Consider the following 141597-nt stretch of genomic DNA (forward strand, 5'->3'; position numbering starts at 1 on the left):
ATTTAGCCTGGGGGTGGCGGGGGGGAATCTCCCATCGGAAAACCAGCATCTCTTCCCAGGTCTTGTTCACAGCAGCAAAGAAGTTACATTGCTACAATTAAAGTGTTTGGAATGAGACTTCTCAAAATCCTTTTGCTTGCCTGGTTCTGAAGGCCTGGAAGTAAGCTGCAAAAACATCTGCAAAGTATTGGAAGACCTGGGATTTTGATGTAGGAACTGGCAGAAGCATATTTGGATGTGCGTATGGAGACCAGAGGACTATCCAAGTTATTATTGTTGCCATTTTCCTGCTATTGCTGCTGATTCTTTGGAAATGTGGTTCTTTCCCCATTCTGCCCCAGATTGTTTCTGATCTTCACACACGGGTTGTGTGCTCTGTAAATGGGGATGTGGAAGTCTTATCTGCAACGTGTGAAGGTCCTGCGTGTGTTGTCCTTGATTTTTGATTGCTGCAGAGTATCTGTGTATAAAAGATAATAGGTTTTCTTTCATCATAGTTGCATGTTTTCTGCAAATAGGAACTTGGGCCAGCTGATTCCAGGAAAAGTCCTTGGCGAAGCAATTAACAAACTAACAAGGAAATGTTTCGAACCTCAGTCTGTGCCAAGACTCTTTTCCTTCCATTTTGGCCAAAGCTTTTATCAACATAAACTAATACTGGTTACCATGGGTGAAAGGCCTAAGCTCTGGAAACAAGTGATGTCTTGTGGCTTTCCAAGTGCTGATATTTTTATAATAAGAGGTTGCTCATAGTAGAAATGCGTCTGAGAAGCTGTGAATTGATGCACCTGAGCAGAGGGCGCTGGCATTGCCGATAAATTAGTGGGGAATTATCAGTCATGTAAAAGAAATCAAATATTGTCTTAACCTGAAAATGTTAAATGAAATATAAAACTACAGATTTTTCTCACTGGATATTTGAAAACAATAACAAGTCATCTGAAAACTTGTTTTTTAAAATTATTTCTAGAGGGTATGAGTTTTCAAGGCTAATGCAGTGAAGTCTATTTTTATAGTCCTTGAAAACAAAACCTGACAGACCATATTTGCCAGCCCTTATGTTGGTCTGGTGACAGTGCTGCTTTTTAAAGCATGCCAGAGGAAATGCTCTGTGCCGAAGCATATGTCAGTGATTAGTGGGACCAGTGCTGCAGGATGAAGTGGGAGAAATATGGTTGTGTGTAGAAAAAGCTGAATGGACTGAACATGAGAAATGTAGCGGTTTATGGATTGGTTTTACAGTAGGAATGGAAAATAGTTATTTTTAGGGTTATCTGTCTGTAACTGACATGCTCTCCTCAAAACCGGTTGAGGTTTAACTGGGAGGACAACTGGTGCCTTTGTATGTTTCCCTTACTTTCTTCTTCGTTTAGAAGACTGTTTGCCCTTTGAATCTATCAGTGTTTATATGATGCAGGTATTTGCATGCTGTGTTTATGCCAGAGTGAACTGAAAGCCCTAGGAAGTGAGAGACGTTGGTACCCAGCTCTTTTTGTGGATTTAGGCCTAAATGGATTTAAGGGCTCAGGCAGAGAGCGATCCTCAGAAACCAGCCGATCCTCTCCAGACCTGACATCCTGGGTCCAGAGTTCTTGCCAGTCAGGCCCCTGGGGTGCACGCTCACGTTTTGCTTCTGTGTAGCTCTTGCCGCCTCCTTCTCCTCCCTGAAGCCCAGGAGCCATCCTTAGCATTGACCACCTCTTGTCAAGGGTGCTGAGTTCACAGCACAGCTCTTGGACCCAAGTTCTGCATGAGCCGTGTGGGACTCCAGGTACTTGCATTCAAAGCCCTGGGGTAGATGGGAGAGGAGGATGGTGCCCTGCTACACTTCCACAAGGATCGTTGATGGCTTTTACTCAAGAGTCGCAGTGCAGTAGCTACAGCACTCAGTCGACTCAGTCATGCTTTGATCGTGCAAAATAACCCCTGTTCTCTGAGAGGAACAGCCCAGGCATCAAAGCATGCAAACAGGTATGAGTGTTTGATTCTTATGTGATACAGAGGCCACCTTGTACGTAAGGGCCATGTACCTAAGACTGGGAGAAATCAGAGGTCACCAGTTGTTTTGAATTTGTTCGTGAAGGTGCCTACAGACCTTACTCAAGGACATAGACCCCACTGTGGGAATCACAAAGCTGGAAGCTGGGTAGCAAGATGCACAGCGTTGCAATATCAAAGTTTCTTGTGGGTTTAGCCCTTGACATCATAGATGTAGTCATCACTCAAGTGCTGTAAAAGATGTTCTCCTGCCTTACCCTGTTCTTCATATCTTGTCAGTTATGTTGGAGTATGCCAAAATTTTTCTATTCAATATAAATGCGAGCAAAATGAAAATGCCCTGCTCCCTTTACAACAATTGATGTCTGTATTTGAAGTTTGCCAGTATTTGTTTATGAAAACTGCATGTTTTCCCCTCTGAAATCTTTTTGACAGAGCAGCCTAATACAACTTGGATTAAGGGAAATCACAAGAGGCTAGAGAATCCCTGAAAACTAGAAAAAAGAATGTATGAGACTGCTATGTAGCATTCCCCTGCTAGCTAGTATCAAAATTAGACTGCTGCTTTTTGTAGAGTAGACTTTTGGCTATTAATATTTAAAGAAATAATGCAAGAAGCCAAGTTATTTCCAATTAAATCCAAGTTATGAAATAATTGTCTTGAGCTCCCTACAGCTATAACTTACCTGTCTTAGGCTTTTTTTTTTGTGTAGAATTTTTCCTCAGATTTAAGAGTTTTTAAAGCTATTTTAGGTCTGTTTTTTGCTAGCCTGTAAAGTTCTCAGTTTTGAGTAACTCTTGAGATAATTAGAAAAACAGAATTAAATTCATTGGGCCCTTTAGGGAAAAGTGATGGCTTCATGAGGATTGATTTGTATTTCTGTAGCATGCAGGAGGCCCAGTCAGAAATCTGCAAGGAGAAAGTAAAACACCCAAAGGAAGACTGCTTCCCACAGAGTAACATCAACTGAAAGTATATTTCTTTTCCTTCCCTGAAGTTGCCTTAAAAATTAGATTGTTTGCTGGCACTTGTACCAAAAAAAAGCAGCTTCTCAGCAGTGCAATAATTTGATTTTATAGCCTGTCACAAGTACTGCACTGCTTTCTGAAAGGGACAGCTGGATTTTCACTGGTGACTGAATCCAGTGTTTAAAGCTCTTGGACGTTTTCAGTCATCTGGTGTGTGGTGTCTTCTAGGTTTTGTAATTGCTTCATACTTGAATCTGCTGGCTCAGGCATGAGATTTCTGGATCCAGTTTCTTTTTCCTTCGCTTGTCAGCGCTGTGAAAGGATCTGACTTTGAAACCTTGATTATTTTTAATCTCTTCTTATTTCCTTACAACTGTTAAATGTCTAAACATTTAAGAGGAGCACCGGCTTACCTCATTTGTGAGTCACACCTTCACAGTAACAGGATGTCTTTGGCACAATGTTTTCAGGCTCATTGAAGTTGGATCCCTTAGAAGTGGGTTCATGTGGGTTTTGGGCTGTATCTGCAGGTACAGTCTGGTTTTGTAGCAGAAATATGTGTACCAGTGGCTCTTTGAAAGGCTGCTATTTCTGGGTAGCACAGAAAAGGCAGTGGCTCTGACTGGAAGATGGGCAGTGAGGCACAATGTTCATCCCTCCTCTTCTGGTGAAAGCTTATTGAAAACTATCTGTGTCTCTTGCTCATTAAGTGTCGTGATGCACTGTTAAGGTAGACTTGTTCATCAACTCCAGCAATCTCCTTCATTCAGGAGGTGGAAAAGAATAACCAAAGAAGACTTTTTTCCATCCTATTTATAAACTTTGTCAGCTTAACATGAATGAGTTTGGACATGTGTTCAGTGCTGCTGGATTATGCAGTTAGGATTCTGTTCTGGCTTCCTAAATGAAAACAATGTGTAACACATCACCATTCAGTGTGTGTGTAATCTGGTCTTGGTTCTGTGCTGTGTACAGTCAGCAAGAAGGGCTAGGAATTAAATAAAGAGGAGATAGTTTGCGCAGCTGGTTCTTGTTTGAAATCACAGGGTGCAAAGCTTCTAAAGCCTCTAAAAACTCCCAGTGGCTCCTCAAAAGAGGAAGCTGGTTGGCAGAGAAGACCCTGAAAGCTCCTTGGTTATATAGAGTACTCTTAAAATTTAATGAAATATAATCGAACGTTTTAATTGCATGTCTGGGCTTATGAATTTAATGTTGACTTCAGCAATTCTGCTTACTACCTAATGGGGTTAGACTCTGTGCAACAATGAATCTCCTCCAAAAGATCTTAATCTTAAGAAATACTAATACTTGAAAAAGAAGGGAGGGAGAGGCAGCAGTTGCAAAGATATCCCCAGGTTTCTTGAAGCTCCTCAGGTTTTAAGTTTCTTCTGTGGTTCAAAGCAATCTTGGCTTTAGCTTATGTTATGAAAATTTTCTCCTTACTAGTCTGCAGAATGGCTTGGACAACATACAGCGAGCATGCAAGAGATTGCTGTGATCTGCAGCCAAAATGGTGGAAGCATTAAACAATGCTCTTTAACAAAAGAACTGCGGAACAGCTTTCCAAAGGGATTTGTTGTAGTTTAACCAGTAGCCACAAATGCTGGCTTGTGTCCCTGGAACACTGAATATTTGGGAAATGGCACAGTTTGCAGCAGGAGTTAGTCAAGATTTAGTTTAGGTACATCCCTGCCACGTAATGCTGTACCATCACATCAGTCAGTCCTGCAATATTGCAGGGTTTTGCTTCTTTGCCATTGGCTTCTGCTTACCAACTCTGCCTTTGCTGAGAGGTGACAATAAGAGAACATAAGGAATGCTGCTGAGCCATTTATCCTCTGACTGCTGCACACAAAATCTTCGTAATTCATCTGTTTGGGGTTGAAAGGGTAGGCAGGGAAGGTCATGTTATTCCTTGAATAGTCAAACTGTTACAGTTTTTCTCTTACACCCCTGGTGTATATCTGTGTGTCCGCTCTGAAGTGGGATGCAACTTTAGTGATTCTTGCTCTTCATGGTAGTTTACATTCAAGCCCAACATAGGCCAGTAAGAGAGCTGGTGTAGTTCTTGCCAGTCGCATATTCCCTGACAACAGGACAGTCACTAAATGCACCGCTTTCCAACAGCGTAGGCTGATGTGGGAATGAGACTGAACACGCTTCTCTGGAGCAGTGGACTTCAAGGAGAAGAGGAAGTAAACATCTATTTCTTCATCTTGTCTTCAGACAACATCCTATCCCAAGCCCAGCTGGCAGAATGGGCTGCACTGGGCAAAACACTTGGCACTAACTCTAGCAAGGCTGGCAGTTTTGTAGTACTAGACAGCTGGCATCGCACGGAGCTGACACAGTGCATGACATAACTATTGATCTATGTTAATGGGATTGCCTGAGTGGCCTTAATTTTTCATTGTGGAGTCAGCAGGGTGGATGCTTCGAGTCATGGGACTGAATATGCGATCCCAAGGCGCCCACCCAGCTCAAAGGTGGGAACCGCGTTCTGGTGCAGCAGGTTGATACGCAGCTGATGCAGGAAGCGCTTACACTAAAGCAGCAGTCTTGGAGGTGATGGATTGCGTGTCCTCTCTTGCTTTCATGTGTCAGAATAGCTCTGGTTTCTCTAGTGCTCTAAGGCTTGAGATTGAAAGAAAATGTCTATGATGTAAACGCTTTTGTGTCTATATAACAGAAACTGTAAACGTTCAGGTGTTTTAGTATCTTGCAGTGTAATGTAGCATCTAGAAACAGAGTGGCATTGGTTGGATGGGCAGCTTTCAGAAAGAAAGATCTCTCTTCTGTGGCTTTTGCTGCTCCATCTTTGAGTTTCCATTGCTAGAAGGAGACCTGCTGTACTTTGGAAAGGTTATAGTTGAAAGAAGCTACAAAACAGCACCTCAGCAGGGTATAATCTCCTCAGAGTAATCTCTTGGGAGCTGCACGTGCTTGATAGACATTTCAAGGCATAATCCTTCTCTAAAGAGTAAAGGAAAGTTCATTGATATCCAGACAAAGACCCTTTGGCCATCTGGACGTGACTTAGATGTTGTTTGCTGCTTGCTTGTGGGTGAGGAAGTGCTGTCTGAGCTGTGGATGTAAGGTGCTATGCAACATATTTTAGTAGCACTTAAGCTCCCCTGACCTAGTTCGCTTGATTTTTACTGGAGCATGGATTAGCAGTGGCTTGCTAGTGTAACAGTAAGCAGCAGTTAATTCTTGTAAGTCAAGTCCTGTATGACTGTGATTTGGGAAATGCAATCTTTTTGGAAAATACGGGGCAAACTCCTCAAATGAATGTGATAAAGGATAGACAGGGGTGATCCTGGTGCCAAATACTGACATGACAGGCAAATTGCGTGTGAAGACTTGAATGGTGCTGGCTACTTCTGACTGCTGCTTTCCTTCTGTAAGTCGCGACTGATCTCAGCTCTTAGCCAGAGCAGGCTTCCTTGGAGGCCTTAACACATTCCACAGGATTCCAGATTGTTCTGAAAATACTTTCTAAATGCTGTCTTAATTAAAGATTTCTTTAAGTCAGAATTAAGTTATTAAAATGTTCCAGGCATTTTCTAGAAGTCTTTGAAAGCTGACTGTACATTCCTTTCAGAGTTAATCTACTGCCTGTTATGGGTTACAAAGTAATATTGTGCTGCTTGTGGGTTACAGATAAGTTCAAATAAACGTATGATTTTTTTTTTTCTTGCAGCAGTTTGCCTTTTTGTGAACTGACGCTGCCATTGAGTCATTCTTTAGGATTTTGCAATTGTGTAGTTGTGGCCGTTTAGCAGTAATGGAAAAAAAAAAATGTTCCTGGGAGAGCATTTCCAAAATCCCTGGGTATGTCAGACTAGATAATGCTGCATAAGACAATAGACTAACAGCTATCTAAAATGCTTTTGTTTTGTTTTGCAGAACCTGTGGCTGCTTCTAAAATACTGGGTGATCATACAGGATAGGTTTTGTACTCTACAGAAAAACTGCATTTCGTGGAGTCGTTGGCAGATCACACAGCTGTGGTGCTGCAAGTATTTGATATGCTGTTTAGGTGATCTGAAGATAACAAGTGCTTAAGAGAAGTGCTTTTAAAGGCAAGTTTCACTCTCCTGGTCTGTCCCTACCAAGATCTGTGAGAAGAAGTAGCCCTCAGGAATCCCATACCCTGGAGGTAAGAAAGCCTGGAGAAAGGAAGGCTTTCCCTTGGCTGAGGAGGATCTGGTTAGACATCATTTAGGCAAACTGAACACCCACAAATCCATGGGCCCCGATGGGATGCAGCCATGAGTGCGGAGGGAGCTGGCAGATGTTATTGCCAAGCCACTCTCCATCATCTTTGAAAGGTCATGGAGAATAGGAGAGGTGCCTGAGGACTGGAGGAAAGCCAATGTCACTCCAGTCCTCAAAAAGGGCAAGAAGGAGGACCTGGAGGGTGACAGAGCACTGGAACAGGCTGCCCAGGGAGGTTGTGGAGTCTCCTTTTCTGGAGTTATTCAAAACCCGTGACCCTGTGCAACATACTCTTTGGCAGGGGTTTGGACTAGATGATCTCCAGAGGTCCCTTAGAACCCCAGCCGTTCTGTGATTCTCTGCCATTAAATAGTGATTACCTCAAACCTAAACCATATCACAACTGTTTTACATATGCGTACCAACAGGGATTGAGTGCTTCTATTGGACTGTGTTGCTATTTTGGGTTTATAATTAGGGTTTTAGGATTTTAGAGGCACGTTCCAACTACCTGTATTCTGTATATCTAGCAGAAAAAGCTGTGTTTTGGAAGGAAGTGAATTTCTGTAACAGTAAAGCACAATTCTTAGCTTGAAAGATGTGTTTGTAAGAGAGCTCTGGGTCTGCTGTCTTTCCAAATCCATGTTCTGCATAGATGATTTTCTTCCTTGCATTTTGCAGGTAGTTTGGAGGAGCTAGCGACTTTGTTAGAGTTGTCGCCTTTTCCCGGTGAGTGCAGTTGCCGTCTGCAGGAGATGATATTCAGTCTCCTCTAACTCAACCAGCATTAGGAAAACTTGGCTGCTGGTTCGCAGATGAAGTCAGTGCAGACGTGTCTTTCTGAGCTTGCAGTTCGCCTTTGACATTTTGCTATTCCGTTCTATAAAGTTGTGAAAGGTTTAAAAAAATAAAATGGGAACCATGTCAGTTTATGTTGCTTCTGCTGGGACTCACGAGCAGCTGTGAAACTGCTTATCAAGTTGATGTTCAGATTCTGACTGGAAATTGCAAGAGCATGTCAGACTAGAACTCAGCCCGAAAACAAATGTGTGGTTATAGAGAGCATTACTGTCATGGACATCATCCCCAAATTTTTTACAATAAGTGAAACATTAATCCTTTTCTCTTTGCTTTGCAATCTTCTGATCTATCAAAAGCCATGTAATTATCTATCCTTATTAAAGGTTCTGCAGTGGGAATGGATGACTCTGTCTCCGTATTTGCTGTGCAATTACTGTTAAGTAACAGGAAAGCCTGCTAAGTGGTCAGTCAGCAAAAGCATTACTGGGAAACTACGCAGCTATTGAGCACTTAAAAGCTGAAGACAAATTTTGAAGTGTCTTTTGTGTTCTGAAAGAAGGATGGGAGGCAGTTCATATGAACTTTGCACTGAGATCAGAGACTAAGCAGTTGAAGGCAATCAGTGAGTGCATTAATCTATGGGGCTGAGAAAAACATTTCTTTCCTAAGAGAACAAAGTATGACAGGACTGTTTATCTCCTTTAAGTTTCCCAGGAGATAGGAACCCAAAATATGTTGTGCTCAGCCTCTACTATCACTGTACTAGATAATTTCTTTGTAAAATATCTTACCCAGAGAGGTCAGTTTTCTAGCACAAGCCTTGCTCCTCTGTTCCTGCTCTGTTCTTGAAAGCATTTTGCAGATTTGCCTTGTTTGTGAGAGGTGCTTCCTCCAGATCAGCATGGGTAAAAAGAGGTTTAGAGCTGCTTGCATTTAAAAAAGACACAGCAATAACATAGTTGTGTGACAGTTGCTTCTCTCTGACCCACAAAACAATGTATATTGGGAAGGTGGGGTTGGGGAAGGTTTACATAGTCATTGGACCGCTTCACTGCAATCTGAAGCAGAAGTTATGTGTTTATTCAGGGAATTTCCCCTTGCAGTATATCCAGATACTCTGGATCTGGACGGTGGGCCGTCCTCAGGGGTGTGGGGCTCTGTGCTCACAGACCATGAGGTTGTACTGGACATTTGCTATTTTTTTTGCGTTGGACACGCTTGCCTGCCTGTTGGGCAAGTTGTTTCAGTTGGCTTCAACCTTTCCATACAGGAATGCCTGTTTGGGCGGTAAGAACAGCTGAAATAGCTGTTTTTCCAGAATGTTTTGCTTGAGTTGTATCTAAAGCCAAAGCCATGGGAGGCTTTATAATACAGTAATCTGGCATGAGTGAATGCAAAGTTAGGCAAAGCACATTGAGCTGGTGGCAGCTGAAGGCTTGTATAGAAGCACTCCACGAAGGAAGGGAGAGGCTTTCCAGCATTCCCTCTCAGCGGCTGGTTGCATGCACAGTGGTGAAACTTTGCCCCTGATATATTGCTGGGAGTGAGTCCACAGCCCTGTAAGTCTCAGCTCTACCTGCGATGCAAGTTGCTGCGCTTATCCAGCGTCACTGTTTTTGTACCTTTTATCTGTGCTGATTAATATAGCCCAAGAACCTTTGGAGCAGGAAAACACTATCACCTTGTTTGAATGGCTTTCATTCAGAGGGAACGGAAGACCTAGGTCAAAACTGAGTTTCTGACTGGATTAAAATCCCTGCTCTCATTCACTTCATTTGAAGCAGTAAGCCACTCTTTAACTGAGATGGAGTTTAAATTTAAAAACCGCAGTGTAAAGTACTTGGGAAGGGGTGTCATTTTGTGCACCCCTAGTGGTGATAACCTGGGTAGAACAATCCCAGGAAGCTTGTTTCTGGGGGAGAAGTGAAGGGAAGTATTGTGGGCATGGCGCTTTTAACGCCTCTTACCAGAAAGATTTTGGATGTTTGACTGGTACAATCAAAACCAGCTGGATTATGGGAATTTGAAGGTCTTTTTAAAAGCATTTTTTGAAAAGCCCAAGAAGTCCAATTAGTAGAATTCAATTAATAGGAGTTTAAAAATTAATGGTAAGTTACCTTATGAAATATAGATCACTTGAGACTAAACTAAGAGCAGGCATATGGTTTTGATTTTTTTTTTTCCCTTCAAACACTGGCACGGTACTGAAGCCAGACAACTTTATTTTCCTGATGCATTATAACCAAATGCAGATGTTTTAGACATTATCGCTTCTAAATGGGCTTTGACAAATGTCTTCTGGAAGCCAGCAGCTATAAATATTACGTGCAGTGTATTCTGAGGAAATGTTGAAAATAAAAGTTTTAGGAATTAAACATTCAGTGTCTGAATCAAGAAAATTTACTTTCTGCCCTTGTCAGGGGATTTGCTAGCTGCAAACGTTCTTCTGTGAGACATGCACAGATGTTAGTCGGGACACATATAGAGACTGGCACAAATATTGCCATGGATGATCTTGCACGGTATGTTGTTTATTGGCCCTCTATTGCTAGTACTGGAAGGTGGACACTTGGTTGAAAGGGTACTTCAACATATATGTAAATGCTGAACTGAAATTTACAACAGGTATGTAACTTTTCAGCATTAAGGCAAACAAAATTGAAGTATGTATTTGAACATATGGAAACGTTTTGTGCGTCAGTGGCAACAGCATGGCCCTCTACTACAGAAATTTTTGTGATATTTCAATTACTCTGTTCAGGATTAAAGGACTTTAAATGAAGATTTTTTTTGTGCTTTTTTTGTCTTTGCTGCATAGCTTTGAATTGAACACTTGCCCAGAAGGGCATCTTCGTACATGTATGTATTACAAAATGTTGCTTACATGTTTGAAGGTATAGCCTTTGGGTTGGAGAGGGACTATATGATTATTGACCTGGGAATTGCATCAGGTGTCCTTGAATTCCAAAATTCAGACAGCTTGATTCATTGCTACATAAACCATTCACTCATTTTTCCATACCCTGAGAGAGGTTGGGAAAATATCTGTGCTTTGCTGTAGACACCTCATTAAAACGTGATTCAGTATGCAGCACCCTGAGTTCTCAGTCTGGTTAAGGCAGGAGGAGAGAAAGGAGGCATCCGAGAGGACAGGCTGAGTGCCTGAAGGCTGAATGCTCACAGCTAGGTAGTGGAAGTACCCCACTAGGCAGGGATGCGCCAAATATGAAATACATCTGATAAAGATTGTTTCTGTGTTAGCAGGTCATCAAGTGATGGTGGTCCTAACTGTTTGAAATTGTTGTGAGTTTTGCCAAAAATCTTTATAGAGAGTTTTGAAGGGAAATGGGGATTGCTTAAGTGTTATCAGTAGCTTTTTGTGCAAGGACTTCTTTGGTTAAAAGGTATTTCAGAACAAGGTATATATATACCTTTGTATATATAAAAGGTAACAATGCGTCTGATTTGTACCACACAGGGTAACCAAAGGGAATCTCCTTGTCTGTGTTACCCCTAAAGAGCCTTCCTCCAGCTTTGGACCAGTTTAAATATAAGCCAGCTTGTGCTCATTGAAATCCCTAGAGTCTGCCTGGCACTGGGGAGCGATTCCAAGAGAAGATTAGAGATGGCAAGCATCAATGGGGAACTGCTTTGCTTGGAGGGACATGGCACACTGCCCTGCAGCGGGGAGCCGAATCAAGCAAATGCAAGTCTAATGATTTGGATTTTGCTACTTCACATTAGTGTTTAAAACTGCTTAGATATAATCCTCCTAGCAAATCTCTCCATGCTTTGAGATGGCGAACATTCACTGCTGCACACTGATTTTTAAGCATGAACTGTTTATACTGAATTCTTGTGCAGCTGAACAAAGGCTCTCACTGATGCCTGGCAAAGAGGAGAAGTTTTCATGTTTGATTCTGTTTGTACAGGAGCATAAAATGGTTCTTTGTATCAATGTGCTATAACAAGTGAAACATTCAGCCAAAGGTTTGGTTTTGATACTTGCCAGTTGTGTAGTGACTCTGGAAAATGTATATATCAAATACTTGGGGGCGGGGGGGAGTTCTGTTAAGTTGCTGTAGAACTGGTTGCATGTGTTTAGTTGAACATGTTTTCTTGTCTTACAAATTATTAGTAAGAAAGTTTACATTGACGGTTACTGTTCATAATATGAATCTTTTCTTAGCGGTTGCTCACTTGAGCCACAAAGGAGTTTTTTTCCCCAGTCACTCAGGAAGTTTTCACTATCTCTACAGCTTGCTTTGGTTTCTTGCCATGACTTCATCAGAAAAAAATCTCAAAGATAGTGTGTGCCCCTCAGCTGCAGCTATGAACGTACTAACGCTCAGAGGTCCCTTCTCTGTACTGTGTATGGAGCCCGAAGTCCTCACATTTCTGATTAAAAGACAAACCACAGTTCATTTTCTGAAACATCAGTCAAAAGCATGCAGTAGTTTTATGCAGCACTTGGAAGACTGATCTGAATACTTTGAAATCTGTAGTAGCTATGAACTTTGGCTTGCATCTACTTGTAAGGGAAAGAAAATGATCCTACCTTTAATGGAAACTAGCAGAAAGTTGGCTTCTATTTAACTTGAAGGAATTTGGAGTGGTTTATCATCCCTGTGGTCTATGTGGAATATCTTGGCTTGTCCGAAACAACTGCTGCTTTTTGAAAATGCATTTAAAGGAATTTTGGAGGTTAAAGTATTTGATTTTCCCACATTACCACCATGTACTATAGTTTCTTCATACTTTGCCTTCTTGGATGAAATGTTTAGCTTCCTGTAGTGAGAGCTGCTACGTAAATTGTTCCAGACAGGATAGTTCTTACTGAGGATGGAGGATTAAGTGATGAAGGCTTTTAACTACATGAGCTTTGGGGTGTTTTTGCACGCAGTGATCTTTCTGAAGCTTGCAAAGAAGATTACTTAAATAGAATGGTGTTGCTGTGGAGTCATTGTTTAATTGGGATCTTCTTTGGCTGTCACTGAGATTAAAATGTTAGCATGGGCTTGATGCAGTCCTGAAAACTAAAGCAAGTGCCTGGTTAAAGTTTTATATAGGGAAGGTGGTTTAAATTGCCGCAACCAATTAGATTCAACTGTTTGGAGATGTTAAAAATAGGTGTACTAAGCAGCCAAAAATGTGTTGAATTTCCCATCTACTAGTAAGCATTTATTGATTCCTTAAAGGCCGGCACTGACGTTTCCATTCTGTTTTTATAGAAGCAAGTTTCTGCTTTAGAAGGTTTTTAACCTCTTTGGTTCAGTAAACCTGAAAGTTGGGGGAAAGTGGAGATTGATATATATTCTTGTATGAGGGAGTATGAAAGTGTGAATTTGAGTTTGAGAGTGGTGGAAATAGCAGGAAGAAGAGTAAATTAGTTGCCTGAATATGCTCTGCTGCCTGACGAATAATGATCCAGTGACCAAACAGGGTGTGTTAAGGAGGGCTTTGACACACGTTGTCTCAGTAATAGAGGCGGTTTGTTGATCTTGCCCCCATTTTGCAGTTTACTTCCCCCTCCATTGTGCTGGTGTGACTCTGGATGGGGACCTACTGTAAACTAGATTGATGAGACGAGCTGGATTTGAAACAAGAAAAAAGCCTTTTAACTGAGCTTTGCTCCCAAAGATGATGAGTATAGAATAGCGGTGTAGTTCAGCAAACTGGTTTTGCTGAACTGTGTAGAGGAAAAAGACTGTTGGTCTCGCCTGTTCAAAGAATTTGCAAGGATCTACTTCAGGCTGTGGACAAAAGTGTCAGAATTTATCAATCTAAGATTAGTTTTACTTGAAAGTACATAGCAGCCTTGATTTTGTTTGTTTTGTTATGCAAATTGGAAAGTAATTAATCTAAATTGCATGTATTAAGAATGTTACTTTTTACTTTTGGCAAGATTGACATAATATCATTACAGTAAGTGTTATGGTCCTTCCTCCTCCTGATGTACTTTTGAAAATCCAGTCCTACATAGGCTGCTTCTGAGCAGCTGTCCTAAGTGGGATTACTGAAACATTGACATTTATCTGAAATTTTTACTTTTATAATTCATAATAGCCAACTGCTCTGGCTTAAGCTTTTTGGGATGGTGAACTTGTCTTTGCACAGTGGTAAATTTATGGATATGCATAAATATTTCCTAATCTGGGAGCATGATATGGACACTTAAATCTTGAAAACTCTTTGCTTGTTACTTCAAGTTTCAAGAGATGTTCTTAGAAGTAAAAAAGACTAGTTCACTTAGTGTGGCCCCTAGAGTATTTTCTAACATGAGGCATGGGAAAATAGCTCTAGTTGAAGGCATGTGTGAAGCGATACTGAGAGAGAAGTAAAAGTTTGAGGAGGGGTGAAAGTATTTCATTGCTCCATATGCACGTTGAAGTGAATTTAGATGCATCTGAAAGACCACTCTGGTTGGCAACTTGCTATGCAATACCGAGCCTGACTTTCAGTACGTGTTAGATATGAATTATGAAGCGATCTGAGCACATATTCAGTGTGCATCTCTTAATAGCATAAAATTATTCAAAGTTGAGTTGTTTCCTAGCATAAATGCCTGGCATATTTATGATTCTCTTGCCTTTCTAGCAAAGGTGGTAACTTTCACATGTAGCATTTTATTTGCATTTTCAGAAGACAGTTGCTTTTTTATATTGCCTTGAAATATGTAGCTAGTCTCCCAGCGGTTTTGCATGTGCAGACATCCAAAACTAGAACTGTATGGATTTAATGGATTTAGTTTGGGATTCAGGCTAACATTCTTGGGGGGGAAAAAAAAAAAGCTTGCCATGTAGCATCATGTTCCATGATCTCCTGGGGAGAGATTGCTCACAGGTTTGGGTGTGGCTGACTTTGTTTTGGGCTAAATAATCTGCCTACTTTTTACTGATAGTTTTGGTAAACAGCATGGTGTTTTTTTTCCTGAAGCTTGGCAACCAGCCTTCCTCTTGTGGTTCCACTTTCACTTAAAAGGTCATGTTTCTTACCACAGCCTTTACCTTCCATGCATCTTTTCCCTAAGAGTAGCACTGCAGAGATGATGTTTTCCACAACAGGTTAATTGATTAAATGTTATGACAAATTACAGCTACTTGAAAGCAGTTGCTGTCATCTTTAATTTTACAGTGTCAAGTTACTCTGTTTTAAGTGCCAAAACTCTCCATCTCCCTTTTATAGAGATCACTGTATGTGGCTCACCTGTAAACATGTCATCCCCACATGTCCTCTCATTAATGGAGAGGAGAACAGATGTTGCTACTTATGGAAAGATCCTTCAGGCACTTGCTGCAGGAGATGGTCACCAGGCTGTCAAAAGCAATCTTTATGGGCAGGCTGGTCTTTCACAAGGAGATGTGTTTACAGAGCATGAAATTAACATTTCTGCACAGAGGCAAATAATTGCTTACAACAGAGACTTTAGTAGCAGATTTGAAGCTCGAATGATTGTTAGTAAGGTCAGATGGAGCACATAGTGATGTCCACCTCCTGAGCAAAGTCATTCAGACCTTTTAAACTGTTCATTTATACTGAAAGGGTTTAAGACGTAATGTTCACGCCTTGAGCTTGTCACTTTTGAGAAGAACTTGTAATAAGCTGTGTTGCTATATCTGTATATGTGGTATGGTTCCTTCAAAACTGTTCGTGAATGGAAGACTATTTTTTGACTTGCAGAAAGAGGGAGGGGGCCCTCATTCTCATTACCTTAACCTTGAATTATTATCTAGTAGTGCTCTAGTGATGGCAGGGGTTTTAAGAGACTTTGCAGGAAGTGTCTGTGAAACAGGTGGTTGTCAGGAACAAAAGGGTTCTCTGTGAAAGCTTTCTGTGGTCAGGAGATGGGTCTAAAGGGCCAGTAGGTCTTGGGTAGCATTGACTGTTCTAAGCCGCCCTGGTTAATGCTCTCACTCATCAGGTCAGGTCTTTTTCTTGAGCAGTGATGAAAAACTGTTTCTGAAGAATGGATATTGGCAAAATTAATCAGATTGATTCTTCGCTTATGACACAGATCAAGTCTTGAAATTCAGTCTTCTGTGGTAATAAGACCAGTTCATCATCACTAATTGCATCTCTTCCTTCCCGGTTTCCTCAGCCTGCTTATTGCTTCAAGGTGACTTCCCCACTCAACAGATGTGCATGTCTGACAGAATGTTTAAAAACCACAGAGCTTGAAGTAGATGAACTTTTTGTAAGAGAAATGCTGTTCCATTGCAGTTAACCGTGTCACAGAATTTAGTGAGTCTGACTAATGTTAAATGTAAGTGTCCGGTCAAGCTTCAGAGTGGAGGTACCTTTTCCTCTCTGTGCACCCCAGTTGTAAATAATGCTTAAGGCTTGGAGCACTCCGTTTTCAAAAAAATAAAAACTTAACCAACATCACAAAGGCTGTTCCAAAAACCTTTTTAAAATTCTGTATGTTATACCATGATCTTCCCATTGCTTTTCTGTAGGACATCATTCTTCAGAGGCAGTGGGACTTCTTGCTTTGGTCACATTGTGCTGAACAGCCCTAACCATAACCCCTTTCAGCAGAGTTATTCTCATCTGCACTGAAAGCCAGTGAATGTGGCTTTTAGAAGGGACATCCAAGCATCGCCTGAATACTCCCCAGAACAACTGTCCTCGTGTTCTGGGAACACCCAAAATCTAGGATACAGGGTATGTATCACTCCCTGCTCCCGTTAAAATAATACTTTAAAATAGTTTAAGCTACTTCTGTACAAGACTGAACAGAAATTAATCTTCAAAATTCCTCCAGACAGGTGAAATGGAGCTCTGTGTTTCTGCACACTTTGTGTAAGCTGTGCAGCAGCGCTGTTTTGCCAGCACTGTTTTTGCCACGAGGTGTTACACCATAAATTTTCAGAGGACACCAGAGAGATCATGCGTACAATGAATTACTCGGATGCTCTGTAACAAGAGCTGCTAATAGCCTGCCCTCTGAAATAGTCCTAGCAATGTGAACTCTTTTTTTTGCCTGTTTAATAAGACTTGGTAGAACAAACACCTAACCAAATGTGAGGAGTTTGTATCAGTCGTTCTCTGCTGTATCTTACCTACAACCATGCATGTCTTTATTGATTTTTCTTTTTTTGTCGATGCTTAACCAGTATTCTTTCAGTATGAAGCGAGACTCGTAAAAATGCTGGATATAACGTGTTGGAGTCAAATTGGGTACTACTTTATTCTGGTACGACAAGCTACAAAATCTCTATTTCAGAGAATGTCCTGCTATACAGTAATTTTTCTCAGTCCCATGGCGCTTCATTATAGCAAGGTCAGAGTATGCACCATAGAGACGAGAATTTATATTTTATCATAGGGCTAACTGCTCTGCTCTTGTAATGACCCTGAAGGCCAGTGAACGCTCCAAATAATTCAGTTTCTTTGGAATATAGTTATACTGTGCTATAGGAGCTAGAGTAGATCTAGGAAAATAGAAAATACTGGGGTATATTTTAATGTGATTCCTACTGGATGCTAGTGAGACTGTTCGGCTGCCATAGCCCTCGCTTATTTTAAGCTTCCAGAAAGCGGACAGTGAAGATTTTTGGAATTCGATGTTTTCAGTGTACTCTCACAAGGGAGGGACCTCCCTTAAGACCCTTGTGGTAAAATGAGAGTCCTCAAAGTCTAATTGCCTCTTGGCCCAAGATGGAACATATTAATTTCTCATGTAGCTAAAAAGTCTCTTCCATAATTTTCATGTTGTGCATATGTTTTCCATTTTTTTCTTTGCAGCAGTGTAAAAAATGTGAGGACTATTTGTAATACTTGCCCTTCCTTTCTGCCCAGTCCTCTCTGCCCTAGTCAGCACCCATTATTTTGCATTTTTCTGTGTATGATGTTTCTGTTAAATATCTCAGGGTGAAACTTGCTTTTTTTTTTTTCGAACAGTAAGATACAGATTCATACAGTCTGTGATCTGTCATCACCCAGAAATGATAAAACAGCTGCATAAGAAGTCACTGGAGTCTTGTGTTTGTATAGTTAATACCTTCTTTACTCAGCCTTTGAATTGTATCCCATTTTGTTGATGCGTTGTTCTGTTGTCAGGACCACTTTTGAATTTTAATCCTGTTCTCCACTTAGCTGGCAACATCAGCAGATTTAACAAGTGCGCTTTTCATTCCGGTATTGAAATCGATAGATAATTTTACAGGGTCTAGAAAGATTCTGGCAAAGGTCGTTTTGACACAACCTGAATGTTTGCTTCGAAGTGTGTAAGTTTTGATTAGATTTGAGTGCATTCCAATTTGGATATTAACAATAACAAGACTCAGTATACTCGGATTTGCATCACTGAGTGATGCATCTCTTCTCTCTCCTGCCTGCCCAGTTGTTACCTGTCCTAGAAAGAAGCTGCTTATTTCGTAGTTTTTAATCCTGACACTGCTGTAGTTAGTGGCAGTTTGTCACTCTTAAGGTGACACCTAAAAGTGATTTGTCGCCCTTTAGGCATGTACAATGTTTTGGTATCTCCATCCCCAGCCCTGCTTTTCCTCAATTCCTCAGAAGTGTTTGTAGTCTTTCAGTTATTGGAAATCTTATCCATCTTCCACAGGCACTTGGAGATAATGGCCTTGAAACTGCCAACCAGCTTCTTCCCTGACCCAACCAATTTATCTTACCAGTTTCTCTTTTTTCCCTGTTGTACCCTAACCAGGCTTAGTGTGTCCTCTTGCTACACTGGCACTACGAGCAACCAGGTAGTTTCTTGCCATATTACAACTTGCAACTGCCTATGTCAAGTGGTGATCACTGCTAGAGAGCATCTCTAGGAGGGACCAATGTACCTACTCAGGGTCTAGCCTCTAGATTCAGCATTTCAGTGTACGTTACTTGATCCTTTCCTGGCCTTGGGTCAGCCTCGTCTCAGCCCAGGGTGGAGGTTAAAAGCCTTGGGATGCCATAAAGATGGGTTGATGTTCACAATTTCATGCTGTATTTGAAAGGAGTAGAGGCAGACCTCTTGAGCAGCTTGCTTAGGAGAGAAGTATTAAACCTGGGAAGTGTGATCAGATGGCACATACGGTACACAGGGAGTTCTGCCAATGCTTTCCTTGTGGAGGGAGGAGTGACAAAAGGGTGGTAGATGCTCTCTTGCTGGGTACGCGTACTTGGCACTTCAGCTTTTAACTGGTGAGAAGTCTCTATCTGTTATTGTAAATGCAATTTATTTTTATGGTGCCCAGAACTTTCCATGAGATAACTTTCCCTATATGGTTTGTGGTGGGATTTTAGTTGTTAATCGTGATGTGCATGTTCTGCAAGTCATCTTTGCAGCCCATCACTGGTGGCTTCATTTTCTAGCAGAGGTTGAAGACTGAAGTTGGGATTTTTGCGCTCAGCTTTTTCTTCCCAGTGGAATAATGCAGCTTGTGCCTGGTCTCAAGGAGTGGCTCTTGCTTCCTGATGAGAAGAACTGCTTACAGGAACACCCTAACAGTACAAGAGTCTCCTACAGCTATTGCCCAGCTGCTCTGTACTGCTGTGTGCGGCAGGACTCCTCCTCACCACCATGGGCAGTAATTCTGTGTGCTGCCTTCCGTACAAGGAGAATCTGGAGATGCAAACAAAGCACAAGTACATCAAATGAACTGACAGCATAAACAAGGGGAAATTGGAGGTAGAATGGCTCAAATGTTTCTGAGTAACTGGGGTAATAGGAGTAAGTCTGATTCTGAGAGGAGTGGGATTAATCCTGGCATAGATCTATGTGCTTGCTAGTGCTGAGTGCAACGTACTAGTTGTCTGAGCAGCAGTTAAATAACTTCTTGGGAAGAAGAGGCGTGTTAAATGTTGCTTTTTAGTGCTGATGTTTTCAGTTTAACATAACACTGTCAAGAAGCATCAAGTCTGCCAGGAAGTTGGTAGGGAATTTACTTTAAAATCTGTAAAATAGCTAAAATGAAAATAGCGTTGTTCTGTTGCTGAAAACTAGAAAAATGTGGTTTTGCTGCATTGCTGCTAACAAAGAGCTGTGCTGAGACTGATGCTAACTGTTGGTTGCCCAGTGACTGGAACAGTGTCAGCACTGAAGGTACAGAGTGAAGAGTATGGAAAATAAAATAGAAAAATGCTTGTGATTCTCATTGCTTTATTGGAGTTAGCAGAAACTATTTTGTTGAAGTGATGTTGAAGTATTACTTGAGCAATGTGTTGTTCCTGGTAGCAGGAGATAACTGGGGGAAAAGTACTCTCTGAAAATACCTATGAGCCTCTGGATGTCTTAAGTTCTGCCTAGGATCTTTTTGACGTGGGTCTTTGTTCAGCAGGGGAGATGCAGGAGGGTCCTGTGTCACCCAGCCACATCTCCAGGGACAGTTTATTGTTAAGCTGCAACTGTGATCTGCTGAGCAAGACGAGCTGGCATAGCGTGCCTGGGGATTAGTTCCTGTACTAGCAGTTGAATGCTGCTCGGGGATGATTTGACATCCTCTGGTTTTGGGTCTGACAATCAGTTCTTTCATCATTCAAATAGCTACAAATGCTGTAATTTATTTTTTTTTTACAAACTGAACAAAGTCAAATTTGCAGTCACATGTTTGCCAGGTGCACCTCCATGCAGCACCAAGCTTAGTTGTAATCTTGTATTGGTTGTCTGAGTGCTGTGAATTTCACTTCTGTAGTATTTCTGCATTGAGGATATATGGGATGTTCATTGTGGTGTATCTTTAATGAGATTTCTGAATTTCTGCTAGTGTGATACATGGTGCAATTCTCTGCTAATATTCAAGACATTTGGAAGTTGTGTTCAGATGAGCAATCCGTGATTGGCTTAACGTTCCTATAATCTGATCAAGAGTTTATAGCTCGAGTACAGAGAATTCATGGAAATTATGGAATTAATAGCTTTTGTATCCTACATTTTTATTAAATCTTAATGCAGATTATTCAAGTGTTTCTGCATATGCAACATAATCTGTAAGTCTAACTGGTAAGTCAGATTTCAGAAACAGTGCTCCGAAGTATGTCCTTATAGGAAACTGCTACAGCTTGCGTGCTGTTTGCTCCTGTTAAATGGAGTGTGGAGATATGCAGACATCTGGAGGGTTCTGCTTCAAGTGTCCGTTTCTCAAATTGATCTCCAAACCAGCTTGTTCACTCTTCTTTCTGTGAACGTAAGGCTTGTTGTATTTAAGATAGCTTCAGGTAGCACTAAATGCTGTGAAAAACAAAGTACATGTCTATGGATTTCATACTCGTAGCTTCTGCCAGGAGTTGCAGTCAAAAAACAGCTCTTGGACGCACGATAAGATACTACGTGTATGTTGGTTCCTTGGGAGGGCTCCCCCAGTTTTAAGTTTCCGGGAAGCATGTAAAGCAGAAAGGGGAGGTGGGGGGGGTGGGAAGTCTTTCATCTCATTTGGAATGGCAGCTCAGAGATGACTTTTGTCTACATCTTCATACTTCATGTATTTGCTGTCAAAGCCCCTCCCGGCTGTTGTGCCTCAGGCAGGGTGAGTAAGGGTTGTGTTTCCCATCCCATCTCAACCGGAGGGTGGCCCAGGGAGTGACATCTTGTTTGGGAATTTTATAACGTGTTGCTGTATGTTAAAGCAAGGTTAGAGAAATGTGCTTATCGCTTGAGGGGGAATACGAGGAGGTTTCTGATGCGACTAAATGCCCGCAGGAGCTTATTCCACAGTTTTGAGCAGATCCCTGAGACACGCTACTATGTGGGAAATGGAGCATTTCTGTAGATGGGAAGGGCTGTACGTGTTTTAGTGAACAGAAAAGATGAGAAAGCTGTTGTGGGCAAATTAAAGCAACGAGTCCTGTTCTGAAGTCTAAAACTAGGCCAGCTGGGTTTTTAACAGCTGAAAGAAGAGTCTGAGACAAACTGCTGTGCTATCACGAGGTGTGCTAAAACCCGGGGAAGAACTTGACGCTCGGGTGCTCTGCGCTGGCTTTGGAAAGGCACTGTGCGGTTGGAGGCCTGGACTGAATGAGTCAAACAGTAAGTTTAGAACAGCAAACACTGCAAGACGGTAATATTATTTCTAAGTGAAGAAAAAAGTGAAGAACAAAGTGTGAGGTGTCTGGTAGACATCGATGACTAAGCTAGATGTCCTATCACTGTCCTTGGCTGATGCCTTTAGACTTTAATTGGTTGATGAACCAGGACTTTTTGCTGGATAAAATTTTGTTTGTGCCAAGGGATTTTCAGCAGTTGAGGCTGAATAGAACTTGTTAGCTGAAGGAATTTAAAGAGGAGGAAAAAAGTTTCAGTTCAAGCGAGTACTGTTGTAACACTTAATACAAAATGCTTTTTGCATTAAAAAGTACAGTGTCAGCTAAAATTGGGTAATGCTTAAGCAATAGGCTGTCCTGTCCACCAAGGAGCTGCATGCCTGGCGTTCTGCAAGGAATATACTTCTTTAATGTCTCTACAAGCAGCTGCCGAGTGTCCCTGGGTGTTGTGCAGAAAAGGCTTTGCTTTGTGTCTGTACACACTGACCCATTAAGGTGGTTCTGGTCCAGCTGGGGTTTAATTAGCTGCCACGGGGTAAGGACCGATCCGAGAGTGCCCACAGTGTTTGTGGCTCTGCTTTCTGCAGGAAGCAGGCAGGTTATTTCCATACCCTGAAGAGTGGCTTTCTCACAGCAAAGCACAAATCTGAATATGTGGATCTCAATGTTACTGGTGCTTCACGTGGGAGAGAAGAGGATGATGAGCAAATGGTAGCATCGTGGCATTGTGCAGGAAACTTTCAGGTCTAGTTCAAACCCCTTCTTGTATCTGAGCCACAACACAGCTGTGAAGACATACTTGGCTTTTTTTTGTCTTTGAAAGCACTTAATCATTCAACATGATGTGCTTCCATTTAGTCCTGTGTTGCCTTTTAATAGTTCTTGAAATGCTGAAGGTATGGATTATGTTAATGTAGCTTTTAAATTTTTGATGGACTGAAATAACTTCAAAATTAGCCTTTTGAAAACACTTGGGTAGATCGCAAGACAAAGCTTTAGCATACTACTAGAAAAAGAAAGCTGCTGTCTCCTGTTCCACTAAATGAAGACTGACCCGAGGTTACGCTTGGCTTCCTGACCTAGGACAAATGCCTGCAGCTGATGTTGGAGGTATTTTTATTTTTCATTAGATCATCTGAAAGTCTCAGCTGTTTTCATGCCAGTACAAAGCATGTTTGTGCTGCACAGGTCTTACACCAATTTGTTGTTCAACACATGCTAATAGATCTCTGACAAACCAAAAAAGACTTTTATTTCTTCATGGTGCAGTGAGACTTGATATCCATTTATTTCTGAAAGGGTTACCTCCATTTAGGATGGATAGTCCCACGATCATTACAACCTGGGCTTCTTGCTGCAGTGAGAGGGAGGATTCCTCCTGGTTTCTGCCAGACCTGGCTTCTCACGTTTCCTGCCTTCTGAAACCCCTCGTGTACTCTAGGTTTCGGAAGACTGAAGACAAGCTGGCTATAGATGATTCTTAATTCTGCTGTGCTGTGACACAGATCATGACAACTAGGTTGTACCCAGAGTGCACTCTCTTGGCTCTTCCACTGAGTCCATGTAATAAATAGAGGAATGGTTTCTATTTGCTCTGTCTTTTCCTGTTGTTTTTCTGGATTGTTTTGTCATCTTCGGCATCTTGTTGTAGGACATAAATGCAAGTTATACTTGCTGAGGTGCTGGGATAAATGAAGAGACTTAGGATGGAGCAGGTACCCCCTTTTAACACTGTCTTCAGAGGTCATAGCTGCTTGAGTCTGATCATAGCTTCTTGATTTAAAAAAAAAAAAAACAACAAACAAATCAACAAAAAAAAAAAATGTTTGAACAGGGTTTGAGATCTGTACAGCATTGATTAGCATATGCACTTCAGCAAATCTTTTTTTCCTCCTGTACAGAAAACTCTTGGCTTCCGTCTCCATCCACCTTTCTTTTATTCTGACTGGAGCCAGGCACACTAAATAGTGATTAAACAAAAGATTAAAATTCCATTTCTGTGCATTTGGCGTTTGAACGCTGATCAATTGCTCTGGTGGCGTGTTAAGTAACAGCATGGTAGACAACAGAAGGGGCTTATTTACAGCAATCTGTCTAAATCCATTTTCAATGCATTGCTTAATATGCCTTTCTACTTTAATTCATTTTGAGTTTTTAAAAAATGAAGGATGGAAATAGGCAGGAGATTAGTTTAAGATATTGCTGGAGAAGTAATCACTCCTTAGTGGTAAACAGCTTCCAGCTCTTATGGAAAAGAAAATGTTCTTGAGCTGAAATAGAACTTATGGGCTTGCTGTAGGAGTTAACGGATAAAATCCAATGGCTTGTGCACTTACACAGCTTGACTAGATGATCATAATGTAAACCCTTCATGCTTTGAAATCTCCTTTTTGCACTGCTGTTTACAACTGACCATTTCAAAAACAAAGAGGTTTTTGCAAAATGAGAAGCTAAGGTAGAGCAAAACACAAAATTGCAAAGGCTGTAGCGTTGCTGACCTGTGTTACAGGGACAGGAATCCAGATCCAGTTTACCCTCACCATGCAGCACTGATCACGGCAGTGTTCAACAATGGTCACCATTCCACAGTTAAAATGCAGGTAAGGGAGGATGTGCTGGTGGGGTTTTGACAAAAATGTTACGCCTACTGCTATGCGGTTAGAATTAATGAGAAATTAGGATAAAAGTGAAAATTGATGTGAAATATAGCGTTTCAGGTAAGACACAGTTCCCTGCAAATGATATGCTTGTTTAACAGTTGAAGTAAAAGTCAGTCCTAGGAAACTTGCTGTGTTTTGCAGATTGCTTAGATATCACAGTCTAGAGCATCTGTTGAAGGGGTATCATCAAGTTATGTAATTTGCATAATTGAGTCGAATCCCATTGCAGCATCCCTGAAGGGAAATCACTAAAAAAAGCAACATTCTGGTCCCTGTGTGCTGTATCTGGATTTCTAGAACTCAGACATCTTTTACAAAGAGAAGGGGAAAAAAAGAAAGGAAAAAAAAAAGGAAAAAAAAAAAGCAAGAAAGGAAAAAAAGGAGCTTCCAAAATAGTATTAGTGACAGCAACCTCCCCATTTTCACAGTGCGAGAGACTTTGAGCACGTATATATGTATCTTCCCTCTGCCCAGGATGGCGTGCTGCCTGCAGCTTTACACACCGCTCTGCTAGTAGTAGTGACATGAGCATAAAAATTGCCATTGAGGGGGGGGAAGGCAATGTTTTGTCATTCGCGCTGACTTTTTTTGATAGTCTGCTGAAATCAAGTTGGTCTTGAAAGTGTGATTCTTAACAAGAAACACGGTGCTAGTCAGCCTGCTGCAGCCACACCTTCCCGTCGGGGCTGTGCGGATCGCGGGTGCTGGCAAGATCACTGGAGAAAAGACACTGATGTTCATTTTCTAGCACTGAAATTCACTTCAGAATTAATGTTCAGACATTGTTGACAGAACTTGTCAGTGACTCACAGCAGACTTTTCAAATACGGTGTTTTAATAGCGACCTGCAAAACCAGTGGAAGCGTTCTGTGTTTGCTTGCGAGGGATGCAGTTAGAGATATTCTAACCTCTTAACATTTACCCAAGCTGAATTAAATTTAATGACGCATTTCTGAATTGGATTGACTAATGTAACTTCTCTGCCCAAGACCAAAAAGAAGCTTCACAATGCAGCATGTCTGTCATGACCATCTGCAACTATGTCTAGCATTGAGGGTTGTAAAAGCCACTAAGAGAGGTGTGTCGATCCAATGGAGATTAATGTGTTTATCTTGTGTGAATCGCGTTTGGCTTTAGTTGTACAGGGCAGTAACATCATGAGCGCTGCAGGCAGAGAACAGATAAACGACTCGCCCTACACAGTCCTCATTTAGCTTTGCTAGTCCTTGTAATTCACCAAGACTGAGAGCTGAGGAACAGGCTCTGTACAGACGTAAGGATCGATAACCATATTCCGGTGCCTCCAAAGTCCAACACTACAGTTTGGAAAGGTCTGAATAACTGATGCGTGTACTCCATAGTTTCCCTTCTTGCTTAATTTAAAGTTTACAAATTACCGAAGTCTTTCTCTTGACATGCGTGGCCTTGACAGGGTTTAGCTTAGCCCAGCTCAAAGATGTTTTCCTGCGTAAATTTATTTGGCACTGAGAGAAGTAACATCGATCTACCAGACTTTCTGCTGTCCACCTGCCTGATTTGGGCTCTGTATGTAATACAGTGGCAGTCTCTGTGATTTCTTCTTTTTTTCCTTTTTTTTTTAACAGCAGTGGAGGATGGCGTGCTACTGCCTGCTTTCACTCAGTATCGCAGTGATTAAATTGCTTGCGTCAGGTTGTTGCTTGCTCTGAGGGTATTTAAATGCATGTTGCTGACCTCTCTGAAGAATGGCTCGAAGCTGTGTGGAAAATTTACTTCCCTGTTCACATTATCCTATACTGAGCACATAAACACAAGGGCAACTCCAGCCCAGAGCTTCGGCGTGCTCACCCTGAGCAGGGATGGCTGGAGCTGCTTTTTAATGACTTTTAGGTTGCTGCTTGGCCTAATGAGCATTGGCTGCTTTGGTGGTGCAGCTTTGTAATGGCATGAGAACCCTGTCCTGAAACCGCCAATAGCCCAGTGGTGTGGCTTCCCTCCGGAGGGTGCTGGAGATGGTGGTGCAAATCCTTTGGGGCGTGCTTTGTACTTGTCTTCCATCTCCTGAGAGCTGTTGTGGAGGGCAGCTCAAGATCCATCCCGTTAGCGTGTTTTTATATATTCCTCTCTCTTGAGTAACGGCTGGGAAGGAGTTTACACATGTAGAATCGCAGCAAATGGCAGAAGGCACAGTGACATTGTAACCGATTCTCCTGGTGTGCTCATTCAGCCCAAAGTGCTATAAACAAGAGACAAAAGAGACTTAAAATATTGATGTTTCAGACTTGCCAGTTGTTCCTGTGCCCAGTATGACACTCGTGCACAAGCCTAGTGCTCGGAAAGTTGGCAAAAGTCTCCTGGCAAGGAGGTGCTCTGGTCTGTGAGAGCTTTCCAGGACTTTTCCTGGCAGGGGGTATCCTGGAGAGGAAGCTGGCCAGGGAGCAGGCCTGGCAACGCAGGGATCTTGCAAAACAGAGGCAAAGTCTCACAGAGCGGTAGTGTGCTCTGTAGGTTATTTAGTGGGGATGATCGGGAGGGTGGCATGTTGTCTGAAAAATTAGAGGCCACTGTGGTGGCAGACAAGTAGACGTGCTGGACTGTTGCAGTAGCACAGGGTGGCTGCTTCATGGTGCTGAAAATTTGATCCGTTTTACACCAAAAATAACCAAGCTGCTACTTCTACTGTCTGTCTGTCACGTAGCTGTCATCCAGACCTGCTCACATTGGCTGGCACAAGGTAGTGAAAATGAGGCAGAGTTTGCATAAATTATTCATGTGAGCATGTAGTCGGACAGAGCTGTGGGTAGATGTTGGAGTTGGGTTCACCTGCCCCTCGCCCACGCTGTGTCCTGCCTCACTGCACCCCAAGAGAGCATCTCAAGCCACCTCTCCTCACACCCGCTATGCAAAAGCAGCAGAAACCTCCTGTGGTGGAGCAAACAGTAGGTTTCTGGCTGGTGTTGGCATATACCCTGTGTGTTTTTCAAGGTGCTCTGTGCTCACATTGCTGACACCAGCCTCAGACTGACCCAGGGACTAGCCGCGTGCTCATTTTTCCCCAGAAGTGCTTTGTCCATTGTGTTCAGTTTGCCCTCCCAGTGCTTTCTTGCATATTTCATTCCTGGTTCACACGTTCATCTTGACACTTAAAAGTACTTTTTCATTATCAGCAGGTAGAAACTCACATAAGAACAGTGGTGTTTAATGGGATGGCTAGAAAACCACAAGGCAGGTTAAGCAATTTAGTTTGATATGTGTATCTCGTGAGTTCAGATGAGCCCTTCCAGAAAGGGAGAGCGTGGTTCTTCACCACAGCTCTGCTCCTCTGGAGCTGCACTTACCTAAAAGAACAGATAACGAAGATGAAGAAAATGAAGGAATCATGGGGTAAACGAAAGAAATCAAGTACACCATCTAAGTATTACCTCTACTGGGATTTTTCTTCAAGTGGTCACTTTTCTTCTGTGTGTAACTGTCCTTTCCTGCTAACCAGCCTTTTCTGGTTTTCACCACTGTTAATCGCATCCCGTGGCGTGGTCCTGCTCTTCCTGTGCCTCCATGAGAGTTCCTTTTCCTCTGTCTTCCTGTGTCATAAGTATTTTTCAGAGAATATTCTTGTTAGCTCCAGGTGGCACAAGTGGAAGTTCTTTAATACTTTTTCACATTGTGAACTAGCTGTGTGACTGACTTCTTATCCATCCTGAGTGCCCATCAGCTCTCCTTCAGTGAAAATAAAATTAAATTGCAGGGAGCAGGAAGGGGAATGCTGTGAGTATTGATGTTAATTGAAATGTGTAACTGAGTGTCTGGTTTCATGGGTGAAACTTGACTTCTGCCAGGCATGTTACTGTCTGCAAAATGTCAAGAAGCTGAGAGTAAATCTGTTTATGATCCGTGATTGAAAGGATCTAGATTGATTTAAAATCTCTTGGGCGGGGGGGAATAAGTTCTAGTAGTTCACAGGCCAGCTTTTAATCAGATTGAGCTCTATACTTTTAGACCACGGGTTTATTACCCTTTGGCAGGGTAATACAACCAGCACAGCTCAAGGTTTCCGTGCAGTTCCTTTGCTAAGGGTTACCACTCATAGCAGAGCAGGCAGAGCAGAGCACGTACCTGCGTTCAGCCTCTCCAGTTCGCTTTGACATCTTAGCTGAAACCTGTCTTCACTGATGGTTTTGTGAGCTAATAGACAGGGCTCCCTTCCTGCTGACTGTGGTGGAAGAGGGGTGATGGGGATAATCTGCAACACCTTCACAGCAAGGTGCACCAGAGCTCATCTGTCAGGCTGCAGTGAGGTGAACTGCATCAGGCTGAAGTCTGCTGCTTTGGAATAACAAGTAACATGTCCAGATGTCCTATTTTCCCAAGACAAATCTAGTCATGAAAATGAAGAGTTTGGAATTTAACTAGTTAGGCAAATGACATCTGTGTCCCAGATGCCAAAGATGCCCGATAACCCTGCAAGGTTACTATGCCAACCGTTGCTTTTTGGTGGTTGTTTGGTTTGATTGACCCACTAATGAGACTTTAAGCCTCTCACCCTCCAAGGAGGGAAGTTTTTTTTTTTCATTCTAGGAAGTTCTAGCCTGTGGAGTTCTCTCTGTAGGTCAGGAATTAAAAGGGAAGAACCTCTAAATTCTTTGTGTAACTACTTCAGCAGTAATGATACTACAAATGACTTGCATTTATACTCTACCAGCATAACTGCAACATAATTGAAAAAGCATTCTCAGAGAAGATGTTCTCTTCTTGACCCTAAAACCTGCTTAATATATTTCCCTTGGATTTTGGGGTGTCCGCATTTGAGACATATCATGGTTTTCTCTACACACACCGTAGTCTCTTTGATTCTGGATTCATCCCATCTTTCATTTGCTAACTTGTTCCCAAAGCACCCATTGCTTTTGAATTTCAGGAACAACACCATGAAAAGAGCTCTAATTGTGTTCAGTGCAAGCTCATGCCTTGTGTAAAATTTGCTTTTAAGTTGAGCAGCAAGAGTCTTAATAAATGACCTTTTAGATCTTATTTTGATTTTTATTCAGGTATAGTAGTGTGCTCATTAATTATGATCCTGCAATAGGTCTCCCATTACAGCTTTATTGTTAATTGAATAGGATGTAAGATGTATTGCATGTTTTCAAAATGAAAATGGGAGTTTTTAATAGATTCCCTGATTAAGAATACTGGTCTGCATACATGATGGTGCCCTGGAAAAAATATCACTTAACAGCTATAGATAAAGTGCTGTTCTGAGGCAAGCAAACGTTGCTTCCTCCCTCACCCCTTTCAGGGTAAAAACTACTTGCTTGTGATGATCTTACCTTAAGGAAGATGTTTCCTCTTGCGGGAAAGGTTTCACATGCTGTGTATTTGATATATCTAATCTTTTGTTTAAAAGGCATCATATGTGAGGCAAAAGAAAGACCCTTACTTTGGTGATGGACAAAGGAAAAAGGACTGGCATAACAAAGAAGCTATAAGGAGGGACTCTGAGCGTGTAGGTATGTAAGATTACTATTAAAATGTTTTAATACAGATTGTAATTTAGTTTGATTTTTATTTGGTAGTCTGAGTGCAGAACAGCATGTCCAACTTCAGGGTCAAGATGATGTTCTTGACACAATGCAACACTTATTGTGTGTTAATCCCAGTTAAAGCCTTTTCCCCCAACTCCACAATAACCATTTTGAGGTGAAAATATGTTGGTAACATCTTGGTATTTTTAGGATAGGTGCAGTATTGATTTTTAAAAAGCTTACCAAAAAATGTGTGCCTGTAGCTCTCCCAAAAATGGGAGATCCAGAAAGGAAGAAGAAGGATAAGAAAAATGTTCTAGATTATAACATTCCTGCAAGTTTTATTCCATAGTTCTGGGTTTTGACTTGCATCATGCAGAAGGGCCCATTTTGGATGTCACAGCTTTACACTGGTGTGTCTGCAAGGGCTCTACCTCCTCTGTGCAAGAGCTCAGGTTGTTAAATATACATATCCATCTGTGCAGAAAAAAGCAACAGTGATGAGGTGTTCAAACCATATGTATTCTTCCTACAGTGAAACAAAAAACATTCTATAGATGCACCACAGCGTTGCCATAGTGCTGTCAACTGTTCCTGATGTTGGAAGGAAGACTTTTAACTCCACGATTTGCACAGCTGAGTGGTTTGTAGCAAAACTGCTTATCAGATAAAATTTACGTTGCCATGGTTGACCAAGTGCTAAATATGACATAGAGCACAAAACTAATGAAGGAATTTTCCAAGGGCTATAAAATAACTGCTCACCTTTTGATATATGGATTAGTTTCTGGCCAGTTAAGCACCAATTAGTAGTAATGATGCATGTTTACTTTCTGTCTACCTATAGGAAATGGAGAACAGGGAAAACCTTACCCAATGACTGATGCAGAGCGAGTGGACCAGGCGTACAGGGAAAATGGCTTTAATATCTTTGTGAGTGATAAAATTTCTCTGAATCGCTCCCTTCCAGACATCAGACATCCAAAGTGAGTATATAGTTTGCATTTCTACAAGTGAAAGTTTACAAGCCCTAAATTACTACATCTGCAGAAGTGTGCTTTTTTTTTTATTATGGACTCTTGTACCTTTGCTCATCGAATACAGTCCTGTCACAGCTGGGTCCTGTTGTCTCCTTAATAAAGGACAGTGTATAGTAATTGCAATGGGAAATAGAGGAGACCAAATCTGTGGGAAAAAAAAAAAATCTCCTTTTGATTCCAGAAGACTTAAAATTACCAAAAATGTGCAACTCTGCGCAGAAGAGATTTTGAACTTAACCCAGAGGTGGCTACTTCCTTCACCTCTTGCAACATGACAGTTCAGTTCCTGAGCCCACTGACATAGCCAACAACTTTGAGCAGCTAATAAGGTGGAGCTATTTCTTTCTGTAGTAGAAACTGATGTAAATGTCCGACTCGGTTGACAAATGCCTTAAGTGTCATCAGGTAATGACTTTGTCACTAAACCCTCTGTCCAGTTCTTACATTGGCCACTAGCTGGAAATGACCATGAAGTGCTCAGGAGATTTGAGTAGCTTGACTCAACTATATGAAGAGTTTTATCAGAAACCAACATCCTCACAAAATCCTCATCAGGGTTTACAAGTAGAAACTAGTTCCACTTGAATCCTGGCTTTTGAGTTCATCTATTTTTGGACATTATCCTTTAGGATGATGTCAAACTGGATTTTGTGCAAGCCAGAAGGAGTTTTTCATTAGCAAGAGTGCTTCAGTTAGGACTTAACCCTAGTTTATACAAAGCTGAGAGGTTTCTAAATACTGTTTGTGCCGTTCTTAATCTGAAAGCATTGTTAGACATTTGAATGAAAGCTTGTTTTGTGTAAAGCCATTTTTATCACAGTTTGGTGAATCTGAATTCAACATCTACTTTATTCATTAAATATAACTTCCAGAAGTCAGGTTTTATAATTTGTTAGCTGTACGTTTGAGAGATTACCCCTTCAGCTGTCGCTGCAAACTAATTAAATACACTGGCATGACACCCTTTCTCAATATATACTCATAAACCAGAGTGGTGAGTATAGCTCCATAGATATTTTAGGCATGCAGCTGAAATGTTTAAATACAGAGATAAATCAGGTAACTGAAGATACTTGTTGATCAGCCCGTACTCAAAGTTCTAGGAAATAAGAGTTTGCTAACCTAAATTATACCCGGCCTCTGTTTACAGGGGCTACCACAGGCTCTGAGAATTTAAACTTCAGCCAATGCCAGTGTTTCCTCATCTGAGGATTTACTGTATTACCTCACATTCCCCATTGTTTTCCAAAGTTGCTTACTCCTTGTTGCTAATTCTGCTATTTAAACTTTTTTAAAATGTGAAACTTCTAACTCCAGTCCCCAGTTAAAATTAATAAGTGAAGTGTCTGGGTCACCAGCAACTTAATCTGTGATTAATGATACCGCTGCAGCTGGTTTGCTTGTTGCTTGACACATCCTTTCCCTCAATGTAGTGAGCTAGAATTGTGGAGGTCTCAAGGAGAGAATAAACAGCGTGTGTATAATGGATGCTAGGATTAGCTGGGCAGGGAGCGGGGTTACGTGTAATGGAGGTTTGCAGTAAAGGAATTAATGACTGAAAAGGTCTGTTGTGCATTTCCTGTGCCCAGTAAAAAAAGTTGTACTTGAACTGGTTTGGTTTGTGTTATTTGGGAACTTGATGAGGGCAATTTATAACAAAGTTCGGCTGAAATGAAGTCTGTAAGGAGGGTTCTAGAAAGAAGCAAGCTGTGTTTTGGAGCACTTGCTTTACCTAACCTTTTGCATACAGTAAGAGATAATAGAGACTGTTGTTTGGAGATGTGCCTGCAGACAGTGGGGGTGTAAGGAGAAGGTGAACTGGGGAAAAATGGGGCATCTGTCCTGTCCAAAGCTTTGGGGCCACAGTTGGGATCGTCCCCAACAGCCAGCTGAGTGGGGAAGGACAAAGCAGCAGCTAATGTGTTTGCTCACATCTGAGATGGTTTGTGTGGACTTGTAGGTACCAATAGTGTGTCACCTCTGCTTTCTGTTAATCGTGGGAATCAAGGGGCTAGGAGAGGGCCTATACTGGATCTAACGGGTACACACACCCAAGTGTTTGTTTCAACAGTCGTGTCTTCCCCTGCTAACATTTCCTTTAAGTGCTTCTGGGTTTTCTAATATTAAATACTAATTTTGCAAGTCTTGTCAAGCAATGGTAGATGTGGTAGCTTGGAGGGAAACAATTTCTCTCCATGCTTAATGGTTAAACTTAATAGCTAAAGTTTGCCACTTGTTTAAGTAAGAAAATGAGAATTCCAGTTTAAGAAGAATTAGGAGATATTTGGGGGCTCTTGTTTCATATTGGAACATAATTATAGCTAGTAGCTATCTCGGAAGAAGGTTAAGATTGCAATGCTAAGGGCTGCATAAAAACTTTGTTTTGCATCTGTGCGTTGCAGCCGTAGCCTGCAAGCTCTTGGCAGTGCCCCAAGACAATTCATTTGACCCAGAATAAGCTACTGTCCTTTCACACAGGCATGACAGTCCCTTCCTGTAACCACAGATTTATTGAGCTTGTATAGCATAGGTGCATCCTGCTCCATTCCCTGGGAAAGGTACCAGGAAAAAGCTGCCACTGCCAGAGCTGCTTTCGTTCCCATCGGCCCTTCCAGGGAGCGGGGAGGGAATTACCGCGTGTGAGCGTGCACTGTGTTGCGTGGGCAGTGAAAGCCTCGCTGAGTGCCTGGCAGGACAGAGTCTGCAAATCAGCTCTGGTGCAGGCTATGCGAGAGGTCCGGTGTCGTGGCAGGGCAGGGAGCAGAGCATGACTTCTGAAAAAGAAATTCCTCTTCCTAGTGACCTTTGAGGTATAAGGACAGGGAGAACAAGTATTTTAGAGACTTTTGTATCTTAAGGTATAACTGAAGTTTCCTTTAAAAGCAGCTTCAGCACCTAATAGATTACTAGGTGCTAGACACCTAATGGGTTGCTAGGTGTCACTGGCTATTAACAGTCCTCACTTCGTATGTGTTTTTTTTTTTCTTGCCAGGTAGACTAGATCAGGTCAACACTGGCTTGATAAGGCCTGAAAATTGGTGGGGTTTCTTTCAGGCACTTTGCATCAATTTGAGGAGTAAAGAATGAACTAAGCTACTTGATGGTAATTAATATGGAAGTGCTGCTGTTTTTTGGCACCACCTTTTGACTTACTCTATCTATGTCCAGCTGCAAGAATAAGCTGTACCTGGAGAAGCTTCCGAACACTAGCGTGATAATACCGTTCCACAACGAAGGATGGTCCTCTCTCCTCCGGACAGTGCACAGTGTCCTAAACCGCTCCCCTCCTGAGCTGATAGCAGAGATAGTGCTGGTGGATGACTTCAGTGACAGAGGTATGATAATTTGTATGTAACATCTCCACCTCTGTTTACCTACCTATGCTTACCTACCTAAGGAATCAAAGAACTTGCAAATATGTGTATAATGACTTGAGGGTTTTTTACTTGCCAACAGCAGAGCTCAGGAGAACCTTGCTCCAGTACATTTGAAAGGCCAAAAGTCTAGCAAAAAACTCATGTTCCATATTCAGTTTGTGCTGGTTTAGCTGCTGATGGCATGGGCTGGCCTGTGTTTTGGACAGTGTGAATAAACAGGGAATCTGGTTTTAATGTTCTGCTATGGGCCTGTATAGCCCTTAACATTTAACCCCAGAGTTAAATGTTTGATGCTTGGAATACAAAAAAAAAAGCAAGGGAATAACTTACTCCTCATGTTCTGCATTTTTTTTCTAGACACAGAAAATGGTAAAAGAAGCCTTGATAAAAGGTTTCCACCTTGGACTGCCTGTGATTTGCCTTACTTTTCTCCTGAATTTTGTGATCCTGAAACGCAAATCTGCAACATCCAAAACTTTGACTGCTCTCGCTTCTGACTTGCTTGCAACTGCACTCCTTATTTTGTACTACATCACCAGGAATAGTCATTTGGGATTGAGTTTAAGTGCTACGTGCAAAGACATGTAGTCACTGGCATAACACACCACCACAACTGGAACAACCACTTGTAATTGCAGCAGCAATGTGTAGATGTAGTTGCTGAATTTACTTGTTCCGTAGCATAAACACAAGGGGTCTTTTTCCCTGAACCATTGAAATGCTATTGGGATATAAATTAAGCTAGAGTTTACTTTATGTCTTGTAGTTTGCACCCTTGCTATGGTGGAAAAGGCAATCAAGTGAAGGAGGAATTAATACCTCTATTGTGTAGACATTGCATATCTAGAAAGATCACATGGAAAGTCCTCTGAAGTAGCTGGTGTTCTCCTGTGTTGAAGAGGGTACAGTGACTTTAAGGTGTTATGATCAGATCTAGCAACTCTATTTTCTCATTGAAAGTTACTAAGACTATTTAGCTTTATGAGCTGCAGAGTTCAAGAGTCCTGACACTGAAATTTCTCAACTGGGGGAAAAGAGCTCTCTACATGGATACTAAAGGGTACACCTCCAAAAATCTGACACATAGGAAGCTCCTGAAATGAGCCTGGAAACAAGCTCATGAGGATTTAGTGTTCTGACCTATACTGACTTTCAAATAACTGCTATCCAACAGTTATAGTATTTGCTCTAAGGTATGTCTCTAGTTTGCAAGCAAGGCATGCTGGTTTGAACAAATCAATGTTATATGAAATAAGTATTTCTTTAGAGGATTTTCTGACTAAGCTGGGGAGGAAAAAAAAACACCCACCCTCCCACAAGGTCTCTTTATTGCTACTCAGTCTAGAAGCAAATTAGACAAGCTCACGCTTAACCACAGCTGAATTGTACAAACAAGTTTCTTTTGAGAGAAGTGGAAGTAATGAAATCTGGTTTCCTGTGGATCTGTTTTTCCTCATTCTCTTGCCCTTCTGACCAGGCGAAAGGGAGCGCTCCTGGCTCTCCCACCCCTGCTCCTCGTCAGTCTGTACACGTGCTGTTCGTCCAGCTCGCTCTTGCTCTGTTCCACCTGCCTCTGATAAGATGCAAGCTCTCCTCCGTCAGTCATCCATCTTTCATACAAAGGTTGCAGGAAGTAGCTGAGATTAATTTGTGTGCAGCATCTATTTATAGATGGATATAAAAGACTGCTGGTGTTGGACAGTGAGCTAAATTGTCGAGGGAAGAGAATGACACACACACAAAGAGAGTGCTAATAAAAAACTTTTTGTTTTTAACCAGTGTTTTCCTGCTGGCTCAGTTGATCTATGCGTGTTGAGACAATTACTGGGTAGGATGAAACATTTTTCCTTCACTGCTGTCAGTTCTGTATCATCACTGTAGAGTTTCCTGCTGGCTGCTGCTCCTTTGCCAGCAGTCAGCATTCTACCTTAACCACACTGGGGTTGGCTTCCGCATCCCTCCCTGGGTTTAAATAGATCCTTAGTCTTCAGGAGCCTGTTAAGTCCTAAACACGTGAGCTTGACTTGAAAGGCTGCTGGTTACAAATTTTTGGTTTTAATTTATCCATTGTATGTATTTAAAAAAAAAAACCGCAGACACTTCAACCCAATACCTGAGAATTCATAATTTAACCCATCAAACTGAACTGCAGGAAGGAGTGGGGGCTCCAGGAAAACTTTTACTTCACATGCTATATGTTTGAAAAGGGCACGTTCTTGGATTTGGACTGTTAGGCCACTGCTCTGGTTATTTGTTTCTCATGATTAAATTGGGCAGGTGGTAAAAACCCTGTGTCCGAGCTGATCATCATCACTGCTGTGCCACAGAACCAGTGAGCAGTAAAAAGAATGAGGAGAGATTTCTTGATTTTGTTTGAAAATCATAAATGATTGTCCTCTGCGTTGTCTACAAGGTGGAATACTGTGCTTCTATTTTAAATGCTAGTCCCACAGATTTGTAACAGCATCTTTCTTCTAAAATTATAGAATCACTGTTGGATGTAGTGGTAGTAGAGGCCACATTTGAGACCAGAGAGGCATAGTATGAACAGTAAATGTCAGCTTCTTCCCCAAAAAGATAAGCAAATAGTCATCATAAACTCCCGTGAAAAGCAAAAGATGAAAAGAATAATCGCTCAATAAAAATCTTATTTTTTTTTTATCGAGAGGTTGCGCTGACAAGATAAAATATCAGATATACTCTGCTGTACGTCATGATGGCCTTTCACTTGCGGATTGTCTGAACAGACCTCCAGCACTTTAATAACTCTTTAAAAAGGACTAACGTCCAAGAACTTGGCTTTCCCTGGCAAGGGGATGCTTTTGCCAGCATTTTTTGTGTACTGACCTGTGTTGGGGTTAAACATACCAGGCTTTGCCAAGCTGCCCTTGAGGTTCTGTTAGCGTTGCTCTCTCGTTCTGCTATTGCACTGGTTTCTGTAGGCCGTGGTGGTAGTGCCAGTCGTCAGCCTTTTTCATCCGTGTGTCTCATACACGGAGAATCTTTGCTTCACATGAAGTAAAGAGGACTTTGCTAATAATAGAAATAGTAAGTATGGAAACCTGGCTACTGCACACATCAGTGTTTTTTCTGACAGATGGTACTTTCATAGTTTTTCCATCTGTTTTTAAGCTTGGGAGTATGGAGTTTTTGGTGTGACTATGAAGAGAGTTGAGAAGTTGGCTAACGAAGTGATAGGAGAGTGACAACAGATTTCTGGGTTAGTTGGTGGCTGCTGTGGTCTGCAGCATACCTGAGAGGCAGCTGTGTTGCTTTGCATTATTGGAGCTCTCGGACAGATGAATCATCATCTGGAAGTGTCAACAGCCATTTATTTCTTAATTTGTTTGAGACAGACAATTCTGTGACCTTTAGTAATAAACATTTTTCAACCAAAAAAGGCTGTCCTGATGACAGCAAATCTTAACAGCAAGCAACAAAAGCTTTGCAAGTCGTGTTTTTGAAATGTTTCCTATGCTTTGTATTTGAAAAATCAAAATGTGCTGGAACAACTTGCAGTCTGGAATCTTTTTTGCATGCCTGTAGTGTGTAATGCAAAGGACCAAAAATCTAGTCTTACTTTGAACAAATGTAGTGCTGGCTTCCACACCAGCCACAGTGCTCTGGGAAAGGCTATCTATGGTGGGGTCAGTCTGATGCAGTACAGTGGCAGCATCCATCTTACCTTGAGGTGTGGTCCATGCTGTCACCTCCAGCAGCTCTCTGTGCTGACACTTGAATCTTTGTGGGGATTCTCTTGTTAGGTTGAGTTACCTTAAAAGAAGCTGCTTTCCAGCATGTGCCATTGGTCACGACAGAGTAAATATTGTGGGGCTATTTTCTACTTTCTCTAATAACAGTCTCTAGTATTAACGTAGCATTCCCAGTAAGGCAATGATAGCTTATGCTTTTTTGGGATGTCTGTGATATAAGGACTTTCTTCTCCTGACCACAAGCATTTCAAGACAATTGTAGGGATTTAACGTGCAGAAGAATATAGGTTATATTGAAGAAGGAGGCACCCATTCAGCAGACTTGAAGAATAAGAATTAACCTGCCCAGTGGTGTCTGCCTCTTCCTGTGTGCTCCTGAGAACTGCTAAAGACCCACAGACTGACCTCCTCAGATTAACCTCAGCTATTTCAGGGTGGTCCAAAATAACGCCTACCCTTCTGGATAAGCAGAACTCAGAATGCAATACATGTGAATTACGACTTTAGCATTCCTGATCATAAGAACGCTTAGCTGTGGCAGTCCTGTGTGGATTTGTGGCTTCACTTTTAATTTCTGTAGCTATTCTTTAGTTCTGATCTCAGTTAAATTAAGCCTTTTCATATGCTGGCTTGCAGGGTACTAATTATATCCCTCTGAGCTTGTTGTTACCAGAATGGCCTTAAGTAAACTAAAATGCTTTTTTCATGTATATCAGTTTTCTCCCGGGGACTGTCAGATGTGCAATTTGTTTGCTTTTTGATTATTTAATTACAATGCTGCTGAGTGGTAAGTGGGTTCTATTATATCATAGAAATGGGAGGAGGGGAAGAGAAGTTGAAACGCAGGTCAGTTTGTAACACTGCAGGTTTTTGTATCGGCTCTGATGGCATTTTGTTATTGATAGCAGGCAACGAATAACGGACAGGCAGTTCGTGATTCTTCAGGGTCTACTTCGGTCCCTAGACCTACAAGCTGAATCTGGCTGTGATTGTGAGAAATTGAGCCATTCATCTCTAGTGTCTATCCTAAACAAAATGGATTGTTGGTCTCCATCTAATTCTTGTAGCTTGTGGACACCGCTGCTGTATAAGCTATCTCCATGTTTGCATGAACAAAGGTATAGCTGTCCTCTGTCTCTCACTGGGTAAAGGGACAGCCTTAAGCTAAAGGAACAGAGGGCAGAGGATGGCACATTTTCTCTTTGCAGGATGCTTGTCTAAGTCTTCTTTGCTTTCCACCTGATACATTTTGGTAGCTCTATACAGCAGTGGAACATCAGGTATTTACTACTACTGGGTGAAAGGCAGAAGTCAAACTCTCCTCTCTTCGATCTGTTTTGGAGAAGAGATCTCTTTCAGGTGGAGGCTGGACTGGAACATGTACAGAATCACAAATAGTTGAGATTGGAAAGGATGTCTGGAGATCATCTAACCCAACCCCTCTGCTCAGCTACAGCAGGTTTCTCGATCTTATTCACTCAAATTTTGAAAATCTCCAAGGATGGAGACTTCATGATGTCTCTGGGGCATCTGTTCTGCTGTTCAGTCACTCTTATAGTGACTTATTTTTAAAAAAAAAAATCTTATGTTTAAGCAGGATTTTCTGTACTTCAATTTGTGCCCAAGGACACCCACGTCCTCTTCTGCAAAGCTCCTTGCCAGCTGCCGGGTCCTCAGTCCGTACAGGTGCACGGGGTTACTCCTCCCTGGGTGTGGGAATTTGCATTTCCCTTTGTTGAACTTCATGAGGTTCCTGTTGGCCCATTTCTCTCGCCTGTCAAAGTCCCTTTGAGTGGCACACCAGCAACGCCTATGTGCATCCTGTGTGCCCCAATGCCCTAGTTCCCTTGTCGAGTTGCCAAAAGGTGTAACTATCTAGGGAACACTAATTCCCCTAAAACTTAAACTAATTTTTTGCATTTGTGTGTTTATCTGGAACAAACTGGCATTCACGTGTTTTTCAGTCCTTCCTTTAATGTAAAACGTGGTGGGGTTTTTACCTTTTCACCCTTTGCAGCAATCGAAAATTTTAAATTATTCAAGACATTGTAAACTTACTGTGTGCTAGAAGACTGTGACTCAATTGCTGAATATAATTTGAAAGAAACATCTTGCTGCTTACTTGGGGCTAACTACGTGCAGAGAGGAAAATGTACATGGCACACAAGTGGTTCAGAAGTGCTTTGGGTATGTCTTATTTTATGGCTTAGCTTGACAGCAATCAATGATTGTGGCTAAGAGCTTAAGTTTCATATAAAAGTCACGTTTCAGCAGTTATTTGCATATTGACTGACAGCCTGTTCTTACTCATTTTAAGACTGCTTTTGTATAAATTACAGTGTTTTAGAACAAGTGTTGTCCCTTGTTGAAGAATGAGAACTGCAGCATCAGTTGTTATATGCAAAGCACTGTGTTGATACAGTAATAAAGTTGAATGTGGCAGCACTGAAAATACTGCAGTCTCCGAACATCGGGGTTGTTCTGGAAGTGTCAGCCCAGCTGGGCTGCCTGCCTTACAGCACTGCACGTCTGAACCGTGACAATACATGAAGACTTAACATCCTTCGTGCAGTAACCAGTCAAAATCTGTGCCTCTGACTGGGAGGCAGTAACAGTTTCAGCTGAAGGAATTGAATGTATTTAACCCAATGTGACAGTGACATTTGCAGAGTCGCCCTTCTGGCTTTTAGATTAAACATGGTATATTTTAGGATGTGCTTATCCAAGAGGGATGCATACTTGGCTGTGTTTGATTTCGAGGAGAAAAGTTTGTTATAAGCAAGAGGTATGGGATCTCATTTTCCCTTGAGGAGTTCGCTGTGGAGCTTCTGGATTTCACCTTCATCTTTCTTCCAAGACTACCCTGTTTCCTGAACAGTCCTGAAAATATTTGTTTGTTCAGCCTTTGTTTATTTTTTCTTATTCTTTCCCTGCTTTTACTCACTCTTTTTCTTTAGTTGTAGTTTTTTCTGCAGGACTTTGTGCAGTAAGAATTCAAGCTGCTCTTTGAGGTTTGAGACAGCGAAGCATTGCGAGCCCAGACTCTGGCATGTGGCCACTGCTCATCTCTGAAAGGCAGCAAGAGACTTTTAGGCCTTTTAATAAAGGAGTCCAAGGAGTGTTTTCTACAAGCAATGTCATCTCAGCCTTTGGTTTTGACCAGCTTTTCCCCTTTGTTTGCCCTCTCCCCTCGTGTACGGCCAGTCAGCTTCCTTCGCTTTGCACTGTTGTGCTGTCTCCACACCTCCTGTAGCTTGCTTGAACGTTTACTAGCAGGGGAATCTCTGAGCCCATCCGTTCACCGAGCGTCAGAGGGAAGCCACAGCCAAATCCCCCTTTTTCCCCTTTAAAGATAAATCCCAGTGACTTTCTAAATCTCTTTATATTGCAATATAAGTAATTCTGGAGGTAGCCATATGGGATAATCTGAATGGAAAACCAAATGTGGGTAAGGCTACTTGGCTGAACCATGAGCAGCATAATTGGGTCTGAAGGGCAGAAGGCACGAAGTAGTGTACTGGAGGGAGAAGGCAAGGGGTGATTAATGTGTCGTTTGGTGCAGCATCAGGTATGTAGCAAATACAACTCTGTTCCATTAACCACATCTGCCAGGCCTTAATTGAAAGAAATCATGCTCTTAGTATCTGAAATAGAAAAGGGTTTAATACTTGAATTCTTTTTGATCTTTAAATGGAACAGTAAAGGATTTATGCAGCTGAAGCGATTATCTTTTCATCTTTAGGCACATGCATTGTAAAAGTCCTTTTTTTTTTCCTCTTAAATGCGCTAAAGTGCATCTGGTTAGTACATCTCTAAATATGGAGTGACTGTGCTTAGGCCAAAGTGGTGACAGTCTTTCTTACTGAATTTAAACATGATTCTTTTAAAGCTTTTTACCTTAACGTATTTAAAAAAAGAAAAGCCAAGCTTTTCTTAGGAAACTATGCTTTTCCACAGCCTTTTCTTAAATGTTGCTTTCAAGGTCTCCTGTAGAAGTTGTGGTAACTATTGTCTCAAACAACTGATAAAAAGATTATTATTGTAAATTAAGTCACAGAATAAAGAGGGTTTTTTCCTTGCTGTTAGAATTCATTGCAGACCATCTCAGGTCTGTTTAGACTCTCATAAATAACAGCTTTGCAGTAACTGTCAGCGAGATCTCCTCTTAGGTAAGTGGGAGAAGGTTGGTTCGCCCCCCCATGATGTAGATGTCCGATTTTGATTTATGAAAAGAGAGTAATTTGTTATTCTCTATTTCTGGCAGTGTCTTGTGGGTGTGGGACACTTTAGACAACTGTTAGTGACAGAACTTGCTCTGGATCTGCAGTGAAATGGGATTCGGTTTTATGTTTTCCTTTTTCGAGTATTCATTTTTAACGTGTCTTTAAACACCATTTCTGTACTTGTGCATACCCTTCATAAAGGGTTATCTAAAACCTGCATTGTTTGTTAGGCAACGGCTGAGGAGTATTAAAAATACATTCTCTAGTATTTTAAGGCACCTAAGGGCCCATTGTAGTGGTTTACTTCAGCTTTTTTGTGACAGCCTAAATTAGCTAACCAGTTTACTTTTCATCATCTTGTATTTATTACTTTAACATCAGTTGCTACAGCTGAAGGATTCTTCTAGAAGGGAGATGAGGTGGCTTAAAAAGGTCCAGTTTACTATGACCTCTTTCTAAGCTAATTATTGTGTAGTGAAGGATGTCTGGCAAACTAAAGTTTAAAAAAAAAAATAAATAATTGAGGAGCATAGTTTCCATTACAGCTCATTAAATAAATCTAACTGTATTGCTTGCTACTAAGAAACCCTGTGCGTGTAGCTTCTATTAGTGGAAGCTTGCAGGAAAACAGCTTTAATTTTGTTCTCCTCACCTTGAAGTACACGTCCTCATCTGCTAGGAGTCAAAAACCTAGATATCTGCCAGCTGCAGTGCAAATCAGCATTTTAATGCTTTACAGCTGCTTCTCGATGGAAGTTAATTAGAAATGTGATTTGAACACCCTCTGCCAGTACTCATATATGATGTCTATTATTGGTAATCATAGTTTCTGCTATTTAAGCATGCATTTTGGGTGGCATTGACAAAGCAGCTGTTACTGCACAGGGAATTTGACAAAGGTGGAAACTTCTTCACTTTGAGAAAACTGGAAGGTAATGCTGCTGCAATTTACAAATAAAAGTAGGTAATCTACAACACATTCCTTTTCTGTATGGTTTTAATTGCAGTGGTATTTTCTTAGTAAAGAAATGCCACACTCATTCTCTCAATATAGCATCTATTCATAAATGTCGTGAGCACCCCTGTTACCCATAAGCTAGGTATGCGTTGATGTCTCCACTGGAACACAGTAGTTTACCATGCTAAATGGTGGAAGCCAAGGCTGAAGATTTAAAAGCAGGGTACCTTCAGCTATCGGTACTACCCTCTCCCCTCTGTCATCCAGCTGAAATGAATGTGTCAGGTGAGAACAATATTGTCCATGAGATGTTTCAGTGTTGGTATCAGCACAGCTGTGAACAGTCTTGGATTTGTGCTTCAGGATTCAATAAATTTCTTGACCTTTCTGGCAGATGTCAGTAACTTACTGTAATAGTTGCATTTCTTGCCAATAAAGTAAATAAGAGCATTGGGAAGTGATGGCGAAGAGATGTAGAAGAAAAGAGTAAAGTGTGAGTTTGTAAAATATACTTCTGATATGCCAGAATTTGTTAGTGCAAGTCAAATGTGTCTGTATTTTTCCTGTAGCTGTGTTGGTGATTTTTTCATTTGACAAATACTTTGTTTTCTGTTCTTTGACATACAGACTAGAAGACAAATATATTTTTTCTCTGTCATTCATGGTTATTAATATATGACCATTATTGTAGTAATGAAGAATTATCAGTTAGTTTTCCAATATTCCATTTGGCTGCAAACCCAAAGCAAAAATTTTGTAGGTCTGTGCTATTAATTTTAGGCTTCATAGTTTTTCTTCCTCACTTAGACGCTTGAGATCAAAGCCTTTGGACTCCAAAGGGATGCATTCCTACCAAATCAAAGCAACTTTCAAGTGGGTTACAACTTGGACCTAATTGCATATTCTCTAACAAAAGTTCGGAGCAGAATTTTCTGATAATTCTTGTGCTCTTTCTGGAATCTGTCCTTATTTATCGTTTTGCACAGAGCAAATACTTACAGGCCAAGAAGTTCTTTGTATATGAATACTGTTGATAACAGCAAAGCTGAAATCTCTGAGGACTGGTTTGGTTTGGGTTGGTTTTTTATTTTTTTTTGCCTTTTTTTTTTTCCCCAGCAAAACTCAGTGACTTTTAAGGCTTTAATCTTGCAGCTTTGATATGTTCCAAAATGTTTCAGCCTGAAATGTCTTAACACTTCATCTGCCTGCATCTCTCCAACTGATGGCAAGTTTTGTTCTTGCTGTCGGTGGTAGGCTTTAGGTTCATGTCATGATATCCTGTCCAATACATCGCTATCAACAGTGGATGTGTGCTGACATGCTCACCGGGAGCAGACACAGCTAACCCCTCTAGCACAGCAGCTTGTTCTGACTCAGTCCCTGTGCACCCGCTCTGTTCTGAAGCCTGCGGGTTGCAGAGGAGTCCTGTTCAGTTGGGTTTGTTCTGTCCTGTGAGCAAACTTCTGAAAGGCTTTTGCACCCTTGCTTGTCTCTCCAGTGATCAGAAAGCAGTCGATGATGTAGAGTAAAGGCAATTCAAGACTAATCTGATCTCTCATGATTTTTAACTCAAGTACACGAAGTGGAGTATAAATTCACAGGATCCTGAACCAGTGTGTGGTGTGTATGTTAGCCTTGGACTGCTGGAAGTGGTGATGCCATTGGTATGGTGGCTTGCCTTAATGTTTTTCAGTGTTTTCACCTGCCTATACAGTGTTTATCAATTTAGTAGAAGTGTGTTGGCACTGAGCAGGAGTGCAGGCATTCTTTTGGTTAAACAACTGGATAATCAGAAACACTTGTTTGGCCTTAACATGAGAGCACAGATTCCCCGGGTTGAAGGCAGTATTTGGGACAGTAATGCCCTTCCTGCTAGTCACCATGGCTACGTCAAACTTGAGCTGAATGTTAAGTGTGCTGCAAGGAGTTCACTCCTGTTTCAGCTGCTACAAAGGCTACATGGGCCAAGACTGCAGCTATCTAGTCTGTATGTCAGCAAAACGTTCTCTCTGATGTTAAAAGCAATCAACAAGGAAATGAGTGAGTCACAAAATCACCTCTTTAGATCAAATGTAGTCAACAGAAGAGGAAAAAAACTAAGTGGGTGCTTTAATCTTGATACATATTTAATGAAATGGAAAGGGAGAAGAGTGATGAGAATGACTGTTCCCCCTGGGAAAGATGGGTTATGACACAGGAGGAAAAATCGATATTGTGGGTTGACCAGGAAGTCAGTATGCAGGGCTTAAGAACTGATGTATATGCCACAGGTCAGCTTCACTGCTTCTAATGAATGAAAGACACTTAAACGTTACAGCTTGAAGGAAGGATGAGTAAATGGATTTTCCTGGATTCCCTAAGGAAGAAACAGTTGGAATAGATTTCCTTTACAAATGAAACTTTCCTGAGAGATTAAGAAGTTATGCTGTAGCTAAGATGATTATTCCGTGTGTACTTCCCTGCTTGGAAATGCAGGCTACTAAATTTCCCCTAGGGTCAGGGTGTATTTATATGCTAATGCCAGTAAATGTGAATTTTCTCATTTTAAGATTACACCTTTGTCTCTGCGTTCAGTACTATTATCTCCTGAAGCCATAACTAAGCAGGGTTTGGCTGTCTGCTGTAGGGTGGAGGAAGGCATGAGAAAGTTCCCTTTGCAAATTCAGGAAGTAGTTGATGGTACAGGGAAGACAGCAGAAGTTGAGGCACTTGAGTTTATCGAAGCACACAGCACAGGCTCGCACAAGTGGTCTTTGCCCCGGCAACTTGCAGTCTGGCTTATTTCATAGGTCCCACACTTCCACTTCTGTGCACTTTATTGTACCTAAAATGGAAGCTTGGTTTTAAAACATTTGGAGAGAGAACAAAGCCAATAAGATTTCCAGAAACCTAATTCTTTTAATCTTTGTTACAGTCTAAACAGTGATGACTGCTATATTAGCAGGTGAAGTGGTAGACTTTCAGCTATTGTCCCATGCACAGAAACCCTTTTTCCCTCCCCAGTTTTTGTTTTTAAAGGTGTGCTGAGACCATTCTGCTGATGCAGAATGGGCAGTGGAAACTGGGCCCCCTCCCCTTTAAGAGTCTACCACAGAACTGTAATCAGTGAAACAACAGATATTATTTTTTTCCCTTCCCAGGCTTCTTTGTTGGTAAGAAGATTCAGCTTGGAAGGCTGTGATCAGCTTAATCAGTTTGCTATTATTGGGACTGTGTTCATAGTACAACTTATTAAATCAGTTTATTATCCTCCCAACCAACCTCAGTGATCAGAGAGTGAAAACACTGAAAGAAAATTAAAACTAGTGCTGCCTGTTTGGATAACAGCACATTTTGCTGTTTAAAAGGATTGCTCATCTGCACCAAAACAGGGAGAGAAGTTAATTTCGATGATGTAGAGCTTTCTATTTCAGGGAGGCCTGGCTTGCACATTGTGATAGATTCAGGAGGAGTATAATTCATTCTTAAATTGTTAAACAGCACGTTAGGGCCAAGTATCTAAGTAAAGATTAATGGATTCATTTGTAATCTTTAACAAGCATGTCTGTGTGTGGGAGGGTAGGGATGGGAGGCTGGGATAACCTGTAAACAAATGCCAGATGAGCAGTTGCACTTCAGGTTTTGGTGGCTGGAAACCAGCAAATGTACCCTGCAGGGAGAGGAAACCAGCCCTGTCTGCTTGAAAGGGAATTCTGCAGATCCTCCAGCCCTCTCCTCTGTGCCATGTGCCCTTCAGCAGGAGGGGGAAAGTGCCCTGAATTGTCAGAGCGCAATGGCTCTCCCGTCTTCATATCTTCAGCCTTCTGTGTGTAAACTGAAGGAAAGCACCTGGGCAGGAGGCAGGGTACTGTAGGGCAGAGGGAACTTCGGTTTCACCAGTGGCATCTGAGTAATGCAGGAAGGTATCTGGGAGTGCTGCTCATTCTGGGTTGGGTTGATGGTACTCAGATGAGCAAGGGCACTAGAGCTGCAGATGTGCTGTACAGTGTAAAATTCAGAAACCAAAGCTGATAGGGTCGAAAGTAACATATGAACCGTGAAATGCTGCAGTAGTAGGACAGAGGAAATGTTTCCCTCATAATTCTTTCTCTAGCCATAAATCTGTATCATAGTTTCAAGTCCTGACTGGTACTTAAAATGAGTTAATTTTTTTTCTATGACAGATGTTGGTACTCTCTTCCCTGCCAAATACTACAGAGATGTTACAGGGACATATATAAAAAGATGTTATGCCAACCATGTTATTGCTAAACAAGCTGTTTTGAGTCCTAAAAGCCTGACCCCATCCTCCTCTGCAGAGGACAGTTTGCCCGAGTGAAAGTAAAGGGTTTGCTTGCAGCTCCTGTGAATTCAAATATCTGTGAAAATAAAGGTTTCATGGGATGGGACAAAAAAAATCTTCTGTCTTTTCAACCCAGGGATCAGTTAATGACCTTGGCAGCTCAAAAGCCTGAGCAATGGCCACATTATTCAAAACATTCAACTTGAATCCTTCAAACTACAGAAAGCAAATGTGTGTGGAGCACCTCTTGGTTGCAGCTGCCCAAGATGCACTGCAGTCAGAGGTGGAGATCTTAATCATATGAGCTCTGGAGAGTCCCAAAGTGCCACCAGACCATGAGTCTGCTCTAAGAGAGCCCAATGATTTCCTCAGAGCAACACCCATCTTTGTGTCTCAGGAGAGAATGACCTGAGTCATCAGCTCCACATCTTTCAAGCAGCATCTCCTGCGTAAAAACAAAACAAACTCTCAAGAGCCCAGTAGCTGTATCAGACCTGCTTTTCTTCAACTCTGCTAACCTAGTGGGCAGCAGCCTAGCACAGTTGCCCAGGGAGGGAGGTATGTACCAGTTGCACATGGCAGTGGGTTTTGTAGGTGTCTATGGGGAAGGTAACCACCCCATAAGCAATTATCTCTAAGCAGGTGCTTCAGGTCTTGGTATGTGATTTGGGGGAGGGAAAAGGGCACAAAATGGGTCAGGCTTCATCTGTGAGCTGTGACTACAGTGGCCTGCTGCTGTCTGCAAAACTGAGCTGCGTGAGCTCAAGGGAATGAGGTTCCTTTGTACTGCAGAGCAGCTCTTGAGGTGAATAGCTGTTGAACTTAAAGCATACAGGCAGGATGTTAGAAACTTGAGAATTGCTGGATCTCTTCTGCTGATTTCTGTTGGAAAATGACTTTGGTTGGAGCCAAATCAATTCAAAATAGGCTACAAACCTACTGGTGATTTTGCACAAGCCTCTGTGAAAACGTGGCTGAGCCAATGGGATGTGAAAGAGACAGGGAGGATCCAGACACTGCTAAGTGGAGACAGGCTGCTTGGTTTGCCATGGGGGGACGTATTGAGGTAACTTCTGCTTTGACGTGAACAGTTGAGTTCCACGGACCCTGCAACTGCAGTGCTATTTAAGCTGTTCTAGTCCTGTAGATCCATGTCTAAGTTGCCTTGTTTCTCATGCATTTGCCTCTTTAAGCTGTTAAAAAAAAAAAAAAAAATCCTTGGATTCGTCTGTTCTCTTCTGGCTTCTGCATATGTTTGTTTTTGAAGTGGTAACATTTCTTAGGTGCCTGTTCAGTTGGCAGATGTGCAGTGGCTGGAATGAAAACTCAACTGGACATAAGAAATTCCTATCTTGGAAAGTCCTTGCCATGCTACAAATGGTCACCAGACTAATGGCACCTGAGCTCAGTTCTGCTTGGGTGGTGAGGCCAGAAGGAAGAAGTGCAGTGAGACCACCACAGGAATTTGACCTAGGGGGAGGAAAAAAAAAAAAAGTTATTTTGGAAATCTTTGTGACTGCTTATGTTAAGCAAGCCTGCCGTTGAAGCTTCTCTGTTATCTTCATATAGTTTTATTTACAGCTCAAAATAAAGCACGCAGTGGTTCTTGACTGGTACTGTTCATGTATACACTGTATATCAAGTTTATTGCAAAGTCTATTAGCAGGCTACCAGCCCGGTTTTTAATCTGCAGATAATCTTACTCTCATTTATATGTTTGGGCTGTATTACTTTGCCCAGCGTAGGCACAGCCATTGGAATCCATCCAGTTCACCTAACAACTTTTATTAAAGAAAATTGCCCTTGTAATAAAAATCACTCAGTGTGACAAGATTCCATAATATATTTTTTTACAGCCTCATAAAATTTTGTAGCAGTTAATGCCACTTGTTTGTTTTTTTGAGATTTTCTTTTAAAAGCAAAAATTGACTTAATTGTGTCAATATTTGTAATAGAATTAAATAACTATTTTCCATCCGAGTGTGTGGAGGCCGGGCTGGGGGGCAGGAATAGTGCAGGGATAAGGAAATAAGAAAACCTTGTCTTTAAACAGTACATTTCACTGTGTTGTGTACATCGTTTGTGAGATCGCTTGGAAATCTGTGACTCTTCAGTAAGGGAAAGGAGATAGGATGAAGTCTGCTCAGTTGCAGTTCAGGATACGTAAGTCTCAACCTTATAAAATGCGACAATCAAGCATGGATTTTTCTACAGCAATTGGGAACAGCTTATCTAAGCATCATCCCTCCTGGCTACGAGGACAGCGCTAGGTACGTGTGTGTGTCCTGCATCAGTGAGAACACCGGGGTGCTGATGGAGTACCTGTAGCTTTTCCTTGCTTCTTCCAGCCGTCAGAGACATAAGAAGATTCCTAATGTGTGAGACGTTTCTTACCAATGCAGCGCAGAGCAGGCTGCTCGCTGCAAGCATGAAATGCTTTGGTATTTTTTTTACTATGGAGATGTAGTAAAGGAGAACCAAACCCAGCTTTTGGGAACAGAGTGGCACGTGAGCGGATTACAGTTCCTGCTGTCTCTTTGTGGATTACTCACCGAAAACTCTGTGGCTCCTGTGCCTTTTTTTTCCCTCCAGTTACTCTATTAAATTGGGGAAAACTCTCAGTTCTTAGCTGCTTGCCCATTAATAGCAATAAATCAGTTTGCTTCAGGTAGTCTGTAGCAGAGCAGTCATCATTGTCACTACAACTATGGCCAACTCCACAGTGACTTTTCATTCACTTGCTGGTGGGTATCTTCCTGTGTGAGAGCAGCTCCAAACACATGCTGGTGTTTCTTGGTAGCAGGCTCAGCTGTGCCGTGCTCATACCCCTGGGGGAATTGGTTAGGTTGCCTTCAGGTGTCATCACAGATGAAATTGCACAACAGACCAGGACAGTTCAGAAAGATATATGACACCAAAACATAAAATCAGCAGTGCACAGGTGGAAGACAAACCTCTGGGATCTTTCAGTCTCATTTTCTCGTTTCTATCAAAATAAAGAGTTGCAGAAAGTCTCTATGTATTTTCCATTGTTTTGGGGCTTTGGATTTTTTTAAGACTTTCCAGTTCTTTGTAGGTCTAGTTTAGATAACGTAAATATTGTTGGGTCTGATGTGGCTACTGTTAGGGGAACTGGACCCAGAGCTTCTCTGTGATGGTTACCTCCTTTATTATAATGAGCACTGGCAGCCACTTTTGTGTTTATCTTGTTTTGGGTAGCTTAACTAAGGTGTACCTTCTGGCTTGGGCTTAGCTGATTTATTCTTAAAGTGAGGATTGTTTTTTCTCTTTTCTGATGAGCTAATCTTTTGTCATAAACCAACAATGCCAAGGGATGAGCTGTGATGTGAAAGAACAGTGGTGGTGGCTTTTCTTTTTCTTTTTTCTACCTTTTTTTTTTTTTTTGGCTTTTTAAGTCTACCCACTGCCTCAAGAGGAAGGCAGCTATGCTAATAATATATCTAGTCTCTATGGAAAGCCCTTATTTGAAAAATCTGTAATTGAATGGACAAAATTTTAGGTTGCTTGAGAGGATGTATTCAGAAGAGACTTGAAAAGGATGAGGGAAAAGCATGCTAGACAGCGAGAAGTACTAAAGGCTCTATTGAGCAGGGAAACCTATGTAGATATTGTGGGACAATTAGACCTGTCAGGCAAAACACTAAAATGCATTGGTGAGCAAAAAATCCTGGGGAATGTTAAATAAAGCTTTGAAAAGGGCACAGGGCTTGCTAGGAATACCTCAAAAGCAAAGAAGTTGATTTGGGTGATCTTTGAAGGAAGGCAGGTGATGGCTGCTTCAAAGAGAAGGTGCAGAATGTGTGTTAGTCATAGGGATTTTGCCCATTTTATAGCTCCAGTAGCTAAAACCCTAAAGCACAATTGCTGGGTCAGCACCATGGGGGAAAGCTTATAACTTAGTTAAGTTTATTTGCCCTCTTTGCTCTTTTTAGAGAGCTGCTCCAATACCTGGCTTCCCTGGTGCCCTGTTCAGGGGCGCTTTCACGCTGTCTGCCTTTTCAGCCCCTGCCTTTCATCCCTGCTTTGGAAGCCAAGGAAGGCTCTGCTACACAGGCTGTTGATGAAGGAGCAGTACATTTCATAGGACATCTCACTGCATCTGGGCAAAGCTCCTGCTTTGTCCCCTATAGTCAAGGCAAACAAACCTGTGGGGTTATTTATATTTGAATGATTGCCTCCATTCAAGTTTTGTGTGTGAGATTTTAAGATTATTTAATTGCTTAGATTTGACAAACTAGCTCTTGCCTAGCAAGGCCTGTTTCCTCGACTGGTTGCTGATGGCAGTGGATATTGTGCGTTAATGAACAGTCCCTGGCACGCTGTGAATGGGGTTTGCTGTCAAGTAAGTCAAAACTTCAGATGCCAAAAGATCAACCCCTTAGTGATTAGGGCAGCATCAGCTCTTGGCCTATTTTTATTTTTTTCTTTGGTGCTTCAGTCTTTGATGTAAAGATAGCTCTGTGCCCCTGACTCTTTATGCGGACCAAGCTTTTTATTTCTGTGTCTAAACAAGCTGTCCATTGTTTTGATCACTCAGTGATCTTTTTCTGCAGCTTTCCTGTTTGAATTCTTGTTAATCGTGGTGACCACAAGTGTCTGTGCTAATTCAGATGTGGCTCCAGTCCATATTCAGTAGCATAAATATTTCCATATTTAAATGCAAATATCTCCTCTGATAAGCATTTTATGTAGCCATCCAAGTATATAGAGTGGCTATGCCTGCCTTGCCGGCTTGGAGGACGTCTGACTAGGCTTTTTGTTGTTTTTTATTTATGCATGAGTGGTTGGTCGTGTTTTGTGTTTCGAAGAAACCAAACACAGCGTAAATGCACTGGGTGCAGTTTACTTCTGGAAGTAAATTGTCCTGGTTCTCTTCTAAGCTGCACTGTTTTTCTGCAAAACTGTCTGAGAATCCCTGCAGTCTGCTCTGATAAAGTTCTCCCAGACGTGTGCCTGCTGGCTTTTTATTCCTTTTCCTCTGCTGTTTTCTTTCTCACCCTGTTCTCCTCCATCTTCTCCTAGTTCCTCTTTTTTTTTAATTGCTCCTAAGGTTTTGGAACATCTTCAGAAGTCTTGGTTAAGAAGTTATGATTAAACATTGGATTTAAATAAAATTATTCTTACTTCCTTTTTCCTGTTATTGCATTTGTTAACTGTTCAGGACCTACTTCCAAAGACATCTTCTTCTGGTAAAGAAGGAACTGCATTTTTAAGAAATTAGTTGTTACAGTGTTTAAATTTCTCATTCCCATACAGAACACCTGAAGAAACGCCTGGAAGATTATATGGCCCAGTTCCCAAATGTAAGAATTCTCCGAACCAAAAAGAGAGAAGGGCTGATAAGAACTCGAATGCTGGGGGCCTCTGTGGCAATAGGGGACGTCATCACCTTCTTGGATTCCCATTGTGAGGCCAACGTGAACTGGCTGCCACCTCTGTTAGGTAAGCGCAAGGTGCTGAATGTGGCTGAAGACTGAACTGCTAAAGAACTGGCAACGGATGTTGGTGTTGAATTTGTTTTATTTCCGCCTGCTTATTTCCCCTCCTGCTGTAAGTGGGCAAAAGGAAGATGAAATGTCTTAAAAGGGAGAGCAAACAAAAGAAACAAAACAAAAAAACAACCGACCACAAGATTCAGGTGAATCGTTGGGAACTTGTAGCCCTTAATACAAGATTTTTTTTCTGTTCTAGAGTCCTGCACTGTACAATAACCCTATCATATGCTTTGCTTAATTAAAGAGCAGAGATCATGTTCTGTTTCCTCACTAAATGAAATCTTAAATAATTTACAGCTTGCTGGATGAGTAAACTATCACATGGTCATTCAGCAGCTTGCAGAGAGGAATGGCTTTATGATACAGAAAAGGTCTTTACATACAGTTTTTAAGTAGCTTTTAGGGTTTTTTTTCTCCTCTGTAACTGTATTTAACTTCATAGTCTGCCAGCCTGTGGAAAATACTGCTTGTGAATGACAGCTGCTGGTATGTATTTGTAGAACATGTACAGTCCTTTCCAAGGCAGTGCTTCATCTTTAAGGAGGCATCAGTTCTACAATGTCGGTTCTTTTCAAGGATGACTAATTGAAAGGACAGTGCCTTCTGTTTCTGGTACCTGTATGCCTCTGGCCAGTGCCAAACTCCTTTACAACCCTATTGCAAGTGACCTGTCAAAGCTCTCTCTGAGGTGTGACTTTGTTGAATAAACTGTGGCAACAACAGTCAAGTGGAGATTTAAGAAAAACTAGTCAGAGTCGTCAGCAGGATTGTTGGATAGTAATACTGTTGCTTTCACTACAGTTTGTATCTGGTAATAGTGCTGAACATTTGCAGCTTCATGAGCCCTGGGGAGGGAGGACAGAATTAGCTCAAATGCCATTTAAACAAGAACACGTAGAGTATGCTTTAATTTTAAAGCATGGAAAGGATCTGTTAGACGTGCATTGGAAGCTGAAACATCATTTGTCGCCTCTGCTCTGAAAGTTAACTTCCAACAAGAGACCGTCTCAGTAATAAAGTATTTAAGAAGTTCCAGATGTTTATGCAGGAATTAATTCTGTCTTGTATTATTTGGTTGGAAGAAAAGGTTGAGGGGAGAAGGTACACTTGAATTTCTTGAGCCTGCTGAGAGTAGTTATGCCATTAGTCTGAATTGCTTCCTGCCAGATTCTGGCATAGCAATTAAAGCTGGGTGGTACAGTGGGTTATTGCCCTGGCTTTGAATCTGTGCAGAAGGGGTTCACGTCCCGGTTGCTCATTAAAATGAGGACTGTTCACTAGGTTCAAGCTTGCCTGGTTTTAGCCTGGCGGTTTAGATATCTGTGGTAGTGTGGCTGTGTCTTTCCGTTCTGCTTCTGGGTGATGGTCACTCTAGCATGAGTGTTTGGTGTTTTTATCTCAATAGTTCCAGCTTCAATATCTCAATTATTGCAGAAATACCAGATAAATTGATATGAGTTGGAGCATCTGCCCAAAAGAGCACTAACGGGAAGAAAGCTGAGTCGCTCTTGGACAGCTTCGTATTTTGATGCTCTTTTCTGTAATTTCATGATCAATGGAACCACCCGGTGCAGGTTTTCTAACATGTTTCTCCAATCTTCAGATCGCATTGCCCGAAACCGCAAGACTATCGTTTGCCCTATGATTGATGTTATTGATCATGACCACTTTGGATATGAGACTCAGGCTGGAGACGCAATGCGAGGTGCATTTGACTGGGAGATGTATTACAAGAGGATCCCTATTCCTCCTGAGTTGCAGAAACTTGATCCCAGTGATCCCTTTGAGTAAGTTACTGAAATGCAGTGTGCTGAGAGCTGGCTAACAAAATAACACCCTGTTACAGGGTTGGTTTACACCTCAGTGTAGTAAAAGTCAGAAGCTGGTGTTAAGCTACTTGCTTTCTTGGCAGCTGTTTGCTTTGTTGGTTTAAAAGAAATGCATTGTGTAGTAGCTGTGAACACTTTCCTTTTCATTGCTATTTTTTGCCACCTTAATTCCTCGCAGAAGTTAACGTTTCATTTAAAACTGTAATTTGTAACATTTAATATGGTCATTTATTACTGAAATCTTTCAAACATAACTTAGTATCCCTAATGCTCTGCCAAAAACAACAAACCAGTGGCAGCTTATATGTCATTCCTAGGTGGGGGAAGAAGAAAACCTAGCAGAATAGTTACAGCAATTTTGATGATTGCAGTGCGTTGCAGAAGTAAATCTATGATCAGGTTATGTTCTGCTATTGCTGTGCTTGCCAGCATTGAGACTGTTCTGCTGTCCGTTATACTTCTGCAATATTCAAAAAAACCCTCAACAAAACACTTTTTGAGGTCAAGCTCAATGACTTGATCGTACTACTGAGACAAAAGCACCACGTGTGCAGCACATGGGTCCCTCTGGGAGAGGTTGTATCCTGTCACTTATTGGTGATCTCTTTTGCCTGTTTGGAGGAAGGGCATTGACTGGTCCTGAAGGGAGCCTGGTCTGGTCCTCCTCATTTGCAAGTGGGAAATTAGTAGATAATGCAAAACCAACTGTTTGATGCTCCGACAGGGCTGCAAAGGCACCAGCAGCACTGGGTGGCGAAAAGAATATTTGTCAACTCTTTCTTTGTTTTTTAAATGTTTAGCTGGAGATATGTATCTTTGAATGTGTTTGTAATATGGAGTCTGGTTTTTCCTTAAGGTCTCCTGTAATGGCTGGAGGACTGTTTGCAGTCGATAGAAAGTGGTTCTGGGAGCTGGGAGGGTATGATGCAGGTCTGGAGATATGGGGAGGAGAGCAGTATGAAATATCCTTTAAGGTGAGCTATGTTCTCTGGAAATTGCTTTTGTTTTGAAAAGTAAGAATTGTTCTGAGGCGCAGAATGTGAATGATCTGTCTTGTCCTTGCTTTTATGTGTGACTAAAGGTGAAAGAGCTGGGAGTAGTAAGATAGTACACAGAAGAAACAGCGATGATGTGACCAGTCATTTGTGAGGGTCAGTTTTGGAGCATGATTAGCTGGGGTGTCCCCTGTTCTGAGGTCACAGCTTCAGATGCATGTGCGCTTCCCAGAAAGGGTAAGTCAGCTTGTGTGGAGCTCGCTCTGACTGTTAGGCTTCTTAGTACTCACCCTGGCGAGAAGATGAAATACTCTCCTCCTTGAGGGAAGGAGGGTTCAGGCAGCTCAGCGTTTGCCCAGTTGAGTACCTCAGTCCTGATCTTGAGTTCCCAGAGATGAGAGTAACTTACTGTCTGTAGTCAATGCATCTGACTCCTGGCTGTAAGGAACTGAGGCTATTAATCACCCTGTAAGAAATCTTCAACAAGTGGGATAATAACGATGTTGCTGGCAATGATTTCAGATCATTATCTGCCTGGCATGGGGACAATTCTGTTACTGATTGACCAAGCTGTTCAGCTGAGGGCTTTAAAATAAGAGTTAGCCAGACGACCAAAAATGTATGCTAATAGTAACGAGTTACTGTGACCCACAAAGACTTCTGGTACCTGTGTTATCTTGGAGTGTGGCACTCTGAAATCTGATCTAGGAAGCCCCCTGGCATGTCCCAGACCACTGGAAGAGGGGGGCTAGTCTTCTCTTCAGTGGTGGGAATCCTTTCCATAGCCTGGAGCAAATCGAGTAAAGATTTCTATGTTAAACTCTGTTTGGGCTACCACGTGGTTTCTTTTTCAGAGGTTGAGTATACAATCTTGTAGGTGTCTGGATACCACTGAACTAAGCTAGTTGGCCTCAGCACGAGGCTGGAAGATGGTAGCGATGCTAACATAGTGCACAGTTTAGCTTTGGTGGCTAGAATTCCTCATCTGTCTCCCCAACAAACAAGTCATGGTTGATCTCTCACAAAACTGATTCCTAATGCTCGATGCCGCTGTGCGATTCAAAGGCACATCAAACTATATTCAGACAGCCCTTTTACCACACTTACACACCGTGTACTGCTGTACAGCAAACAATGCAGGGAAATACATTGTTTTCAAGACAGTGTCTTTTCTTCCATTGTTTGCTCACAAAAAACGTTGAGTAATAAAGTCACGTTGGAGGTCCCTTGTCCTCCATAACAGTAGCAGGAAGGACGAGGGGGGCACCCTCTTTGGAGATGTCATTATGGTTAGAGCCATTTATTCTTTGTGTTGCATGTAATGAAATTGTGTAACAATGTCATTCTCTGCAGGGGGGCAGTGGCAGTGTTCAGCCTCTTTTCCTTGGCCCTTTTTGAAAACGCTGGTTTCCAAGAGCGATGACAGTGGCTGGGCAAGCCCTTTGTCTCCAGTGCCACAGCAGACAGTCACACTGCTTGATCTGCAGGAAATAAGACTGCTTCATTCATCTGTTTGCTTATCCTCTCTGAAACATGCTGTGTTTTATTTCAGTCCAGAGATGGTAATTTATGGAGGGATAGATTTGCTTTAATTAATCTTTGCAAAGACCCCCTTTTTTCTTTCATTGTGCAACAGAAAAATTAAGTTTTAACTGAAAGAGGCTCAGTGTATTTTCAGAAATTAAGATAAATTGATACATTCATCTGTGGCTGATAGATTTAATAATTCTGCTGGAATTGCAAGAATAGAAGGTTTGTTCATAGAATTTATGAATCTATGACATTTCCTGGCGAGCTTAGAGTTATGTTTTTACCTTTAGAAGCAGACTGAGATTTTGTAGTTAAAGGGGCACTGTCAAATAATTTAAAGCTCTGGGTTTAGACGTGGGGTACCTGCTTTCACATTATTTATTATCTAGTGGGAATTCAGATTCTAAGAGTGCCAAATTTACAGCCCAGCTTTAACAAAGAATCTGTTCCTGTGTTGGGAAGTTGTGGGTGCAGGTACTCTTTTGTACTGCTGGTCTTTGATCCATTGCATCAGATCTGGCCTTCTCGAGCCTCACCAGGAGTAGATTTTTTTTTTTTTTTCCTTAAGCATATTCTTTTTTGGCCATGTGTGGTCTGTGCTTTACAGTTTTTTGCCTTTATTTTAAAATCCAGGGCTCTGTTGCTGAGAGACTGGAAATAAACAAGTTTATTTAGGAGCCTCTTGCCTTTCTGTTTTGAGATCATATGTATTTCTGTCATCAGCTGGCTCTGCTTCCTTCTGAGAAGAAACTTTCAAGCTGAAGGCAAGCCAAAAGAGAAACCATCAGTGCTGAGCACCTCAGAAAACATTTAGCCAGAGGATGGATCAAACACTATTAACTGAATCCTTGCTCCTTGGATGAAACATGTACACCAAACATCACTAGAAAACATAGCACGCTGGAGGGACAAAAAGATTTAGGTGAACTTTAAATTAGAAACAAACCTTCTAACCCTAACTGATGGTTTGTAGTTTTCTGGGTCTTCTCAATCCCTTAAAACAGAAATTTCTAGATTAGAAATGGAGGAGTCGATCTATCCATTCTGTATTCAAGCATAAAACACACGCTTCTTCCTTCTCTTGACCTGTGTATATCCAGAATAGCTCAGTGCCTATAACCCAGTACTGCTACAGGTCAGGGGTCTTCCTATTTCAGGTCATCATCAGAGGCAACAGGACGATTGCAATCTTGAATTTCAGTTGCAGGCATTACACTTGCTCAAAGGAGCCTCATTTTTTCAAGAATCCTGCTTGCAGAATGCTCCAGGCAAACTGCTCTGCAGATCTGCGTGGTGTAAGAACTGTTCTCCTCCATCTTGGTGGATTACTAGATGCTGACCTCTGAGTATGATCATGTATTTTGCAGACAGGGTAAACAAGCATGCTCAGCTATTTCTCTGCGACACTTTTTGACTTCCCTTTCTGCTGCCCCTAACTCTACAGCTGTAGTTTCTCTGTTCAGTGGACTTCATTGAGGTTGTTTTTTTGCTTTTTGGGAGTCACCTCTCCTCTCAGAGTTTTTCCTGGTCTTTTGTATCTTTCTGCAATGATGTGAACAAAATTGAATACTTTACCCAAAGTGACAACGTGTCTTTCCTCTTCGAAGCACGACTTAATAGCTCTGATTGTCTGAATGCTTCTGCACACTCAACAAATACCTACATTCTGCTGCCTACGTAACCACTTCTTTTTCTTTGAGATTAATGTATTTAATTCAGAGCAGTATATGTGGAGCATTTAAACTGTGCCTTTCTACAAATGCTGCTTTGTACAGCACTTACCTACGCTCAGTTTTATTTGTGATCATGTTGCCTCTTTTTCCAGTATTTTTGTGGCTTCTGTTCGGTTTGGTTTACATAATCTTCATTAAGCTGCTTCACACCTCTCTTCCATATATAGTCTCTGACTTTGTGTATGGGGAAACAGAAGATGTGATGTCTCTGACTTGTGTAGGCATAAATGTAGATGTGCTTTGTACCTCAGATCTTGAGTGGTGTGGTTCTCAATCCTTTAATTGCACATTATACTTCAAGAGCAAAGAATGAGAATCCAAAATGTCCTTCACTGAGTGAGAGATCATTTCTGTTTTAGAAATGTTTGTCTTGTAATTCAGAGATTGTAAAGCCGTAGTAAAATTCAAAGGGCTTCGTGCAAACAAGCCACGTTGACAGTTGCCCTGAAAGGAACAATTAAGGGGGAGGCAAAAGAAATGAGCAGTACTCGTGATCTTCACTCCTTGCTTCAGCAATAGGAAACATCCCCTGCACTTATTCTGGTGATCGTAGATCATTGCATTTTTCCAGATCCTTTTCCTAAAGCATCAACATGGATCACTTCTCCTGATTTCCATAGCATAAAGTACGTTGCATGTTTTCCAACAAATCCGAGTGCTCCATAGCTTCTGTCTGTGTATCTAATGCACGCATCTCCTTTGCCCCATGTCAGCAGCACTCTTCTGATTCACATTTTGCCACTGGCCTCCTGGCAGGTGCGTAGTTAGGGTGCAGCTGCTGAGGGATCACTTCTAACAGCATTTCTAGTTGTATCGCTGAAGTTAGTGCTGATTGTGAGCCTCCGCTGCTTATTCCAGGCACATACTCACGCCACTTTCCAGCAGCTCACGTTTGCCCACACTGAAACAGGCCGGGCATTCTGCTGCTTTTCTGTGTGGGGTTTTTTTAAGCCAGCACATGCTGCTTAATTCTAAAGCTCTCAGCTGCAGTACAGGGTGGCTTCTTTCTCCCTTCCTCTCTGGTGATGCAGAGATCAGTTTCAGACCATTGACTTGACTTTCTGGCCTCTGTTCACCCTATGTGCTTGGTTCACGTTCCAGAGTAGCCTCCCACCAAGCAGGAAAGCGGACCCATCCACTCTCTGAAACGTGATTATTGGAAAGTGCTCTCATTAAAATGCTCCAGACGGTAAGGAGGGGCCATGCGGGTGTGTGTTGTGTGAGAGAAGGCATCGTGCAAAAACAGTGCCTTTTGAGCTACCTTAATCTTTTGTAGAGCAGTAAGTCCCAGCTGCAACAGCAGCTGATGCTTACAATACAGAGGATTATGATTTCCCTGAAATATTGATTCCCCTTGCTTTCATCCTCTCACCTACCTTGTTATGCAGAGAACCCCCTTGACTTACCCACTGCGTTCTTTTCTTCCCATCTTTCAGTGTGTGCTCACAACCAGCCAGCTTCTCTCCCTTGGTCCATCCCATAGTCTTTATCTCTGTTGTGGCTTGCAGAAGCAGCTTTCTTTTCAAGGCTTGACTCTTCCCTTTGTGTTTTTTCCCCTCTCTTGGGAAGCATTGGCTCATCATGGGGCAGTCTTTGGAAACCATAAACCTTGGATAATTTGTGTTCACACACTAACTGCAGTATTATATTATGTATTTGAGAGGAGAGGTTCAGCTGTCTTACGTGACACTGTTTTCTGAAGTAGCAGAAAGGGAATTGGATCAGCATAACATTCCCATGTAGAGAATAGGTGGCATATTATCTTGTGCTTTCATAGCACACTAGCTGAGTCAAAGGCTCTTGAGTCGCTTTATGAATATGGAGTTACAGCTCTCCAGGCCACTGAGAAGATGGAAGTAATATCACTGGTGTTGTTATTTTACTTCCCTTTTATATGGTTTTATTATTATGGTGAGATTGTGGGCTTAGAAAAATCTGTTGCAGTGTGCCCATTGACCTCAGTGCAGCCAGGTTTTCTCTTAATTCTCTCAGATCTGTCAGCTGCTAGATTCCTAGCTCAAAATGTAGATTGGTAAAATTGTGCCTGAGGAGGAAGAGAAATTTCCTTTTGTCTCCTAATGAGATCTGGTTAGATCATTATATAAAGCACTGCCTGCCTGAGCAGCTTTAATTCTTGTTCTTACGGCGTTTTAGTAAATGGCTGATTGAAATTAAGTGCGTCAAGTTCAGGCACTGATGTTTACTGTCACGTCAGCCAGGGAGATGAGGCACCATCTCAGCCTTCTGTAAAACAGCAACAAGAGGAGACTGGCTCCCCTGGCCTAAGGAGACCACAGCGAGTGACAGTCGGTGTAACCGCAAAGGCACAGGGTGCTGCCCCACAGAACAGCGCTGGGTCAGCTGTTTGACAGCGCTGTATTTTTAGCAGTGCAAGTTCTGGTGTGCCATGCCTGTGAACTGTACCCGTGTTTAAAACCAACCAAACATTGCTAACTGAGTGGAAGTGTTCTCTCAGCTAGCACGCGGCTATTTTGGGTTTGCTTCACTTGCAGTTATTCCTTGACAGACCCTTGGATGTGATTCCTCTGACCTTTAACTCTAGCTTTCTAATGCTTTTGTTAGCTGTGTTTTACCCATGCATGTCACGCTCTTTCCCTCTCCCCCTTCTTCCAGTTTTATAGATAAGGACTGGTAATTGTCTTTATGGAGGTTGTAATGAGTTCTGTCACCACACAAAGCAGATCACTAATAAAATAAATCAAAGCAGCAATGAATGAATGGAAAGCATGCTTTTAAAATTAGATTTGTACTGCAAGAGCCACACTGTCACTTGCAGCATGAGACAATGTTAAAAAGGCACTGAGTTGGCAAAGTACCTTGAAAGGGTCACTGAGCTCTGCTAGCAGGAATTAGGAAGCTTTCCATTGCCTCCGTGCAGCACTGGGAACTGCAGCATCATTTGGGAGTAAATATTTTAAAGCGTGATTAGGAAAAGTGCACGTAAAACTCATCTTAGATTTTCCTTGTTCAGTAACTCAGTTAAGTAGATTTTCTTATCGTATCATTACATGTGTTTATGTAATGTCGTCTTCTGTGCCTGGAGTCTTGTCCCAGCTCAGAGCTCTTGGCCCTGCGTATCATCAGCTCTGTCTAGCTTCCCATACCCCCTGTCTCTCCAGCGTACCACGCAGTAGCCAAGTGCTGCCTGTATTATTGCTTCACAAGATCTGCAGTGCAAGGTCAGTGCTCTCCTCTCTAGCTGCATATTGACTGCAGGGGTCTGTTTCTCACGTTACTTAGGGAAGTCGTGTTTTCGGAGGACATGTGTATTCACGGTGGCCTGACTGAAAGCCTTTCCTTGGAGATGAGGAGCAGGTGAGGCCTTCTATGGGCAGGCAGCACGGATAACAAGCTGGTGTTTTCATTCAGGCTTGTGTTGCACTAAAATGCAGCTGCTTGTGAACTGATAGGGCTTTCTGGATGTAGGCTGCAGTGCACAGTGTAAGAATATGGGTTGCTGAGGAGTGTGTGTGGCTGTGCAGCTGAGCTCTAGGCTTCTTCAGCTGTTCCTGCAGTTTTTTATAGTTCCCAGGTCTCTTGCAGCTCTTACAGCCTTGCACAAACCATTTCTGTCATAGAAACACAAAACCATCCCCAAATTCTTGTTTTCTCAGTCTACCTGTTAATTTCCTAGCAGAGAAATCACACCGTGGCCCTCTGCGGTAAAAAGCACAGCAGCTACAGAATAAGCAGCATTTCTAATTCCACTAGAAACTTCACAGAAGCTGAGAGATAGTTTCTTTTTTCATCTTCATCTCTTCTGTACCAGCCTCTCAAGACACAGCAGGGACAAAAGGAATGAAATTCTGTAGGAGTGTTTGTCAACTTTCTTCTTATTTCTCTCACCATAACGACATGTAATTAAGTACCTTGAACTTTAAAAGTTGCCTGTGAAAAATACTCCTCTAACTGAGAGCAACCAACCTCCATTAAGTTATAAGCAGTCAGCAAATGACTGTAATTATTAGGGCCAGTAGAGAGAGCTGAAACTCTAGAGGACTTTTGTGTCAGAGCTAATAATTATGCAGCAGCCTTGGCCAAATATTTCTCTTCTGAGCTATGTATTTAATATTGTCACTGTAGAATATTAATGGAATTGCATGTGTGAAGCTGTTGACTAAGCTCATTGTAGAGTGAACTGCGGTGGCTCAAATGAGCCACAGTGAATGGAGAGATCAAGAACACTGCATCAGCCTGCAGCACCAGTGGAGCTTCTTAAATACTGCTGCCTTCGGGGCATTAACGTAAGATCTGGGACAAAATGAAGGGCAAGAGAGTGTCGTGCTTCAAGAATTCAGTGTGTCATTTGTTTTGCCTACTGAAGGATACTTTTTCTTTAAGTATTGATTAGATAGCTCTGGGAAGCACATATGAATATATTTCTTAAACCTAATGAAGTAGATTGGCTGGTTCAGAAAACATCTCCTTTGGTTTCACTTGGACAAAATGATTACATCCACGCTATAAATAAGGAACAGAACCAAGTTGTTGCAGTGTTGGCACAGAGTGAAATCTTCCCAGATGGGGAAAGAAACTTCTGGGCCTAATCTAGACATTAACCAACCATCAAGGTAGTCTTCAAATAGCAATGTGTTCCAGTGACTTTCTGAGGGCTTTTTTAAAGCTAATTATGTTTTCACCAGACAGGGATTTCTACTTAATTGTAAGGCTGCAAAGCAATGAGTCATGTCAGCAATGAAACCATATGAGAGCAGTGATAACCATGGGAAAAAGTAGCAGTTTCTTCTGGTTTCTGGCACTTGAACAGGCTCATGAATTCCCTGGGGTGTTTTGTGTAACACATGACCTGTACTACAGAGATGGCCTCTCTTTTACAGCAACCTTACACAACCTACCCCCAGATCTTATATGGCAGTCCAGTTTAAGTGTTGTGGGTACTATTGCTGTAATAACATATATCAATTTGAAGTGTGCTGTTCTCTGGGTGCTTGGATTTTTTTTTTGTTCTTTTCTCTAAAGAATGCAAAATTGAACTGTTTAGCCATTGGGCTTGATAGCACTTGTGCTGAACCAAGGCTTGCTGCATGGCTCTAAGTGGGTAGTTATAGGATTTGAGACAAAGGCAAGGAGGGGGAGGGTATTTGGGAGAGAGTGTACTTTAAAGTAAAAAATGGGGTTTAAGCTTTTTCATGACTTGAAAACCTTTTTTTCTTCTTCATTTTTCTCCATGTAACCAAGAGCGAATCTGTATCTCTGATGTTCCGCAGGTATGGATGTGTGGGGGTCGCATGGAGGACATCCCTTGCTCTAGAGTTGGTCATATCTACAGAAAATACGTTCCATACAAGGTTCCAACAGGAGTCAGCCTGGCAAGAGTAAGTGGGAATGGCGTTCGCCACGACAGATGTCTGACTGCAATGTGACCATGCTGTTGTCTCCTCTCACCCCACAATGGGAGGCAAATGTAGGCTTTGTAGTCCATAAATTGTACTTGTACAGTGGTCAAATTGACCAGTTTTGCAGTGGTGGATGTGTGACACAAAGGGAAGAGAGCTGCAGACTCATGTGCAGACAGCTGCTGTGCTCCAGACATCAGCCATTGCTAGGTGTTGGGAAGGGACTTTGCGATCAGACACTGGTTATGGAATCACCCATAAAAACAAGATATGGCTTTATTTGTGTAATACTTCAGTCATTTTACAGCTGTGCTCTCCCAAGAGCAGCAGGCTTCAGTGTGGTGATTGGGCTTTGGTGATTGAAAGACCTCTCCACTTTAAGCATCACAGACCACTGAACGGGCAAGCTGTAATTTTCCGCGATGGAACGTTCTGTGCCATCTTATTTCTTAATCTAGTGTAGCCCAAAGAGGAAAGAGCTTTTGCCTGGTTTGCACTAGCTTTCTCCAGTTGATTTCCAAATTGAGAAGGGATTGTATTGCCCTCTGGTGGGAGAAAAAAAAATCACAGGAGCAGGAAGGCTGCGAAACTAAAAACCACCAAAAGGTACCCTGCTGTTCTGCAGTCTTATGGCTTGCACAGTGTTAAAATGTTTCCCCGTTTAATAGCATCGCCCTAGTTATACATTTGGATTTATCTCTCAACCCAGCAATGACCTGTCAGAGCGATAGAGTGCTCTTCTGTCTGTGCCGTCTCGTCGGGAAGGAGCTATATTTCTTTTGAATTCAGTATTTGGCTCTTGCAGACTCCCACAGTGCCGGAAGGAGATGGCGGGCAGGTGTAGGAAAGGCTTTTTCTTGGCATCTAAGATCATACAGTCACCTTGAGATGAACATCTCTTCTTGTGTACAGGCTGCATTTGGGGCAGGGTCAGCACACTGCTTATTCTTAACATCCTAATTTTTTTGGTAGTAAATGACCACTGCTGGACTGACCACCTTCATGCAAGGTGGGCAGTGCTGCTGCGTCACTGTCATGACTGCGCATGGCACGTTACTGTGTGGCACCAAGAACGTACCTGATGTTGCTAGAGAACAGTCCAAGGTCCAACGGTCTCTTGAGTGTGTTGGGAGGAGCAGTAGGGCGGGTATCTCAGGAGGGTGGTGTTCGTTGCTTTCTTGGAATTACACAGTGGATTAAGCTTTACAGCAATACGTGAAATATACTGCTGCCAGCAAGTAAACCCTTTGCTTCTGTTCTGAAGGGTCATCACCTGAAAGTTCCATATTCCTGCGGTATCTGAGAGTTTCTCTTAAACAGCTTTTTCACCCAAGAAAACAGGAAAATAGTGGTAAGAAAGAATACTGTGAACTAAAGCTTTCCAGAAGCGAGTACTGCAAATCCCCTTCGTAGATGGATATAAAAGATGCAATATGAAGGATTTAAGAAAGCCGCTTTTTGTCAGGGACCTTTGAATGTCCAGTGGTATTTACCAGCATCATTTTCTGACTAGCTTCTGTACAGAAAAAAAAAGAAAAAAAAAACCAACTTTTAATGTTGTTTTTCTTAGCCACAAGGAACTAGATATAATGGCCAAGTGCCAGGATTCTGTTTTGACCTTAGCTGAAAATACCTTTCTAAAAGTCCCTTGGAACTAGAGAATAATAAAAATAATTTTCATCCTGAAGCCAGAGAGAAAGAGTGGATGTGAATGAAAATCCTTTCTGAGCAAAAACATGGGAGCTGTTCTGAATGCTAATGTCAGTAGTCGGTGCAGAGTGTTCTCAGGTGTTTTTCCCTCTTGTTTTCACACGTGCCTGTTACCCTGTTACAGAACTTGAAGCGGGTGGCTGAGGTGTGGATGGACGAATATGCAGAGTACATATACCAGCGTAGACCAGAGTACCGGCATCTTTCTGCAGGGGATGTTGCGGCTCAGAAGGAACTTCGCAACAACCTCAACTGCAAAAGCTTCAAGTGGTTCATGAATGAGGTCGCGTGGGACTTGCCAAAGTTTTACCCACCAGTGGAGCCTCCAGCAGCTGCTTGGGGAGAGGCAAGTTTGTGCTCTGAAATCTGCAGTGGGCAAACAGGCTGCGGTTTGGTTTTTTAAAGGTGCCTTACCCATGTGCTCCAGTACCAGTTTGCTGTGAGTGAGGTGGCAAGTGAGTGTTTAAAGATCCTGCTTGATATGTTTCAAAGACCAGAACTCCTCTACCATTGTATTGGCCTGATCAAAGGTGGCAGTTAGGCAGCAGTTGCTATTAGTGCACAGCTACAAAGAGAATAGGGACTTTGCTTGTTGCATACTTAGTAGAAGGCAGAACATGCCAACAGGGAGGACCAGGGAGAGGCGGCAGCTGAGCAATTGTAGAAATCTTGTATTTCCAAAGGGCTACACAACTGTGGTGAGCTACTCTGCTCCTTAGCTTTCCCATCTGAAAGCCAGGAAAACCATCCCTGGTCTTGAAAGTCATCTGTGTTCTGGGAAAAGGATCACCTCAGGAGTGAAGTCGTGGATTGTTACACACAACAACATGGTGGGCTCTGCAGTCCCATAGCTAATGGGTTTTGCTGTGTCCTGGAGGTTATTGTACAGCTGGCAATGTTTTGAGTTCCTGAGCTTTCTTCTACCTGTTATCTGCGAGCTCAGATACATAGTTCAGTGAGGAATCTTAAAACTGGCTTCATGCAAATACTGTCACTATTTGAGGCAATTTAAGCCTTCTTTCCTGTCACTTGGTAAGAGTAGGAGATTCAGTGGCTTATTTCCTATTTCAGATACGCAATGTAGGAACTGGACTGTGTGTGGATACTAAGCATGGAGCCCTGGGATCCCCACTGAGGCTGGAAAACTGTGTGAAGAACAGAGGAGAGGCAGCATGGAACAACTTGCAGGTAACAGTCCCTCTGATAAATCATTGGCTCCTAAATAAATCTGGGGAAGGAGAAGTTATAAGAACAAGTGTTTGAGAAGGAAGGCCATTGCAGAACTCTGTCAGGTGAACAGAGGATGCTGTGTACCCCAAGGCTCATGTGTTAATTATACTTGATGTGCTTCTAGCAGGATGTGGCTTATGCTTGTGGCAGGGTCTGGAGCCTGGCAGACTTTGAGCAGAGCTTTTGCCTCTGCTTTGAAGTTCTCAGAGTGAACAAAAGAAAGCACAAGAAAACAATATGCCAAAATAATAAAAGAAACCAGTAACAAGGCAGCTGTAATATGTAACAAAGTGAATATTAACTTCAAAGGTTGTGCTGAAAGAAGTGGTAGAGGAGTGTCATGCATATTAATGAACCTGCAGGAGCATTCAATAACCACTTACTATCATCCTTCTGACAGGAGGCAAATGCATTATAAACACCCAACCGTTGCTGGAGAGAGATGAAACCGGGCAGGCTATAGATTCACCCTCTCAACATATAAGGTGCCAGAAAAGACAGCTTTATTGTAACAGAAGGGAAGGAAATATTAGTTTGTCTAAACTGTAGCAGCTGAGCTGAGGGAAGATCAAGAAAACAATGCCTCTATTACAGAGCTATGCATAACTCTTCAGGGGAATGGCTTCAGTCGTAGGAGACAGAGGGTTGTTGCATATCAATTTTAGTACATGAAAACTAGAAACAAAACCAATTTACTCGGGCATAGTCCAAAACTAAGCTTCTGTTGTGTCAGGAGGATCTGGAACAATTAGTGTTGGCTTATGTTTAGGACGAGAATGTGTTTTGAACTTGTGTAGCATTGAGCCTAAATGATTGTGGTAATTTCTCTCCCAAGAGAGGTTTAGAAGAGAGACAGAAACAAAATAGCTTCTTTGTACAGAAGTTTTTGGCCAGGCTGCTTCAAATAGTAGCACCCTGATCATTACTGGTCTTTCTTACTGCCCGGTGATATCTCTGTGAAGAGAGGACCATTCCTCCACCTCGCTCCAAAAGGAGCCCCCAGAACAGCTGGGGGACTGAGAGAGGTATGCTGGCTAGTAGCCCTGCAGAATCACGTTGACTAATGCTGGTCACAGAGGACACTTGCACCCTTGCCAGAGATGCTGTCCTTGTCAAAGCAGAAAGCAAAAGCTTGACAGCAGTGCTTGCCTTTAAACAAGTTTATCTTTCAGTCCTTCGATGCTTAAAACATGTCATAAGCCAAGCCATGATCATCAGCCTGAAGATGCAGCTTGACCACGCTACTGTCTCAAGCCATGGCCAAAAGCAAATGCCACAGGGGCAGTGCAAGGAACAGAGCATGTGTGTGGTGGTACTTCCACAAACTGTTCTCCTATGGTCCAGTCCTTGTGGCTCAGGGATTTCCAGGCCACGTGTGCTGGCATCCGGTGGCTTTCATCAAGGCCACAGCATTGCCAGGAATTGACAGGTTGTGCCTAATTACTAGAGCTAAAACTCATTCTCTTCTTTTCCATAGTATCCCTCCTTCCATTTCATCTGAAAGTGCTGAGAGATCATTGCAGGGTCAGTAGAAGAGAGACCAGGAAGCATTGCCCTAGTGATTGCCCTTCTGATACTCCTGTGGGGTGGGGAGCTGTGGGCCTCCTGGTCTCTTGTCACAGAAGGTGTGGGACAGACTGTTCTGTCTGCAGCCTGCCTGTGCAGACTCGGGTGTTTACTGCCAGCTTTAATGCAGAGCTCCTGTAGCTCTCTGCCTTTTTTGCTAGCTGTGAAGTGCTGTAATTGGTCAGCTGCTCACTTAATCCATGATGTATGTCTGCATTGCAGAGACATTCGAGGCTGCTATTAGTACCCAAGCTAACTAGCATGGCCGTTTGCAGCAGCACAGTCTCATTTACAGAATGTTCGGGATTGGAAGGGACCTCGAAAGATCAGCTAGTCCAAAATTTAGCAACATTTAGCATGCTGTGTAGCAGTCCGCAGGGTAGCTGTTACAGACTCCCCTAGTCAGCAGTCCCTGTCCCCAGAGGTGGAAGCAGTTTTTCTCTAGAAGATAGTGTCCTTTCCCTGAAGCCATCCCTTCTCTGTGGGCAAAGAAGGGAACTTCTGCTGGTGAAAGCACCATGCCCAGTACCAGCCATCCTGAGGCTCCTGTTTGTCCTGGCAGGTATTCACGTTCAGCTGGAGAGAAGACATCCGTCCTGGGGATCCTCAGCATACCAAGAAGTTTTGTTTCGATGCCATTTCCCACAGCAGCCCTGTAACCCTCTATGACTGTCACGGGATGAAGGGGAACCAGCTCTGGAGATACCGAAGTGTGAGTGTGTGTGTGTGCCCGCGCATATGCATATTCTCATTTAAGGTGTCAAATTGTCTGTAGGCACTTAAGTTTCCTTAAAATGTCACCACTCATGCTTTATTCCTTCTCTTCATGTAGCTGTGATAAGAGAATCTGCAGACAGTCTGTTGTCATTGTGCCATTAATTACCCTTGGTTAGAAAGAGGTGACCCCCTGTTCCACTGGTTAGAAATGGTGAGGACTGCTTCTCCAGGGCTTGCTAAGCAGAAGGACACTCTTCTTGCAGGCCTGTCCATGGCTGGCAGTGAGGTGATGCAACACCCTTGCAAAACCTGTTTGCAAAGAGGTGTGCTGTGTTTATTGGTTCCTTCTGAATACTAGAGAAGATCGTGCCAAAAGTAGATAAGAATTTATTCATCCTCCTACTAAGCAATGCTGTTGTGGCCAACAGGTAGGTAAATTCTTGACTAAATGCCCTATCCTAGTCCTTGCAATCTGCACGCACAATGCTGGGGAGTGCCTGCAGCAGGGTGTGAGCCTGTAGGCTGGAGAACCTGGCTTCACACACAGCTTTAGAGCTTCCCAGTGCAAATGTGAGGACTGGGCTGGGTTCTGTTGTAAGGGGTGGGGATGGACCCTAACACTTGCCAACCAGCTAAGTGTGGAACAACTTCTTCAGGTACATCCAAGTGACAAAATAGCTTGCCTTGTTTTTTAAGACTTCCTTCTGTTGGTTTTAAAACAGCTTTGCTTCTCTGCTTAGCAACCTCACGTCAAATTTCTCTTCTCCAGGACAAGACCCTCTACCATCCAGTAAGCAGCAGCTGTATGGACTGCAGTGAGAGTGACCGAAAGATCTTTATGAATAGCTGCAATCCTTCCTCTCCAACACAACAGTGGATATTTGAACATACAAACTTAACTGTCTTGGAAAAATTTAACAGAAATCTTGATCTTTAAAAGACTGAGAAAATATATATATATATTTTACAATTAGAGTTTTTACTGGGGAGGGTTACAAAAAAATTTTTTAAGAATACTTTTTTTTAAACAGTTAATGAAGGTAAAAGGGAGAATCTCAGGAGAAGGTTAACTAGCAGGCCAGTCTTTATTGCGAAGATGCTGCATCCTTCTCTTCTGGGGATGGTGGAATTTTAAAGGCTTTGCCAGAGCCACTTCTGTGCTGAGACTGATCAGAAACTCTGTTTTTAGAGGAGTCTGAATGTGATTCAAACTGCTTTTTTTTTTTCTTTTGTGTTGTTTTATTTCCCACCTGGGTCTGGTGTTAAATAATTTTGTTACCCGGGACCCTCCGGGACTTTTTGTAGCTGCTATACTACCCGCTGAAGCATTCCCACATTGGTGCTTTATCTTCCAAAGTCCATCTAAGTAAAATCTTGAACACAAGATTTAATCTTCCGATGTCATAGACATCAGAGAAAAAAAAAGGGCCATCAAAATATTAAATTAAATGAATATTTTTTTGAGTATTGAGGTTGAGTATTATTACTTTCCAAATCATATCTCTGATAAAGGAATGAGCTCTAGTGGAAGCGCAGCCAAGTGTTGGGAATATCTGTAGTTATTAGCGATGAGGAATCTGGGTTTCTGGTCCATTCACTTTGCAGTCAGTTTGTCACTCACTGTTGAATCTTCAAGGTGAAAGATTAGCAGAGGGTTTTTAAGTAAGCACAGCTCTTAAAGGTGAAGATTTTTGCTGAGAGCCTTTGGCTATCAGGTTGCAAATTTGCCTCTTATTCTGTATCTTTTTAGCATGGACATGTGTAGGGTTTCTCACAGTTAAATCTGCTACATGAAGGCAACTTCCATCTTTCCTTTAGAGATTTAAAGGCTAACTTAATTCACAGTTGGTGTGAGCAGATTAATTCAGTATAATTAAGTCAGGGCTGAGAGTAGCTATTGGTCTTTATTCATTTGTTCTTCAGTGTGTAGTTGGTTGCAGTCATGAGTTCTGTGGTCAGTAGTGTTCTAGCCTGGTGGGAATGTGCTGTTAATCTCTGCTCCTTTCCCAACATCCACAGCACTTGTACAGTTCACTGCAACTGGAAATCTGTTTGCTTAAGCAGAGATGTGGGATTGATGGGCTAATTTCACTAGTACCCCATCCCTTGTGTAGTCAGTTAGCAATGCAAGGTGTTACCCTTCTGGTTTGGCTGCAGGATCTGCCAGATGCTGAACCAGAATTATCTCATCCCAGGAGCTGGAAAAAAGTACTGACACTAAAGGATGAACGGAGGACCATTGCTTTCACGTCTATCTGAAGCAAGTGTTTAAAAAAAACCCACACTAGTTTAAAGTTAAGTTGTTGCAAAAACAGATTTAATAGTTCAGCCCACGTAGTCTTATACTGAAGGCAGCAGTGGCATTTTCTAGTAAAAGCTGAGAATGACGGTGCAGTTAGCCTTTTGCAAAGATGCTGCTTAAATCGATAAAACCAGCCCTTTTCCAGTAGTTGCCCGGCTCCGCGGTTTGTCTACCTGAGGAGGTAGTGTGCAGCCAGCTCTGAGGGTGAAGGGCTGGAACACTCAGGGCAGGAGCGGGGCACCCCTCTGCGACTCTTGATAAGGATGGTTAATGGGCTTCCCTCCGTGGAAGGGCAGGGAAGCTCTGCTCTGAGGTGTCTTTCTCTCATGTGACTCATGTGACAGCAAGGAGATTTTTGCCTCGTGTCAAGAAACAAGCAGGCTGGCTCCCTCTGCAGAGCTCCAGAAGTAAGAAGCCCTTTCTGATGTTGCCGATTGTAGGGTCATTGCCCATGTTTCAGATGTCTTTGAGGCCGTGTAGTGCTGTGTCTGTCAGCTGGGAGCAGACTAGGACACCACTAGCTGCCTCTCAAGCTCTCAAATCTGATGTACTGAGTATGAGGCTCAGAATCATCCCCACCTCTCTCACCTGACAGCTGAGGCCATGTCTGACCTGTTCTGCCAACTTACGTGGCCCATGCAGTCACGAAGCAAGGGAAACACGGGTCCTGCATTGCAGCTGGGACCGGGCTTGCCAAACGTGTTGATGTCTGACATATTGGGAGTGAAGAAAGAAACAAAAGCTCTAAGCTTTCCTTGTGACAGTTCTGCAGCAGCATTGCTATGGAAGTGAGACCAGTGTCAAACAGAGTTGACATCTTTTGTTCTCAGTAACTGCAATATGTCTGTCATTAGGATCCCTTTTCATTTCTGTGGGAGACAGAGCCACTTGCCAGTGCTTTGTGTCTGACTGTTGCTTTCCGTTAGTTATTAATGCTCTCATTAGTCTAGTAGTGCTGACTGTGGATGGCTAGATGGCCTGACTAGATGTCTTTATGAATGTTTTAATACCTGTGGAACAAGAAGCTGTTTGTCCGTGAACAGTGCTAGTTTTTTATAATTGGGACACAATCAGCAAATGATATAAACGGACTGTAGGTCGTTCTGCTTGCAGCTTGCAACTTTGTGTGTCTTAGTTTTCTAATGAGAGGAGTACCTTCTGTTTCTAAAATGCATGGCTTGCTTTGTACTTGGGCTCACCTTGTGAAGAGAGTCCTGGCTGCTTGGCTTGCTGGACGCTTGCTTCAGAGAGAACTGCAGTAACGAACAGGTCTTTTACCACTTAATGATCTTTATTTGGAGAGAAAGGACAGCTGGTAGTGGTATGCACCAAAAGATTAGGTAATTGTTGAGGCAATTCCTGTTAGACAACTGACCACCAGTACCTGGAAACTGGCACTTTAGTGTGAGTGGTCCTGCTGGGTCCTTCTCAGTATGGTTGATCTGATCTGTTTTCTGAAGGTTTGGGATCTGAGTGTGATTAAGTGCCCCACAAATTCTGTACACTCTGACTGGCTCGCTGAGCTTTGAACTATTAATTTATTTACATCAATTATACTTTTTAATACCCTAGAGGCTTTGCTGACTAATGAGAAGGCTTAATATAGTCAACCATCCACTGATTGAGAAAGAGAAGCTGTATTTCATCATCCAGATCTTTAATTGAGCCTTTGCTGGGCAATCTGGTTAATTATTCCAATTACTTTTGATTATTTGTAAGCAAAATTGCTAAAGCATGAAGACATAAGCAAATCTTCACATCTGCATGCAAGTCAAGACTGGAGATTAAATACCAGTGATTATCTAATGCAAAATAAATGTTTTCATATTTTTTTCCCAAAAAATATTCAAACCACCCTTCTCTCCAAGGCTGCATAAATTCTGCTGCTTTTAAGTATCAGAATCCCAGACAACAGGGGGATCCCTGGATGTGTGTTTTGTCGCATAATAATACTTTGATTTGCTCTTGAAGCTCTTGTTGATTTATACTGGTGCTAATCTCTAAGGCCTACAAGCAGAGTAATAGGTTTGGGGCTCTTATGTGTGCGAGATGTCTTTTCATGCCTGGGAAATTAACTTTCTTTTCCACACCATAATAGAAGAATGTGTGAGCCTTACTGAAAGGGGAATACAGCATCATTAAAATAAAGATGTGCCTTTTTAAATGTAAATGTACAGCAAATGCTTAAACTTGAACCATTTCCTAGTGCCTTGCTGGACAAGAGAGAAGAGGGGAAGGGGTGGGGAGATAAGGATGTAAGAGAAAGCTTGACTCATTCAGTGTTTGTGTGTGTTTTTTAAAATGTCTGACTTTAAGTGCAAAATTTGTGTGAATAACAGTAATTCAGAAGCTCCTGGGTTTCCTCTGTTAATCCTCTATCATTAATGACTCTGGGGGTGGGGGGGGGGGGTTGTCACTACTAATAGGAAGACTTGGAAATGATGGCAGCTTCCTCTTGGTACACTGTTAACAACTAAAGCTGGCCCAGAGGATGTCTTGGTTAGCTGTTGGATGTTTCACCTCATGGTGAAGGCTCGTGCATTCCACCAACATGCGCAATCCTACATTTTATTTTCTAAGTATCCAAATCAGAAATTATAAGTAGTCCCAAAGACACTTAAAATCTGTAGAAGTGTGTTTCATAAAGTCGACACCTTCCATCACTGGGAAAGTTCTAAAAGGTGTGTTCAAATGTTTAATACAGAAGTAGCAAGAAAGCAATTTCTCAGCTTAACTTTCTTCCTGGTTTGTTTTACAGTAGTCTACTCCCAGGGCTTTGCTTTCCTTTACTGGAGAGTTCCAGTCAGTGAACTTTCCTCCTCCCTGCTGCACTGAGACATCAATGTACTGGAAGTCAAACAGGCACCACCAGCAACCAGCATTGCAAGAACAGTGCTCTCGTAGCTGCTGTAGGATGATTATAGTGGCTATGCTGGCTTGCATCACCGCGGGGAGAGGAGAGATCTCCTAAAAGTCATACCGGGCAGTCGTGTAACTGCTGGGTGAGAAGGGAGAAGCTTTTATTTTAAATTGTCTTTCAAGATAGGGACAGACACTTGGATGGTTTTGACTGGAGAGAACAGAGAGCCTCTAGCAGTCAGCCTGTCATGCGTTCAGTTGAAAGAGCCCTGGTAGAGTCATGTCTGAAACAGTCTGGCTCTGCTAGCACAAGGGATCCAAGTGTACCTTGTATCCCACATCCACTCCCAACTGCTGTGGTTCACGTTCCTGCTCCCCTACTGCATTTCTAACCACTTACAACAAAGGAGCCTGGTGGTGCTGAATTCGGTCCTTATGTGACAAGTGGCAATCTAGGTTTCCATTTTAACCATCTTTAGCATGAAAAGCTTCTTCAGTAGTTAGCAAACTGTTGCCAAAATGGTGAGTAGCTTTAGGTTAATGTCAGAGTCTGTGGGGATAGGATTACAAGGTCTTTCACAGGATACATAGCAAAAGGGGAGCTGGACTGGGAGGCAGGAGCACTGGGTCCTGCTCCCAGTCTAGCGGTGGCCTATTACCTGATCTTACGCAAGGCAAGTCTGTGTGCTGCAATTTCCCAGTCTGTGTAAGGTTTAGCTTTAAGTGCTTTATTTGCTGACCTAATGAGCGTGGAGTTCGTATTTTAAAACAAGCGGCAAGTCCTCACCTGCTTCGAATGGAGGGGAGAGATGCAATGGGTGGAGAATGGGAAAGCTGAGATCGGAAATTTCCATCAGCATTCAACACTCAGTTGTCAATTCATTTCATATTCCTCATTAACCAGTCCAGTTGATTTATTCACGTTATAAATTTAAAGTGTAACTAAAGTAGACTCACCTCCTGCTCTGATTGCTCCTTTGTAGTGTCATGCTTTAACTTGGAGATCTGTGTATGAAACCAGGCAATGACAGATTACAGAAATCCTAATAAAAATCCTCTGTCTGTTTTTTTGCCTGCGCTAGCTGAGTATGCTCCTTTATTCGCTGCATTTGAGCTTTCTTGATGCTTCTGTATGACCCAAAAGGCTGCAATGATCCCAGCAGATGTGAGGGGTTTGGGAGTTTTATAGAAAGCCACTGGATCTATGTGGTCTTAAATCTACTAGTTCAACTCTAGGAAAAAAAGTCCTAATCCCAATTAGTGAGCAAGCAAATGTGGACTTCAGCCACAAAACGAGATAAAAACTGATCAAGCTAATAGACTAAAACATTAGCCCTTACGATAACAATAACAAATAGCTTCAGCCTCTAGGGTGGAGAAGGGAATTGGCTTCAAAATGCATTCTCCAGGATCTCGGTGATAAGGTCTAAGTTTGTCTGTTCCTTGTACTGCATGCATTTTATCTGTAAAACTGGATGGTGCCTCTTGAATCAGTGTATATTTATTTCTGTGCATATTAGGACCAACAGCCTAATATCTGGGGGTGGTAAAGGACTTGTAGCACTTTAATGTAGTAGCTTTCATAAATTGGGAATAATTGATAGAATGCTTAGTGTTTTTAAAGTTGAATGGACTTCCTTTTATAATATATTTAAAATAAATTTTTAATGTGTTTTCTGAAACTGTGTATGCAGAAATGACTGTTCCTGCCTGTTCTGCTCCCGTGATTGATTTCCCTTCTCTCTACTTCTTATGAGAATAAGCTTAGTTACCCTGGGCTGGTGTTTCCTCAGCATAGGCTTCCTGCCACATCACACACTGCTTTCCTCCGGCCCCTTTGGGAAACATCCTTCCCAGCTGCCCTTCGAAGTCGTTGGGTATAAATTGGAGGGTTTACTATGTTCATGCATGAGCAGCCGACAGTCTCACGCCCGAGTGCTATGTTGGGCATACGTGGTGGGTTCAGGCAGCGGGGGGCTGCAGAGATGCCTGTGGGACAGGAGCTGTGAACTCCTGTCTGCCCCTCACAGCTGCTTCCAGCCAGCTCTGAAGTCAGTGGGAACAACCCACCATGCCCCAAAACTCCAGCCCATCAGAGGACCCTGCGGCATTTCATCTCAGACAAGTTTAATGAAGAGCGGCAGCCGCAAGGAGAGGAGACATGTGAGGAGAAATGTAAGGAGATGTGGACAAAGCTGGAGGAGACGTGGAGGGAGACGTGTTCGTGCAAGGAGGCGCTCCGTGCCCAAGGGTGCAATCCTGGAGGGACCATGGCCATGGTGGATGACTCGTGCCAAGGTAGGACACCCCTAAGGGGTAGTGGCCATGGACAGTCCTTGTTGGTAGGGCACGCTGGGAAGCACAGAGGAGCGGAGAAAACCCGGCATGGAGAAGTGAAGACAAACAGTTTCACACTTGACCCTGTCCTCCTGCACCACCTGTCCCCACTGAATGGACTGGGCGAGACTGTGTATGAACAGTGGCAGAAGGAGGTGAAACTGCAGGGAAGACTGTGCCGTGATTCTTGGCCATGGGAACATTTCCCAGGGAGAGTATGTGCCAAAAGCTGTGACAGTTTAAGCATTTTAGCAGGTTCAATATGTGCCACCGTAGAAAAATCCTGAGGAGAGTGGGAGTCTGGTGGAAAGCGCTAGGGCGGAGCCTCCATCGGCCCCCAAGGTACAGAAAATGGAAAAGGTCTGATTTCTGACTGGAGGTATAAAAAAATAAATAAAACGGGCTTCTTCCCAGGACATCTTTGGCAGCACAGACCTTTTGGAGAGTAGCATTTCTGACCCAAGAGCCCCGAGGGGCTCCATTAAAACACTAAGTGCCAGATGACAGCTACATCGCAGACATCTTTAGAGTGTAGTGCTGCTCCAGCTGAGCTGTGAAGGCCTGTGCAGGTTCCCCTAATTTGATTAGAGGGCTGGCTTGGATGGGCAGGCTATTACAGCTTCAGAGGCACTAAAGCTGCCTGGGTGCTGATGGGTTTATGAAACATTGTTTCTCAGTTCATTGCAGCTCCCACAAAGAATTATTAGCTCAGGTTAGTGATAGATACCTAATAACGAATGTCTCTATGAGGCAGTTTATTTCGCAGCAAGCTAGTTCCAGACTAGCAGACTGTGAAATCTTGAGGTTCCCATGGGGATAAATATACTGAAATAAACTGCAATTATATGAACACCTCCATGCACTTTATTTTTGAAAAACTGAAAAAAAGGTGTCGTTGTGGTAGCCTGAGCTGGAGGTACTTGTCATGTTTGCTGATTCAATGCTAAAAGCAGGGGTGTTTTTCCTCTTAGCAGGCATTGCAAAACAACTTACCATCTTTTCATTTGCATGGGACGAGAGTTTGCAGCCAAGGATGAAATACAATCTGATGGTAAGTACCAACCTGTTCTGGCACTGATGGTGCCTGTTTCTCCAGCCCCTCCCAGCTCCCCATAGCATAGCCCAGGGAGCACCTGCAGAATCCCCTCCTCACGGGGACAGGAGGAAGTCCTGCCTGGTATGATCATGTTCCCTTTTATCTGCTTGCTTGCTGCTATTATCATCTGTCTGTGCAGTCTGTGCTTTCAGCTTCCCAAATGTCCTTCCACAAGATTTCCTCAACCTGACATTTGATTTTTGTTTGTAATGTTGAGATAAACCTGGAAAGCTTGCTATCGGGGGTTCTGGGATCGCTGGCAGCCTTCTGGTGTTTTCGCTTTCCCAAAACCAAGGGAATGTCTGTGTGGTTTTTGCCAGGAGGGCATTACTTCAAGCAGGCAGATCCCAGGCAGTTTGGCCAGGGGCTTTTGTAAGTGGTGGCATCTTGCTTTTTGAATCTCTTTGCTCTTTGCTAACTGCTTGTTGGTCTGCGGGTAAAGTCATTTGTTTCCACCACCTTCCCATGGGAGTGGCTGGCTCCTGGGAGCGGTGTCCCCAGGAGAGTGCACAGTGGTTCTCTGGTAGTCACATGGACACACAGGGATTAGTAATTACTGGAGTGCACCAGCAATAAAAACTAAGACAAGAGGCAGATCTATTGCCTCCAGATTCACTCTGAGACATGTTTAATATTGCAAGGACTGCCTGGAAAATACATATTTTAGCATTTCTCAGTCGTCTTCTGGGGAGCAGGCAGAACAGGCTGCAAGACACCTGCACCAGTGTTACTGTGGAGCAGGCTGGTGTGATGACCAAGGGCTTTGAGGAGTCTCTTCCTTGCAAAGGTATTTTGTGTGTGTGATTCAGCATGGTTCATCCCATGCTAACGCACGTGGATTTCAGACTTTGAAGTAATTTTAGTCGATAGAACCTTTTCTCTGTTTGTGCAAGAAGTCTTTTCTTTAGGAAGATGAAATCCTTTTCCATTTACAGCTGCCCACGCACCTCTGACAATAGCTTATGCTGTCTGGTATCAGCATTTCCAAAGTAACATCTTTTCTCTACACATCAGTCAGGATTTCTTTCTCCCTCCACCCCCATTTTACCCTTTTTATTTTTTTTATGAAGATGAAAGAAATGCAAAGCCTCAAGCCAGATTGCTTGGGGAAACACATGCCCAGGTCCAGTCTTTTCACTGTCCCTGCCTTGTAATTAGTAAAAAAAATCCATCATCTTTAATAATATTTCAGCGGGGATCTCTAGCCTACACGACAGCAGGAGCCTCATGTGCTGTTGTAGCCAAGAACAGGCCTTGGGGGAGTGTGTCAGCATGAGTTACACGCAAGGGACTGGGCCGGTTGCTCTCCAGAGCGATGCTGGCTCAGCGGCGGCCGGCTGGAGGAGCCCGGCTCGGCAGCCCGCGCTCCAGAGGCTGAGCCGGGCGAGGTTAGAGGCGTGTGTTCCGCTCTGCGGGTCCCCGGGGAGCGGGGAAAGCCCGAAGGTCCGGCGGGGCCCGGGACGCTCCCCCAGGGACAAGGCCGGGCACCCGCTCCGGCAGCGCCCGGGGCGAGGGGAGACGCCGAGTTTCCTCTCAGGCTCCTCACGGGAAGGGAGCGAGCAGCCGGCGGGGCGCCAGGGGAGACCGGGGGCGGCGGGGGGCAGCTGAGGCGCGGCGGGGGCGATCTGGGGGGTGCGGCCGGGGCCGCCGCTCCCCGTGAGCGCCCGTCACGGTGCGGGGGGCGTCGCGCGCCGTTGCCAGGGCCCCGCAGCTCTCCCTGCCCGCGCTCGCGCGCCACTCTCCGCGCGACCTTCCGGCTGCCGTGCGGAGGCGGAGGCGGGCCGGGGGCCGGGCCCTGGCTGCAGACGGGCAGCGCCTCTCACCAATAGACGCGCGGAGTGGCGGCGGCGCGCCCCGCCCCGCGAGCCGCAGCGCCCAACCAGCGCTCCGTCTGCTAAGCGGGGGGGCGGGATTTCCGCTGCCGGGGAGGCGGTTTTGTGTGTGTGAGAGGTGCGCGCGGGGTCCCGGCTCCCCCGCGGGCGGCGGCGCTTGGGGGGCCCGGCCCGGCCCGGCCTCTGCGGGCAGCGCTGAGGGGCGGCGGCGGGCGGCCCTCCCGGCGGCGCCGCCCGGCCCGGCCCCTTCCGCCGGCGCTGAGGGGGGGTCCCCCCTTGAGGGGGCCCCTGCAAGAGCGGGGGGGCCCCCGCGGGAGCGGCGGGGTCCCCCCGAGGGCGGCCCGGTGGCGGCTGTTTCCCCGGTTCTCGGCTCCCCGGGCGGGGTGAGGGGCGGGCAGGTGGGCGATGAATGGTTTCAGCACCGAAGAGGACAGCCGGGATGGGCCTCCCGCCGCCCCGTTTTACGGCCAGAGCTGCTGCCTCATCGACGACGGGGAGCGCTGCGTGCGCCCCGCCGGCAACGCGTCCTTCAGCAAGAGGATCCAGAAGAGCATCTCGCAGAAGAAGCTGAAGCTGGACATCGACAAAAGCGTGAGTTGCGGCCTCCGCCGGTCCTGTCCGCCGCCGCCGGTGCCCCGAGGGGCTGGCCGGGCGCGCCTCGCCGTCCCCAGCCCGCCGCCGCACTGCGGTCCCTCCCGGGGAGGCCGCGCTCCGGGCGGGCGGGCGGCGGAAAGTTGCTTCTCCGCCCGGCAAGTGGAGGTTTGCGATTGCCCCGGGGGGTTCGCGTGACCCCTGCGAGCTGTGGGGAGAGCGGGGTGCGAAGGGCGATGCTTTGTGTTGCGGACTCGGTTCCTATGGACCGCGTTTTCCCATCCTCAGTGTCACTACACCAGGGTGAGAGAAACGGGTAGAGATACGGCTGTTCCTCATGGCGCTGGTTATCGTAGAATCATGGGATGGTTTGGGTTGGAAGGGACCTGAAGCAGCACTAAAAACCGTGTTTGGGAGGAAAGCTGTCATGGGGTAGGGAGCAGATGATGTTCAGGGGGAGCAGAGGAGCTTCGGAGGCAATAGTGCTGTTTTAATTTCAGTTTCGTATTGAAAACATCTGACGCTACTAGGTGTGATCAACGACGTGGGTTACTGTTTCAGTTAGGTGGCACTGATGTTACATCTTAATTGGTAAGAATTCGTGTTGTAGTGAAGCAGGTTGTTAAAAATGAAGTGTTGCATCCACCTGGAGAGGCGAGGTGTGCTGCCTCTTAAACAGGGCACTTGCGCACTTGTTCGCTGGTGGGCACTGAACAGCCCCGTTTGCTGCTGACCGCTTGATGACATTAAGTGACAGCTGTCAGCTCACGGTAGAAGCAGGTCGTTTGCCAAGTAGAGAAACAGGTAGAGCAGAGCAGCCTGTCAAGTTTACAGAAGGAATTTCTCAGAAGTGACTCTGTTCACTGAATCCTGCTCTGCATGCTTTTCTTACCTGATTTTTAAAGATTAAAACCAAAAAAAAAGGTGAAGTTTTGAGTCAGGTTGTTTGGTAGCTTCCCCAGTTGGTTAGGTCCCTTTTGCACAGTGGAAATACATCATGTCACGGGAAGAGGGTGGCTCGATTTGAAATATAATCTTATTCTTAAAAAACAGAGTGTTTCTCCTGGATGTAGTCCTCAGCAGATTTGTCTAGTGGTATAGTAATTTCTTTCATTTTAGAAGTGGTTCTTTGCTAACAGATGAAAGGCTTTTGAAATAAAAAGAGGAAATCAGACTAATGAACTCAAAATGAAGCGGGCTGCATAAAGTGATTTCGAAGGTTGGGGGGGTGCCTATGCCATCTGAAGACATTTTTGCCTTACAGGTACCAAATAATTTTGATCATTTGTGGTCCTTTGTCGCATATGAGCTAATTCTTGTGAGATAATATCTGTTAAAAAGGGGGCTCTATAGCAGGATAAGCTATAGGAAAGAGCTTTTTGCTTTTGGTTTGCTTGTTTTAATTGAGGTAATTAGCCAACTGTTATTTGATCTAGATTTTGAAACACTTGCATTAATAATCTCATGTAGTGTTTAAACCAGAAAGTTCACAAGAGTGGAACAGAATGATGTTTTTCTTGGTAGTTACCTGGTAGTAAGTCCTGAAGCAAATGCACTTCCTCCAGGCAATTACCTATTTTTTAATAACACGTAATTACAGCCATAAAAAAGAAGTATATTATCAGCAGAGGTTCAGGTTCAGCTGGAGCTCTTGAGTCCTTCATTTTCCTTTTTAGTCTTTGTAATGTAAATTATCTCTAACTCAAGAGTACAATATCAGTCCTGGAGTTTAAGATTAGAAATTCCTTAATGTCATGAGGCAGTCAGTCATGAGGGATGCACCCTCTCATGCTGGTGTCTTAAGTGTCTGCTGTTGAGCACAGTTTCTACAGGACCTGTTTTAATTGTTTTTTCATCACTTCTGATTCTTAGGTGAGACATCTGTATATTTGTGATTTTCACAAGAACTTCATTCAAAGTGTCCGAAACAAAAGAAAGAGGAAGACAAGTGATGATGGAGGTGACTCTCCTGAGCATGAAACGGATGTCCCGGAGGTTAGTAGGTACCAAGTGGGTGTAGGATGTTTTACCAATTTTGAGCATGTTGAATTTTGACTTGGGTGTTTTCATGTATTGGGGAAATATTTAAATTTTAAATTGCAACTCCACTGAAACTGCTATGGAGTTACTCTCATTTTTCAGGAAGACTTTTCTGATGTGTAATGTCCTCATCTTCTTTTTCATCCCTATATGAGTTCTTTGCCCATGTAGATTTTTCTATAAGAAGAGGTGTGATAAGGTAACTGCACAGCTTCACGTATGTACTGCTTCCAAACAGAGAGCTGTTAAAACAGTATTTGATACTAATTCTTTTCTAAAGGTAAAAATAAGTTATTTTCAGTGGTGACTGAGGCCCTGATAAGGTTCTTTGTTACCTAGTGTGCATTGTTTTGCAAGTATACTACAGAATCCAATGGGTCAGTCTCTCTGTGTTTGGGTATGTGATATCCAGGGATATTAACCTTCTCCAGACCTTCGCATATATGGTATTTTTGACGCTATTTAAAACTACCCTCAAATAATTCTTAACATATTTTTATTTTCGGGAAATAGGCCTGGGGTTTTTTTTGGGTTTTCTTTCTGTGTTACAGAACTCTAGAATAATCTGTCCTCTGTGCCATTGTGTTCTGCATTTGCTTTGGTGATGTTTCTGGTACTGTTGACACTGCAAAAAGTTGTGCAGAGGTGATGTTCGTGGAGGAGCTGAGCTCTGGCCACGTCAGCAGAGCCCTCTGCTGGAAATGCCACCCCAGCTGGCAAAAAGCATTTTATTTCTGGGGAAAAAAAAAAAAGCCAGCAAGACTCATTTTGCAAGCAAAGCCATGTCTTGTTTGCAAAGCTGTGTCAACACGCCTCCTGTGTGGAGGTGTTGAAAGAGTAGACAGTTTTTGGTTTGTTTTTGGTTTTTTTTTTTAAGGATACCTGACCTTTTGTTGTAGCTGTTTGTGTTTCCATTCTGCAAGGTTCTCTGTCAAAACTTTCCCATACAGGCTTTCTGTTAGTTGCCAGGATGACTGGTGAAGACCCAGCTGGCATCTAACAATGTTAGTGCTGTAGAGCATGCAGGGTATTTGGTGGTTAAAAACTGAGGGATGCACATCACCTAGCTGAATAGGGAACTCTGCAGTGGGTCAGTTTTAATGTCATTTTCTTCTTGGTTTTCAGCAGAGATTCCTTTTGTCTTTGAAACATGGCATTTTCCACATGATCTTCATCTTCCTGCCCGTAACCTCCCCTACCACCACCCTTGCTTTTAAACAGCGCACTTCCCATTGAAGTATTGGAATTTCATTTCTTCTCTGTCTCTGTATTCTGTTTTATGTCACAAGCCATTTCTTCAGTGCCTGCTAAATTGATATTTCGTTTGTGAGCTTTTTAAACCTTGTGGGAACAAAAGGTTTCCCTTTGCTTGCAGGTTGCAGAGGTGTAATTGAGAGCAGAAATTGGCCAGCAATTCTATTGACAGCACGTGAACCAGAACAAAATCTTGTATTTCCCTGAAGCTATTTTGGTCCTTTAGCATTAACAAATGCAAAATATACTTAGATTTGTCAGTAAGGCAAGCTGATGTCATTGTGAATGCAGGCAAGGAGCAGTCCTGCTGAGAAAGAAATAGTTATTTTTAGATAACTCTACATATCTGCCTAATAGAAGCTAAAGGAAGTGCTGATCCCCTCTTCTCTGCACCATTTCCAGGTTGACTTGTTCCAGCTCCAAGTGAACACTCTGCGACGTTACAAAAGACATTACAAGTTGCAGACTAGGCCTGGACTCAACAAGGCTCAGCTAGCAGAAGTAAGTGACAACAGAGGTGGTGTAATCTCTGTTATTAAAAAACTTTTTATCTCCGTGCTGAAGTGCACGTTTCTTGGACACTAATACCTGTAGTGACTCTCTCGCTAGCATGTACCATGTGCTCTGCGAAAGGTTTCAGGGATGACACCAGCAGAAAGCTGCGTGCTTTCTTTCACCCGAGACAGTCATGGAATACATGGAAGCTGGTCTTGAAAACATGTTTTAGTAACTTGCTTTTCTCTGCTTCCTTTCCCTCCTTGTTCATAGTCACAATCTGTTACAGAACAGAAACAGAACCTGGTTTCCAGTGGCTTAGGTATTGCCTGAAGGTGGCTGTTGTACTGAAACTCCAACGTACACACTACTAGTCACCTTAAGTGCCCCTGTTAGTTTTTCTTTCCTCACAGGCACTTGAACTGGTTGGAATTGGTTCTTATTAAAGGCAAAATGACCATGGTCACTGACGATGACTTCAGATTCCTTATTTCCCTCCCTTGTCCTGATGTCTTATGATTCTTTATTAAGTCAATACAAGGCTCTTAAGGGCCTCTGCTGCTGCTTTCTCACCATATGGGGTACTTGTTAAGGAAGAACTCTCTGTAACTCTTTGTTATTTGGGCTAGTTGTGCTTGGTGTGCATCTGCTGTGCTGCTTGGTGTGCATCTGCTCTCCTTCCTGACTGAGGGAAGGCATTCTGTGGGAAAAGTCTTCTCTAAACTTGAAAAAGCTGTAGCAGTTACTGAATGGTAACAAGGTGGTTTTTGTAAACTGAGGCTTTCAAAACTTTCTGTTTTGCTTTTGCTTTAAAGAACAACAACCAGCAGACTAAAAAAGACAGCAAGACACTGTCTTGCTCTCTTTCAGAGTCAGCTAGGGAATGAATATACAGAATATAGAGAATGTGTAGCACAGTGCATGTAGGAGTAAGGTGAACGAAGCAGGGTGGGTTTATGTCCTCATTTGTCATGTTCTAACTAACCAGTTCATAGTCTCTCAGCTACCTCCTGCCGTGAAGGACTGCTTACTTAGGGAATTTATCATGAATGTGCCCAGGAGGAAAAATAAAATAAAATAAAACTACTATGCAAGCAGAAAATAAAGGGAGCCTAACTTAAAGTTGTCACACACTTCCCAGATTTCCTGTGAAGTCTGAGCAGCTTTGACCCTACGCTGGATCCTCGTCCAGCTCCCATGCTTGAATCACTGCTGCCTGAGGCTCTTAGACTCCTGCTGCTACCCCACCGTAAGGAAAACTCAAACTTCCATAAATCTTCTTGGAGTGACTTATTGCTCAGCCTGTATCAACATCCAGTTCTGGAGCTGTGTTGGGTACCAAAAAAGAGCTGCTTCTGTATGAGGAGCAGATCTCATCCAGCTCCAACATGTTTTCTACGTTCATTTTCTGAGGAAAAAGCAGCTAATGGTGCAGGGCTTATGGTAGTGTCAGAGAGGGGTAGCCCTAACCAAATCCTAACCCTCCCATTGCAAATCCCCTGGTGTTCCTTCCAGTGCAAACTTATCCAGTGTGTTTTCCTTTGGACTCTAAAACTTTGCTACATCTGGTTGACACAGCAAAGTGTTCAATATTTCTGACACTCTCCTTTAAAATATTGAGGTGAAGGGAAAACTTGCTCTCCAAATAATCTCGGCATGAAATGCCACCTAGGAGAGGCTGTGATGCTTTGGCAGGAGGACATTCTGGCTTCCAGATTCCGCTTGTAGGTTGGCTCCACATACTGCTGACATAGAAAGACTGTGCTATGTTCATATGCACGTTCCAGCTGTAAAGAGAGAGGGAGGTAAATGAGGACTGACAGTTTGAATTGGTGCATGTTTGACTAAAAGTCTATTATGCTCAGTGGCCATAAAATCGTTTCTGGAAAGTGAAGAGAAATGCTGTTCTGATTGTTTTTGCTTTTTAATTTCAGAATTTCTGTCTCTTTAAATGTTGTCCTTCTAGACCGTCAGTCGTCACTTCAGGAATATTCCTGTGAATGAGAAAGAGACGCTTGCGTATTTCATCTATATGGTGAAGAACAACAAGAGCAGGCTGGACCAGAAATCAGAAGGTAGCAAGCAACTAGAATGAAGATTAACAAGCCTTGGAATAAGGGAGACCTTGAAGGAACAGATGGTATTGTGCATTTTAGGTATATAAAAACTTTTGGAAGTATATTGTAAATTTTTTTTAAATGCAGTAAGTCTGGATGACAGAAAAAGATATAGACATTCTTATCAGGAGTATTTGAAAACATGTGCCTAGCATGTTTCTGAAGACTTCTTCCCCTCATTTCAGTCACATTGGAATAAAGAAATGAGGATAATGGGGAAACCAAGTAAACCTGTAGGACTGTGGAGTTTGTCAACTCAGTGTTTTAAACCATTTCTGGAAATCTGCATCTCCGTGCAATTCAGATCACAGATGGATTTTTTTCACTGAATTCAGCCTGCATCACAAACCACCATGCAGTTTGTCTTGGCGCAGGACTGGAATAGCGGCAAAGATCGAATTCATTATTGAGGTGCATGGGTCAGAAGTTTGTCTGAAGCTTGCTCCCCACCTACACATGCTTCGTCTTGCCTTGAGTCAGTGCTTCAAGTCCCAAACTTCTACAAGTGCTCCAGCTCACCAAATCTACTCTGGTGAACACTACTTGACTAGTCTGAAATTGATTTTTTTTTTTTTTTTTACCATTTTTCTTCCCACCCCCTTCCAACACGGATGCCAAACAACTCTGCAATCTCTTTTTCTAATTTCTTTTATTTAAGAACTCACTCATTAATTGTCTGTAAGCATTTAAAACCTTCTGCATTTCCTCAGAATGTGGTATTAAGGCAAATGCAGCTTATTTGCCGGGTTTGATCATGTTGGTAGAAATACTTGTTTAATTCACTTATGCGTATTTCCCTTGTATTCAGGGCTCAGTGATGGTAGGTGAAACAGTGGCTTAAGACATCTGTCTTTTAATCTCTGCGTCAGATCAGGTGTCAATCACAAATGATGTGAATTTTATACTGAAGCTGATCTTTAGCAGGTGTCACAAAACTGCTGTGTGGATTAGTGGGCTCGGCAGTCTCTGGTATTAAAGCAGACTTATGCTAATGGGTGTAGCACCATAACCAGGGTAGTGAGCTGACTAGAGCATGATGCATTTCATCTGTCTTTGCAATGGGCAAAAAGTATGGAAGCACTTGCCTTTTGTGAGCATTATGTGTGCTTTCGTAAGAGCTGTGTGGGTGGAGGGTGGCATGCTGGCACTCTCCTGGGCGCTGTAGGAAGAGATCGCTCTGATTTTGTTATTTAAAGCCAAGGTGTCCTTACAAATAGCACAGTGGTTATTTTGGCAAAAGAAGCTTATGAAAGCGTTGGTTGTGACTGACTGTTCTCCAGTGACCTCAAATTCTATTCAAGGGGATCTCATGATTTAAAGCACCACTCTGTTTCTTTGCTGTCCCAACCAACGTCTCCATTCTGTTACAAGATGCCAAGACTCCACATAGAGAGTATGTTCTCAACAAGCCTTAATCAACGAACTGAACAGTAGAAAACTTTGGCTAGCATTTTGTCAATGGCAGGTTTTAATATTCCAAAACTGTATGAAGCTTTGTTGAAGAGCTGAGCACACAGATTACGACCCCAGCTTAGTACTGCATCATGTTTCGTAAGACCTGAAGGGTTCACGCAGTGAAGCTCTTGTTGAAGCTCTCCCAGGGTCTCTTTAAAAATCAAGTCACAATTTAAAGCAAGCTGTTCCACCAGCTCTGAAGTGTTTGCTAGTACTCCAAAAACATGTTCAACAAACTTCAAAATGTCTAAGTCCTGTGTCATAGGCAGAAATACTCTGTTATGGTACACATCCCACTTGTGAAGTTCTGGGGAGTACGATTGTTTCAGCATTTCCTTGTTTGATTCAGTATGGAGTTTAAGAACATCAGCCAGGAGAGAGATTCAAGGAATGAGGAGAGAATGTCTTGTGTTGGTATTTCATGAATGTTTAAAATTTTCCTAATTACGCTGGTCCTTTCCTTATTGAAAGGATGGAGTAATTCCCGCATCAGTCAGCACGATCTGGCTTCTCTCATTCAGGACGGATAGCTAAAAGGGTACGTTCTCTGACTGCATGTTAATCTTCAAAGTGCTCATGTAATCAGAGGATATTACCAAGGGAAAATGAGTTTCTGAGTTGAGAGGGTTATGCCTCATTGTAACTTCTAGACCAAAACTGTAAAAATGTAGTTTGTTTGGGGTTTACTTTTTTGTTGTTGTATTTTGTTTTGTTTTATTTCTAAGAGTAAATAAATCTGTTGGGGTGTTTTAGCAGCCAGCAGCAAAATGATTCTTTTCAAGGAAATATGGTGGCAGGTTCCATCTGTTCAGGTGTATTCACTGGAATGCTTTTGTGCAGAGGTGGTATCCAGGAAGCTTTTTTTTTTTTTCTGAAAACAGTCAATTGATGTGAAATGTGATCATTTGTTGGTTTCACTCTCAAAGCAATTATACTTTTTTGAAAAAATTCTTAATGAAGTGTAATGATGAAGAGATGTTTACCAGCCATTAGCAGTTGTTTATAAGGTGGAAAGCTTGGAGGCAAGACACCAAAGAAACAGAAGAATCTTTGGCTGTCGGACCCACTGGCCTTATAAACCCTTGCAAATGCCTTATTACCTTGTTCTCAACTCAGCTAGAGCAAAACGCCTTGAGCAAAAGAAAGCCGATGTCTTGTTGGAAGGGTTAGCCACTTTATGGCTCCCGTGCTATAAACTGAAATCACACGTCAATTCAGTAGCAATATCCATGTTCAGGGTGCCTGTGATTCTTGAAAAGCATTTAGTGTCTAATAACCAGAAAACGCAACAATGCAATTGTCGTTCTGTATAATACCATTCTGTGTATTTGATTCCTTATGCTGCATGCCAATTAAAAAAAGACTTTCCAACTTTTTGTTTTAAACTTCCAAGTAAATGTGTTTGAACCTCACACTTGTGAAGCCATGAGGTGGGACATTTTCTCAGCACTTTTCGATGGGACTCGTTGGAAAGGTGGAAGACCCAAATCGCTTTGGCTGGTATGATAAGATTATTTTTTTTTTCCCTTTTATATTTTGCTTTTCACAGATGGGCCTTAAATTCTGTCTAGCTTTGAACCATGGAGCACAAGCCTTGGGGGCATGGAGGATGACTAGATGTCATCTTCCATTTATAATAGTGGAAGCTTATTTCTTACAAGCCTGCATAGGTGACGTTTGCCCTGGGGCAGAGGAATCATCTTTGAAGCCCTTCAGCCATTATGTAGCCTAATTCAATGACATAGCCTAATTCAATCCTCATTGAAGACTTGCATTAACTTCATTAGACTTGTGAATAGTTCCAAAGCCATTAGTATGAAATCCAAATAATGTGGAAACCTCTCTTCTGGGGTTAATTTCATCCTGTATGCTGACCCTCTGCTCACTTTAAGGGAAGAAGAAGAAATCATTGCTGGTAGTTATTGGCTTGAGCTCAACTGAAGGGAGTTGGAAGCACGCGAAGACTTGAGTCAGTGGCAGTCTGATGGCTGAAAAGTGCAAATATATCCAAGGAGGCTATGTTAGAATGCAGGTTTTTTAAAATTTCTGCAGCTCAAAGAATAATGTGTATCAATCTGAAGTAAACAATTGCATTAAAAGCTAACGTTTCTTTTGCCAGGCACTTCAGATGCTCAGCCTGAGAAAAGCAGAGTGGGCAGGTTTGTACCACTTGTCCCCAGTACTCTGGTGTCCCAGTTTTCCTTAGAGATGTGGCTGTAAACCACTAGGTAGCCTGGAGTGCAAGACTTGACCAAAACATATCAGGTCTGGCATTTATAGTTAGTCTTAAGTGCAAGCTGGCTTCAGAGAGGCTTTGAAATCAAGAGCCAAAATAATCCACAGTAAGTGCGAGTTTTCAAGCAGGTCATGATGGCACAGAGGCGATGAAACAGGACATGGCCCACAGGGAGACTGAACAAAACACACTTCCACAGTTAGCAACGTGGAGGAAGGTTTGTTCTGTGTTAGCTCTTGTAAGGGATGTTTTATGAGAGGGGAGGAAGGGGGGAGCAGTGCACTTTACATCTTTTGGTTGAGCCAAATGTAAATACCAATGGGAGATCTTCAGCAGTAACTGCCGTTGCAGGGGAGAGAGATGGTCTGCGAGGGGACTGTTTATTTAAATTCGCAGGTCGTTGTACTTCCCCAGAGCACTAGAGTCACTTTGCCTCTGCAGTTTAAAGAGCGGTAACACAAGCTCGCCTCCTGTACAGGAGCCCTTGTGCTGCCCAGAGCATTGACTGAAGAGTCCCAAAGGTGAAGGAATGTTATTGATGCCTCACTCCTCCTGTCACTGATGCCCTTTAGCTCTCTCTAGCTTATCGAGTTAGGGAGTTCTCATTTTCCACTTTCAAAGTGCAAACGAACTGTTACGATGTAAGATGCTCCTTGCACTTTTCACAGCTATCCCCGGTCTCGCGTTTTTGACTTGCCTGTGAACACATCTGTTTGGAATGAATTAATGGTTGAAGAAAGCATGGGGAGAGCAGGGGCAGCTCCTGCCTTAAACCTGAACTTCCCTTGCAAGCAATTCTGCAGGCCATCCTGCACGTCAGCAGGCTCCGGGAGCCTCCTACGTAACTGAGCCCTATCAGGGCTGGGTTTGCTCCTGTCCTAGCACAGCTCTCTGCTCGGCAGCTAGAGCACAGGGGAGGTGAAGAGCAGGTAACTTGCAGAATGGCTTGGAGTCTTCTAGCGGGCTTACTGGGAGAGAAAAACTGTGTTCCCTCTTCTGTTTCTGGCCTCCATGTGTTGTGCTGATCTTATGCCAAATGTTCTGGACACCTTGTATTTTTAACTGTGTAATATAGCTGTGTATTGTTAAAGCAACTTAGTAACTTATAGCAAAAACTGTAGAACTCATTTCTCTGAGGTGTAGGAAATGTCCTGCTTCCACTGTGTATGAGACTTTAACTCTGTACTGTCTGACAAAGATAAAATGCTGAATTTCACTTTAATAAATGATCTATCTAGCAACAAGGCCTACATGCCCTTCTGTTTCCCTTCCTGCCCTTAGCACTTTTGACTCCAGAGCCAAAGGAGTTTTGCTTTGCATGGGTGTTTTGTGCCCGGCTTCTCTGATTCACTGTCATTTCCCACCCATCTCCCCAGGGCCAAAAACACTGCAGGCATGGAGGGGAGAATGGCGCTGCTGACCAGGGTATGTCAAGCCTGAAGCAGAAAACTCAGGTGATGGGCTATTTTGTGACAAACCTGTGTGGGCTGTTGCATGGATGCAAATTGTGGAGTCTTTTGAGTGCAACAAAAAGACGACTCACAACAAAGACGGAGGTTTTTGCAGAGCCATGTGACCTTGCGTTCTGGGGAGTGTTGGGCTTTTCTATGATGAGGTTTTTTTTTTCCTCTCTATCATGAACAGTCAATCAAGTGCAGCATCTCGTTTGATTCATGTTTCCTAATGAGTCTTCTTTATGTCTAGTTCAGCCCTGTGCTTCTGCTTCCTTCTCAAGTTCACCCTGGGCTACATTTCATGCATCACTTCCAGCTCCCGTTGTCCAGAGCCGAAGCTGCGTGCCTAGCTGACCAGGTGGGTGCTACTCCAGAGCAGTGCTGACATGTAGCATCCCAGTGTTCAGTCAGTTAGGCTGCAAGATCCTTTTCCATGTAGTGCTTTATTTCTTTTTCCCGTATTGCTCTTCCTCCTGACCATCAGCTTTCCAGGCAAAGATGCCTCACTTTTTTTTTTTCTGCAGCGAGTGAGTGAGTGATGCCAGAAACTGGGGCTTGAATACTTGTTCTCCTGAACCCTGTCATGGCATTTCCTCAGGCTCTGCTGGCGCTGTCTGAGGCATGATTTAGCCTTGATGTTTAGCCAGGAAACAGGTTGTAGCATAGATTTTCAGACACTTGGGCTCTCACAGAGGATGGTAGGATGTTGAGAGCTTTACACTCAAAATACAAGACCTGAATTTATCACTGTCAAATTAAATTACACTGTTGATTGCAGTAAAGATTTGCGCAGATAATTCTCCACGAAACAATCCCACATCTCCTGTATCCTTATTCCTTGGTGCTGTCCTGCAGCCAAGAGACCTGTCACCTCGTCATCGTTCAATTCATGCCAAGGGCTAAAATGCCCTCTGGGAGGAGGGTGGCAGCTTGTGTTACCTCTGTATGGTGACTTCCAGCCATGCAGAACGTGCCTGTTTATGCTGCCAGTGACACATGCAGGACACTCTTGCTCCCCCCGTCCTACATCCCAGGGTGTTAGCTTTCTGTTGTAAGGGAGTGGGGACTGCAGGAAAGAGACCTGAGAGAACTGAATCAAATTGTGTCGGTGCTTTACTCTGCTGTGAGAAGCAAGCAGTGATAAGTAGTTATGTTTGAGTCTAATATTCTCTTAGCTAAAGACTGACCTTGATGTACAGGAGAGCTGGGGGAGACTGAGCTGGTGCATCAGAAACAGATCCTAATGTCCGTGCCTGCGTTTGTGGACGTGTATGGAGGCCTTTGCAGTGAACCAGGATCTTCTTGTGCGAGGCAGCATGCTGCCATGCTACAGAAGTGTTGTCCCTGTCTCGGGGAGCTCTCAGTTGAAAAAGGTGAGACCAGAGGTGACACAGGCGGGCACCACAAAGCAAAGAGCAAGCGTGGATCACTTCACAGGGCATCACCTGTGTGTTGTCAAGCTTTTTTAGGAGGTGTCAGGGAAAAGCCTTCAGGGGAGGACAAGGGCGGTACACGGCAGCGGAAGGGGAAAAGCTGTGTCATTCACGTTCCCTAATTGGTGAGTGTGGGCTCTTCTGCCAGCACGGTGAGAAGGTGCCCTGCCCAGGGAGGAAAGGCAGAAGGGCTGAAAGAGCACAGATGTGAGCAGCAACCTGTTGTGTGGGTGCTGTCTTTAGCATGAGTGGGTATAATGGGAACTCTGGTGGTACAATAAACTCTGCCAGTTAATCTGCTAATTGGACAGGCTAACGAGTAATGCTGCTTAATCTCATGTTTGCTCCCTGCCAAGAAACCCACGGAAGATTTCAAGCTCAAAACCAAGGAGGAATCTGCTCAGTCTTTGTAACATATTCACACTGAGAAACCCAACAACCAGCAGATTGATCTGATGGGCCTGAAGCTGCTTGTCCCTCCCTCCGCTCCCTGTTGCCGTGCGAGGGCACTGTGAGCTCAGTAACCCGGGCGGTGGGTGCTCTGCAGCTGCACCCCTGCGCCCAGGGCAGCTGGCGGGGGGAGCAGAGCTATTTTCCTATCCCGAAGATGCCTCCTCGGTCGGAGGTGGCTGTACTTGTCAGGTACCGGAAGCAGGAATACGCTGTAGTGGGATGTGGAGATCATAAAAACGGTTTGTTTGGGGGTTATTTTTTTTTTCCTGGTTGGACATTGAAATTGAACACGTCGGATTCTCTGTGTGAGCCGTCCTACGGCCTCCTCGCAACGTTGATGGAAACCAGGCTTTGGTTCCCCGCTCCCCAGCAGAAAGGGCAGCGCAAAGGACTGGGGAAAAATGTGAATGTGGATTTAATGCTTTTATGATTTAGAGATGTGGCTGAGCGTGCAGGGCAGAGCCTTAGGGCTTGCTTTTCTTTCTTCTTTTTTTTTATTTCCCCCCTATCCAATAAGGGATGACTGCCAAAACTCAATCTCACTTTGCCAGGAGCTGGAGCTGATTTCACATCTCTTATCCTTGCAGGCAACGTTGGCTTCTTCCCGAAGTACCTCAAAGGGCCCTAATGTGCTTTTCTTAATTGTTTTTGGAACTTTCTCCAAGATCTGTTCCCTTCATGTGTTGCAGGAAGTACTCTGTGATCGCTGCGGCATCCTCGGCAGGGAGCACCAAGGTGCGTGTGGGTAAGAGCAGAGACATGGGCAGAGGGAAGTGTCGGGTAGCTGAGATGGCTCTGCTGCTTCTCCTGCCGCATGAATGGACTGCCAGGGACCAGAGGGCACAACGATGGGCACCACATCAGCAAGCTCACTGACCCAGGTTGTGGTCACGAAGCAGAGAGGAAGATCTGAGTGCAAGAGGTGTGTGAGTGCTGCCTCTGTCTCTTCCTGGTCTTGACACTGATGTGGGCAGGTCTGTCTTTAGCAAAGGGAAGGTGGTGGGTTGTATCCAGTGGTCCTCGAGCCAGCTCGTTCGTAGCTCAGTTTGGTGTCTGGGTTTTCGCCAGCCCCTGCGCCTGTTGAGCAGACGGGCGGCCGGCAGCCATGGCCTGGCAGGCAGCCTTGAGCAATCTGATCTCCTGTTTGGTGGCTCGCCGTCCAAATTGCAGGCCCTGTGTTGGGCTGGGGTGCGAAAGGCAGGCGCCACATCCAGCCCCTGTGCACAGAGACACGGGGGAAACAACCCGGGACCTTCCCAGCTCTGCCCGGCCACAAAGGGCAACCAGGATCCCTGTGGGTGTCCCAAAACAGGGCTGTTCAGCTCTTCCCTGTCCCATCTGCCCTGGAAGGATCCCTGTGCCCTGCAGGTTGTTGTTCTCATTGTTCCACACCCACCTTCCCAACAGAACCTGGTTGTTTAATTTTTTTCCTGGAATTTGCACTGGTTTACTGGCCATGAACCCTGACCCTCACATAAAAAGCAGAGCCCTTGGTGCACTACTGCTGGCCTCGACTCACCTCAGCCCTCTGGGTCTCTGTTTTCCTGGGGATAAGAAGCAGGTTGAAGGCTCTTCATTGGTGCAGTGATAGCACTGGGTACAGACGGGGCTTTTCTTATGAGACTAGCACAAACTACGGTGCCGGGGAGCTGCTGCCCCTCACCAGGCTGTTCCTTGGCCTCCTCCCTTCTCTCCTTTTCCTGATCCCGTTTTCCCCACTCCTCCCTGCTCTCATCTGTGCCAAGTCCTTCATGCACTCCCCAAAGCAGGACAACAAAGGTGTCTCCACAAGGGCCTTCCCACCTCTTTCTGCCAGGTTCCTGGAAATAGGAGCCTGAAAGGGCATTGGGGGTGGAACTGTGTGGGTTTAGCCCTAAGCAGCTGGCTTGGTTCCTGGAGGTTTTGTAGGGTGAGTTGTTGAACGCAGCAGCCCAGGCTTGAGTTTGAGTCAAGCTGATGAGCTTCAGTGCAAAGCCTGTCCTTCTGCTCTCCATCAGGCATAGGACGAAAATCCTGGGAGCTAAACCGTGGAGGTGAGCAGAGGAGGGAGCTTCGGGGTTGACGCAAGCTTTGTGCACGAGCTCAGGCTCGTAGCTCCTTCTAGCTTCTCAGTTTGGGAAAGAGCTCCCGGCTGAGGCAATTAAACCAGCCTGCTGTGGCCCCCGCGTCCCCCCAGCTGCTCCTGCGGGTCAGTTACAGGCCATGAGAATTTTGTCAAGGTAACTGCAGCCTAAGGAAAAAAAAAATCCCTTTTCCTCTCAATTCCTCAGCTTTCAGCCACTAGTGACGCCATAAATTCCCCTACTTCTCTGGTTACTGTAAAGTCTTTCAGGGTGGTCAGGACCTGAATTCCTCATGTGAAAGAAGCAGCAGGAAAAAAGGAAACCTTGCAAGCAAGGATCTTCCCCGCCTCAGGGATCCGTCACAAGCAGCCGGTGAGGCTCCAAGCGTGTGCTCCTGCTTCGCAGTCCCTCGGCTCCAGCCTCTCGGGTAACCGCCTGTCTCGCTCTCCCCTTGCCCGTAAATCTCCTCCCAGCCTGCGCTTCCCGCTTGTGCTCCAGCCGGTCCCTCCGGCTCCTTGGCCCCTCTGATCTGATCTGCAGGCTCCTGGAGCTGCGGCAGCTCCAGGTTTGCTATTGCACTTTAGCTTTGGAGTAACCAGGAGAGACAGAGCTTGTCCAGCATCACACAGCTACGCAGATGGCATGGAGTCGTGCTGAGCAAAGTGCCCAGCTGTTTGCACCCCATTTCCTGAGCTGTATGGCACTGATCCTCCACCAGATAGCCCCAGCTCCCAGCCAGCTTCCATCCTGGACCTTAAACCCAGCTGCTGCGTGGGACACGAGTGGGCTGCTGTGTCACACGCATCATCCAGCTTCACCTGAGGGCTGTGCTGAGATGTCGTGGGAGAAGATCAGTGGGAAATTGGAAGCAAGGTGTCATCGCTGCAGGAGAAGACACTTGCTAATGGGATTGCTCCACCACTGAGCAGGACATGGATGGGTCGTTTTGCAGAAAACCATGGTGAGCACCTTTGCTAACCCCACACCAAGCACATGAGTCTTGTGAGAGGAGTTTGAAGGATGGTCTTAAGAAGGTTGGCCCAGGGTGCAGTGCTCTTGGTCTTCTCCCAGCACAGGCAGCTGCAGGGAGAAATACACCCTGGCCAGAGCTCAGTGCTAGCAGACCCAAGCAGGGACAGCCATAGGGGTGAAAACACAGCGGGTTTGGATTTCTTACTTTGAAGCAAATAAAAGAAAAAAAGAAATGGGTAGGACCCTTTATCTGCCTTGTGGCCTCAGAGTCTTCCCGTACTTGACGTTCATTTCTACAGCTATGGGTTGGAAATGCTTGTTCTCTTTAGATGGGTCTCAGAATCACGTGACTCCAGAAGCATGGAGATTTGTGGAAGGACTATTGCATGTCATGAACTTTGCAGCTGAGAGGGCTTCTGTTGGACAGAAAACCTTCCCACCTGAGCAGTCCTCCCAGGAGACAGTCTGACTTGGGAGCCAGCAGCGGGGCTGCGAGGCTCCGAGTGTTGGGAGAGGATCAAAAAGCTCCCCTGGCAGTAAATCTTTCACCTGCCATGTTACTCACTGGGGCTTGTGGCCATTCCTCCGAGGTCGGCCCCAGGTCAGGATTTCTCCTGTCTCTTTAGCCCCCAAACCTGGAGATTTTTGTCTTATCTTTGACGCCATCTTGACACCGAAAACAAATTATGGCCCAATTACCCTTACTGAGGGGCTGGGGCTACCTTAAATGGCCAGAACTGTCAGGCGCTTCCTTAAGAGCGGATAATTAGAGCGGGGTGTGGGGTGGGCGACAGGGACTGGGGGGACCCCTGGCATGGAGCTGTCATGGTCCCCCTGCTTGGCATGGCAGGAGGGGACTTCCCATCCAGCGCTGCTCACTCTGGCCCTGCCACGCTGCACCCTTGGGCTCCGGAGAGGCCAGAGCAGAGATGGGACTCCCTGCTGCTCCCTGCCAGCGGGGTGTCCGGGGGTCCCCCTTGGCCCATGCCTCCCCCAGCCCTGTGTCACCAGCTGGGGCCAGGCCAGAGAGGCCCCATGACAGAAGGCAGCTGCCCTGGCCCTGGCCGTGACCTTCGGGGTGACCTTGAGCGAGTCCCTGCCGCGGCTGGGGACCGGCCATGCCTCTTGTCCCCACGCACCGCGGGGCCGGGACACTTCCATGCTCACCCCAAGGAAATCATGAACAGCAGCATCACGGCTGAAAAGTGTGGGGCAGTGGGATGCCATGGGTCAGCCCTGGCTGTCCGCAGCTGCTGCAACAACCCACCTGAAACTTTAAAAATTCCTTTTTCTTTCCCTCTTTCAGCGACACTAAAAGCGCTCCCTGCTGCTGCGTGCCTGCGCATTTCTTGCCCAGGGTTGTGCTCTCTGCCTGAAACCAGCAGCCGGTTTGGGGCCAACACGTGCTGAGGTGGGTCCCAGCCCGCAGCCGGACCGTGCTCAGCTGGGGCTGCTGCTGCCCGAGCCCCTTTGCCCGGGCGGGTGGTGTTGGACGCGTGCGGAGCCGGGTCCCTTCCAGGATCCAGCGCAGGGAGCCGGGAAGCGGAGCTGGGCAGAGCTATCGGACACTCCCCTGGCCGTGCAGGTTTGCCGTAGGTGCTCTGGGTGAGCGGGTGGCTGGGGATGGCTGTTTCTTTCCCTTTTTTTTTTTTTTTTTTTGTCAGATTGGTATTTTATTTGGCTCCATACTGTCTACCGAGCTGTCCAGTGTAACCCTTCCCTCGCTGCTCCTGAGATAAGAATAGGCTCCCCCGAGATCAGATAAACAGGCCCATAAATACCTACAACAACAACAAGCAGGGTCTGGGCTTGGCAGGAGGGGAGAACTATGCAAAAGCAAAGAGGAGCCACTTCTTCACACGCCAAACCCCAGGGGTGCAGAGCGCGGGGTGGGAAGGACCCGACGGTCCCTCTGCCCCCAGCACTTGCCCCCTTGGCCAGACAGGGGAGCGAGGGGCCAGGCAGGGAAGGCAGCCGGGTCCCCTCCGCCATGCCCGGTGGCTGGATTCCAGCAGTGAGAGACACGGCACGGCACGTATGATGTTGCCCCGGGGCCAAGCGATCCCTGCGCGCGTGTGCTGCTGGCCAGGCAACTGCAGACTCAAGCCTGCGTGCCGGGACCATGCCGCTTCCCAACGGCATCAAGTTCACAGCAGGGTTGAGGTGTAGGTGTGTGCGGGGCCACCTCCCCTGGCCGCTCAGCTAGGCTCTCGGATGGCCCAAAATGCAAAGCTGGTGGCCAAACTATCCTTCCACCCAGGTTTCTGGGTAGAAAAATAAGGGAGGCTTGGGGAAGCCTGGCTGGGAAGGACCTGCTGTGGCCGGCACCGGGAGCCCTGCCGCTGCCTTCCCTGGGCTGCCGGGACGCCTCTCCCAGCCGCTCGGGTTTGCTGCCTGAGGAAGAGAGGCTGCCCCTGCGCAGGGCTCTCACCCCCCGGCAGCTCCTGTCCCTTTGGGGGTGACCCCATCCTAGGCTGGACCCGGTGCTGAGCTCAGCATCGATGCCCCTTCCCAGCCCCTGAGCGGTGGAGCTGCATGTGTGGTGCCGAGGTGGGGACGGAGCTCGCTGCTTGCAAATGCACCCCCTCCAAAGCGTGTTTTGGGGAGCAGTGAAGCCCTGGGGCTTAGTGCTTATTTTCACACACACACCCCCCAAACTCTGATCTAATCTCGCAGGAAAATCCCCTTGCTGGGCAGGGAATCCCTCTGCAGATGTGGAAATGAAGAGTGTTTGCACTTGGAAAACTACGAAGCAGCAAGGGAGGGTTGCATGGGGGAGACCTTTCCCAGCAGCTTGCAGCCAGCAGGTACCACCACCAGAAACTGGGGACAGGAAAAGCAACAATCCTGCGGGTGCTGGCAGAGCATCGCCCGGCTGTGCAGGGTGCCCCTTTCCCGCAAGTGAAACTGGAAACCGCCAGAGGTTTTTGGTGGGATAGCGAAGGGTGCCCAGGCTGCAGCTGGTGTCTCTGGTAGAGCCTGGTGTGCTGGGACCCCGACACCGACTCCTGTGCAACATCCCCCCCACCTTAGGCAGCAGAGCAAGTCCCAGGTCCCCGTTTAACCCTTTCTCTTGTCCGATGCCGAGGGGCAGCCGGGTACGGATACGGGGATACAGGCTGGTACGTGTGAACAGGATTGGGGCTGAACATGTTTACTGGGTGCTGGATTACGGCGTTAGTGATGGCTTGGGAGCTTTCCCGTAAGAACCCAGCCCTTTAAGGGATTGTGAAATGTAGCTATTTAATAGGATATTTAGGGCTGATTTTCTGTAAATTTTCTTTTTTTCTTTTTTTTTTTTCCTTTGAATGTGTTTTGTTTTAGAAAAGCTCTGTTCTAGCTTCACTCATGGACTTGGTGCCGTGCTAAACTTTTTATAGCCTGAACAAAACAATACTGCTCAGGCAGTTAATTTTCATCTGAGCCTCTTTCAGAGATCAGAAAACAGACCAGGGGCTGGGAAGGCAGACGTGCAGCGGCTCCGAAGCGAGGGAAGGCTGATTCACCCAGCCTGAGCACTCTGAGAGCTTTAGTTATACCAGGATCCCCCATGTTTGTCTGTCTGTCTGTATTTGTACACACGCACAAAGTGGTTACAAAACCCAACCTGCTTCCCCACGGGTAGTCAGGGGTATTTTTGGTGTGTGCGGCTGCACACGCACAGAATGATCAATGTGTCAGTGGTTTACAGATATTGCATCATTATTTCTATACCTTTAGTCAAAAGCAAAAGCTCAGGTTCAAGTAGAAAATGTAATGCTCCCAACTGAGCCCTCAGATTAACCCTACAATAATGTACGACTCTTCCCCATCTCATTTTTCTTTGCCCCGAGCAGCCAGCCAGGAGTTAGGGTTTACCCTGGCGTCTCTGGGAACGGCGGCGTGGCCAGGCTGGGAAGGCAGGATCAGGCCCTCAGCCTGTGCACACACATCTTGGAAGGCACCCTTCAGTACCAGAGCTGTGTGTGCACAGAACAAAGGAACGAGGATTTGGCATTGATTATTAAGGCTTATTAAGGATTTATGTTTGAGAGGTGACAGAGACTTTGGGCTGTGTGGGCGTTGGTGTGTCTGAGGTTAGTGGTATCTGTTGTGTTCGGACGACGAGGAGGGGATGTTGCTCCTTCAAAATGTGGCTGGGGCAGCGCCTAAGAGGGGATCCCTGTGAGAAAGCGCTGCCGGAGCCGTGCAGGGGAGCTGCCTGGGCAGGGAAGGGGAGCCGAGCCCTGGTTCTTTGCGTGGTAGTAATAAAACCGGGGCTCCACAGCTCTGCGGTGCTTGTGCCATCCAGCTGCTGTGAAGGCCTGATCCTGCCATCCTTCCCCAAGCCACGCACAAGCCCAGTCCCTCTAGCAGGTCTCCTGGGTCAGAAGGGAAGGGGTGGAAGGGCAGGGGCAGAGCTGGTGCCCTGGGACAGACTTTGGGTACACATTGGCAGAGCCCAGCCAGCGTCTGGGTTGAACAAGCACGGCACAAAAAAGTCCCAGAGGATCCCACAGAGCTGCCCGAGCCCCACGGGAGGGAATTCCCTCGCACGGATCGGCCCCGCAGCAGGGCACTGACTTCAGGGGCGTCCTTAATGCCGCAGCACCCCTCGCCCCTGCGGGCAGGAGGGCAGGGGCCCGGCCGCAGCAGCGCGATATCAGGAGCAGGGGGAGGCGGAGGGGTTGGACCCGAGGCTGTTTGCGTAAAGTTTAAATTTTATTTAATTTTTTTTTTAATTATTCCGTTTTAAATACGTGGTGTGGCGCGCCCGGTCCCTCGGGAAGTGGTCATGCAGATCTGAGGTAGAAAACCCGGCACAGGAGCGTTCCCAAATGCACCTCTAGGTAGTTTCACCGCAGCCACACGTCGGTCAGGCAGCGGACGGGGATGGGGGCTCTTATTTACAACAGCAAACGAATTAAACCGTTTCAGCCCGGCCCGGGAGGGCAGGAGCCGCCGATCGCTGCTGACAACGGGAAGGAGCAACGAGTACTGCAAACGGGGGAAGGGGCGAGGGGGGAAACGGCCCCCGACGGGGCGGGCAGGGTCCGGCGCCCTTCGCTTGTCTCCCGCGGAGCATCCGTGTCGGCGGAGCGGGGGGCAGCCGGGCCGGGTACCCGCATCCTGCGCCTGGACGGGCTCCGGGGGCCGGGCCGGGCTCTCTCCGACATTGCACATGGAGGGGCGAGCGGGGAGCGCCGTCGGGGCGGCGGGGCTGCCCTCAGGGGTTCAGTTCCAGAGCCCAGACCTGCTGGGGCCAACCCGTCCGGCCCTTCAGCTTCTTCTCGCCGTGGCCCAAAGGCTGCGAGTAGACCTCGGGCTGCTGCGGGAGAGGAGACGGGGAGAGGGGGGGAAAAAGGAGCGGTGAGGAGCGGAGCGGAGGCCCCGGGGAGGGCTCCCACCTTGCGCCCGCCTCGGGGGCTGCAGCCGAGCCCCGCGGCTCCGAGCGGCTTTTATCAGCCCGAGGATAAAGAGGGGTTTTAGCGGTCGTTCCCCCCCCAACTCCGCCCGCTGCAGCCCGGGGAGAAGCGGCCGCCCTTGCCCCGAAACGCACCCGCGCCCGCTCGTCCCGGGAAAGCGGCCGGGAGAGGGGAAGGACGAACCGGGTCCTGGGGTTTATCCGGCTTTTCTCTGCCGAGGTGCAGAGGAAAGGTCCCCATAGGTGGATTTTTTTTTTTTAATTTTATTTTTAAGCTGGAAAATAGAAGTTTCCAGCGAGGACGGGACGGATTTTCCGCCCCCCGCCCCAGCCCCGGGGCTTTCCCTGCCCGCTCCCGGCCCGGGGAGAGCGGGGCAGCGGGCGCCCAGCCCGCCTCTTACCGTCTCCCTTTTCCTCTTGTTCTCCCTGCCGTCGGCCTTCTTGAGCTCGGCTTTGAAGCCCTCGGTGTCCCCAGGCTGGCTGTCCTTGGCCAGCACCTCCATCAGGTAGGCGATGTAGCTGGTGGCCAGGCGCAGGGTCTTGATCTTGGAGAGCTTGGTGTCGGCGGGCACGTTGGGGATGCACTCGCGGAGCTCGGCGAAGGCGCTGTTGATGCTCTCCGTCCTCCGTCGCTCTTTCTTGGGTCCCCCGACCCCTTTCCGTCGGCCCAGGCGGCCGCTGAGACCCTCCAGCCGCCCCTGGCCGGCCGGGCCGTACTCGGCGGGGCCGTAGCTAGTAGGGCTTTGCCCGGCGAGCTCGGGGGCCACCTCGGCCGGGTTGAGCACCCAGCCGGGGAAGTAGGCTCGTTCCTGGTGGCACCGCGCCGCCGGCCCGAAGAGAAAAGGGTCGTGCAGCATGTGGTGGTGATGGTGGTGGTGGTGGTGATGCTGGTAGCCCCCCACCAGGTTCATGGTCCGCCCCGCTGGCCCCGGGGGCCGCGCTCAGCACCGCGCCATGGCCGGGAAGCGCTCCCCGCCGGGCGGGCGCGGCGGGCGGCGGCGGGGGCAGAGCGGCTCCGGCGCGGGGCTGCGGTGGTGGCGGCTGGCTTTGGGGGCTGCCTTGGTGCGGTTGGTGTTTTGGGGTTGGTTTTTGTTGGTGGTTTTTTTTTTTTTAACCCCTTCTGGAGCCTCCCAAGCCTGCCTTTATATAGGGCCGGGCCCCCCCCGCCGCGGAGCCAATGGGCAGGGGAGGATGCGCGGGGGCCCCGGGGGGAGCGGGGCGGCGGAGGGGGCGTGCGCCGTGCTGTTGACTCGGTTTATTTGGGCTCACACCTCCGCTGTTTGCTCTCGCCTCCCGCTCGCTCCGTGCTTGCAGGGAGAAGGGGGTGAGGAGTGACCCGAGGTGCGACCCCAACCCCCGCCCCGTCGCGCTTCGATCCCCTCCGCTTCCCCATTCCCGGGGCCGCGGGTGCCGGAGCCCCGACGGGCGGGCCGGGCCGTGTGGGCGCTCCGGGGCCGCCGTGAGCCGGGGGCTTTCTGCTTCCCAGGGGCCGGAGTCCCCGGCGGGGGCAGCGCCCGGCGCCGGGGCCAGCGCGGCCCGTCCCCACGCGGGGCGGGCTCGGCCCCGTGGGAGCGGAGCGCGGGGAGGCGGCGGGGCCGGTCGGGCGGTGCGGGGCGATGGGTGCTGGGTGCTGCACCCCGAGCCGGGGTGTGAGCAGCCTCCCCGAGGGAGCTGGGTGATGGGGAGAGGAGGAGGCGAAGGCGGTGGAGTGAGGCCGGGCTTGTGCCCCCAGGCTGGGCATGGCAGGGGTGGCACGGGGGCTCCCTGCACGTGGACACGTTGCCCACGCGTGCTCTGTGCGCACACGCGTGTTGCACAAATGCACGCGGCACACGAGCGGGCTGCACGCCTTCAGGCACTCTGCACACGGGTACAGCACACACCCGCGTTGCACAGATACGTGCCACACACACACGTGTGCTGCACACGCATGCGGTTGCATCACACACATGCTGCTCACGCAAATATGCAGGACATTGCCTACACATACCGCAAACACAGAGATGCTGCATACACCACACACGTATCTGTGCTGCACACACACACACACCACAAATACATCACACATGCACTTAACCGCACCCATATATGTTACATACACACACCCCGGCAGCACACATACGCTGCACATGCAATGCCACCATATTACATTACATACACACACGCTACACACACATGCTGTGTATAGACATACACGTTGCATATGCACACACACATCTATGCTGCACATCCATGCACAGACACTGCACATACGTACAATATGTATAAATACATAAAAATTATGCCGTCCACACACATATTTACAATAGAGCAGCGGGGACCTGCCCTGCGTTTCCCTGTCCCAGCCTGGCCACAAAAGGCCTGGAAGGGTCCCATTGGGGCTGGGATCTTGTACATCACTGCAGTGCCCAAACCCGAGCCCAGCATGGGGCCCCGCAGTGCACAGCATGTCCTGCTCGCCTCTGCACCCATGGGAGACAGATCCCCAGGGCGATGGCTCCCAGACCCTGCGCTTCGCCCCCAGCCCAGCCGGGTGACGTTGGGGCTGACATTGGAGCTCTTGCTCCAGTTCCTCCCAGCGAGAACAGCCTGGGCACGGCGGTGGCGATCACAGCGCGGCGGGGCAGGAAGGGGCTTTGGGCCCAAGGTATGTTAGCGATTAACGGCGCTTTCCAGCGATTCATCTTGCAGCGGAGGGTGGAAACGTAGGAGGGTTGTTTGCAGGCGCTTGTATTAATCATCCGGGCTAACACACCATTAACGTCCTCCTGCATTTTAAAGATGACAAATTTTATTTGACTTCTCTCAATCACAGTTCCCGGGCGGATTGGGGAGCCACTTAAATGCCTCGGATTTTCCATCGTTAGTTGTTACAAGGCGAGTTGCAAAGGCAGGAGGCCGGGGGGGCCGGGGCAGGGTGCAAGTGGGTCTCTGGTTCTGTCGGGTCCAGGCAGCCAGGGAACGGGGCGGGGGGGGGTGGCTGTACTGGATCTGCTCAGCTTCGCTCCCCCCTACTTTGTTCTTAGCTGCTGCAAAGCCCCCCCCTTCCCCACCCCCTTTAAACAAGCTCCCTGCAAACATTTGCTAGTGATTACTCTCCTGTTAGAGTCAGGCCTTGGGTAGGGCGTCGTGTCCCCGATTTCCTCCAAAACACTCGTGGCTGGGTGGCATCCCTGAGCCCGGCTCAGAGCTGGCAGGGACCAGTGCCCGCCTGGCAGAGTTTCAGGGGTCCCGCTTCATGCGTCACCCCCCCCCGCCATGCTGGCACAGCATCACCTGCAGTGCCCTGCTTCCCCTTACAAACCAGCCAGGTTCCTCACCGAGCCTCTCCTCACCCCTCTAAAAGCCCTGATGCAGCAAACTGCCAGGCTGGGGTCTGTGCCACCCAACCCCATCCCTGGAAACAACTTCCCCCCCAAAAAAAAAAACCCTTCCATCCCCATAGCCCTGCATTGCCCAGGCCACTCACAGCCACGTCCAGCTCGGAGCCGTCGCCTCGAGCCGTGCACCGGAGCCACCTCCAGCCTCCAGCAGCTGAGCCAGGTAAGCCCAGCCCAAGCCCGGGCGTTATCTTGCTTTATCCCCCCCCGCCGGAGGTCCCTGGACCCCGCGCAGTTTGGAAGTTCTCAGCTGAGCAAATAGTGGGACAGGCGGGTTGATTTTCCTTTGGAAAATTGTTCTAATCTTTCGTGTTTTAATAAAATAATAAAACTGGAGCCCTTTTCATGCCGACACCTTCTAAATCAAACCAGACTGCCTTTGTCATGGCGTCCAAATTTAGCACTTCTCAAACTTTTGGTGAGTTTCTTTAATTTCACGTCTCCCCACTCGCGCGGGGCGGGGGGGGGGGAGACGCCGAGCGGTTCGGATTAGGCGATTTATGGCTGGCGTGGTGGGAGGAACCATGTTTCTCTCCACCTGTTTTCCTTCAAATCCTTCCCAGAGAAAGATTTCCTGCCCTCACGACCAGGCGATGGTGCTGGGGGGGGGCCCGTGCCACTTGTTGAGGTGGGGGGCTGATGTTATCCTGGGTCTCTGCAGCCCCCAGCACTCCAACCCCAGCAGGAGCCACCCAGCTCTGCACCCATCCCCTGCCCCGGGACAGGGGCTGCGTTTTTGGCCCCGGCCCCTCGGCCACCTCCTTATCAGCGCCCAGCAAGTGGCAGCCCAGGGTGTCCTGTGACTTTGACGCCAGCTCTGCTCCCCCCCGCTCCGTCTCCCTTATCTAAATAGGAGCGTAAATCAGGGCCTTGGCAGATGCCCTGGCAGGACAGGGACTCCATAAAAAGGGGCTCTGCTCCAGCTCTGTTTACATTGCAGCCCCATAAAATATTCCCCTTGTCTTCCCTGCTAGTGTCTCCCTGCAGCATCCCAGCACCGTCCTGCACCCGCATCCCCCCCGCCCCAGGCTCCACTGAAGCTCTGGGGCACAGCTGGAAGGTCCCAGCCCCAACACCCTGCAGCCCCCTCCATGTCCCCCCATCAGGTTCTGCCCCGAGGTACCTTGGCACCCAGCCGCTGCCTCCGATCCCCCCCTGCGACAGACGCCGCAGGCACAGAGCGGGGCTGAGCCAGCTCCCCCGGGCAGCTGGGTTGTGTCTAAAGGTGCCCCTGGGTATTTATAGCACTCGCCTGGAATAATGCAATAATCATCACTCAGCACCTTCCTAACAGTTCTGCTGCTGGAGGCATGGGGGAAACGGTTGCAAAAAGCCTTGGGAAACTGAGGCAGGAGCAGGCTGTGCTGCAAGGAGAGGTGTGCAGGGTGAGGCTGGGCTGGCTGCACAAATGTCCCTGCTTGGGGGGGGATTATTTTCCTCCCGGTGCTGTGAGGAGGGAGAGAACCTGCAGAGGTGAATGAAATCAGGTCAATTTGACGGGCAATGAACCCAGCGCCGGGGTCACGGCCAAGGCTGGGCTATGAGTGCCAGGGCTGCGAGAGCCCGCTCAGGGCATCCCTCCTCCCCGGGAGGGTTTGCCACACGTGTCCTGCTCCACCAGTGTGGGTCTTGTAGGGGCCGGGGGCGCGTTGGCGTACAGGGAGCTCACACGTGCCGGTGCTCACGAGCTCCTGCACCCGCACACTGCCCGAGACCCCCAGACTATCACTGGGCTGCTTGATCCTACAATCGAGCAACCCCAGGTGGGGTTCGGGCTGTCAAAGCCCCACCGAAGGAGCAGGAGGAATCGGGGGTGAGCTGGGCACCCGCCGTGGCCCTGGCTGTGCCGTGCTGAGCCCGGATGCTCCTGCTCTCAGCAGCGACCCGCAGCATCTTCTCGGTACACACACCTCCCGCGCCGCCCCTCCGGCGACATAAAGGATGGCTGCAACCATTGCCTCTCCAGAAACACAATCTATTTATGGCCAAGCAGCCACTGCCCTGTCTGGATAAATCAAAAGGAAAACAAAGCTTTATGGAAAAAAGATTATTAAATTTTCCATGTGCTCCTGAAAGGATGCGCCAGGCACTCGCTGTTTATTTTTTTGTCCTCTCTCCTTGCTCGTACTGCAAATGACATTGTGTTTACAAAAGTTTTTATGTCATCAGAGCAAAGTCACAGCTCGGCTTCCTCTCCTGTGTATTTTATGTAGACGGATGTGTCTGCGAGGAACATTCAAACTAAACAGAGCGCCGGTTTATAGGAAAATGTATTTATTTGAAAAATCGTAACTCACAATTTCGGCAAAACTGGGCTCCACGTTTATTGCCGCTAATGGGGTGTGGCGGCCGTAAATTAACCTGGAAAATTGCTGCGGCCGTATCAACAACGGCTCATTGTGCTGACAGAGCAGAGCGGAGCAGCCGCTCCCCAAAGACGGCTCATGTCAATTCGCAATTAGGGCTGGATGCAAACAATAGGCAAAGGGAAGGGAACGGCGGCCCCGCAGCTCACCACTGCAACCGGCCCCAGAACGTTACTCCAGGCTGGCGTGGGTGCCCCGAGTCTTACTTGTAACAGTGCTGTTCCCCCGTCTGATTGCCACGGAGATCGGTGGAAGGAGGCTCCACCTGCCGTAAAGGGGATTTCTGGTTGTGTTACATGACCCTCGTGGACACGCAATTGGCAATGATGGAAAAAACGAGTCCGTGAGCTCCGCCTGGCAGCCCAGGTGACCCACGTGCATGGAGAGCTGGTCCTGTTGCTCCCCAATTAACCTCTCAATCCAGAAGAAACTTTTGCACTGAAGCAGGAGTGATGCTTCTGCCCTGAATCCTCTTCTTTCCCCACTCAAACTCCCTGCTGAGACCAACACCGACCCCCAAAGTGCCAGGGCTGGGAGCTGACCCCAGGGCAGGAGGTGCCACCATCATCCCCCTGTCCCCAGTCTCCTGGCTTGGGGCAGGGTTGGGTTGCTGACCCGTGGTGGCACCTCTCCCCTCGTGGGGAGAAGCGGAGAAGAGCTCCCGGCTGATGCAGGTCCGTGACGAAAACCAGCGCCTTCCCCTCCTCCGTCCACTTTCCACTCCTGAAGCAAATTTACAAGGGCTCTAAAATGTCCCGCTCCAGGGCATTAGCCAACTGCTAATGGCCGGGGATTGGGAAAGACATTTCCTCCGCGCGAGAAGGATTGCATAAGCGCTTATTAAGGCAGCTCCTGGCGTCTTCGTCTAAAGCATCTGGTTTGGGGCATGGCTGGAGACGAACTGCTGGATCTGGATGGGGTAGAGCTGGGCTCGCTGCTTCCAGCTTTCCCCTCGTCCGGATGTGGGTGCAAATTCAGGTCGTCTCATATGCGCTGGTGGGGAAAAGGGAGGTGGGTCATGACATGAGATGTGTCTTTCTCCCCCTCCCTCTGCTCTCCATCTCATCCTGGTGGTGCCACCATGGGGACTTGCCTTCACACCATTTGCTCCGTTGGCTCTTGCTTTGCCATGTTAGGCAGGAGGAGGCATGGTGTGAGCTTGAGGACCCTTCCCACCCCCGGTACCCCAGTTGCCATGATGCCCTACATTCATGAAGGATCTCCCTGGTCACTGGTCACGTCGCCATCCCACCTTCCTTGAAAGAAGGGCTTCCCTCCTGTCCCATTGCCACTGTGCCTTGCGTGGGGACTGATCTGGCTCGTTGTTTGAGCTCCTGTGATCCTGCACCGTGGTTGTCTGACATTGCAGGTAATTGGCTTTGTGGTGGGAGAAGGCTGGTGACAGTGGCCTGGACCACCAAAACAGGGTGGGAAGATCTAACGGGGCTCTGCTGTGCCACAGGCTCAGCTTGGCACCGGGGAGCAGTGGGAGCCAGGGAGCAGCATCCTGCCCACATTTCCCTGAGGTGAGACCATGTCCTGGTGTCCGTACTTCCCACCCTCCTCCCCGTGCAGTTCCACCTGGGTTTTTTTACCTCATTTTGACTCTTAAGTTGTTTGGGGCAATTCCAGTTCTTGTCACACAGCACCTTGTGCCTGGTCCGGCTGTGCCTTGCCAGCGCTGCCAGGGTCGGAGGATAAGGATAATTAGTGGTGCCTTGTTATCCTGGTTATCCTCAGCTCTCTCACAATCCCAGGGCTCCTCTCCTCCAGGTGCAGGAGCTCCTGCTCCACTCCCAGGGGAGCAGAGGGGCTGGTTTTCCCCCGGTCCCCCCCATGGCACCCCGAGCAGCCTCCGGGCCGGCCATCGGGTTATGGCGAGACTTACAAGATTTTTTTTCCAAGGTTGGGTTCTTTTTCTGTAGATTGGGATGGTTTTAAAAATTAATAAGCGTCTGTTAAGACTTTTTTTGCAACTGAAAATTATTTGGGGGCTGGGGATTTAAAATCATTTTAGCACTTTTTTCCCACCCTTTTTCCCCCCTGTTTTATAAACGGGAGGTGGCAGAAGCAGGAGCGCAGCCGGCATCAGACCGGGGCTGCAAATATTTTCCTTTTTAGGATGAAAGTTTGGGGGGAGGAGATGGCGAGGAACTGGGGGTCAGTTATTAGACCTGTTTCATTGGGTTTTGCTCTACGTCCCCACAAAAAAAAAAAAAAAAAAATGGTGAGAAGGAGGAGAAATCTGGAGAACCACAAGGCAACGTTTCTTTAGTTAAAACCAACATTTTCACACCAAAGTCGCCGCCGGCCGCGGGCTGTATCCAGCCCCCCGCCTCACCACACCGGCTTTTATAAGCACAGCCTGTGCAAGCCCGTGTTGTCTGGGGGGACGGCGTGGGCTGGGAGGGGTGGCTGGGCTGCCTGGCTCTTCACCAGAGCTGCCGCTGTCCCGGCACTGGAATGTGCTCCCAAAATATGCGCTCGCAAAGGCATTGCAGAGCCGCCAGCCCTGCGCTGCGCCGGGGGACACCCCCTGGTACCGGACACCCTCTGTCCTTTTATCCAGCAGCGAAATGCTCCATTTGGGGCAAAAAAACATTTTTTTGTTGATTTTTTTTTTTTAATGAAAGCTGCCCCAGTCTCACTCCCCATCATCCAGGCAGTTCCTGGTTTTCGGGTTCAGGGTGGCACTTTGCCTCCTCAGGGCTCATTATCCCCCACCCAAAGCTGGGACCCAGCACCCAGCATCGCCCTGCTTTGCTTTTGGGGAGTCACGGGATGGGGATGGGCTGTGAAAAGTGGATCCAGACCTAGCAGAGAATAATGACTTTATTTATTGTATGTCAATATGCAGCTCCTCCTAACATGCTCTGGAGAAAAAAAAACTGTTTGAAATGGAGCTTATTGGAAGGAAAAAATTTCTCCTGTAAAAATGCTGATCCCTCCCCAGTTCTCAAAACTGAAACAAAATAGTTTGCTTTGAGCTGAAGACATTTCTGCTCTTGGCTCCTTGTTTCCCAAGAAGAGCAGTGAACATGAAGGAAAAACAAGCTTTCCCCATTAAAACACGCTTAAGCGAAACTCCAGTTTTCTCTTAAACTTTGGTTGGAAACATTTGGAGCAGCTTCGTGCGAACCAGTTCTGCCCTTTGAGAAGCCATTAAAATAAAAAAAAAAAAACACACCAATCCAAAATAGCCATTTCTGCAGGAAGCATCTTGTTTGGACAAAAGAGAGAGGTTTGTTTTACACCATAAATCCAAAAGCTCCCAGGGAAGCGTGGTGAAACCCGCTCTGGTGGTGGAGCCGCTCCAGGGACGTTTTGCAGGACGCAGCCAAAGCCAGTGGCACTGGCGAGGCAAGGGCCACCACCGGCACCTCACCGCTGGTTGTCCCAGCCAGTGGAGTGTCTCCGACTTTGACACAGTGTGTTTTCCATCAGGATGAAGGCTTGCAGGGGGTGTGTTTTGGCAAGGAGAGATTTTGGACCAGTGTTTGGCCCCGCTCTGAGCTTGCCCCAGGGTTTCTGTGGCCTCTCCAAAGGGCTCATCCCATGCAGGAGCCCCAGAAACTCGCCCTAGAAACTCGCCCCAGGACAAACAAAAACCCTTCCCCAAGGAGTCATCATAAAGACCCTTCATAAAGTCCTTTTGTTTTCACTGATTCCACATTGCACAGAAAAAAAATCCCAGCAATCCCTAAGCCAGCAATATACACACCAGCAATGCTGATATGGTATTTTAAAATATATGCATAAAAATACGGGGTGTGTGTGTCTATCTATATATATGTATGGCGCTGCTTTTTCTGCTAGTGGCATCAGACTGCAATTTAAGCATAAATATTTCTACCCCAGGGTCTTTGGCGATGAACTTTTTGACATGCAGCTGCCCCCCTTACACGGAAAGCCCGACCCAGTGAGAGCCTGCCGGGGCGCTCGGCCCGACCCCTGTGCAACTGGGCAAAAATTATTCCTCATGGATTTGCACGAACCTGCTGGTGTATAAGGGGAACTGGGATCCTTCCAGACGGGTGCTCCTGCTCGCCGTGGCTCTCCAGGAGGAAGCCGTCTCAGCCTCATCCGCTCTGTGTGATGCCGAAATCCCAGGGCAGAGGGTCTCTGCAGCCCGGTGGCAGTGAGCATCCCATGCCACGTCCTCACCACCCCAAGGGCTGCTGCACCCCCCCTTTCCTCAGGACTGGATGGGGGGAGAAGAGGCCACGCTGCTGTGAAACCACAATTTTAGAGGGTGGTGGTTTTCTTGAGCCGAAACGGCAAGAAACATCATGTCTAAAAAATGACAGGCTTAATTTGCGGTGTCATTAACCAGAGCCGAAACCCTAGATGGGCTGGGTCTCCTGTGTGCAGCGCGCTCGCTTCCCGCGCTGCAGCTGATCTTTCTCTGATTCTGCCAGATAAAGGCCTTTGCGGGTGCATTTCCCTCGCTCAGCCCTTGTTTTTCTTCACGTGGATGTTATTATTCAGTATATGGGCTGAGGAAGTCGTTTCTCCCCCTCTCTCGCACATGCATGCATAGCGGGTGCCTGTACCCCCTGTAACGCACCGGCTCCCCAGCACGCTTGTGCTCCCCCGTGTATTTGCAGGGGGTTCAAATGAGCCCAAAACACGGCCCTCGGGCAGCGTCCCTTCTTGCCAGAAGAAAAACTCGCATTTCTGAGCTGGCCACAACCTTGAGATCTCGCGGAAACAAGCCCCAGGATCCGACCCAGGGGCAGTGTGGTGAGGCTGGTGTGAGCTGTAGGTGTGCAGGGGGACTGGGAAGACCCACAAAAGCCCCATAACCCCTGGTCTCTTGGTCCCAGCTGCGGTTACAAGCCACATTCCCAGTTAAAAGCAGATGCTGAGACCCAGATGTGCTGGATGTGGAGAGCAGCCCCCGGCCGGGCGAACTGGGCTGCAGCGTTTGGCCACGCCGGTGGCTCTGCTGGGCTTACAGACACTGGGACTTAAACACAAACGGTTTTTTTAAATTAACACATTTGCTCTGGGCTTTGAGTAGACCCTGCCTTGGCGAGCGGAGAGCTGGAGGTGAAGGGGCTCGCGTGAAGCTTGCTGGTAAGCGAGCGGCAGAGCCGAGCGTGCCGCCTGCCTGCACCGCGCGCGTCGGCAGGGTCAGAGCACGGTAGGAAAAAATACCGCAATAGGCAAAGCATGTCCCATTTGCCCCTAAGCTCCTGCTCTTCCTGTGCTGATAACGAGCCCAGTAAATCTCCCTACAGCAGCGTGACTTTTTTCTCCCCTCTCCTGCCCTTGCAGCAGTGGGCTGGCTGCGGGAGCTGCGATGGGGCTGCCCTCCTCATCCCTCTGCGGGAAATACCCCAAAGCAGCGCAGCCCCCCGATCACCCTGGCAGGCTCTAGCAGCCCCTGAGCCCTGCCCTGCAGCGCAGGAAGGCAGCTGGGTGAAGGCAGGAGCTGTCTCCTCTCTAATTGTCCCCCCGGAGCCCTGTGGCCGAGCCACTTACTGATATCTCGGGCCATCGCGGCTGGTCCCAGGCTGACTCAGGCGGGATGCAGACTGATACAGCCCCTCTGCCCTGCTCTGACAGGGATTCAGGGCAAGAGTGGGAGAGGAAAACCCAGAGGATACATGTCCAAAGCCTCCTTTGCCTTAGTGCTTCGGCTGAGCTGGGGAGTTTGGGCAGTGAGCAGCTTCCTGTCGCAGGCTGCTGCTCCGCTGGGTGCACTGCACCGACCTGGGAGAGCCCGAGCTCGCTCCAGCCCAGGTGGGATGCGACATTGCTGCTCTGAAAAAGTAGCTCTGCACACGCTTTGAGGCAGGATGGGGTTTTCTCGATTCAGGAGTCGTGGTGAGACCACAGGGCCAATCATTTCCCAAGCCAGAGATGGCCTCAACGTCGCCTCCCGATTGCTCTCTCATGGGTGACAAGGAGCCAGGACCCCTTTTCTGCCCCCGCCCTGCAGCCAGGCCCCTGCCACCAAATCACCCACAATAAATACCACTGTGCCATGGCTGGGCTGCTGCCTCGTCGGGACCTTCCTCCCTCCCGTACCAGCAAACGCTGTTGGTTTCCCTCTTCCTCTCCCGAATTCCTCATAAATTTCCCGTTACCGGCTCCACCAGCGCCATGTTCCCATTAAGCCTCGCAGGCTGATTGCATCTGTCAGTGTCACTGTCTGGGGCTGGAATGTGTCACCCTGCTCCAGAGGAGTCATTTATTTCGCCGTAGCAGAGCATTTCAGGACAAAGTGCTGCGTTAGATCATGGTGGGACAGTTTTCCTGCGGTGGCGAGCGCCGATCCATCTAGCGCAGCGGGAGGAAAGCGCCAGTGCTGGATTCTTTCCTATTTATTTTTCCTAAACAGAGGGCTGAGGAGTGCGAGAGTCGCCTACCAGCAGGATCCTGCGCTTTGCTGGAGCGTCCGACGGAAAAGAAGTTTGCTTTAAAAAGTCTCCAAAACCTGTGTCTGGAGCAGACCTTTTTTTACCACCCTCCCTGTCATGTCTCACTGCTTCTCTAAGAACCCTCGGGGTGCCCAGCCGGTGGCAGGGTTGGCCCCACAGCTGGGTGTGCTTCAGGGACCCTGCCGTGTGGTGGCAAGGGCTGGGGCTTGTAGGGATGACGCACATAGAACCACGTCCCAGCACGGTGCTGCGTCCCTGCAGGCAGCACGGGCAGGGAAGCGCTGGCGATGATGGCATGGTGACAGCGGGGAGCAGCCAGCTGTGATGTGCCCATGGCCACGCCACGTGCAGCAGGTCCCTAATGCCGGGGAGGGGGCTCTCTTGTAGGTATTAGATGTGATAATCAGGCATTCACAGTTAAAACATAAAATGAAATTAGGCCCTTGCTCTTGTTACCCGTGTAAGCATGCAGCTGCGTGCGGGAACCCGGAGCGCTGGGAAATACTCTGTCCTGACCAAGGCATCCCCTGTCCCTGCCTGGCAGGACAACATCCCCGCAACGGCAGGGATGTGTGTTGGGGAGACAGAGTGATGGAGTAGAGAAGCCGAAGGGACGGCTGGTCACCATGAGGACAGACACCCTTCTGCGCCGGGTCATCCTCAGTGCAGCGGTGAAGGACTCGTCTGCCTTCCTGTGGGATACATGCCCCGGAGTGGTACTGTGCCACTGCTAACAGGTTTCCAGTTGCTTTTTCCCAACTACCTGTGCTGGTGTCCTCTGAAGGGGCTCAAATGTGCTGGGAAGAGCCTCTCCTCGGGGTGCTGCCCGGTGACCTGCATATGGTAGGGGTGGAAGAGACAGTCAGTCTGTACGGCTTTGTTTATAAGAACATATTTGCAGTGATTGATGTCCGAGCTGGGGAAGTATGCTTGCAAGTGAGACTTTAAAACATGAATCAAACAATGTTTGGAATATGTACGCTGCTCTGTCAAACATTTCTCGACGTTTGGAGTCTGCAGAGCCTGCGCGTCCAGAGGTACCAGTGCCTGTGCGGAGGTGTCTGGAGGGAAAGCGTCCGCCCCGCTGTGAGGGCGAGCATGGGCATCCTTCAGCCTCACCATCTTTCAGCCCTGGTATCGCCTCCCCGCACCGAGAGGCTGCTGGGGATGGGTCAGGGTTCGCGCCCGTGGCCGCTCTGCCGAGGGGTGCGTGCGGAGGTGTCCCGTTAAGCCCCGTCCATCACGGGACATTCCTTCACGCGACGCTCCTTACTGCCAAATTGTCCCCCGAGGCTGCCGAGGAATGAAAGCGGCCCTGGAGGACAGAGTCAGCTTTCAGGCTTCCTTCCCCTCCAGATAACCCGATTGCCCGTGGAGAGAAGAAAGGTCTGGAAGGGGCGGGCCACATCCAGATGTTCACTAAGTGCATTAAGACCCTCAGCCAGAGGAGCACATGCTTCAGGTTAAGCCCCTGAGCAGTCCCAGCTGCAGCAGTATTAATGAAGTCTTCAGTTAATTGTTTGCTGAATGCTCTCCCTGATAAGCACTGGGATGGCTTATAGGGGACGGGGAATCTTCTCGGGGTTTCTCTTCGCATGTCCTGCTTGGGAAGTCATGCATGGGCATCCCTCCGTATCAGCATTGCGGCTGCCATGCCACCTCCTTTGCCCATGGAGTGACACGGGTTTCCCAGTTCAGAGAGCTGCCCACACCCATCGGGCAGGAGTCATGCATGTGGCTCCGCATTTTCTGGAGCTCTGCTTTCTCCTCCCTTGGTAGGGATGTTACTGCTTCCCATTGCCCATGGGGCGGGGCTGGATGTGGCTCATCTCAGCAGAGCCAGCTGTTGAAATCACTGCCAGCTGTTGGGACACCTCTGCCCCATCCCACCTTCTCCAGGTCCCAGGGGGCACCTTGTCCTCCCAGTCCCAAGCTGGCCCTGGGCCACCACCGGACCGCACCAGAGAGGTTCCAGCCCTGCCAGCTGAGTTGAGCAATGCCCTCAGCCTTGGGGACATGTACACATGACCCGATGGCACCAGGTGACATGCCACGCTCAGAGAGGAGCATCCTCGCCCCAGTGAGCTGTCCTAGAGAACAGATAAGTGGGGTGACACCAAACCCGCCCTTACTGGGAAAGGGATCGGTTGGGGAAGCCACAGGGGTGCTTGTGCCAGCTGGCTGCCATTCACTGGCTATAAATGACGTTTCCAGCCCCAGATTGGGTGAGAGCATTTGGGACTGAGAGGGACACCAGGAACTGGGCATACCTCCAGGCCGGGCAGACCTTCCTCCTCCAGGCTCTCTGCCCACTGTTGCCCACGGGGACAGCGGCTCTGCCCGTCTCATTCCTCCACCCAGCCATTATTTATTTATTTTCCCCAGGAACCTCAAGAAAACCAGTAGAAAGATATTTTTGATCAACGGAAACCAGAAGGACCTCTGTTTCTCCCCCCAAGCACACCACCCTTGTGCAAAGTCTCTTTAACCGCATGCACGGAAAACGCATCCGTGAGCAGATCCCCCTCTCTTGCGGGTCCGCTTTCGTTGCCTTTTAGCACGAGGGAGATTTATTCACTCCGTGGATATTTTGAAAAGATATTTTCTTTATAGCTGGGCTTCTCCCGCTTAGGCGAGATTAGGAGGTCGTATTTCATGACTTCTCATGGATCCCCTTTCCGAAGCTCTAATGAACTATGGATGAGTGACCGCGGTAATCCAGTCTGTGCAGGAGCTCGTTAAAGTCACTGAGTCCGTTACAATAACTAGCTACATCTGATCAGATTACTTCTTTAAATCGCTGGTTCCACTGGCACATGGGAGCCTGCTTTATCCCAGCACGGGCAGCAGGAGCTTCGCTCCTGGCTTGGCGAGTGCCGGGCTCTCGCCTTGTGCACCGCTAATGAGGCACAATTTGATTAACTCAGGTTGCAGAAGGGCCATGGGATTTCCCTGCGCTGCTTCGCTCGGCCAACCCTGGCTGGAGCAGGCAGCCTCGCCTACTGCTGGAGGCAAATGATGGGTACACAGAAATGATCTGACCATCTCCTGGTTATAGATAGAGATTTAGGGAGAGGGCTGGCGAGCGGCTGCCTGGGGCCACATCCAGCGCAGACCCATGTGAATAGCAGCAGGGCAGCTGAACGGCGGGGGAAGCCGCAATTCCAGCTCCGTGCCCTGCGAGGAGCAGCTCCCTGTCACCCTGCCCCATCCTATACTCGCCGCCTTTTCGAGCCCACGGCCCCCACCGTGGCATCATGCCCTCCCTGCAGTGGCAGGGCTCACAGCCCCAGAGCCATGGGATGGAGCCCAGCCCAGTGTTCCAGTTAAACGGAGCCCAGCACACCAGTAAAACAGGCTGCAGCCCCGCCGGCAGCGGGCTCTGCCCTCCCGCCCCACACCGAGGTGGTCGTCCCGACCCCTGCCTGTATCCCTTCCTTATTGAAAGCAGAAGCAGGCAGCCCTGCAAATATCCAGAGGGGGGGGGGGAAAAGGCCAGATCCATCTGCAAAAACACAGACAAAAATGTTTCTTTGTCTTGGGAAGTGTCAGCGAAAGAAATTCCCTTTGAGGATAGGTTTGTGTTTGCAAGACTTCAAACCCCTCATCTGGACAATAACAGCTTCTGTCTAAGGGAATCAGGCCCGTAAGGTACTGGCCAAGCCTGGAGTATTAGACAGTAATTAGGGCTCTGGTGCTGATAAGGGTGCAGAGCTCAGCCACCTTCTGCTCTGCTCATGCCAGAGGAGTGAGTGTGCATCACGCCTGGCTGTTTGCAGGGCTCCCGACGGCGCAGAGGCACCGGTGGGTGTAAACAGCCCATGGTGTGGCCCGGCCAGGGCTCTCCATGGCCACCGTGCCGGCTGGCGCTGGCAGGAGGAGCCACTGTGCCCGCAGCCCAGCTCGGCACCGGCACCCCACACTCAGCAAAAGTGGGATGCACAGAGCAATCGTGGCAAACAGGTCCCCCCTGGCAGCGTAACATCAAACCTGATTTAGTACGGGGGGAAAAAAGTTATTTGTTCTTGTCTTGGCTGCCCACGCCATGCCAAACCCCAGCAGGCCCTGCTCAGCCGTGAGTTTGCCGTAGGATACCCACTCCTGCCGGCGTGTGGGTCCCTGGTGTGCAGGCACACCCAAACACGTTCAGGATCAAAAAAAGCTGGATGCTGGGCTTTACAGCTGCCAGCCCTGTAAAAACCGAGGGTTTGCTGCCTTCTTAGTGCCCTGGCAGGGAGCTCCTGGGCTGGCAAAGGGGCTCGTGCCAGCGCTGCGCAGCCTCAGGCTGCAGAAGAGGAGGTGGATGCACAGGGCTGCAGGCAAAGGGAGGCCGCCGGGGACTTCTGATCATCTCATTAGCTCACAAGAATGGCAGAAAATAATTGCTCGCGGTTCAATGCAGTCCATCTGTGTGGGATTTTCTCAATAATAAGTGCATACGGCCTGGTTTTAATGTTTTTCAACGTTTTTTAAACTGAAACATTTCCTAGTGCCGAAGCCGGGGCAGAAGTCAGTTCCAGCCCTGGGGGCAGCGAAGGGATTTAGAGGCACAAGTCTCAGGTTGACTTTTTAACAGGGTTCGTACAAACTATCCTGCCTGTAATGCTCATGTAATTGATGCTTTTGAGTACTCCGAGGAGGCCAAGGTCCTCTGAGGCTTTGAAAGTATGTTTTACAGTATTTTCTGATGTGATACATAAAAAAAACCCTAATCATGAGTCAGGCAAGCAAAGCTCCTGAGACCGACTTAGAATTATTTACACGCACACACCCCTTTTTAAGTGATCGCATTTAAAGCTTTTCAAAATGTATTTTTTTTTTAACAAAACTGATTTTTTGCGCGGTCACGGGACTCCGGCAGATTTGATGTAAAACCTGCGGCTGCGGGGAGGGCAGGACGCGCCGGCCGAGGCTGGGCTGTGCTCTCCCGCAGGAGCCCGTTTGCCTGATTTCCCTGCAAGATGCTGTTTGAGACTTAACTCTGGTCAGGCAGCAAGTGACTGCGAGGACTTTTGGTCATCTGGATGGACAAAGCGATGGGCTCAGTCCTTTCCAGACCCCAATTCTCTTAGTCTGGGAAAGCCAAACAGGTAACTGGAGCAATTTCCCTGGGATAAGGGAATTTCACAAGCATCTTGCAAACACACACACACACACTCACAGAATCACAGAATCAGTCGGGTTGGAAGAGACCTCTGGGATCATTGAGTCCAACCATTGCCCTAACACCACCATGTCAACTAGACCATGGCACTAAGTGCCATGTCCAGTCTTTTCTTAAACACCTCCAGAGATGGTGACTCCACCACCACCCTGGGCAGCCCCTTCCAATGTCTAATGACCTTTTCTGTGAAGAAATGCTTCCTAATGTCCAACCTGAACCTCCGCTGGTGAAGCTTGAGGCTGTGTCCTCTTGTCCTATCGCTAGTTGCCTGGGAGAAGAGGCCGACGCCCACTCCACTACAACCACTCATTAAAGACAACACTATTAAAGTGATGCTCTGACCCCTGCCGAAAATCTGTCCTAATAATTTCCCCATGTGGTGAAATCCCGGGTATTTATTGCAGCTTTGCTCCACCACCTTCCCCACGAAGAAAGCGTGGGGGGCTGCGCACCCTGCCCGCCCCACGGCTCGGCCCCGTCGCCAGCAGCCCCAGCCCCTATCCTCTCTAGTAACATGGGGGAGGGTGAGAAATAACCCTCCTAATCCCTCATCAGGTTTGTGCACTTAATCCCTCTTTTAAGTGGCACCGAGTTACTGGCTCCCTTCCCAGGGACATTGCTTGGGTGGGAGTGATGCATCCCGTGAGGGTCGTGGTGGCCCCCCAGCCCCTCCATGCCTGGACCATGGTGTGAGGCTGCCTGAGCCCCGGCAGCAGCCGGCCCCGGCCGTCTCGTCCTGGCTCTTCTGCTCAGGGCTGCCTCCATGAGACAAAGCAGACCCCATCCCCGCTGTCCCCCCTGTCCTCGCCATCCCAGGGGTCCTGCCAAGCAGTGCCCATCCCAAGGACCCCACGACGGTGTGGGTTCAGCAGTGTGGCCAAGGGCTATTTTAGGGAGAGAGTTTTTCTGGGCCACTGTTGGAAAGCTTGAACGGCACAGGAGTCCGAATCTGGCCTGAAGCATTTCAAATATGCCTCGCTGTGGGCTGGAGCACCAAGCCTGCCTTAAGTGGGCAAGGGATTTAGTAATCGCAGCCTCCCGTCCCCGCCAAGGGCACGGGAGCCCGGCTCTGGCTGCCGCAAAATGCTTGCTGGAGGCTGAGTGTTGCACGATTTTCCACCTACCTCTGAAACCTGCCGTGGAAAACTCGGGCTGAACCTGAGCTGCTGCACCCGCCCCGGCTGTGGCTCATGTGATGGGGGCTTGTGGGGCTTTCCAGGGGTTATTGGGTATTTGGATGATAACGTTCTGGGGCAAACTATTGTGATTAGTGATACTGCAAGAGAGAGAAGTGGGAAATAGAAAAATTGGAGTTTGGGGAAGCCAGCGCAGTGCCACTGCCCGAGCTGGGAATCCCCGCAGCACCCCGGGGAGGCAGCCGGCATCCCTGCGTTTTGGGAGCTGCCACCAAGCCCCTTTCCCACACACTTACTGAGTGGTTTGCATTCCACAGCTGACCCCAAAAATATATAACGGGGAAACGTGGAGATCTTGGTGCAGGAAAGTTACCAAGAAGCTTCGTTTAAAAGTCACAGTGTGCTTTAGGTGACCCCAGTAGTTCTGGTTTAGTTTGGTTTTGGAGGACACACTTTCCAGCTTTTAACCATTTTTTGCTTAACCCCTTCAGATCATGGAAAGTGAACTTAGGGTGGAGAGGAAACATCTCCCAGACACAGAAAACCAAGTCATGTTTTTAAATGGCACTTGGCCTTTCTCATCCCATACTCCAGGTATCCCTCCGGCCTCACTAGAGCTGTTCTGAGTTTGATTGGAATTGATAAATAATGTTGTTTACTACCAAATTTACTCTTTTTATAGTGAATATATACTTCTCCAACTATTTTTTTGTGGCTGATGGGTGAGGCCAGTTTGGGTCATGGAAATGAAAGGCTGGCAGTGGGTTTTTTCCCTGCGTGGCTTTGCCAAGGTGAGGGGACTCCATGAGCAGTGTGTGTCCCAGCGCAGCCTGGCTGTCACCCGCAGTGGGGACACACACCGGGAGCAGGGTGATCCATCCTGGGAAGGGGGTGACATGCTGGAAATGGGTGACATATGCTGGGAAAGGTGGGATGCATGCCAGGAAGGGGTGACACACTGGGAATGAGGTGACACACACCAGGATGGAGGTGGCACACATGCTGGGAAGAGCGTGACACACATCAGGAACAGGTGACACTTGGTGGGAAGGGGTTGACAGATCAAAAAGGGGATGACCCAGCAGGAAGGGGATGACACATGCCAGGAAGGGGGTGACCCCCACCAGGAGAGCAGGGCAGGACCACGTGTCCCAGCCCAGCAGCTGCTGATGGCATGGGGCAGCCAGGACAGCACTGGTGCACAGTAGCATGGCCAGATCCTGCGGTTTCAGGCCACCTCGGCCGTCACACGTGTGTGCCCACACATGGGGCAGTCCTGACACGGAGCGATACCTGCCAGCAGTACCCACCACTGACGCTCAAGCTGTGGCTAATGTCCTTTCACTGTGTATTATACAAATAATATAAATAACTCGTCCTCGGACTTCAAACATGCCACTTCAGATGTATGGTGGGAGATTACAGAGTTTGTTAAAGCTCAGGTCTTCAATCATCTGGGCAGCTTCGAAACTGCTCACTAAAATACAGATCAATGCTTCAATTTTATGGGAGGCCTGTCCCATGTGACCAGACTCAAATCCCTTATTTTATGGCTTGCTTATACATTCCTGGTGAAAAACGGTTTACATTTTGGGCCCCGGGAGCTCTCCTAAATCAGCTGCCAGGTTTTTGCAGCTGGTAGTAAAGGGAAGCGCTGTCATCGGGCTGCCCGGAGGTGAACAAACGAGCCGCCACGCACGGGACTGACGGCTCGCCCCGAGCCCCGCGCCAGCTCCCCGGCTGCCACCGCAGCAAGGACACTGCTCCGGCGAGGGGACACTGGCCGTGGCAGCCGGGACACCCCCCCAGCCACACCAGCCCCACAGCAGCATCTTCCCCTGGGACACCCCAAAGCTTTGGGTCTTCAGAGACACATGGATGAAAGGGTTAAGCCGGGCTGCATGGCTGGAGAGGAGAGCGATGCTAATCCCCCGGCTCTGGCCGCTGCTGATTATTTGCTGATTCAGCTGCCGAGCTGAGCCCAGCCCCAAAGCGGGGCCTTGGCCCGCGCCTGCTGTCAGCGCTGGGGATGCTCGGGGCTCGTCGTCGCCTGTCCTCTCTCTCGAGAGGCCGAGCTGAGCGCGGTGCCCAAGCTCCGGCTGCCCTTCTGCCTTGGGAGCGGCACCATGCCGCAAGCAGGTTTTGCAGGGAAACTGAGGCACGAGTTATCCCTGGGCAGACCCGAAGAAGTCGTGATTTTATCCTCTCTCATCTTCCCACAGTGCTTCACCCCTGTCCTTCACCGGTGAGCGTGAGAAAGGGGGTTGAGGCACTGCGGGGGCTCGGTCCACTTGCAGGACCCCGAGTCTCGGCAAGGACCAGAGCTGCCGCCCGCCGCGATGGCACGGGGACCTGTGGGGACATGCCGTGGGGGCAGATCTCGGCAGCATGCTCCCACCTTTGCCGACTGCATCGCCTCCCTCCTTTAATGAGCACAACAAGCTTCCAGCATTTTCTGGCAGCAAAGTCCCCCAAGGTTATGACTAACAAAGTCCCCTCCAAAGCCCATAAACCCGGCATTGTGGGCTGCTACCTCTCCCGGGCAGCTTTGGCGTTGAGTTATGGCTGGGTCACTCAGCTCCTGCTGGCTGAGCAGAGTGCAGTCGGTAGCAGGTGATGGCCGTAACTCCTGCCTGTACAAACACCTCCTCGCCCCGGCTCCTGCTCCACAGCGCCGTGACAGAAAGCAGCTGCTTTGCCGGAGAAGGGACCAGCGGAGGTGGAAGGAGCCCGAAGGATGAAGGCAGGTGCCCAGTTGTGCTGATGGGGTGATGAATCCAAGCGAACCCAAAGGAATGGTTGGATGTGGCGTTGTGGGGTGGGAGGGTGGCTGAGCCCATGGGGTACATAGCTTTTCCCTCCCGGTGCTTCCCGCTGAGGATGCTGGCATGGGAGCAGAAAGTCCCACAGGAAGGTCTTGCCCAGCCCACTCCCTGGCTCTCCTGCACCAGGAGGTTTGTCTCCTCACAGGGTTACCGCGGGTTTCCCCTTGAGATGGCCATTCCACCAACCTGACAGCTGAAACCGGCCCCACAGAGAGCGTGTTGCCTCCAGCGAGCCCCAAAGCGGAGAGCGGAGCTGCTGCTTCCCGACACAGGTGCCTTGTGGTACCTAAATCTGTGATGGGATGGTTGGATGAGATGGGTCTGAAGTCCAGCTGGGCTGAGCTCCTCCAGCTCCTGCCCAAGTGAACTTCACTGGTACCCAGGCAGCACCCCAAGAAAACCTGGCTCCTCTTGCTGAGGCACCCAAAACAAGGTAAAGCCAGCCCTCGGCTCCTGACCCCATGGTAACGAGGTGCTGGTCTCCTACTCCAGGCATGGCTGGGAAGGGTTTCCTGTGCCCCGCTCTGGCGATGGCCAGGGCAAGGCTTCAATGAAATGCCAGGTGATGTTATCCCACCCTTGTTAAACAAAGCTGAATTTCCATTTCGAGGAAAGCAGACAGCGTCCTCCCGCTTCCAGTTATTTAGGGGATGGTTGGGGCTTTTTTCCCTGTTGCAAATGGGTAGCTTCATAAAGGAGGGGGGGGGAAAAAGAGGCTATATTCATCTTGCTTTGAAAATGCTGTAAATAAATCGATTCACTCCCAGGGATAAGCTCTGCCTTCTCTTTGCGGTTGCCTCCTGCCAGTGCTAATTGGAGCCAATAGGCACATCATGAGGGGAGCAACCCCCTTTACAGGCAACACTTTAGCCTGGCGAGCATGTTTACAGCCTTATTTCAAAGCCTTGAGGAGGAGGGATCTGTCATAAACCCTGGCAGCTTTCACTGAGCAAACAGTGCTGCTAGAATATTTAAAAACCCAGCATTTGGGTGGAAAAATATAGAAAACACATGTGTTTCCATGTGAGCTCTGCTGCTGCGCAGAGCTGGGTTTGTGGCAATGTGGGGCGGGCAGAAGCTCAGCCGCCAGCCCGGACCTGAGGTCCCGAGGTGACAAAGAGCTGTCCCCGGCCGGGCTGGGGGCTCAGGGCTCAAGGGCACTAATAGGTCTAAGTGGTCCTGAGGACCTCCTGGGACGCCCACCCTGCCCACAGTGGGAGATCTGTGTCAGCTCAGTGCAGGGCTCAAGGAGACATATTCCCTATACTGTGCTTCTCCTAAAATGAACCCTCCAACTTTTGGAGGTGCTTGAAGACAGTGGTTTAGACCTTTCCCAGGCAATGAAACCACCTTTCCCAGGCAATGAAAGAGTTTGGTGTTGGTTTGGTTTTTAAAGAAAGAAACATCTTGGGGAAACTATAGAAGTTAGTAAAGATGTTTTCAGGATTACTCTTATGTGAAGCAAAGGAGGAGAGATTTCCTGCATTAAAGATGTCAATAAGGTTTATAGGAAAAGTGCTGTGCAGGGGTTGAATGAGCTGTGTGCTGGGTAGGGGGTGGGGTGACCACAGCCCCTCGAGCTGGAGGAGCAGCAGGACCGGCCACAGCTGATGCTCCCCAATGCTGGACGCTGCATCTCTGGCTGCGGTGCCATCTGCTCAGCACAACCACCTCGTCTTTAACACTTGGGGATAAACTAAGTGCAAATAATTAGCAATAAATCAGGTCTTCCTTGCACAGACCCCCCTGACAGTGCCCTTTGCCACCCCTCCGCACACAGTAGCCAGCGGTGCTATTTCCCACCCTCCGCGGGGTAGGGAGCGGGGGGCTGGCAGGACTCCAGCGGGGACGCGGCACTGCCACAAGCCTTCCCCCAAAGATGAATGCCTGCCAGTTTTCTTAATCCAGCCACTTTGGAGAAATTGTTTGTTCTCATCCTGTTTGAAACAGCTTCAAAGTGGCTCCAGTCTAGACTGTGCCAAGATAAATTACAAACCCAAAGTGCTGATATAAACCATAGGGGAAGGAGTCATTTGCTCTAATGTAATTAAAACAAGATATAATGTATGTAAGTATGTATATGTGCAGGCACGCTCTCTTCTGGCAGGGCAGTGAGGAAGGAGCAAGGTGCTGCCAGGCTGCTCCCAGAAAAAAACTGAACCACCCCCACTAGGGTGGGAGCTTCTGCCCCCTTTAAAGAGGGGTTGAGCAGGGAGACCACGCCCCCAGCACCTGCCAGCCAATCAGGCTGTGCCAGGTGGCTTTGACATCACCACCTCTGGTATAAAAGGTGAAGGGGGTGAGCTCTGCTGTGGATGGGTGGTGGTTGCTCTGTTATGGATGGTTGCTTGCATCCATGATTCTGGTGCATGGTTGCTGCATGGTGGTTGGTCACATCTGTGATCCTGGTGTGTGGTGTTTGGTCACATCCATGATCCTGGTGAATAGTGGTTGTGTCCATGATCCTGGTGCATGGTGGTTGGTCACATCCATGATCCTGGTGAATAGTGGTTGTGTCCGTGATCCTGGTGCATGGTGGTTGGTCACATCCATGACCTTGATGTATGGTGGTTGGTGCCCATATCTGGGGCTGGTGTGCAGTGTCATTGCTAGGAGTGAAGGGGAGGACTCTGGAAGGGCAGCAGTGTGGCAAGGGAGGCCCAGGCCATAGTCATGGTAGGAAGAGAAAGGCAAAAGAAGGCCTGGCCCAATGCAAAAGATGAAGTAGGGAATGGGCGTCTTCCAACATCAGGATGCCTTTCATCAAAGTGCATCTGATGGGACCCTTCCTCCACACTTCCCATAGAGGCAGCTGAGGAAAAGGGCCTTTTCTCCATAAAAGCTACAGGGTGAAGTAAACACTTCTTCCTTCACCTGGAATAGGTCTGATTTGTGATGAACTAAGTAGAAAAATAAATAAGTAATCCTTCCACTTTTAATTCAATTAAATGCAACTCAAGGGAAATAAATGGGGATCCCCTTGCCCCTTAAGTCTCCTCTCATTTATTCAAAATGAGAAGGGAGCAGAGAAAGGAAACAGAAAGAACAGGCTCTTAAATTTGAGGGGAAGGAAATTAAATCAAATTAAGATAACAATTCTAATTTTGAGTCATTTTGTTGACAAATAAATAAAAGTCCTTGGTGAATAATGCTTATATAAATTTAAGAGACTATAAAAATGTTAATGATCATTAATTTTTCAACACGACTTGGCATATAGACAAAGCTCAGTGAAATTGAACGCTATAAAAAGAGGCAATTACTAGCAAAGTCTTGTGCCATTTTGTTTCAATAGCATTATTATACTTGAAAATTAAGATGCTTCTATGTACAGCTGGAAGTTGATATGTATATAAACACATGTGTGTGTACACATGTTTGAAGGTGCATGTACATTGCTATACATCACCCCCCCCCATACTGCACTCCTGTCCTCCCCAGGGCCACCGCTGTGCTGCAGCCTGGCTTTAGCCCCCCTCGGATCTCCCCGCTGGGTCTCTTTCCCTGCAGCTTGCAGCAGTAGATCATCTGAACGCCATCGCGGCTGTGAGACGCTTTCACCCCTGTGTTAACCACAACGCAACTCTTTTCCCAGTGAGTCCTGAAATGTCACCCAGATGCTGATGGCAGTGCCGCTGGGATGCGGTGTCGGTGGCAGTGCCCATGGGGTGCCAACAACCCGATGCCACGACGTGAGGTCCGACGGACGCGTGTGGAGTTTCAGCTGATGCCACAAGAGGTCTCACGGATTTCATTGGGACCATCAGAGGAATAAAATCCCTGTTAATGGCAGCAGGGTAACGCTCGTGGGACCTCTCTGAGGCAGGTGGAGTGCGGTTGCATCTGGGCTCTTACTTTCCTAGGGAACAGCCCTAAACCTTCTGCCTGACAGCCCACAAGCTGGCCTCCAGAGCTACTTTATACCTGATGAGACAGTTGCACTTGAAAAGCAAATGGCCCTCATCGCTCCCAGCAAATCACTGAGAATACACTATTATGGGATGCTTTGGGAGCCCACGGGTGCTGGGAGCCCACGGGTGCAGAGAGCCCACGGCCACGGGGCACAACCCTGCCTGGGGCTGAGCTGCTGCTTTTATCACACTGTGCCCATCGCAGTGCAGGGCAACCTGCTTTGCTCCTTGCCTGTATCCCATTTACATCCCACAGGAGACTTTGTCGGAGCCACGGCTCCGCGTGGGCAAACTGTGGCCCCGGCACCGCGTCCTGCCCACATCCCCGCCGGGGCTGCCCCCACCCTCCCAGTACCTACACGGGCTATGCGGCCACATAAATTTCAGCCCTGTGCTTTGAAGTCCCCAAGAGGAGAGTTGTTGGGTTTGTTTGCGGCGTGGCTTATCGCCGTGATGCCTCCTGCCTGTCTCTCGCCGCGCGGCCCCGGCTCGCCGTCCATGCAGCCCCGCTGCCGAGGACCGCCGGGCTGCCAGCGCTGGCTGATAAGGATGATGGATGGGGAGGAGGCTGGCTCCACCATGGCCTGGCTGCTTCCTGGGAGCCAGAGACGGCCCAGGGCTCCCTGAGCCTGGAGGAATGCGGGTTCGAGGGATGGAGAGCCAGCACGGGGTGCGAGCGGCTCCCTGCCTGGCTGAGCCCTCCACCAGCCCCGACTGTGGGTGTTGGTACCCCCACACCAGCCAGGGTCCCTTCCGTATCTCCTTGCCCATGGAGCAGGGTGGGCAGCGTGGACCCAAATCCACAGCCTGGCAGGGGGATGGGAGGGGGGGAGATGTCCCCCACCCTGCTCCATCACCTCTGGGGCGGCTCTGCAGCCCTGGTCCCCTCCTGGGATGAGGGCAGTGGGTGGCTTTGGCAGGTGTTGGGGGGGCTGCCACCGTGCTGCTGGGATGGCACCACATCTCCTAGCAGCAGCCCGATGGCATGGGGAGACCTGCAAGCGGATGGTGCTCTCTTGTCATGCCAGGGAGGTGCTTTTGTTTAAATTAGGCTTCCTGGGGCTGGAGCAGGGCTGAGCGGGCTCCCCACACCCTGGTCCCTTTGGTAGGGTGCGGTGGCTACAGCATCAAGAGGTCCCTGCCCTGTGTTTAGGGCATTCCAGATGGGAAACGATGCTGCATCACATCGCTTCATATTTGGGTCTTCCTGGCCTTCGGGGAAGGTCTTTGCAGTGATTTTCAGAGCTGAGCCGCTGCTAATATACCTGGAGCAACTCCCTCCACAGATCGGCTCTTGTTCCTCACTCAGAACGAGCCAAGGGAAACATTTTCATGCAGCTACCGCGAGGACCACATTGTAGTTCCTCTGCAATGCCGTTCTTGCTTCTCTCCATTACCACGGTTTTTCTTTGCCTCCGTTTGATACAAACCTCCCTCCCTTTTATATTTTTTTCCCTTTCCCCCTTCCTGCTCCACAGAGGACTAAACGTCTCTGCTCCCCGGTTCGAGCTGCAGAAAGCAGCCAGCCCAAATCCCCTGCGCCTGGCAGGAGTCCGGGATTTGGTCCCCTCTAACAGGCAGGATAACGAAGAGCCCAGAGCGTGGAGATTGCCGCTAGCCCGTGGCCCCGAAGCATCGCTCGCCGAGCCGTGCCAAATGCAAACCTGGGATAAAACACACTAATTGCAGCGCCTCGGTCAGACAATGGAAAAATCGTGTGCCTTTCCACGCCAGCCTCATTACGAGGGTTTCTTAAGTGGAGGTTGTGCTTGTACTTAAATAGCCATATCTTGGCTCCCCAAGACAGGAGGAAAAGGCAATTTGAAAGTGTATTAAAACAAAGAGTTTGGCAATTCTCCTGGATTTAGACCAATTCGTGGATTTAAGTCATTCCATTTCAAATATGTGTGCTTGCTTTCAATGGAATTAAATAAAGATGTGCAAGATGGAGGGAAGGCGGCGCTTTCCTGGATGCTTTTCCCTCTCTGTCTATCAAGGGAAGGGGTAACACTGGGCTCTGAGAGCTTACTTGGTAGCAGTGTGTTTTCTGGGCTGCTCTGTGTGGCTGACGCTGTGGCTGACTCAGCTGGTGAGTACAGGAAACAAGAAGCTCTATTAATGCCAAATTTTCCAAAGTTTTTCAGCCTGGCTTCTGGTTTCATGCTTACGTCCTGCACTCCCTACCATGCTCCTGCCACCCGTGGGACCAGCTCCCAGAGCATGAGCCGTGACTGTCTGGGGATGGACTGGCTCCTCTTCTTCAGCTGCTTTTTCTGCGGGGATGCCACATTAAAAATAATAGTCTACAGGTCAATAACAAAGGGCTCCTCGGGCACCATGCCTTTATACACACCCTTTGATTTGGCATGAAACATTGGTAACATCATCATTATACAAGTTTCCACATCTACAGGGAGAAACGCATGAGATATTTGAGAACCACATGAAAATCTAACACCTCTTTTACTCCAAGAAAAGAAAAACAATACCCTCAATTTCTCTTTAGACAGCAGCTCTCGTGCTGGGAAGGTTTATCTCGGTGATGGCAGCCAAAGCTCCTCACTTGACCGTGGGTAGCTGCTGGAGAGGAACGGTCCAGCAGCACCCCAAAAAGATGTTCCCTCTTCTAGGTAGCTCCAGGAGAGAGCAACCTCTTTGCAGAGCTCTTCCACACCTTTGCCTGCTTGTGCATTTATTAGTCACTTATTTCAAGCCCAAGTAACAGAGAAATCCTCTCCCTGCTCCCTCTGGTTCCTCTGGCATCGCGTGTCCGTGTGTGTCAGTGGGCAGCTGAGGGGTGAAGGGAAGATGAACTATGAGATGACTTACTCGGGTAGCAGGCAGGATGGAGGAGTAGCTTGAATCCAGCCCAAATCCCGAGCTCTGTGGGCTTGACATAAGCATTTAAGCCTTTGGTTGGGATCTGGTGATAGAAGAGGGCTGGAAAGCACATTTCTTTTGTGGTTAAAGGTCCTTTTGTCGGTCCATAAATCCAGAGGGAGGTCTGTTGATTCTGTTTACTGCAGTTACCTAACCTGTGAGCCTCCGCATAAATCATGGCGAGCCGTGATTTAGAGAGGAGCCGGTCTCCCTGTGGCGTGTGCGCCGGGTCCCTGCCCAGACCCCCACGCAGGCAGCGTGCTCCTCCAGAAGCCAGCAGATAAGAGCAATAAAAGCCGCAGCTCTCTCTCCAGCACCACTACAGCCTCAGTTTTTTTGGCACGATCACGCATTGCTGCTAACGGATGGAAAGAGGAACCCAAGCCCAAATTATTATTATTTTTTCTTTCCTTATTTTTAGGAAACAGCCAGCATTTCCTGGGGTTCCTGGCTGTGATGTCCCATTTCCACCCCGTCACCCCCAGGGATGTCCAAGCACCGCTATCTGATGGGGCTTGGCCAGATGAGGAGGTGGCCAGGCTGATAACCCCGCAGTGGGTGCCCAGTGCGGGGGCAGCTGGTAACCCAGCCTTCCTCACCTGAGAGGTGCTGAGTCCCCGGAGCCAAAATCAAATGCCAGATAAGGGAGTGACTCCCAGATAACGGCAGCAGCTGCTCCGTACGAGCCCCCCAGGGAAAACAGCCTGTGTTATCTGTCTGCAAAGCAAGAGGAGCGAGAGGAAGAGGAGGGTTTGGGCAACTGAAGGGCAAAAAAAAATCACCTTTGAAACCCCAGCCCTGGCACGCCAGGCTTGGAGACACGGGTTTGGCGATGGAGGAGGGATGATGCAAAGCTGGAGGATGACATTCACAGAGCCAGCTCACCCCAGGGGAGGAAGCCCCCAGCCCGGGGGGGTCCCTGCTTCCCGCAGCCCGGGCTCCATCCTCCAGGGTCCCTTCAGCCCGTCCTCCACCTCCTCCTGCCCACCTCCATTAAGCAGCCGCAGGATCCCCTTGGCCTTCTCCGTTAGGATGTTGCTGCCAGCTTTGACGCTAACCATTGCGCTCGCTCAAGCCCCCCCGTTTCCAGGCCAGAGCGGCGCAGGGGGGAATCAGCCTGGGTCCTCGCTGTTTAGTCTACCGATCAGATTGGTGACGAGGAGTCTGGCAGCTGGCAGAAAGCACTTTTATAATTGCTCGGATGCCGGTTTCGAGCTGTTTGCCCAGTGGATCTTTCTTTCTTTAAACCCTGGAGCAGGGGGAAGGAGAGAATGATTGGCAACGGGGTGGGTGAAAAATATTTTATTCCTGGCGTTGAAGTCTGGGCAGCTGGAGAGGGCTCTCTGCTGCCCTCAGATGCCGAGGGATTTGGGGTGTTGGTCACTGGGAAAAGTAAAGTCAAGGGGCAGCTGGGCAAAGCACAGCATCCTCCGGGCAGGCTGGGTTGGCTCATTTCATCTTCAGGTTGGAGCATCCATGGCTGAAAAGCTGGACAGGCAGTGCGTGGCTCTGGGCGTGCAGATGTGCATACAGATGTGTGTGTGCATTTGATGGCCCCTCGCAGGGAGAGTGAGGGTTCAAGGACCCCCCAGCCTGGAGCCTGTGGGCAGCTTGGTCCCTCCAGCCCCACCCATGATTCAGCGTGATGTCCTGCCTCGACTTCAAGGCTGGAAGGGTTGAGGAGCCCATGCCCCACGTCCAGCAATGGATGAACCTTGTTTGCTGGAAACCAGAGCTGCATTTCTGAGCAAAGCAGATAGCAGAGTGCTTTTCTGCACACAGCATCACTGAGAGGCACACCGGGGCCAGCGCGTGCTGAACAGGAAGCCCAGATGGCCAAACGTCACTTGAAGCCTGTGAGTCCTCTGCCTGGCTTCAACTCACGTGGGCACTCCGGTGCGTAGGCAAAGCAAGCGACCTAGGGTGGTCTGCAGGGCATTGGTGTTCCTCCTTTGAGCACCGATCAAAGTGAGCTCCGCGGGGCTCAGGGCTGCTGGCTCGGGGTGGGGTGCAGACAGCTCAAGGAGTCAGCACAGCAGCAGGGATGATGAAGGGGACAGCCTGACCCAGCCAAAGAGATGGGGTTTGTTTTCTCTAGAAAGCCAGAGATGGAGGGGGACATGACAACAGCCTCCCGAGACCTCCGAGACAACAGTGATCAATCGGTGTCGGGGTCTGCTGGAGCTGGGCCAAGTTGTAATCAACTTCGTTTGCAAGGAGAAAGCTCAGAGGTCAGATATTAAGACAAAAGATTCAGGCACTCTAGGAGGCCAGTCAAGCCTGGCCCAGGTTCTGTGAAGGGTATTTTAAAACTGAGCTGGACGAGGCTGTGTGGGGAGCAGTCAGGTGCAGGCATGGGGATTGGATGGACTTTCATCTCCCGAGCTTGGTGGAGAGGCAGGGGACAGGCAGTGGTGCCACGTGCCGAGGACAGCCCTGTCCTGCACCCCCAGCCACCCTCCTTCCAGCAGCTCCGTCTGTCTCCAAACTGGCTGGGCAGGCTTGACCCAAACCACCCGTCCCTCCATCACAGCACAGCCTGGACCATTCAACATCCCCTTGGCAGCTTCTGCCCTGTGGTGGGACAGGGACCAGTGAGACCCCCCCCATGCCCTCCCTTGCCCCACAGCACTGCTCCGGAGGTGGCATTTTTGAGCCCAAGAGAGGGAAGCTCAGAGGCTTTTAGATACTTACAAGCTATTTTACAGGAATTTTCTAAGCCTTGTTTTGGGCTGGTGCCTTTTGGCATTTTAAAGAGAAAAATTACGAGGGGGCTGAGGCTTATTAAAATCCGAAACTCGACCACTCCTGCAAAAACAACCCTGCTTGTTCCAGGCTGGCTTTTATGGCTGTTATATGTGTGTGATGAAAACTGGCTGGGGCTAGCGGCAGAGTGGTATGGCTATTGCCATATCCCAAACCGCATGTTCACGAGTGTGTTAGTGATTTGCTGAAGCGCTCCGACTTTGGAAAGGTTTCATTCAAAGAGAGGCAGGGGGAGCGGTGCTCTTCTGGGGTTTCGATGGCTCTTTTCACGTGAAGTTAGATCTCTGGTTAAATAAGCAGAATTAACTAAGATTGGTAAAAATAAAAACACTTTCCGCCCTTTTTGGAGGGTGGCTTCAAGGCTGCGAGGAGCACGCACGCTCCGCAGCCACCGGCTGCTGCAGGAAAACTCCCAAATCCTGTATCTCCCCAAGCCCACGCTCCTGCCTGCATCCTTTTGGTCGGTGCCTGCTGTCTGCTGGTGACTGAGGAGGTTTATCTGCAGGGCTTTGCAATCAAAGGGCTGCGATAGGCAGGGTAGGATTAACCCCAGAAGGGGAGGAAAATCCCTCGCCGGCCTCCTGCCCCATACATCAAACGCAGCGGTCCCGTGGCTAATCTGCAGCGCAGCCCAGCAGTTAATCACGGAGCAGCCAGACCCTTTGAGACGGAGGAGACCTGAGATTGGGCTCCTCCACCCTCTGGCCAGGCTGGCATGGGACCCTCCGTGCACCCCCTGGCCTGTGGCTCCTGCTGGTGCCCATCACCCTCCTCTGGGCTGCTCTCCCGAGCTCTCCCACACCAGACCCCGTTGGGGCTGGGTGTCCATTCATCATCACTGTTCGTGCAAAGGGAGCTTGATGGGACTTTTTGTCCCGTGGCCACGGGCCAGGCTGGGGACTGGGTGTTGGATGGGGTTGCTCCCACTGCTGAGCCTCCCAGCCCCCCGGCCGCGGGCAGCCCCAGCCCCTCGGCTGCCCACCGAGCCCTTCTGCAGCCCCGGCCTGGCCCCTGCCCCACCGCTTTGGGGCTCAGGTGCGCGGTGGTCGGGGAGCAGGCGGGCGTCAGCTCCAGCTGTCCGCAGGCAAACACAGCAGCGGGGAGAGCTGCTCTGCGCTGCCGGGGATGCAGTGCGGTGCAGTGCTGAGCCGTGCCAGGCGGTGCAATGCAGGGCAGGACAGTGCAGTGCTGGGGTGCAATGCAGGGCAGTGCAGTGCAGAGCAGAGCAATGCAGGGCAGGACAGTGAAGTGCAGGGATGCAGTGCAGTGCAGGGATGCAGTGCAGTGCAATGCAGGGGTGCAGTGCAGTTCAGGGGTGCAGTCTCCAGTGGGACCAGAGTGCCTCCCTGGGGGTGCAGCAATCTTTAGGACCAAGCTGGGGCAGAAGCTGTGGTGGTGAAGCTCCAGGTTCCTGCAGGAGGTGTCAGGGCTGGTGACAGGACCAGGGCCCTATGGAGCTTGGAGGGGATGGGCTTTGGGGACAGCCCTGTCACGCACCCCTTGACTCCCCAGCTGGAGGTGGGAGCTTGAGGGAGGATTGGGAGGGAGGCTGCCGCATCCCCTTACCCTGCAGCTGAGGTGGCTTGTGAGGCCACCCTGGGACCTGCCCTTCAGCCTCCTCTGCCTCACTTCATTGCCCTGTACATGGCTTCCCCACATATGGTTTCCATCCCATGGGCTGATGCTTATTGCTGATGACCCTTTTGAAGCTTTTCCCAATTACCGTGAGAGGCAGCAGCCTGCAGCACAAACCCCACAATCCAGCGTGTTTATGAACTTGCTACCTGTACGGTTCCCCCCTTCCTTTAGGACCAACCTGCACCCCAGCCCAGCCCTTTCCCTCCAGCGCTGAGTGCTGGATCACACCCGCTGCAGGCTGGCAGCAACGTGATGTGCTGGGGACAGCAGTGCCACTATCTGCAAGTGGTACCGTGCCACACAGATCCCCCGGGAGATTTATCCCCACCAGGACTTCAGAGGGGGGGCAACACTGGCCCTGGGAGCTGGATGGGCTTGTCGACAAGAGTAGGCACAGCTAACGCCCTGGTGCCTTGCTGAACACAACAGCCAAGAGCAGCGATAGCATCCGTCTGGCAGGTGAGTGGTCGCTGAACAAGCAGAGCAGTTTGGTATTTTGAGAGAAGCTCAAGGGAGTTTTTGTGGGGAAAGATCCTGTTTCTGCAGCCATAAGAGTTTCCTCAGGGGAGGAGATGGCCATCCCTGCCCTGTCCACGAGTCGTCTCGTGGGAGGCAGCCGAGCATGAATGCTCCAGGCTGAGCTCTTGTAATTCACAGCCATCCTGAGTTTAGAGGGAAACCCCTCTGGGACCTGCATGGCAGCCGGGAGGGGAGCAACCAGCCCAGCAGCGGGGATTTGTGCTGCCTGTCTGGCAGCCGCCAGCCGGGCATGTTTTCAGGCAGCTGCTCCATGATGGCCAAACCGCTGGAGAGCCAGTGAATCCCCCCTCGCTTGGTGCATCATCCTGGCAGCTCGTCCTCACCAATCACCGCAAGGACCAGGCTGGAGTGAGCATGCTGTGCCAGGCAGGGTGCAAGGGGCTCTCAGGGCATGGACACCCTGCCCGTACAGCCATGGGGCAGTGCCAGACCCACAGGTGATGGGCGCTGAAGGCCAAGCAGGAGAGCCCTGCAGCTCCATCTTGTCCTCCAGCTCATCCGCAGCGGGGAAAACTCCATGGAGCAATGGGGGATGTTTGTGCTGGCCTTGCTGCAGGGACCTCCCCACCACTGGTGACTGTCACCAACCGGCACTTTGGCCAGCAGCATCCCTGGGCAGGGGGTGACCCAGGACTGGCCACGGGGCCCAGCCAGCAGGGCTGGATTGGGCCAAGGCCCGAGCGGAGGCACTGGCCGCAGTCCACATATGCCACCCCCTGGACACACGACGTAAACGACTGGAAACCACCGGATCCCGCAGCAGAAACCTCCAGGCCTGGCTGCCGTTGGGGGGAAGCCAGATGTCTGGCACCCCTGGGACCCAGGGGGAGCACCCAAAGGGGCACCTGGGCTCAGAGACAGACCCATGGATGAGGGGTGCCGTGGGGTGACTTAACCATGCCGCCCCACAGCCCCACCAGCCCTCAGCACATCCTCCCAGCCAGGCTCTCGCTGCTGGGGGGGGTTTGGCTCTCCCATCCCTGAGGAGCGCAGGGCACTGCATGGAGCAGAAGGGTTTAGGAACCGTTCCATTAAATTATCTCCAAATTTACAAAAAAACAAAAAAAACCAAATCTCTGGGCTTTTTCACCGTCGGGTTTCTGCCAGCCCACCCTCCAGGGTGTAGCTTGGGTTGGTGGCAGCTGGGGTGTCTGTGGAGCTAAGATTTGGGGAAAGGGGGGGAAGGAATTGGCTCTTACCTGCCCCAAGGGCAGAGGAGACAGAAACAAAAAATTGCCTCTTTTAGGAACCCATAGAAAATGGGATTTTATACAAATTTATTCCACATATAGATATTTGCACCCATATGTACACAAAGGCTTGCAGAAGCGTCGCTGTTTCGCCTGGCACCGGTGCTGTGGGATACCGGCTCCGGGAGCTGAGATGCTATCTCGGGGACTAGCTGGCAGTCCCAGCCAGAGCCAGGGCGTATCAACCCGTACTGCGCTGAGGACACCTTGCAAATGTCCCGACGTGTTCCTGAGATTTATTTCTGGGCCAAAGCCAGGCAGGAGGAGGCTTTCTGCAGGCAGCTGCCTGCCAGCAGAGCTTTCCCTGCCCCGGGCTAGCTGCTTTTCAGGCAAACTCTTTGTCCCCACGAGTCAAACGCCTTCCGTTTGAGAGAGGGAAAGGGCTGGTTTTAATGTGTTTTGGATGAAAGGAACATCCTCCAGCTGAGAAAATCAGTGTTCTGGGTTTCCCCCATCGCTGGGCGGTGTTTGGCCCCAGCCACCCCAGGCTCGCCGGGTGGCAGATGGCAGCAAAGCTGGGCTCGGGCTGCGACTCTGCACCTCGGGGCTCTCCCACTCCCAGGCTTAGCCTGGGAGAAGCCAGCAGCAGCATTGCCTTCCAAACTGATTTTCCTTGCGGGGCAAGGGACTTTTTCCCTGGCTCTGCTGTGCTCTGTCTCCTTTCCCAGCAGGAAAGGCAGATTCAGGCCAGCTCTGGGCTGCTCCCAGTCCCCAGCCATCCCAAAGCCACCGCCGTGACCTCGCCAGGGCTCTGCGGGGCACAGTGACGGTCCAAACATCCCCCTCCCTTCCCAGCCTGGGGTCTTGTCCCTCTCAGGAAGAATAAGCAATTCCCACTGCATTGACCAGCAGTTTCTGATCCTTCAAGAGAAAGCTCTGGGAGCTGGGAAGAAGCGAAAGGCCCCCCCACCAGAATAAACACTCTGGGAAGATTTTAAAAAGCCAAGCACAAGGCTGTAAGAGCCACAGGCGGGTTTGCAGTGGCTGCTGCCCCAAAGGCTGGGAGCACAGCCCAAGCACGGGGGTGCAGGCAGGGCTCTCCCTTGGCACCCGGTGCCAGGGCGATGCCGGGGGGGGGGGGGGCTGAGGACACCCCCCCTTCTTGGGGTGCTCTGGGATGCCTGTTTATGGAGATGGGTGATTTTGTTGAGTCACAGGTCGGGGCTGGCGGGTGTCCAGCCCTACACCACCAGCCGGACAGAGGCCTGGGGCTGTGCTACCCTCAAAGAAACACTGTGGGAAAAACTGTAACCCCTGGCCAGGAGCTGGGAGCATCTTCTCCAGCCCGCTGGACTCCTCTAACACACTGCTTGGTTAAAAAAAATTAAAAAGCAGGGAGAGAGCAACATCTGCTTTGCGAGCAAGGAGCCCTTGCAGGTGGAGCAGCTCCTGCCAGCAGGGTGGGCACGGGGACGGGATTGAGCTGTCCCCAGAGGCACGGTGGGGGCTGCATAGCTGGGGTCAGACCCTGCTTCGGTGCTGTATGATTTTAGGAAGACCAAGCCTGGCCACAGGGGCACACGAAGGCTGCTGCAAGCAGGTAGCAGGTGTCCAAGCCTGCAAGTGCCTCTGAGCACTGGTTGGGACCAGCCGGGGATGCTGGTGGTGCAGGATCTGCAGCCCCCAGTGCTGAGCCGCCCCCAAATATCCCTCTTTTGCTCCCTAGCTCTCCTCTTCCTGGAAGCAGGGATGGGGTATTTCACCTACAGAGGCCTGGGGTAAGGGAGGGAGCAGCAGCACTGGCATTGCGGAGAAGCCCACCACAGCCCCACGGCTTCTTGGGCTGCACCAGTACCTGCTGCAGGGTTGACCCTCCCTGTCAGAGGCAGCCCCCTCTCCCTGGCCGGCGCTGGCTCCTGGGGTGCCGGGTTATCTCCGGCGCTCGTGTCCTGGGTGCCTGTGTCACCCCACCCAGCCTGGCTTGCCAGGGATGCAGTTAAGAGCCGGGGCTGCCCTCTCCTGATTACACACGCAGGTGCTGAGGCTTTTATCACGGGCAAAGCCCTCCTGGCTCACTCAGTCCTTTTGGCCGCTCCCGAGAGCCCCGTGCTCAGAGCCCGGCTGCGTTATCTCCCCTCTTCACGTGAACCTCACGACCCGCAGCCTGCCTATCTGAAAAGCAACACCGAGCAGCACAGGATCCCTGGCCTCTGCCCAAGGGAAAGTGCCATTTGCAGCTACCTGGGGAACTGGTTCTTCCAGGGAAGGATGGATCCTGATTGCTGTTGTGCTGGTGTTGTGATCCCCTGAACACCAGCCGCTGCTCCTGGGACAGGTCCAGCCCAGGAGCCAGCTCCAAGCCCCGTCCTGTCCCTGGGAGTGGGATGAAGGGGCAGGATTGCCCTCCAGCAGCCAGCAGACCTGCCAGATGAGATGAAAAGGGTTATGCAGTGTGTTAGAAAATGTTTAAATGTGAGCATCTGACCTCACTGCAATTTCCCTGGGGGTTTTCCTGGTGTTCGGGCTATCACACAACAAGTAAGTCACTCGAGGGGTTGCATGGAAAACAGCTTCACTAGGCAAAGCGTCCAAAACAGCAGCACTTGGGGAAGCTCCACGGGAGCATCTTCCACTGCCCCATGAAAGGATGGTGACATCCCAAATAGTCCCCGAAGAGCAGTTGGAGCCCCTGCATCAGTCACCGGCTCCCATGCTTGGAAAGGGGGCAACATGGAAGTGTTTGGTCCCCCAGGGAGCATGGGGAGGGGGAGACAGGCTGGAGAGCCCTGCGAGGAGGTATCTGTGTTTGAAGATCAAGCAGACGATGTGCTGGGTTCCCCGCAGTTAGTGTGAGTACCAACGGCTCCGTGCTCCGGCGTCTGCCAATGTTATCAGCAATCGTACCTGCAGAAAGGCAGGAGGTGCCTTAATGAGGGTCACTGAAGTCAATTATTCAATTAACAGGAGGGATGCGTGTGCAGGGGCTGATGCTGCCCTGGGTTTTCCCCTCTCCGGTGGCCCCGTCCCACCAGGCAGGAGAGAAAGCCCAAAGCAGCCTCTAACGTGGCTTTTGTCCTTCTCTCGTGTTGTACTGGGGAGGTCTCGTGCCCCACCAGTGTTAACCATCCCTGGCTGCTCTGCAGGCTCCAGCTGCCATCCTGCTTCAGGCTCCAGGCCACCATCACGTGCTCCTCCCTGCTCAGATAAACCGCGGAGATGTTTTGGTTTGGCATGAGCTTTGTTTTTGCATCTTTAGGAGAGGAGTTGCAAAATAATGAGATAAGGCTGGAAAGCAAGCTCAAAAAAACCCTGTTTCAAGTGTAAAGAGGTGTCTCCTGCCCAGCAGACTTGTGGGGCGATCTTGGTTTAGGACATCAGTAGCTGCTGAGGGTTTCTGGAGAGCTGGAAAGCCTTCAGTGCTGCCTCGGGGTGGTCCTGCGCCGACCTTGTGCTGGCCCTACTGAAACACAGACAAGATTTTGCTGTGGGAGCAGGAGCTTAGAAGCCACGTGCAGGGGTGGAGAGGGGCAATATGTGCTTTTCCCCCTTTTTTTTCAGAGGATGGAGAGGACCTGAAAGGTATCTCTCCCTGAAGAGGATGAGCTCCCGTCTGGCTCCTGTTGTTCCCACTCTGAAGTCCTGGCCCTGCTTGCTGTCAGATGAAAATGTGTTTAGGAAGAAATGGGGTTAGCTGAGAAGCATGAAAATCAAACAGACTGAAACACAGGCAAGAAATCCTGGCTCCGACTGCACACAGCTTCACGTTGCATTTCTTTTGCTCATGATTTAACTTCAAAGTCTAACACGCAGCCTGGCACGAGGTCAGACTCCCTTACAGGTCAGCACCGTCCCTCTCACCGGATGAAGGAAAGCTCTCATATCACTGCAAAATTGGGCAGAGAAAATATAACAAAATTCACTGCAAATTCTGCGTTTCTGGCCTGGGACCCCTTCCACCCAGCGTGGCTGGAGCTGGTCAGTAGCTGTCACTGCTGCAACACCCTCCATCAGCTAACATCGTCATTTGCTTGTTAGAATTGGTATTGCTTGATATAATTGTAAAAATGAATGCATCGATGCAGAACATAGCCACTGCATCCCCAGCTTTGTAATTAAACTTCCCATCCCACATTAATTTCCACAGACAGCGTTGGAGGCAGAGGATGTCTTGGGTCCCTGGGGTGGGTCTCTTCCCTTGCTGCTCTCTTGGCTGTCAAGAACCTGAGGAGCTCATTGGGAAGTACAGGGGCAGACAGGGAAAGGGCAAGAATAAAGCCATAAAATAGAGTCTCTTGCAGCCTGGACTCCTGGTCCGCTGGCTCTCCGTGAGCAGTAGATTCAGGATCCTCCTGGATGCTTTACAGGAGCGTGTCCATGAGCATCCCACAGTCTCGCTTGCCCCCTGGAGCTGGGAAAGCAAACATGCTGTGTTCTGGGGTTGTTAGAGATACTCTGCTTAATGCCTTTGCAGCTGCCAATTTCACTGAGCCTTTCCTACAGCAACAGCTTTGGGCTGACTTTTTAAAACTACTGACAGAGCAATTCCTTTCCATTGCTCCGGTCTCCAGGACCAGGTGAGGTTCTCCAGCCCTCCTGAGGGCCACTACAGAGCCAGGGAGCTCCCTACAACCTTCCAGGTGCTCCGGCATTATCTGACATCCCTAGTCTGGGTCTCCACAGGGAGGGGAGTGGGGGAATAGGGGGGTTCCCCTTGCCCAGGCCAATCTCACTCTGCTGTCCCCAGCCCCATCTGGCTGCTCAGCTGAAGGCAGGGCTGACACGGATGCTGCACGTCCGCCCCTCCACAACCCATTCCTGTCCCTGATGACCTCCCTGGGGACAAAGCGTGAACATGAACCCTTTTAGCTGCCGTGTTTGTATACACAGGCCTGCTGCTGACACAGATCTCTTAATCCCCCTGCCTGTGTCCCATGGATCGTGCTTGTACAACGGTGGCCACGGCTGGGTGCTGGCACTGCACTTTACTGAAGCCCTTTTACCTCTGACTCGCTGATCAGCTGCTGACGGGGTGTTATCAGGAGGCTGCGGTGAGCTCAGTGGCGGTGCCAGCATCCTGGCTAAGGGGGCTGTC

At 47.5% G+C, this 141597-nt stretch overlaps 3 protein-coding genes across 3 annotated transcripts; 2 read left to right on the forward strand and 1 right to left on the reverse strand.

Moving 5' to 3' along the window:
• The first annotated feature begins 30059 nt into the window (after positions 1 to 30059).
• Positions 30060 to 76716, forward strand: GALNT10 (polypeptide N-acetylgalactosaminyltransferase 10). Its single transcript, XM_068409277.1, has 11 exons — positions 30060 to 30115; positions 30978 to 31116; positions 34339 to 34505; positions 53001 to 53186; positions 54843 to 55026; positions 55925 to 56042; positions 64576 to 64683; positions 66539 to 66760; positions 67486 to 67602; positions 69773 to 69922; positions 70697 to 76716. Exons 2-11 carry the CDS (start codon positions 31007 to 31009, stop codon positions 70862 to 70864), a joined length of 1530 nt encoding a protein of 509 aa, XP_068265378.1. The 5' UTR covers positions 30060 to 30115; positions 30978 to 31006; the 3' UTR covers positions 70865 to 76716.
• A 3883-nt stretch (positions 76717 to 80599) lies between these two features.
• SAP30L (SAP30 like) lies at positions 80600 to 91785 on the forward strand. Its single transcript, XM_068409426.1, has 4 exons — positions 80600 to 80944; positions 82817 to 82939; positions 84641 to 84739; positions 86700 to 91785. Exons 1-4 carry the CDS (start codon positions 80759 to 80761, stop codon positions 86826 to 86828), a joined length of 537 nt encoding a protein of 178 aa, XP_068265527.1. The 5' UTR covers positions 80600 to 80758; the 3' UTR covers positions 86829 to 91785.
• A 10337-nt stretch (positions 91786 to 102122) lies between these two features.
• Positions 102123 to 103231, reverse strand: HAND1 (heart and neural crest derivatives expressed 1). Its single transcript, XM_068409547.1, has 2 exons — positions 102722 to 103231; positions 102123 to 102224 (listed from the first exon to the last, which is right to left on the reverse strand). Exons 1-2 carry the CDS (start codon positions 103229 to 103231, stop codon positions 102123 to 102125), a joined length of 612 nt encoding a protein of 203 aa, XP_068265648.1.
• Between the last annotated feature and the right edge of the window lie 38366 nt (positions 103232 to 141597).

Source organism: Nyctibius grandis, chromosome 10, assembly GCF_013368605.1.
Source record: "Nyctibius grandis isolate bNycGra1 chromosome 10, bNycGra1.pri, whole genome shotgun sequence".
Taxonomy (NCBI): domain Eukaryota; kingdom Metazoa; phylum Chordata; class Aves; order Nyctibiiformes; family Nyctibiidae; genus Nyctibius; species Nyctibius grandis.

Coding starts and splice junctions, on each gene's coding strand:
- GALNT10 (XM_068409277.1), top strand. CDS start 31,007: ATGACTGATGCAGAGCGAGTGGACCAGGCGTACAGGGAAAATGGCTTT. Junction 66,761..67,485: donor CAGCAGCTGCTTGGGGAGAG/GCAAGTTTGTGC, acceptor TTCCTATTTCAG/ATACGCAATGTAGGAACTGG. Junction 69,923..70,696: donor AGCTCTGGAGATACCGAAGT/GTGAGTGTGTGT, acceptor TCTCTTCTCCAG/GACAAGACCCTCTACCATCC.
- SAP30L (XM_068409426.1), top strand. CDS start 80,759: ATGAATGGTTTCAGCACCGAAGAGGACAGCCGGGATGGGCCTCCCGCC. Junction 80,945..82,816: donor AGCTGGACATCGACAAAAGC/GTGAGTTGCGGC, acceptor TCTGATTCTTAG/GTGAGACATCTGTATATTTG. Junction 84,740..86,699: donor ACAAGGCTCAGCTAGCAGAA/GTAAGTGACAAC, acceptor TTGTCCTTCTAG/ACCGTCAGTCGTCACTTCAG.
- HAND1 (XM_068409547.1), bottom strand. CDS start 103,231: ATGAACCTGGTGGGGGGCTACCAGCATCACCACCACCACCACCATCAC. Junction 102,225..102,721: donor ACAAGAGGAAAAGGGAGACG/GTAAGAGGCGGG, acceptor CCTCTCCCGCAG/CAGCCCGAGGTCTACTCGCA.